Below are 122,962 nucleotides of genomic sequence, written 5' to 3'. Positions count from 1 at the left end.
GTTATTATTTAGTAATTTCACTCAGTTCTGACTCTTCATAACCCCATTTGGAGTTTTCTTGACAAAGATCATAGAGTAGTTTGCCATTTCCATCTCCAGCTCCTTTTATAGATGAGGAAACTGAGACAAACAGGGTCAGGTGATTTGTCTAGGAACACACAGCTGGTAAATGTCTAATGCTCGATTCTAACTCAAGTCTTCCAAGCTCCAAGCACTCTATCCATTGAACCATTTAAATATCATATTATATATATGTGTATATATTTTTGTCTTCCATACTAGAATGTGAGCTCCTTATGAATAAAGATTGTTTTTATTGTATTCATATCTCCAGTTCCTAGCACAATGACTAGTATATGATGTGTATATATTCATATATATATATATAGGCATTCACGTGTACACATATATGTACCCATAGTGGTGCATACATAGTCAATGCATATATTTATACACACCCAGAATACACATGTGTTCATGTGCACACACAATACACATGCTTCTGTGCCTTGTGTACATACAATACACACAAGTGTGTGCATGCACATGTACATGCACCTATGCACATAACAAGTGTGTGTAAATGTGTTGTGTGCATGTACTCATACTTATAGCCATGTATATGTATGCATGCGCACACATATTTAAAATAGGATAATAGGATTTGGTTTCTATGCCACTGACCATCAACATGGTTATTGTATAAAATAACTTTACAGAAAGGATTCCATCTGTTCCTATTATTCCGCAGTCCCTCCCAATCTCAGTGGAGAATGAGTGTGTTCAGGCATGGCAGCTTGATTACTGTGTTTCAGCATAGGCTCCATTACCCCAGCATCACAAGAACTGCACCATCTGAAGATGTGGAAAAGTAGAATAGGGTTCAAGGAGGAACTAAAAGAAAGAAGGAATATATATTTCAATCTTGCTCCAGCCTCACTTCCAGCCTTGCATGGAAAAGATTGGTCCCTCCCCAGAGATGCTTGTATCACACTGGAAGAATCACTGCCCGGGTGGGTATAATTTCAACAAATCATTTTTCCTCCCTCGACCCTGGTCTTTGTTAGGTCTTCCTAACATATATTGATCTCTGTACTGTGTGTGGTCAATAAAATGTACTGTCTTCCAATCATGCTTTAAGATTCCCTCCCAGGTGGTTCATATATGGCGGCTGGCAGCTTTAAGTGTCCCGTACTAAGTAAACTGTTGTTTCCTTGCTTCCCTCAATAAAAGTCAGTAAAACAAGATCAGTTTTAGTACGTGATATATAAAACGATGCATGCCTCTAACATTACCAAAAAAAAGAAGAAATTGGAATTCTCTAGCCTTTTAAAGATGGAATTAATTCTGTCTTTTTTCCATTCATCAAATATACATCATTTCCTTGTCATGGAGGCACTACAGAAAAATCATAGCAATAGCCCGGTTTTCACTCACCCTGGGATATTTAATTGGATGTTTACCAGCTGTTTAAAGGGTAGTAAAGCTAAAACAGCCTGAAACAAAATCAACACCAAGGCCAGATTCTCTTTCTCTACATGACTCTTCTGGAGAACTCCACTGTAGGCAGAACTTTCTGCCCAGATCTGTGAGTCTGCCTAGAGCAGACTAGAAGCAAAGCATCATGGATAAGGAGAGAAACAGGGGACCAGTGGCTCAGCACTTGCCTTCTTCCCCAAATGAAAGACTATTCTGCTCATTTAAAAAAAAAGTGGAAGTAGGGGCAGCTCCATTATCACCTTGTTCTGTTGTGGATGAGAGAAAATGGGAAAAAGTCTGCAGCAGAGCTGAAGGAACAAGAACTGCAGAACTGTCAATCAAGGAGACATTCTAAATGGAATGGTGACAGGGAAGGACAGTTGAAGGAAGGATCAGTCAAACTGAAAACCTTGCTCTCTTGCCTTTGGGACAGAAAGGAGGAAGGACAGAAAGGTCCTGCTCTCTGATTTCTCCCTACAATGCTCAAGTGTTTGAATCTTCAAACCTGTTGACCAATTTCCCAAAATCTAGACTCTATTCCACTATCCTCCAACTTGGGAATTATTTTAGGGTTAGGGAAATCCCAAACCCTCTCTCCCTTCAACTCCCCTACTTTTCCCCTTCTCCTAAATAAACCCCTTGTTTAAAGTTATCAAAGAGAGAGTTATCTGTCTGTTGTATCAAGATACTCACTCAAAGCAGATTTCCAGTTATACAAACTGTAGAACTAATTGACAGGGGAAGGGAGGAGGGAGGGAGGAAGGAGAGGGAGGAGGAAGAGGGAGGAGGGAAGGAAGGGAGGAGATTGGCAGATCTGATCTTTAATTCATCATCTCCCTCTTATAAGTCCCTAATACAATACATGAAACCATTCTTGAACCTCTCAACTACTTTTGCCACCTTTCCCAAATTACTTTGTAATTAATTACATTGCATTTGTTCTTTTTATGTTTGTTGTATAGGTATGTGCAAATGTCATGTACATATATGTCCATACTTGAATGTGAGCTAATTAGGAATAGAGATAGTTTTAGTGACTGCATGCTGGTACATCATAGTCACTTATTAAATATTCATTGATTTTAATTATTTAAAATTATGACAAATGTCAACCCTAAGATTCATGGACTCATCTTACTGCTAATCAAGAGATCATAGGGGTCATATGATTTCAAGCTTGGAGTGACTTTAGGGACCATCTAGCTCAACCCCTCTCACATTATAGATGAACTTTATCTTATGAAGTCCAGAAAAGTCAAATGATATCAATGAAACCTAACATAATAGTAACTATCAATGACATAATGTTTTAAATTTTTCAAAATGCTTTATATACATTATCTCATTTGAAGCTCATAAAAGCCACAGGAAGTATGTATTATAGTCATGATTATTTTCATGGGAGGAGGGAGGTGGTGCCATAGTGCATAGAGCACTGGGTCTGGAGTCAGAAAGACCTGAATTAAACCCTACCCCCAGAGACTAGCTATGTGATGAGCCTTGGATTTCTCATCTGTAAAATGAGGGTGGTGGGTTTGGTCAAGCTCTAATTCTAGGACCTTATGAACAAGACTACTGCAATGATCATTTGGTCTAGTCTTCCCTTCTTTCCATCTCTAACTCTGTTTTAGGCAGGGCAGATCTTATGATCTGTCTTGCCTTGATATATCTTCACATGTAGAACCAACTCTTCTTGCCCCAGACAGTTCTCCATTGAATGGACAAGATTCAGCCTCCTGTCTGCCTCCCATATAGCACTCCCAGCATGGAGTCAGGATCCAGAATGGTAACTCGACTTATCCATGGTTACACTTCTAAAAACTAGTTAAGGGAGAACAAGCAGGAGAATTGGATTCTTTCTAGTCCCTGCTCTATTTCTAATTGTAAAAAACATCTAGACTCTCTTTGACAACTCTCACATCCTGACCCAACCTTATCCTGCCAGTCTCCAAAATATGTCCTTGCTACAATGCAGAATATTTCGTTAATCCCAAAACATGGGCTTAAATGTATCCCAAATTCTGAGATCAATTTAGTCAATCATCAGGAAGAACTTAAGAACCAATATTTCCTCCAACCCAGGTGATTCATCAGCCTTGTTTCTAGTTTTGAAATTCTGATATTTGGTTCTAGTAACAAGTCATAAAGTTTTCTAGCTCATGACACAATCCCAGTTTAGGGGTAGATCTATCTTGGGCTCTGTGTCTGAGCGCCTACCTTGTGATGCAAAGCAGTGGGTATGTTAGTGGAAGGTATGAAGTTAGGAGATGAGGGTTCAAAGCCTGATTCCAATTTTTATTATTTCTATGACCAAAGGGAAGGAATTTCACCCTTCTGAATGTCATTTATAAAATGGAGGTGATGATAATTTTGCTAACTGCCTCATAAATGGTTAAGAGGTTAAGATATTCCATAAGTCTGAAAGCACCAAACAATGTCATTACTATTACTCCATCTATCATCTCAGTTCTCCCCTAATTTCATCTGTCTTCATTCTACCAGTTCTCTCAGAGAGAAGTCCTACCCCTAAACATCAGCCCTCATTGTAGGGTCCTCTCTCAGCTAACTTTAGATTCCTAATAGCTTCCCATTAGGACTTCCAACTAATTGTCTGAAGGCATACCTCTCCCGAAACCATAGTGAGTACTGGACTAGACTAAGGTCTTCTGCTTACTTTGATAACCATTTGCCTACCAACAATTCCAAACATTTCTGTTTTCCAGGACACCAAACTGTCTGCTACTGAACATCCCTATTAGCAATTGTCTGTATGTTTCTGGAGTTTAACCTGTTACCTATTGCCATACACTACTGATATGTTACAGAATCAGAGTATGAAGGGAGGGATCTTTGAATTGACCTATCCGTTCTTTGATTAGGAACTTACTTTTCAACCTGATTCAATATTTCTATGAATTTGAATCCTTATCAATGGAAAGATGTATTCTGTTGCAGAATACTGAAATATGTACACAAAGAAAGATAGCTCATAATTATGTAACTCAACAACATGAGAAGGCACTTTCTGTACAACATGTAAGATCAGTATCACTGTGATCTTTGTTTATTTGGGCAAATCATTCCTCATCTTTGGGGCCCAGTTTCTTTAAAGGTTTCATTAGATTGGAGTTCATCTTTTTCAGAGTCATGGACTCCATTGTTAAAAGAGTGGAACCTATTGATCCCTGTTCAGTATATAGTTTGTAAATATATAAAATACAATACCTAGGATTACAAAGAAATCCAATTATATTGACATGCAAACATCAACGTATTGAAAAAACACTCATAGTTGCCAGGCTAAAGACCTCTGAACTAGATGATTTCTAAGTTCCCTTCCATATTAACGGAGCCATAAATCAGATGATCCCTATTTTATAGATAAAAACCTAAGGCTCAGAAATGTGAAGAGACATCCCCAGTCACCAGAACCAGAACTCATATCTAAACAGCTTCCTAGGCGTCTTCTATGATTCCTCTTTCTAACTAGATAGAATACAAGAAAGATCAGTTTAAGGGGAAAAAAAGTCCATGCAAAGTGCAATGAGACATTTGAGGAGGGAAAAATAAAATAAAGCGACCTCTTTACAAGACTTTAAAAAAGGAATGTCCTTTGTGGGATCCTGGCTCTCAATTTTTGGTCCTAATCCTCATTATAACTAGCATTTATATAGCATTTTAAAGTTTGAAAAGCACTTTACAACTATCTCATTTTATCTCTACATCAACAACCTTGGAGGTAGGTGTTATTATTATTAGTCATATTTTACAGGTAAGGAAATTGAGGCAAAAAGTAACTTGTCTAGGGTTTCTCAGCCAGTAAGTATCAGAGGCTAGACTTGAACTCAGGTCTTCCTGACTCCAGATCCAATACCCTATCCACACTTTGAGAATTAAGCTTTGTAGTAGCAGCATATAGGCAATATGGGGCAGCTGGGTGGTATAGTGCTGGGTCTGGAGTCAGGAAGATGCATCTTCCTAAATTCAAATCTGGCTTCCAGCACTTACTGGCTGTGTGATCCTGGGCAAGTCACTTAACCCCCATTGCCTAGCCCTTACTGCTCTTCGGTTTTGGAACCAATACACAGTATTGATTATAAAATGAAAGAGAAGTATTTTTAAAAGAAAAAAATAAAATTTTCCTTTCTCATGTTCCTATTATAAGGTTATTATTAGCATAATTTAAAAATTGAGTCAACAATGACCTACCAAGTATCAGAGTGAGTACATCAAAGAAAAATGGATATTGGTCCCAGGGTGCTGATATTTACCAAAATAATTTAAAGACCCCAAAACTCTGACTCGGATAACCGAGGAAAAAGTAAAGTTTTGGCCTTTAAAGTATTTATAAACATACACAAGCTTTCTCTTCCTCATAATTAAACGGTTAGGCTATACAGGGAACCAGCAAAAGGGGAAAGCTTTTTCAGATGAGTATTTAAAATAGGCTTTTTTTTGTACTTAAAAAACCTTCCACCAACTCCTTCCAAGAGTAAGAGTCCATTTAGGGTTTTAAGATGGGCCCTTAAAAAAAAAAAAAGACTGGCAACTGCCCCCACCCCCTTTTACAGAGCTGCAGCAGCCTGGTGGGTATTTACAACTTCTTCCTTTATTAAGGTGTTGCCTAAGGCAATGCTTTCCATTGATCCCAGGGCTTCCGAGGCCCTAAAAAGATATCCTTTTGGACTGTTTACTTGGATTCTCAAACTTGGTTTGTCCTCTATCTTCTGAGGCTCTGGTCTTCTGCTTGCCTTAAGCCTATAGATAAAAGACTATCTCAGAGTTTCTAATTTTGTTCTGGGGAGGAGCAATACCTGCTGGGAGAGCAAAACCAGCCTGGGTTAGGAGGTAACAGTCCCCCGTTCAAGACTGGCCTCCCAAACCTACCGTGGGACTTCAGTCTCTCAGTGCTCTAATTGGCAATGCTTTAAAGAGTATAAAAGTGTACAAGAATGGCTAACCTGCATTGGTAAAGAGAATTCCCTTCCTGGGGAGCTCAACGAAGAAGCCATGAAATCCTTGGAGGTGGAGGAATAAAAACACCCGAAACAAAACAAAATCTGCCTCGCCTCCTTCCCTGGGAGATTCTAGGGATCAAAGGGCATGAAAATAAGTAAAATCTGTAAACGCTAAGACATTAAACCAATGGAAGGCCTTGCTACTAAATTGGCCTCACCTGGAGCGCAAGGACTTGGTGCAATTCACTTCCTTTGCACTCCATACATTCCAGGCTTCCAATTAAAATGTGATCAACTTGTTTATACAACGGAGGAATTGAAGAGTTTGTTTTCCTTTTCCAACTTTGCAGATACAATCTTCCCCAGAAGTAGAATATGCATTTCGGTCTGTAAAATGCCAAGGTTTCTGCATCTAAAAAACAATTTACCATAAGAAAGCCTTCCACGCGGACCACTACCGTGGAGAAAGCAGCCCCCTCTCCACCCGCTGCCCCAAATCAAAATTTCTCTGGAGGAGTCCATTATCCTAGCAGAGGAGTTCCCCCTCCTTCTAGAGTTCCCTAACTTAGGTTTTGTTTTGTCAACTTCAAAGGATCCTCCCCTACCACTCCCCTCCCCAATCAATCCATGGAGGAGCCACCACGTGACAGCCAGGGTCCCATGGGGCCGTGTGCTCAAGGGCTCCTGGCCTTCTTACCCTTCTGTCCTCGGCAGCTCTTTGGCCCCATTTGTCCTTTATCTCCTCCTAAGGAGGAACCGCCTTCTTATCCCCAAAGTCCCGTGTGCCTTTAGGGACATTTCTACATTAACTGCTTTGTAGAGTGTTAAAAAGCCACCGCTGCCAAGCCCTGCCATGCCTCCCTCCACTTGTATTCATTCATTCCAAGTTGGCTTAAAGGGAAGAGCACTGCTCATGACCTCACCTTTGCAGGACTCCGAACAGGCTTGGGCATTGTCCCCCAGAAGAAACCCAGGCAAACTCTTATCAGGCTAGTTCCTCAGCTCGGCTCTCCCAAACCAAAACACCTGACCGGGAGGATGGATTGCCCTTCTTCTATGGTCCCTTGGACTGGAGATGGACCCACCCCCATGCCTTCGGGCAAGCCTCCTCCCAACCCCTAGCTCCAGAGCCCTGCCCCCCCCATCCCCTCCCCACTCGGTGGTAAAGAGTATAAAATCCCAGGCTTGATGGCCTCTGAAGGACAGCTTTCCCGGCATGCTGTCCTCCCGAGGAGCAGCTTTCCACCTATGCTGTTTCACCTATGCTGTCCTCCTGGCCAGATTCAACATTACCTTCCAAATGAATACATTTCTCTCTTTATTTTTAAGCTAAGTTTCAGTCTCGCATTCTTGCACAAGGTACCCTCCCCAGACTCCAGGGGTTCACCTCTAGCACCCCACAATAGTATCAGTTTTAAAATTAAGTGATTGCCCTGCATAGCCCTCAAGGTCCCTTTCAAATCTAAAATCCTAGAATTCTAGGACCCTGATCCCAACACAGTAGTTATGTAGCATCTCTAGGTCCCAACTTCCTCATCAGTGAAATGGGAATATCAGTGCCTGACCTGCGACCTGCTCATTTAATACAGTTTCTCTCCCCCCCCCCAATTAAATGAGAATATATTTGTAAACTATAAAATCCCATACAGCTAAAACAGTCAGAATCTCCTTACTAGTTCATAATCAATGGCGTTCTGATAGACGCAGTAAAGGCTTAAGATTCGAACCCACTATTGTTTTTTATTATATTTTTCAATTTTAAAATTGTATTAATTTCATTTATAATTTTATTTTTATTTATATTTTTATATATAGGGTAAAGAAAATCATTGCCTTTTATAACTATTGCTTTATGACTCAATGAAAAAAATTACTGAATAGGGTGGTAATGTGGTCAAACTAGGGTTTTAAGAAGATAAAATTTCTATTAGATATATATATTTTTTAGTAATACAAAAGGTAAACACTTTTCCTAAAGCATTAAGGGGCTAAGGGGGTTGGCCAGGGTCTAGGAAGTGTCTGAGGACAAATTTGAACTCAGGACCTCCTGTCTCAGATATTTTGTCCACATTTGCAGCTCTCACACTGTGATAATAGATACATGACATCTTCTGTTAAGATTGTGTAATGCCTTAATTAGATTCTGAGCTCCTGGAGCACAGGGACTGTCTTTTGCTTCTTCCTTTTGTATTCCAGCAGTCAGCACATAATGGCAGACACATAGTAGGCATTTAATAAATGTTTATCGTTTGATTCTGTTAAGAAAGGTAGGATGAGGGTTATATCTGGGAGGACTCAGGTAAAGTGTCTCACTCTTCGTTTATAACACCTCTGTAAAGTATTTAAGTCAATAATTATGGCTCTTATCCACCCCTACCACTTCCTAGTTTTGCAAAGAAGCTTAATCCCTTGATTAAAACCTGTCCTGTCACTCGACATTATCAGGGCAAAAACCTTTCTGTTTTTTGTTTGATCCAGTTTGCTCTTTCCTTGTGTTGGTTGTCTTGTGACTCTACAGACCGCAGAAAAATTTATATCCTTCCTCTTTGGGTGAATGGAGGGTGGAGAGAGGAAGAGTCTTTCTTCTCAAGTCTCTACAGCAAAGGTTCACATTGATGCCAAATTGTTCATTTTGCTCTTTGTTCTGTTTTGAATCCTTAAGTCACCTTTACCTATTATTTCCAATTGCTGATTAAGGGAATCTATGATTTCTGGTATGCTTTTGCTTTCCAGATTCTTTTCTGTATATTTCTGTTTTTGTTGCCCTTAACTGGGTGATGTGGCATTCGAGTTTTCTACCCGGTGTACAGGATATGTTTTTTAGGAGGCAGCTAGGTAGCTCAGCACACTGACAGCCAGGGCTAGAGACAAGAGGTCCTGGAGTGACCCTGGGCAAGTCATAGCCCTTGCCACTCTTCTGCCTTACGAGCAATACACATTATTGATTCTAAGATGAAAGGTAAGGGTTAAAAAAAAATATATATATATATATATATATACACACACCCTTAACACCCTTTTCAAGTTGCCTCTACCATGGTGGTATTTGACAACTGCTCTTAAGAGATAGCCTAACTATGCTCAAAAGGTTATAAGATTGTGCATTCCTTTTGAACCAGTAATACCCCTACTGGGTTTGTATCTCAAAGAGATAATGATTTTTAAAAAGGGGGAAAGACTTACTTGAACAAAAATATTTATAGCTGCTCTTTTTATGGTAGCAAAGAATTGGAACTGAGAGGATGTCCATCAACTGGGGAATGGCTGATTGAATTGTAGTGCATGTTGATGATGGAATACTATTGTGCTATAAGAAACGGTAAGCAAGATGATTTCAGGAAAAGTTGAAAAGATCTGTAGAAACTGATGCGGAGTGAAATAAGCAGAACTGGGAGAACGGCGTACACAACAGTAATATTGAATGATGATTGTCTGTGAAAACTTGGCTGCTCTCAGCGATGCAATGATCTGGGACAATCCTGAAAGACACCATGCGGAATGTTCTCCACCTCCAGAGAAAAACCTGTTGGAGTCCTCTTTCACATCAGTGTATTTTATTTATGGTTTTATTTGGGGGTTTTGGTTTTGTATGAGTGTGCTCTTACCACAATGACCAATATGGAAGTGTGTTCTACATGACAATAAAAATAAAATTTCCAAAAGAGAGAGATTCCTTGATTGGCTCTATCTTTCCTCCTGTAGTTCTTACCACAGAAATGGTTACAAGCTTGTCTGGGCAGGTCCTAAAACATTTTTAAACAAATACTGTGAGAGAATGCATATTTATGATAGTTATAGCCATCTACCCAGGACACATGCTGAAACCAGCTTCTACTTGCTGGCAAGAGCCAGTCGTTAAAATTTCAATATGAGCATATATAGCTCAGAAATCAGAAAATATAACAAATCAAGGCTCCAGTTATTTTGTTGCTTACTTAGATTAGTCTAGATGGAAGGCTGAATTCCAGGGATCATCCTGTCAACTTGTTGCTACTTTGACCTTTGTTTACTTTTTTAATAACCCTTACTTTCTGTCTTAAAATCAATACTAAGTGTTGGTTTCAAAGCAAAAGAGAAATAAGGATTAGTTGATTGGGGTTAAGGGAAATAAATGCCCAGGGTTACACAACTAGTAAGTATCTGAGGACAGAATTTGATCTCAGGACCTCATGTCTCCAAGCCTGGCTCTCTATACACTGAGTCACCTAGCTGGCTGTACTTTGATGTATTTTGATAAACTCATTTTAATTCTCAAAAATGTGATAAAAATATCAATAATGGGGGGCAGCTGGGTAACTCAGTGGATTGAGAGCTAGCCTTAGAGACGGGAGGTCCTAGGTTCAAATCTGCCTTCAGACACTTCCCAGCTGTGTGACCCTGGGCAAGTCACTTGACCCCCATTGCCTAGCCCTTACCACTCTTCTGCCTTGGAGCCAATACACAGTATTGACTCCAAGATGGAAGGTAAGGGTTTTTAAAAAAAATATCAATAATGCAGAGTAAATTTATTTATTTTCAATGTAATTTTAAGTTTTTAAAAAATATTTTAAAAATATTTTTCCACGGTTATGTTATGGGCAGGAAGGATACCTTTTGGGGTTCAGGAAGGATACCTTTTGCAAGCATGCAAGACTCCAAACTTAGCTTAAAAACAAAAAGAGATTCATTAGTTTAGAATGTAATGTTGAGAGTGGCCAGGAGAATAGCAAGGTAGAACAGCAAGATGGGAAGCAGTTCTTTGGGAGGACAGCATGAAAGTAAAGGCTGTTCCCCCAGATGACATCAGTTCTGGAGATTATATACTTTTTTACAACAGAGTTAGTGACTCAGGCATGAGGTGGGGTGATCATACTGGGGTCTGCCTGGGGACATAAAGATTCCTTAGTTTTAGGGAACAAACAGATGTCTGATAGGATCGAGGTGTGGCTTGAAGGTGCATCTTTCTGTCCATCTAGAGGACAATCAAAGGAAGATAGTCATCTCAGGACCCTGGAGGGGTCATTGGGTGTTTTTAGGCTCAGAGTCAGGAGAACGCAAAACAAGGGAGTTTTCCTGATAATAGTTTGCCTGGGTTTCTGGGGTACAGTGCCCATGTCAGTTACATGATTCATGTTCTCTCCCTCCTTTCTTTCCTCCCCCTCCTAGAGCTAAAAAGCAATTCCACTGGTTTATACATGTATTATCACTCAAAACCTTTTCCCATGTTATTCATTTTTGTGATAATCTTTTAAATCAAACCCCCAAATCATATACCTATATAAACAAGTAATAAATCATGATTTTTCTTTGTTTCTATTCTCACAGTTCTTTAAATGTAGATATAGCATTCTTTCTCAAAAAAAGTCCTTTAGGATTGTCCTGGATCATTGCATTGCTTTTTGTAGCAGAGTCAATCACATTTGATAGTCCCAATGTTTCAGTTACTATGTAAATTGTTCTCCTGGTTCTGCTCATTTCACTCTGCATCAGTTCATGGAGGTCCTTCCAATTCTTATAGAAATCCATCAATTCATCATTCCTTACAGCGCAATAGTATTCCATCACTATCATACACCACAATTTGTTTAGCCATTCCCCAATCATGGAACAACCCCTCATTTTCCAATTGTTTGCCAACACAAAAATAATGCAGAGCAAATTTAAAAGTATGTTCTGCTATTTCTGAAAAGCTGATTATTAAACATTTGCTAGCTTTTTTAAATTCTTATTTTGCTAAAACTTGTATGCTAGTTGGATTCAAGCTATTAAAAAAAAGTTGTTATTTTTTTATTCCAGTCTAAATATGCCTGGTGCCTTTTCAAAATCAATTCAGATTTCATTATTAGCATAATTTCTAGAATTTGTATTAAGAGAAGGTTTTTTTTTAATCCTTATTTTGTCTTGGAGGAAGCCATGGAAACTGGAAATAGAGTTGAAAAGGGACAACATTCCAGGGATAGGTAACAGTCAAGGAACAGGGCACAATATCTCACTGAACCACTGAGTAAGCAGTTAGGGTACTGATATTTCAGATTTGTTCTGATATATCAGTTCTGTTCTAATTATCTTGTTTTCTCTCTTTTGAAAATCTAGAATAATGGCAATTACTGGTTCTAGTTTGGGATTTGACTGTGTTTTCTGGTCACTGGCCAATGAAACCACCTTTATTTCTATTCTCTCCATTTTCTGCTAGGCCACATCTTATCATGAGAGGGGAGGAGGGGGAGAGAAAGAGACAGAGAGACAGAGAGAAAGAGAGACAGAGAGAAAGAGAGACAGAGAGAAAGAGAGACAGAGAGAGAGACAGAGAGACAGAGAGAAAGAGAGACAGAGAGAAAGAGAGACAGAGAGAGAGACAGAGAGACAGAGAGAAAGAGAGACAGAGAGAAAGAGAGAGAGAGAGAGGGACTGCTATGGTGATGGAAAACCAATCTTTACTTCCAGAGTATAACTAGATCCCTTCAAGGAACATGGAGTTTTTTTTTTATGTCCTTGCAAACTTAGCTGAGTTAGCCTTGAATCAACCTTTCTTCTGCAGTGCCCTGAGGTCACCTCTGCCAGAGGAATGTGGTCTAATAATCTCAGTCATTACCAAAGAAAGTTTGGTGACTCCCTAAAAAGCCTGTGTTAGAGCAACTGGGTGGCTCAGTGGATAAAGAGCCAGGTCTGGAGATGGGAGATTCTGGGTTCAAATGTGTCCTCCAGCACTTAGTAGTTCTATGACCCTGGGCAAGTCACTTTACCCCAATTGCCTAGTTCTTACTGCTCTTCTGCCTTGGAACCAATTCTTAATAGTGATTCTAAGACGTAAGGTAAAGGTTTAAAAGAAAAAAAAAAGCCTGTGTCAAAGGGGCTCCATTCTCTAAAGAAAAGTGAAAGGGGTCTCTTCTTCATTGGTAGGGAGGGTGGGGACATTCCGAGGTCAGCCACTGTATTTTTTCTGCTGCCTCAAGTTTATTGCTCGTGTCACCTCCAGCCCCGACCTTTGCAGGAACGGAAATCTCCCTGAGTGAGACCTGAGATGGACCCATCAGGGACAAGAGCTCGGAGCTTCCTGTCCTTGAAAGCAAGGGCTTGTTTCTTGGCATTGGAGAGGGAGCTGCGGTTCATAAGTCAGCAGCAAGTTCCAAATTTCTATGTGCTGAGAGCCAAACAGGCACATTCTCAAACTACAGTGTGTCCACATCAAGGGTTCTGGATGTACCTGTTTTTAATTCTGAGACTTTTTGCTTCTTGCCAGGGAAACTCGGGGTCATCTTCCAATTATCTGTAGCCCAGAATTAAATTATTTGTTTGCTACTGAAAGGATGTTTGCTGCAATTTCCCCCTTTCCTCTAATTAAATATTGGCAGCTAATGAAGGGAAAGTGGTCTTGGTATTTGCTTCAATTTTTTGGCTGTGAGGGAGAGAGTAGTAATAACATATTTGTAAGCATTAAAGACCTCTTACCTGGTTCTGACCATGACAGGCATCTTTTCAGAGACACTGCTTTGATTAGAAACCATTTTAAAGGGGCAGCTGGGTGGCTCACAGGATAGAGGACCAGACCTGGAGGTAGGAGGTCCTGGGTTCAAATTTGACCTCAGATACTTTCTAGTTGTGTGATTCTGGGCAAGTCACTTAACCCCAATTGACTAGCCCTTACCACTCTTCTGCCTTGGAACTCATACTTAGAATTGATTCTAAAACAAGATTCTAAACAGAAGAATGGGGGTGGGGAGAGAGAAAGTGTTTAAGTTTTTTAGAGGACCCCTGTACTCTCCTCCATCATGAGGGAAAATATGTTTGGGGTGCCCTTGTAGTTCTGATTCTTATTCCTGTTCCTATAACAACAACAACAATAACTAGCATTTATATGGTGCTTTAAGATTTACACTATATATATATATATATATACATAAAATTGGATCTTCATAAAAAAACCTATGAAGTAGGTGTCAAAATGATACCCACTTTTTTGTTATTGTTCAGTCTTTTTCAGTTGTGCCCAACTCTTCCTGACCACATGTAGGAGTTTTCTTGTCAAAGATACCTCAGTGGTGTCCCATTTCCTTCTCCAACTCATTTTACAGATGAGGAACTGAGGCAAATAAGAATGAATGACTTGCTCAGGATCAAAAAGTTAGCAAGTGTTTGAGGCTGGATTTGAACTCAGGAAGATGAGTCTTCTTGACTCCAGGCTTTGCACTCTATCCACAGAGCCACTTAGCTACCCTATTACCATTTTACAGATGAGGAAACTGAGACTGAGCAGGTTAAATGACTTGCTTAGCGTCAGACAGCTAGTAAGTGTTTGGCACAGGGTTTTAAATTCAGGTCTTGAATGCCAATGCTCCACTGTTCCAAATAACTGTCCAACTTGTGATATCATCTTAGAATGGTCCTATTCCTCAGTGACATAATAGTTAAAAAGGCACATCATTTAATTCCCTCTTCCAGAACTTTCTACTTTCCACTATCATTCCTGAGAATCTCCTACATAATTAAACTGCTTGGAATTACAGATATGGGCCATGATTACAATAACCTAAAAGAAAACAACACCAATAGACATCAGAATTGAGAGCAACACTATGGACATTGTAAAAAAATAATAATTTTCCTTGTTCAGTTGTCTCAGTTGTGTCTGACTTTTCATGACTCCATTTGGGGTTTTCTTGGCAGAGATATTGAAGTGTTTTGCCATTTCCTTCTCCAGCTCACTGTATAGATGAGGAAACTGAGGCAAACGGGTGAAATGTCTTGTCATAGGTCACAGTTAGTAAGTATCTGAGGCAATACTTGAACTCACATATTCCTGGGTCTAGGTCTTGGGCTCTATCCACTGAGCCCCTAGCTCCTCTTAATAAAGAAGCAGCACTTTGTCAAGTGGCTAGAGGGTTGGAGTTAAGAACCAGATTCAAATCCTGCCTCTGACTTTGCAAGTCATTTAACATCCCTGAGTCTCAGTTTCTCTACTGATAAAATGGGAACAACAGGACTTAAATTATCCCAGGATTTAATAACAAGGATCTAGATTTAGAGCTAAAAGGCATGTCAGAAATCATCTCATCCAATCTCCATATTTTACAGATGAAGGAAAGTTAGGCTTAAAGATGTTCATTAAGTCACTTCCTAAAAGATATACAAGTAGTTAATGATTGAGTCAGGGTTTGAACCCAGGTCCTCTGACTTCACATCTATCTTTCTTTAACACATTGAGATAACACAGTTTGAAAACATTTTAGAGAACAATCTGAAATTATACTCAAAAAGTTATAAAACTATCCCTTTTGACACAGTAATACCTTTTTTAAGTTTATTTCCCAAGATGATCAAGAAACTATTTTATATGATCTAAAATATTTATAACAGCTTTTTTTTTTTTTGTAGTGGTAAAGAACTGGAAACTGAAGTGATGTCCCTCAACTGGAGAATGGCTGAACTTATTTATGCTTGTAATGGAATACTTTTGTGCCATAAGAAATGATAAACAAGATGATAATGAAAAACCTGGAAAAGATTAGATGAAGTAGATGAAGAAGACTTATATGATGCAAAGTGAAGTAAGCAGAACCAGGAGAACACTACACAGTAAGAGCAAGTATCATCCACTGTGAGGGACTTCGCTATTATCAACAAGGCAAGGATGAAGGACAACGCCAAAGGACTGATGATGAAAAAGGAGATCCAATGCCACAGATGGAGTCTGAATGCAGATTGAAACATATGAGTCTGTTTTGTTTTTTATTTCCTCCGTGAATTTCTCTCTTGTTTCACAACATGACAAAACATGGAAATATGTATATGATAACATATATACAACCTATACACTATTATTATTATTATTATTATTATCTGCCTTCTTGGGGAGGTGAAAAAGGAGGAGGGAAGGGGAAAATTAAAAAAAAAAGAAGAAATGCACATAAATGTGTTCTACTCTTCGTAGAGAATGGAATGGAAGGAGACATGTATGCTGCTGCCAGGCATGAGCAGTGAGTCAGGCTGTTTTGCTTTAACTATTTCTCTGTTACAAGAAGGGGATCCACTGGGAGGTGGTGTTGGGAAATGACAGCATAATAAAAGAAATTTTAAAAAAACTTTAAAGAATAATTGGGCTGTCCATTCTGGAAAGTGATTTGGAATGATGCTCCAAGAGTTACTAAACTGTTCTAGCTCTTTGACCCAGTAATACTATTACTGAGCCTATACTCCAAAGAGATGAAAGAAAGAAGTAAAGTTTAATAATAACATTAACTAAATCTACATAACACATAGATTCAAGCATATAGCATGTCTATATACATGCATATGTTTACACACATGTCATACATATACAAACATGTAGTGTATATAGCATAGTATGATTAGTTATTAATAATAACTAACATTTATATGATACATATTCAACTATAAAACATACACATATAATATGTATATAATATAAATTAGTTTGATGGTAACTAATATTTGTTATAATATACTTATACATAAACTATATATTATATAATGATTATAAATGCATACTTAATTATATAGCATAATGTACATAGATGATAACATATGATGTGATATACTTATACCACCAACCTGGGGCTAGTTGATTTCTAAGATCCCTTCCTGCTATAAATCATACGATCTCCTTTTTACAGAGGAGGAAACTGGGGTTCAGAAAGATGACATAACTTATCTGGGTTCTCAAAGCCTCTAGGGTGTCAGAGCCAGCATTGAAATCCGTGTATCTAAACAGTCAGCTCCTAAGCTTCCTCTTTGATGCCTCTTTCTAACTTTATATAATACAAGGAGATTATTTTAAATACCAAAAGGAGACCAGGCAAAATGCCATGAGATATTTGAGAAGGGAGGAAATAAAGTAAAGTGCCCCTTTTACAAGGCTTTGAAAAAAAGACTTTTGTAGAATTGCGAGTCTCAATGATAAAAATAATAAAAATCATCATCTCCAGCATTTATGTAGCACTTTAAGATTTACAAAACTCTTCACTAGTATGATCTCATTTAATCTTCATAACAACCCTGAGAGGGAAATGCTAGGATTATCCTCATTTTATAGATGAAGGAACTTTGACAGAGGTTAACTGACTTCCTTAGAGTCATCCAGCTAATAATAAGTATCTAAGTATGAATTTGAACTTGGGTCCTGTGCTCTATCCATTCTACCCTCTTTTAAAAATAGAAATTCTTGCAAAAACAAAGAAGATTTTACATAGAGTAGAATATGGAATTGTGATGGCTCTGGATGAGGACCTCTGACATTGACCTTTATCTTATCAGGGTATCGTAACAGCCGGATAAATACAATTTCATTTTTCATTTAGATCCCAATTATCAGGAGATGAAATAAATAAATACAGAACCACACAGACATAGGTGAATAAAAGAATATAGACTTTCTGCTTGAAAAATCCAGGCAATTAATTGCCTCAGTTTTCCATGTTGCTTTGCCAATGGGTCCTTTCTTTCCTTAAGTTATGGTTTTGAAACCCACAGTACTTTAAGAGCTATGGTAACAGTTGTGGAGGTAGAAGCATTCCCAGAATTTCCTGGATCAGACCACGGACTCCTCATCCAACATTCCTGTTAATAACTAATACCTAATGCCTCCCAAGAGCTGAGAAAGTAAACAAAACAAAACTCTGCCATTACTAGCTGGGTTTTTTTTTATATATTGCAAAAATAATTCCTTTGGGAACTCAGCAGTAAAATAGTTTATCCTATGAAGCATGAGATCTGATTACTGTTATCACTGTTCTAAGGTTTACTGTTACCAGTGCAAATATTATGAAATTCCCCAACCTTTTTATAAAATCCCATTATAGCTTAATTGAACAATCATAAGAATATCCTCCAAAGCTACTTCTTAGTACTTGGCCATCTGTACATTCCCTTCCCTCTTAGAAGGTTGGACCTTTTGGACAAAAGGCAGAGAATTGCAGAATCCTAGAGCCAGAAGGGGCCTTAAAGATGATCTAGTCCACCTTCTTCCTCCTCTCTCCCCACCAATACACCCATGGGAGGAAACACAGTCCCAGAGAAGATGAGGAATTCATCCAAGGTGAGCTAGGTAGGGGCCAAGCTGGGTCCTAGAAACCACATCTTCTGATCATCGGTCCAGCATTTTTTCCACCATGGCACTGAGTCAGAAAAAAAGAAAGGAGAAATAGGGTGCATGAAAACTGCAGGCTTCCTATTTATCTTGCCCTATCTCTGTCCTTGGGATTATATTCAGTGGTATTCTGGAAAACTTTTACTGAGGGCAGCTAGGCAGCTCAGTGGCTAAAGAACCAGACCTGGTGAGAGGATTCAAATCTAGACTCAGACACTTCTTAGCTGTGTTACCCTGGGCATGTCACTTAATCCCAGCAGCTTGGCCCTTATTGCTCTTCTGCCTCAGAACTGATAAGAAGTATTGGTACTAAAACACAAGAGAAGAGTTTTTATTTGTTCATTTTTAATTGGGGGCAGCTAAAGTGGCTCCATTGATTGAGAGTCAGACCTGGAGATGGGAAATCCTGGATTGAAATCTGGTCTCAGTTCCTCTCTAGCTGTGTGACCCTGGGCAAGTCCCTTAATCCCCATTGCCTAGCCCTTACCACTCTTCTGCCTTGGAACCAATACTAAGATGGAGGGTATATATATATATTTTTTTTTAATTATTATTTTTTTACCTTCTGTCTTGGAATCAATGGCAGAAGAGTGGTAAGGGCTAGGCAATGAGGGTTAAGTGACTTGCCCAGGGTCACACAGCTGGGAAGTGTCTGAGGCCAGATTTGAATCTAGGACCTCCCAACTCTAGGCCTGGTTCTTAATCCACTGAGCTACCCAGCTGCCCCCTAACATTTTTCTAAAAAATAAAACAAATACTTTAACAATTGGCTCTCTTCACCATTAAGCAAGAGACATTTTAAGGTTTAATTTGCTTTACTAACATTCTTAATCACTTTCTTAAGACTAGACACTCAATAAAACAATAAAAGATACCCTGCCATGTACCATCTGCCAATTTCCAAATTGTAAATTGACTCATTTTGAAAAATTTAACAATCTGCTCTCAGGAACTGGTTAGAATTGGCTCTATCACAATTCTGGATATTTCAAAAGATATTATAGAACAAGGGGAATGGAAAATTGAGAGAACATTGAATTGTTTAAAAGACAACAGTTGAACAAGGAGAACAGCAAGACCGATAGCAAATGAAAGTGTATATACATCAAATTTCATGACAAGGGACTGTCTAAATTAATTTTCCAAACTTCAATTTATTGTATTAAATTTTATTCCAATTTCTGCCATTCAATCATTTTTCAATCTTGTCTGACTCTTCCTGACCCCATTTGGGTTTTTCTTGTCAATGATACTGGACATTTGCTTTGCCATTACCTTCTTTGTCTCATTTTACAGATGAAGAAACTGAGGCCAATATGATAAAGTGATTGCCCAGAATCACACAGCTAATAAGTGTCTGAGGTCAGCTCTAAACTCAGGAAAACGAGTCTTTCTGACTCCAGATCCAGCACTCTATCCTTTTTGTCACCTAGCTGCTTATTCTAATAATCACTAACTAACACTTATATAGAACTTTAAGATTTACAAAGCTCGTTGCTTATGCTATTTCATTCAATCATGACAAGAATTCTGTGCAGTAGGGGCCATTATCATTCCATCCTAAAGATGGGGAAATTGAGGCAATTGAAGTGACTTGCCCAGTGTCACATAGCTAGGAAGTGCCTTGGAGAGCTTAAGAAATCAGAGCTGCCCGATTCCAGGACTGGTACTCTAGGAACTATGGTACCTATTGAATTGTAAGGGCAAAGTTTTTGAAGAGCTTTTTATATAGAGATTTATACTTTAATGATGTGTTTTGTTATATAATATATATCTTATTTTGAAGGTTAAGAGCAGTAGCAGCTAAGAAGAGCATACAGTGTTAGGGATAAATGGGAGTAGAAATGGAGCAATGAATATATATAGTGGAAGGTCTGATGGTATAACCCTGATTTGGGGCTTTGGGGAAAAGTCAGGATCTTAACAATTATTCCCCAGGCTCCAGGTAACGACCTGCTTGGAGTTAAGAGTTGATGGACTAATAAAATCCCTGTAACTGGCTGATGAGTAGCATAGACAGGATGCAATATTCATCACTGGAGCCAGTAAACACAATGGTGAAATCACAACTCTACCAATGAAAACCCACCTGAAGCCAATCTCATTTTTTTTTCCCTACCCTGCTACCCGCTGGATTTCAACTCTGCCCCCTCTCCTCTGGACCATGCATCAGAGAAGAGGCGCAAAGCCACACTACTCTGCATCAGATAATCTTTTCACTCTGACTGTTTTCCACTCAACTGCCAGGAATATCCACCCACTCCTGCTCCTTTTCAGCTCTTGGTCTGAGAAATGTAATCAAATCAATATTACAGTTGCCTCTGGCCAGTAATGTCAATTCAATGACCTATTATTCAATTTAGAGTCACCTCCCCTTTAGAACATAAGTTTCTGGAAGGTAGAGACTTTATATTCATATTCCCAGCTCAGGGTAGTGTTTGTCACATAATAAATGTTTAATAAATGTTTTCTTTTTTTCATTCAATGAAGGATGAATGAAGAAAGGTCTTAGAAATAGAAGGGATGTTCATGATCACCTAATATAACTTCCTTATTTTATTGATGAGACTACTGTGGCTCAGAGAAATTAAATGACTTGCCAAGGCATTCCTGAAAAACATCATAACTAGTATTCACATCCAGTTTCAATTCCAACCTTTAAATCTCACCTTCTTTCCAATGTGACACCCACTGACTCTTATGCTTTATCTCTACAACTTTCCATGTTGTTTTATCTGATGGGAAATCACTTAATTCTAACGAGCTCCATTAAATAAAGTTATTAAGAGTCTATTAGCAGGGCAGCGAGGTGGCTCAGTGGATAGAGAGCCAGACCTGGAGATAAGAGATCCTGGATTGAAATCTGACCTCAGATACTTCCTAGCTGTGTGACCCTGGGCAAGTCACTTAACCCCTATTGCCTAGCCCTTACCCCTCTTCTGACCTGGAGCCAGTACACAGTATTGATTTTAAGAAGGAAGAAAGTAAAGGCTAAAAAACCAAAAGGGAACTTGGACTCCATAAACTTTAAGCAATATATCTTTATAGGATAAGTGAGGGAAGAGAGTACCCAGAATGTGCAGTGGTAGTGCTTCCTTATTCTAACAAAGGAACTGATAAAGTTTAGTATCAAAGAATCACAGATTTGGAGTACAAAGGAATCTGAAAGATCATGTATGGGAAGCTGGAGTTGGGAGGGGTGGTGGTGGCAGGAGCAGTGGATAGACTACTGGATCTAGAGTCAGGACAGTTCATCTTCCTGAATTCAAATCTGACCTCAGATGATTATTAGCTGTATGACCCTGGACAAGTCACTTAATCTTGTTTGTTTCATTTTCCTCATCTATAAAACAAGCTGGAGAAGGAAATGACAAACTACTCCAGTATCCTTGCTGAGAAAACCCCAAATGGCATATGAAGAGTTGGACATGACTAAAAGGAATAAACAACAAAAGTCTGAACTCCTCTTATAACAGCTGATAAAACTGAGACAGACCCAGGTTCTCTGACTCCAGATGCAGCATTCATCCCACGGCACTAATTTTCACCCTATCTTAGAGAAGAAAAAAATAGGGATGGGAGGATAAATGGGGAATGATAATGTCTTCAAGTATTTGAAAGGCTGTCATGAGGAAGAACCATTAGCTTTACACTGCTTGACCCCAGACAAGAGAATCATCTATGTTCAAGACAGTCTTTAAACAAAGGCAGGAGGATCACTTGAATATGTCAGAGAGGGGATTCCTGTTTGTTAGGTTATACATTGAACTAGGTGATCATAGGGTCATGGATTTAGAGTTAGAAGAGATCTTAGAAGTCATAGAATTTATATCTCAAATTTTTCAGATGAAGAAACAAGCACAGAGAATTTAAGTGACCTGCATAGGGTTCATTATTCAGTTGTTTCAGTCCTGTTCAACTCTTCATCACACCATTTGGGGTTTTCTTGGCAAAAATATTGGAGTGGTTTGCCTTTCCTTCTCCAACTCATTTGACAGATGAGGAAACTGAGGAAAATAGGGTTAAGTGACTCATCCAGGGTCACACAACTAGTAAGTGTCCAAGCTCAGATTTGAACTTAAGAAGATGAATCTTCCTGACTTTGGGCCTGGCACTTTATCTACTATTTCACTTAGCTGCCCCTTGCTTAGGATAGATGATAAAATAGTATTAAAAGCTCTTAAACTAGGCCACTGGGCAAGGAAGAAATGCTTTCTTTTAGAGAAAATACCTACTTAATGGACATCAATACAAATAAACACTCTAAGGATGTTCAAATAATACAGCATAAATATAATGCTTTTTCCTTAAACTAAACTTATTGGCAGCCTCCTTTACAATCTTAAAAACTTACTGAGAATCCCCATTTCCATGAGCTTTTGCTTATCAGACATATTTATTGATATTTTACCATATTAGAAATTAAAATGCTTTATTATGAAAATACTTTTGACCTCATGAATCCCAAAAATGTGCTTTGTAATCTCCCCCTTTTCTAATTGATGCTGTAAAAAATAGTCAGAGGTTCTTTGATATTTATGTGTATGTGTATATATATATATATATATATATATATATATAAAATATACATATAGATTCATACTACTCCTCCACTCTCTGCAATATAAAGGAAATAGTTATGATAATAATAGCATTTACAGTACTTTAAGGTTTACAAAATGCTAAACATAAGTTATTTCATTTAAGAGCACTTGAGAGTGTCTCTCAAGATATCCACCATCTGCCTCCTTATGACTTCTTCCAGATTAACTCTTGATATTTTAAAATGAAATTTAGTTGGAATTAATAATAAACAATGGAGGGTTTGGGGTGAGCTCCTAGTGTGATTTGTCTTTTCTCCTGAGCCTCCTGGGAATGGAATTAATCGTTGGCACCCCAATATGGACTATCCTGACTTCTTTTGTCCCATCCCAAGCTTTCCCCCTGATTTTCATAGCGCTCTCTTTACACCTGACAAGATATGATACCAGAGAACTTCTTTGTCCCTGCACACTGTCTGAATAGTTTAAATGGTCACGCCGCACTCTGATTGGCTTGGTCAGCAAAAGCACAATACCCTGAACTAGCAGAGGCTTAACACATGTTGGTTAAATGAATGAATGAATAGTTCTGGTAACTCACCCAGAGAAGGGGCAGTGATGGTGAGAATGCAATAGTTTTCTTTTTCCATAGTTTCATACTGCTTTCTTTTTGCCAATCCAGGAGAATTATGCCCTCTACCACAGAATCAAAATCCACGTCCATTTAGGATCCCTCTCCCTGCTCTGTTTGACTCATTAAAAGTGGGGAGGTGGTAAGAGAGTTCATCAAATTTCTCTTATCCTTTTACTAATGCAGAGTATCTTAGACATAAAGTTAGTAACTCTTCTTTCTGGATACACATACACATAGCAACCCAAAATACATTATATATAATTCTGTATACATATTTTGCTTTGTTGTTTCAGTCATGTCTGACTCTTCATGACCCCATTTGAGATTTTCTTGGTAAAGATACTGGAGTGATTTGGCATTTCCTTCCCCAGTTCATTTTACAGATGAGGAAGCTAAGACAAACCCCAGCTAGTACTGGTCTGAGGCTGCATTTGAACTCAGTTCTTCCTGACTTTAGGCCAGCAATCTATTCACTGTGCCACCTAGCTGCCTCTTAAACAAATATACATATTTTATATATATGTGTATATATATATACATATATATATATACTTAATAGTGTGCATATGCCTATGTTTGTGTGTGTATATATTTGTACACCATTGTGTTTCTGCTTAAGGCTGCTGAAGTCATTCTCTTCCTTCAGGACTCATATCAGGTGCTGTGCTTTCTTCATAAAGTCTCCCTTTAACTTATTAACTAAAAATGGTTGCTTCTTTAAATATCTTCTAGTACTTTGCCTAGACCACTGGTTTCTGTTTGGGTAACTCCCTTTTATCATAGTTATTTGTTTACATGTCTTCTCTTTTAGATTGTAAGCTACAAGAGGGTAAAGTTCATATCATTTCTATTTTCTGTATTCCTAGTGCAGAACACAGCCTGTAAACAGCAGGTGCTTAATGTTTGTTGGATGAATTAATGAATAAGTGAATGAAAGTAAAATTTTCCATTCTAGTAACCAGTTTGTAGTCTTTTATTAGTCAAGGGGTCTTAAAATTTAGAGCTAATTCCCTTTTCCACCATGGAGGAAGAGGATTATGTAAAAAGGAGGGAAATAGAGATGTGAGGGATACCTGGGTTGATCCTCCTAAAAAGGAGATGGTCAATTGCAGCGAAGTAGATCAGTGGGTAGAGAACCAGGTCTGGAGATGGGAGATCCTGAGTTCAAATTTGACCTCGTACCCTCCCTAGATGTGTGACTGCACAAGTTACTTAACCCCATTTGTCTCACCCTTACCTCTCTTTTGCCTCGGAATCCGTACTTTGTATCAACTCTAAAATATAAGGTAAGGGTTAACCAAAAAAAAAAAGCCACACATTTTCTGGGATGCTTGACTCCAGATAAGAGAATGATCCTGAAACCTTGCCAGCCAACTCCCAATTATCCACATCAGCAGATGCACAATATACACATTGCACAACAGAATGTATATGTATTACGTAAAGTAACATGCGACCAAAATAATAAATATTTTCCATCCTACCCACATTTTAAAATCAGTCCTCAATAAGAGGAATACAGCCAGGAAAATAAATCTATTTCATTTTTTTAGTGCTAAAAAGCTTAAGTATTTTAGTCCAATACTTTATATACTTTTTGGGGGGTGGTGATTGCAATTGCATGCAAGTTGTGGCAGATAATATTACCCTTCAGGTGTCTTAAGATAGATCAAAGGGCTAAAGTGACAAGAGCGTCAGACTTGAAGTCAGGAATGACCTGGCTCTGAATCTTGCTTCTGATACTAGATCTTAAACTAGATGAATCTCAGCTTCTACATCTGTAAAATGGGAATAGCAATACCTGTAAGACCTTGTGCCCAGGGCTATTGTTAAGGCCAAATGCAAAATTTTTTAAAGTTAAATTAAAGCATTATAGGAATTCAGCTATTATAAGATTTTTAGATGAATGAAGCGTTTGAACTGATCATATCTTACTTTCACTTTAAGGATGAGAGGTAAAATGCTTTACCCAAGGTGACATAGTTTCTGACAGAGACAAGAGTAGACCCCCATGCCTCATAGGCCAGTGTTTTGTTTTGTGTTTTGCTGTACCATAACTGGTTACAGTAAAATCTCATCATAGATCACAAAATGCTTTAGTAACTTTATTTGTCTGAGGTAAATTAGAATCTTACTTTGATATTAAATGTGCCCCCTCCTCCCAAGTTATTTTGCTTAACAAGGTGTACATTTAATTTAACACTATTAAAATTAAAGATCTTTCCTTAGATTGTAGACAAAGGCATTCCTTCCCTTTATTTATAAGGAGTGGGATGAAACTACAATCTAAGGGAATACGCCTTGGTTTGCAATTATGCAATCAGAGAACATAAGCATTTCACTGAAAAAAAAAAAAAGCTATCCCTTAAACTATTTTCTATCTTGTGGAAAGTATGCTTCTTGAGAGAAAGCATTGTTTCATTCTTTTTATTCTCAGCACCTAGCACAGTGCCTTTAGTAGTAGGTTCTCAATAAATGTTTGCTCACGGCTTACAGAAAAACAACTTGTTAATTAATTGGATTTTTGATGTGTCTGTGGCCAGAAACAGAAAGAGATTCCCTACATGTTTCATCTCTCTAGGACTTAGGTAAGTCATCTAACCTCTCGTGGCCTCAGTTCTTACCTGCAAAATGATGGGCTTGCTCCTGTGATTTTTTTTTCCTTAGCAGGATGGACCTCACTGTACATCATTTAGGCTTGGTGCTCTCAAGTTCCTTCCCCCTCCTCCTCCCTTAGTGAGGGAAATGCTCCCTGGCTTGGCCGGTTTCTTCAAATGTTCCGAGAACACAAAGGACAGAAAGATATGGTCTCTCAAGACAGACACAATGTTGTTCTCAGCCTAAATAGTTGCTGAGAAAGCTCAAGGTTCTGAATATCATAATTATGAAAAGAGTAGATTACAAAAGGAAATAATTTAATCTCACCCCTGAAGCAAAAATGGATTTGGTTTGACCTCCGTTCATCTTTATTCCCTTTGGCGGGCTTGTCGCGAGGACAATTTACCCAGACTAGAAAGCTGAAAAGAGGGTGGAAAGAGAGGGAGGGAAGAACCTGGGGATTTTGCCTCAGTTTGAGGGGGTGGGGAGGGGGGGGACGTAAATTGTGGAATGTTTTTTCTTTCACTCCTAAAAATGACAATAAGTCTCTTGTAGTTATTTATTTGGAAGTAGTACTTCCAATGCGTCTAGGATTTCATTCATCTTACCGATGTCCTTGGTATTTGTTAAAATCAACACCTTCATGCTCCCTTCCCTATTACTGTTATTGTTATTACATTTTGACAAATGCAATTTTATCTTTTGGCAAGTTAACTTGGGAAGTTCTGAGCACTCCGGAGCCCCAAAGCTGCGCAGCCTCTAGTGGTCCCGGTGTCTTAGTCAGTGGACTGCAGAGAGCTTCTGAAAGTGACTTCCCGCCCCCGGGACCTCCTCACCCCCACCCCTCCCCCACCCCGCCTCCCCTCCTTCCAATGATAGACGCAACGAAATGGTGAGAAGGGCGATAGGTGTGCCTCCCTGGCTGAGCCGGGATGTAAACTTTATAAATGATTGGATAAGATGAAGAAAGCGACTCCCCCACAGCGCTCAGCTTAGTTTCCCTGGCTCAGGCTGACAGTAGCTGAGCGCTCGCTCCGCCCGCCCGCCCGCCCGCACTCTGCACCCGCCTGGAGTCAGAGCTGCCAGCCCGGCTCCGGCTCCGGCTCCGGCTCCGGCTGCGCTCGGCTCCAGGTCATTCACTAGCCAACGGAACCCAGCTCCACATCATGCCGCCGCCGCAGCAGCAGCCGGCTCCTGCCGCCGCCCTCAGTACTGTCCTGCTGCTCCTTTTGCTGGCCACCGACTCTTCGCAGAGTGAGTACCCCCGGCCCCAGAGGCCGCCTCCCTAGCTCTGCTCTATACCCCTGGGCAAGGGGGAATCAGGACACGGACCTAGGGAGCACCGAACTGCCCTCTTAACCACCACCCCGACACAGCCCGGCGCCTGTCCTCTCCGGCTCAGAGCCTGGGTAGGGGGATCCTCTGCCCAGATATCCTCCCCACCCGACCCGTGGCTTCGTCCCCCAGCCCCACCCTCCACAATGCGACAACAGCAGCAGCAGCAGCCGCCGCCGCGGCCGCAGCATCACAGCTTCCTTCAAGGACACTCGCGAAAGTGCTCAATCCCCAGCTTGCTAAGGCTGCAGAGGGTGCAAGCTGGGAGGCTTGGGAGGGAGAGAACAGTTCGGTCCCCTGGTTGCAAGCAGGGCGGGGTGTCGATGCCTGAATTTATGAGCACCTCTTCTTTCCCCCCAATGCCTCCCATTCCATTTCCCACCCGTCCCTCCTTCTCTCTCTCCTTTCCCGCCCCGGGTGTTGTGCGGGGCAGCCGTGCTGTTGCGGGCCCGGGAGGCAACCCAGTTCCTGCGGCCGAGACAACGCCGAGCCAACCAGATCTTTGAAGAGACCAAGCAGGGCCATCTAGAGAGAGAATGCATAGAGGAGCTGTGCAACAAGGAAGAAGCCCGAGAAGTGTTCGAAAACGACCCCGAGACTGTAAGGATATTGGGGAGTGAAGAGGTGGCTTGGATGTATGCGTGGGACGAAATGGGGAGGGAATGGTGTTCAGGGAGAATCCCAGGGGCGGAGTGACCGGGAGACCAGAGAGCTTAACCAGTCTCTATGGGAGCTGCACGCCTTAGTCCGCGCATCCTTAGTCCGCCCTTCCCTTCGCTTCCCTTCTCTACTACCCTTTCTGTCCCTATCCGAAGCAGCTGGAATTAGGGCGCCAGCTGTCCGCACAGCTGGGGAAGATGTTTGGACGAGAAACCATTAGATAAATAATTTAAACCACAGGACATAGGCTGGGCTTTGCTGAACAGGCTTTTGAGGAAGCTCTGGACAAGTCACATTCTCTTTCTCTCTCTTTTCTGGACACACACGTTTAAACATACACATGATATGCATGCGCAGATGGTTCTGCTTAGCTGATTGGGTGCCCTTGAGATTCTTTTATCACCTCCACTGATGGATTTCATGGGTTAGTCCTTTGGTTTGGGGATACCGGTTCCTACGTTGCATCCTGGGTGTTTTTTAAGATCATGTTCCTAAAGTATAGAATAAATGAAAGGTTGTCAAGGAGGATAGAGCTCTGAAGACATTCATGTCTCACTTCATTTTTTTAAATATGACGATCATCTTTAAGACCTGCAGTTCAGCAGGAATAGAAGAGAGACTTGTCTTGTAGTGCTGTTAAGTGAAATAAAATATTCAATAAAGCAGACTTCTTATCCTCATTCTGTAACCTTCAACAAACATTCCCCCAAAGCAACGACTTTAAGGAAAATCTTACTTTGAAATAATTTGAGGGAACTATATATATGAACTATATATACACATGTATTTTTAGAAATAGAAATATAGTGGGCCTCTTGTTTTTGAGTCCATATGGTTTTCCCCCATTTATTTTCTTTCCTGGCTAGTTAGATCTTCTAGGCCTGTGATGGTGAACCTACAGCTTGGCATAAGACTTCTCTGCATGCCAAGGACCCAGTGCACCTGTCCCTGCATCACAGAGTAGGCTAGGGTTCCTAACTAGAAAGCCAGAGGGAGGCTCAGCTGGGCTGCTTCCCTCCTCTCCCCAGTAGGAGGTCTCTTCTGATAGCATCCCTTGCTGGACAAGATTGCCCCACCCCATTCACAATACAAAGACCTCTTAATTACCTTTGACCTAAGTGAGACAGAAACAATTTATTTCTTTATTATCAGCAGGAACCAGGGCCTTTACTATACAAAGTATTTTTGGGATTTGGTGATGTGTCTTATGAGTTTGTTCTTTAAAAATGTTCAAAACTGTAGTCTAGTGATTTAGGAATAAATTTTATGAACCCCAGGCTGGACTAACATCCTCTTCAGCTCCCTTCCCCAGTTTCTTTCATAAGCAAGTTTATTCTTAATCCCCTCACCTCTTAATAACCCTGCCCCTTCAATTTGCATTCAAAGGGGGTACCTTTCTGAGTTGAACCAGTGTTCTAGAAGCTCTGGAAAACACCATAGTAGTTTCTCAGGTAGAGATCTGCCCTGCAGCCAGATTAAAACCTGACTTCAACCCTTGCTAAAAAGGTTAATTTGGAGGATACCTGCTTCAGGAAGGCTGGACCATGATGGGATGAATGTGTCAGGATAATGTCATTTAACCTGAGGGCTATATTTTTCTATAAATAAGGGTTTTTTTTTCTGTAAGCTGAGGCTTTTTTACTTTTTTTCTGGCCACTTTTTTCTTTCTCAATAAAGCATTGCATTTAATGACTTCTGGTTCCTTGAATAGTGGCTAAAGAGGGTGTACTTTGAAATTTTCGAGGTCCCCTCAATTTCCACTTTGGAGAGGAGCTAGGTTTGAGGGATTCATAGTCTCACATAACTAGAGGGGAGTAGAGTACTTGCACCCCTAACCTCTCCCTTTCCCCAAGTCTGACTACATCACTTGGCCCCGTGCCCAGCAGTCCAATGGGAGTGCTTCCTTCCTTCCCTGGGTGGAGTAAGGTGGGGAAGCAGAGTGAGCCTGGCATTCAGCTGGGGAGAGGGGCACAGAATATGGTCTCTGGGGGTGGCATGGACATGGCACTTGGTCTAGGGGTGGGGTGGGAGCAGGCCCTAGCACTCCATCTCTAAAAGGTTGCCCATCACTGTTCTAGATGGAGTCTACCTGTGCAGTAAACTTTTACATTTATTTAGAGGAGAATAGTCATTCTATTCCCCCGAAAGTAGAAATAATAGAGGGCATTGCCTCAAGGAGAGCTAAGAAAGAAGTGTTAAAGACCTTTGGAATTACTGTCTTATTTGTTTACTTGCTTATAAAGTCATTGGATAAAAGGGGGTGGGGGTAGGGGGGTGGGGAGAGAGGAAGCAAGCAAGAGATAGAAGAAGTGGGTGCTTCTTTACTTCTAGCACTGTATAGTGTTGGTGCAGAGGCAGCTGGTGGTCTGCAGACCACAGCCTGATAGTTGCTGGCAGAGAACATCCTTCTATTAATAAAGCCTCTGGAGAGTGGAAAGTGGTACAAAGAGAACCTGAAAGGTGGTACAGCTGGTGGGGACACAGGAGGATGTGGGTATGAGAAGTAACTGGCTTTGGAAAGGGAGAAGAACTCTGCTTTTTCCCTGGAAGCAGATATGTTAAAGAACATATATTTTGTAAATCTTACTAGAAAATGAATGACAATGCTGCCTCAAATCTTCTTTTGAAAGCATGAAAGATTAGATAGATGGATAAACAGAGATATAGATGGATGAATAGATAAAGAGATGACAGATAAATGAAAATTAACCGATAAATGTAGTTATAATCAAAACATATATTGTGCCCTTTTCCCATAGAACTCTTGAGTGATTTCTCTTCTACCTTTTGTATATCTGAATGTATATAAATACATAAATAATTTTTAATTAAAATTTATTTTCTCACCTTTTATACATAAAGATAATATTGCCCTTTCTAAAATAAGGTCTATATTTGCAGAGCAGGCATGGCATGATAGAGTGGATACAGAGCTGGGAAAAATGTAGGATTAAGTCCCACCTCTGACATATACTGACTGCATGATCCCTACTTACCCTCTTAGTACTAGAGACAACTTCCTAAGATTGAATACATTTCCAGGGAAGTCATACAAATATGCACAGTATAAAATGTTCCTTAAGACATCTGACATGATAAAGGCATGATCCCTTGTGGAGCCAGTGTTTCATTTTAATAGCTCATATAATGGCTGCTAACCATATTTGCCAAGGCAACTAGAATAATGTGTATCTATCACTGTCAGTCTATTGATTTTTTCGGTCCCTTTGGGGTTTTGTATCACAAAAACAAATGACTGGTCAACCAAAGTAGTATCTTGTAATAACAAAACTAATTGTCTTTTCACATGCAGGTCAAATAGTATCTCCCCAAACATTACTGATACATAGTAAAAGCTCTAGCAGCATCAGAATTAACCCGGGAGTGTGGTAGAAGGAATGAATTTGGAGTCAGAACCTGGGCTGATATCCTGATTACCACTTACCGGGTGGCCTTGGTCAGGTCTTATAAACCGTGCAACTTAGTTCCCTCATCTCTAAATGAAAGGGTTGGAAAAGATCATCTTGATTGATTTTCCAGCCCTAAATCAGTTTCCCTCTTCCTAGACACTATAAACAGCATCATTCATTGTCATTCAGCAAATATGTATTGAGTGCCCATAACGCACGATTCCACTGTATTTCCCCATCCTAAAACTTGTTCTGCCATTTTTCCATAGCCTCTTTTTCTTCTCATTTCCCATATGGTTATCATCAGTGATGCCCTAACTGAATTTTGCTTCTCCTACAGGATTTATGAATACAAAGAAGTAGTGGTTAGATATTTCAATATTTTACTTTGAGTTTATAGCCATTTCTGGGCCTATGGGTGGCAGGTTCATGGACCCCCACCAGGCTGAAACCAGAAATCTAATGTGGGACTCTGGTTAACACAGAAAGGGTGGAGCAGCAGGAGAAATACGCATTCACATTTAGTCTATGCCCTAGTGTAGCTGTACTGGTTGTACCAGTTTAGATATAGTTTGATTTCCCTTGGGGAGATCTCTTCCATAATTTAACCTTATAAGAAACAAGATAGAACCAATAGAATTGTAAAGATTAAAATTTATTTTTTAATCTTTACAGAATCACAGATGTTGTGCCAAGGGTGATTCCCCTCTACTCTTTTCATCTAAAAATCAGAAATCTTTTAGACAAAAGGAGAATATTTTTCTTCTTATAAGTTCTGTCTATGCAGAGGCAGTAGAAAGAGATGATCTCAGAGCAGGAAGACCTTAGTTCAAATGCCACCTCTTACTCATTGTGTATATGTGATTCTAGGCAAGTCACATAATACCTCAGTGCTCTAGGTAACACTAATTCTATAAGTTGCGGGGAACGTGCCACGTGTATTGGTACTGGGAATTCTTCAGAGTAATCACAGACCCATTTCCTAATCATATTCCCTGAGAAAGTCTACGACCTCTTAGGTTCCTTTGTCCTGTTACTTCCCCCCAAAGAAAGCCCTTTTCATTGATTATTTAATAGCTTGATATTCTTGTAGCCTTTGACATATTTCATAGCTATACACCCACCTTTACATACTTTGATCTTTTCTATTTAAAATTCTTACTTTCTGTCTAAGTTAACTGATACTAAATATCTGTTCCAAGGCAGGATAGCAGTAAAGGCTAGGCAGTTGGGGTCAAGTGACTTATTCAGGGTCACATAGCCAGTAAGTGTCTGAGGCCAAATTTGAACTCAAGACCTCCCATCTCCAGGCCTACCTATCTATCCCCTGGGCCACTTAGTTCCCCCTCGCATTTTGCTTTTTAACCTTACTTAAAAAAAATTTCAAATGTCTTCTATCACCCCTTTCTCCCCAAAACCAATCCATGTATTTTCCTTAATTTCTCAGATGGAAAAGTCATGCATTACCATTTTATCTCTGAGTTCTTAATATTTCCTAGAACATTCCTTACTCTAATCCAATCCAATAAACATTTATTAAGCACCTCTGTAATACTGCCTCACTTCAATTTACTGGCAAGTTTGACAACCAGTAATGGTGCAATTGATCCTCTTTGAAACAAAGGAAGAAAATCAACACTAATCTAGACTGGAGACAGAATGGCAAATCACTCCAGTATCTTTGCTAAGAAAACCCCCATGGACTGATAATGGTCCACCAGGTCACGAAGAGTCAGATATGACAATGAACAATATGGCAGGCATTGTGCTAGGCATTGGGGACACCCAATTGGGGATGTAGTAACACAAAAGGAAGCAAAAAAGTGGGAGTGAGACGCTGAGGATTATTTTGTTCCATGGACTTGATAAAACCAGGCAGGGGACCTCATCTGTGTCTGGAATGGCAGATAAGTGGCTCCATAGTGTGAGTGCAGGGACTGGAATCAGGAAGTCTTGAGTTCAAATGTAGCCTCAGAAACTTACTAGCTTGTGTGCCTCAGGGTAAGTCACTTATCCTATTTGTCTGTTTCCTCCACTGGTAAACAGGAACTCCTACCTCTATATTTAATTTCAAATGAGATAATATTTGTAAAATGTTTAATCCAGTGCCTGGCAGATAATAGATAATTAATTGTATGTAAATGCTTATTCCCTTCCCTTCTTGCCCTAGAATGAACTCTCTTCACCTCTACCTCTTAGATCTGTTGTCCTTCAATGCATTGTTGAGATATCACCTCTTTAGAGAAGGACTTTTCTTCCTCCTCTCATGCCCCAGCCAAGTTGCTGAGGCAGCTAAAGAAAGCAAAGTTGATAGGGAGTTGGGCTTGGAGACAGGGAGTTTGGGGTTCAAATCCAGCCTCAAACACCTACCAAATTGGCCCTGAGCAAATCACTTAAATTCCGCCTGCCTCAGTTTTCTCATCTGTAAAGTGGGGATAGTAACAGTACCTGCCTCCTACAGTGGTTGTGATGATGAAATGAGATCTTTGTAAAGCACTTTGCAAATCTTAAATCACTATATAAATGTTAGCTATTTTGATTGCTAGTGCTTTCTACCTCAATCTCACTTTTTTGTTTGTTTTTTATTTTATTTTTTTTAAATATATTTTATTTGATCATTTCCAAGCATTATTCGTTAAAGACATTGATCATTTTCTTTTCCTCCCCCCCACCCCCCATAGCCGACACGTAAGTCCACTGGGCAGTAGATGTTTTCTTGATTTGAACCCATTGCTTTGTTGATAGTATTTGCATTAGAGTGCTCAATCTCACTTTGTGTTATTGTGGACATAGTTGTTTTTCAGAGTATATGTCATATACCCCCACACTCCCTTGTCCCAGCATAGAATTTGGACTTGTTGAGGGTAGGGATTGTTTTGTTTTTGTATCCTCAGTGCCAAGATGGTAAACTGCACTAGCAGGCACTTACAAATGTCTGTGGGGGAGCTAGGTGGTGCAATGGATGAAGCATTGGGCTTAGAAACAGAGACGACTTACGTTCATGAATTCAAATCCATCCTGAGACATTTAATAGCTGTGTGACCCTGTGCAAGTCACTTAACCCATTTTTACTTCAGTTCCCCATCTGTAAAATGAGCTGGAAAGGGAATGGCACATCACTGCAGTATCTTTGCCAAGAAAACCCCAAAATGGGGTCACAAAGAGTCAGACAGGAGTGAAACAACTCAAAAACAAACAAATAAATGTCTGTAAAATGGAATAGAATTGAAAAAACAGGCTGCAAGGACCAGTTTAGCTAAAAAATTCTGTTTGCATTAAAAAAAAAAACAACCTATGATTTGATTAGCAGATGGAGCTTTCAGTGAGAAAGTTCTTCTCTGACATCTTCTCTATTACTTGGTTTTAGAGAGTTCTCTGTAGATGACTTGAATCCCCTATCCCACAGCCTTTTTCTTTCCAAGGTCAGCTCTCTAGTCTCTGTGCCATTCTCTCTTATTATCATTTGTATTATCTTTAAAGCACACTATTTAAATGTCATGTTTTTTGAAGCCTTCCTCCATAATTACAAGAAATACATTTTCTTCCCTTTTTCAAAATGCTTACCTCTTTTTTATTTTTAAATAAAAACTGAAATATTTTAGAAGCCCAGATTTGGAAGAACCTTAGTTCTGGAATACCATAATGAAACTATTTGGGGAAGCTGGGTGGCTAAGGAAATAGGAAGCCAGACCTAGAGTTTGGAAGTCCTGGGTTCAAATGTAACCTAGGCATTTCCTAACTGTATGATCCTGGGCTAGTCACTTAACCCCATTTATCTAGCTCTGACTACTCTCTTGCCTTGGAACTAATACTTAGAATTGATTCTAGGATGGAAAGGAAGGATTTTTTAAAAAAATATTTGTGAGCATATTTTGTAACACATACTCTACTTACTATAAGATATTATCATTGGTTATTATTCCAGGGATGTGTTGGAGTCTGTTCATAACAGCTCAGAGCCTGGTGTTAAATTTTCAGTGTGATCATTTCCACCTTGGAATTGGCAAAATGCCATAAAATAGTACTTGATTTATTGTTTTGTTGATTGTCTAGACTTAATGAAGTGATGAAGAAAATATTAATAATACAAATTAAGCTTTAAAGTGTGTGGAGCTGGTTGTTAAATATTTGCTAGTGCTCCCCTAATACTCAGTGAAAATAGGATGTCATATTTTAATCAATCTTATTATTTCATTAAGGGTTATAAAATACTAATCTCAACACCAAAAATAGATGGAGGACAACCTCTTTATTGAATCCCTCTTCCTTTTCTTTCAGTTTAGTGAGTTTTCAGTGTGAGTTTTGTAATTCTCTGGGAGTTAGCCACTTATCCCAGGGCAGGAGTTGTGAAACTTACATGGAAAGATTAATTTTTAATTCATAGCTGTTTGAAAAAGTAATGCTATTCACTGTTGTGAAGTTAACAATAGTGCTTCTATACCAAAAAAGGCGGGGAGTCAATTTCACAGTCGTTTAAAAAAATCTTGATTCATCTCTTTCCCCTCAAAATTCATTTCTAACATTTAACTATATAATAACTAGTGTAAGCACCTGCTTTGGAATCGGGAAGACTTGGGTTCAAAAATGGACGCGGCTGTATGTTTATTACCTGGTGACCTTGGCCCAGACTTTACCTCTTGGGGGCTTAGTTTCCTCATTTGTAAAATTAGGGGATAACTCTAGATGACATTCAGGGTTCCTTTTAGCTCTCAGGTCTTGAGATCTCATGGTACCTGTGACCCCTCTGAAAATTTCTAGTCCTAGTTTTGATTTGGTCCTTTCTTTTTTGGTCTACTTCCCTCTTCACCTGTCTTTTCTGCTGTGGTAATTGACTTAAAGAGAGCTTTCATAATGTTGGCTCTGCTCTGTCACTGAAAAGTCCTTGTTCTCAGTACTTAAAAGGTACCCAGAAATTAGATGACGCACTGGATAGAGCACTGGGTCTGGAGTCAAAAAGATGTGAGTTTAAATCCAGTCTCAGAGGCTTATTAGCTGTGTGACCCTGGGCAAGTCCCTTAGCCTCTCTTATGCCTCAGCTTCTTCATCTGTAAAATAAGTATAATAATAGCATCTACCTCCCAGGGTTAGTGTAAGGATCAAAAACCACAATAATTGTAAAGTGCTTTAGCACAGTGCCTGGCACATAGTAAGTACTATATAAAGGGTAAGCTATTATAATTATTATTTACCTCTGGCAATATTATCATTATTTTACAATAACAATTATATAAAACATACTAAATTATATAAAAATATTATTATTATTATTATTATTTACCCCTCCAGTTTTCTTATCTGTTAAACAAGACTTAGATTTTTATCTTTAAGGTCCTTTTTTTTTGTGCTGAGTTCCTGTGATTCTATTAGTGATGTATACAATAGTTTGACATGGTCTAGTCTTCTTGACTTTCTTCTTTCTGGTTCTATAACCTTGGGCAAGTCACTTCACTTGTCTAGGCTTCGTTTTCCTGAATTCAAGTCCAGTCTCAGATGCTTCCTAGCTGGGTGACCCTGGACAAGTCATTTATTTCCTCATCTATAAAATGAGATGGAGATAGAGGTGGCAAACCACTCCACTCTCTCTGCTAAGAAAACCTCAAATAAAGATCACAAATAGGGATGCAACTGAAACAACTGAACAAAAACAAAAGCAAAATGGAGTCAAATTAGATGATCTCTAATGTCTCTCTTTAGACTCTGGACTAATAGGATTCTACTTAGTAGAAAAATCAATCCATAGTCTTTCCCGTCGCCCCCACTCCCTATAATTGTTTTTTTCTGAAATATATTATACATCACTCAATGCCCACAGAAGAGTCATAAATCTCTGGCATGTGAGTTCCTGTAAAAAAAAAAATCTACATTATCTCTAGGGGCTTATCTCCCCTAGCTTATCCATGCTTAATTTTGAGGTACAGTCCTATTTCAGGATAATCCAGGAGCAGGTTAGCCAATTCAGTTCAGTCCAGTCCCTTCATCCATGTACAATATTTACTTATTTAACCCTCAGCACTTGCTTTTAGTTAACCCTTTTGTTGTTGTTGTTGAGTCATTTCAATCATGTCTGACTCCTCATGACCCCATTTTGTCAAGATTAAAATTTTGGCCAAACTGTGGGAGGTAAAAATTAGTTTCTCTCTGCTAGAAGTATTATATTTTTAGAGGTTTATTAAGGATTAAGAATTTAAGAAAATACAAGTAAGAAAGCACGTGCCTGGGTGGCCGAGAGACCCATTCAACCTCACCTACATCATGAGAGACACGTCTGCTTGGAAGCAGAAACAGGAAAGAGAGCTGGTAGGCTTTACAACCAGTTTAAATAGAAATTTTTGATCTTGCCCAGGTGAGGATCTCAGTGAGATTACAAAGCATTCTGGGAAGTGGCCAAGGACTTCTGGGGATTGGATTCTAGGGTTCAAATCTCCATTTTTACAATTTGAGGTTTTCTTGGCAAAGATACTTGGTGATTTGCCATTTTTCCTTCTCCAGCTCACTTTAAAGGTGAGGAAACTGAGGCAAATAAGGTAAAATATAACTAGTGTCTGAGCCTAGGTTTAGACTCTGATCATCCTGACTCCAGGCCCCACATCCACTGTGTCCCTTAGCTGCCCCCAGGTACTCTTTGGCTTGCTTCTAATTTTGGTCCAACAGGAAGATTGTGGGCAATAAGGAACTGCATGATTGAGTTGCATTAGATATTTGGAAAGAGCCTTGAATTTGGAACCAAAAGACCTGACTTTGAAGCCCAAACTGACTAACCTGGAGTCCATGGACTTTTTTGTTTTTAATATTTTGATAACTATTTCAATAAAATTGGTTTCCTTTATAATCTTGTATATTTTATTTTGTACATTAAAAACATTATTTTGAGAAAGAATCTATAGGCTTCATTAGACTCCAGTAGAGGGGGAGTAGAGGGAAGCTCATGATCCAAGAATGGATAAGGACTCCTGCTTTATGACTTTGGGCAAGTCACTTTCTCTCCCTGGACCTCTGTTTTGAGGTCTGCAAAATAAGAGTGCTAAAGCTAGACAGCTAAAGCTGGAAAAGATCTCAGAAGCCATATATATTCATTTTATAAATGAAGAAACTGAGATTTGACCATCACACAGATACTAAGCATCTGAGGGAGATATCAAGCCTTTGAGGTCCCCTTTAGCTCTAAATTCAGCCTTATTTGGGTGGTCTTGGGCAAGTCACCTCCTTTCTGCCTTCCTCAGTTTCCTCTTTTGTGAAATGAGACTCTTGGAATAGATAATCCCAAAGTTCCTTGTTAGTTCTGATCTTTGTTGAAAAGGTAATTTGGGAATCTTTGGGCGATGGAGATTGTCGCTAAGATTTAGGAGCATCTCAAGCAAGAAAAAAGCTGTCTTAGGGGCCAAGGAGGAAGACAGGTGAGGAGGATTATCTGTATTCCTATGTGGACCCTCTTTGGACCCTTACCCAAGCAGCAAGTTATTCATATCCTTCTTCATTCCCTTTTCCTCCACCCATCATCTTTTTCTTCAGCAGAAAAGGTTCGCCTGCCTCATTTCTTTATGTGACCTTGGGCTAAACACAGACGCCACATTAAATGCTAAGATTGCATTATCTTTTGAAGATTTCCTCCGGTTTTCCTTCCTGTGGCTACCCATTCCGGTCCTCTGGTTTCTCAGTCATTAATCCCTCCTCTCTTAGAGCATTTTCTCCTCTGTCCTTCCCCCCAGCTGCTCTGTTTGTTCCCCCATGCCCTGTACTCACCAAAGAGTTCCCCATTCAGCTCCCTCTCTGACTGCTGATCTCTTTCTAATTGCTTCTGCTCTCTTCTCTTAAGGCTGCTCCTTGTTACTTTCCCAGTCAGAAAACTGGTCAATTCAGTCAATTAACCAGTCAGACAACTGGTTTGGCTGATTTTTTTTTAGTCTAAATTGACTGGTTGTTTGTAAAATAGTCAGACCGGTTATGCATCTAACTTCCAATGCAGCTTGAGTCTCCTTTTCTCCAGCAACTCCTTGCTGCATGAATTCACATTTTCCTGAGAGGGCGACTGAATCCCAGGCAGGTCAACCGCCTTGCCCTTGGCAAAATTAGAAGAGGAGCCCAAGCCTAGCCCTCCTGAAGTCTCTAGCCAGGGCCCCTTCTCAGAGAGGTTCTGCTTGTACCAGCGTAGTAATCATTAGAGGTGACAGGGTAATACATGAAATGCAAACGTGCCTACGTGTTTCCATTTGAGGATATACTATTCTAACTAAATTCCCAGGGCTTGGAGGAAGATTAAAATGAAACTTCTTCATGCCCAAACTCAGAATTTCTATATTCATTCATATGTGTAAATATTTCTCATTGCTAGAATCAACAATATATTGATGTAGTTATTGTAAATGGTTTTACATATATTTATAAATATATATTTTAAAATTTATATGTATTATAAATACAATTTAACAGTGCATACATATAAATATCAATATAAAATTTGTATATTATAAATATAACTTTATAAATATATATAATTTATATAAACATAATTTATATATTTATAAATATAAATTTTATATATCTATAAATATGAGCATAAGAAAAACCTGGAAAATATAATTCATTTGAGATTGGTATGTGTCCTTTTTGTCTTTCCATCTTGTCCTATTTGAGATTGATGGTGGGTGGGCTTCCTCTCTTGTCCTTTCTTTGGTCCACAATTTTCCCTTTTTGTCTGAGGGAGGGAAAGAACATGATTCTTGTAACCAAGAAATAATGTTCTAAATTGACTAAATTAAAATTTCCAAAAAAAAAAAGAAATGGTTAGAAAATTGGTTCCTGTCAACCTTGTCATTGCCCATCTTCATGAGATACATTTCATTCACCTATAAGGTGCTTTAGGTCCAAAGAAATACCACCGAAAACTCAATTTGCTAAATTCAACATGGTGCACTTTTCACCTCAGATAAATGGCCACCACCCAGTTAAGTTAGATGCTGCCTATCTGAGGGTGATTATTATGTCGCTGTGATACTGGAATCATAGGTTTAGGGCAGGAAGGGACCTTGCGAGTCATCTAGTCCAAACTCTTCATTTTATGGTTGAAAAAACTGAGACCCTTCAGTGAGAGGTCAAGTGATTTCCCCAAAGCCCCAGAATGCTAAGAGTCACAGCCAGGATTGCCTCCTGTCAGATTTTCACAAGTAACTGAAAATCCTACAGATGCCTGACTGCCTGATCTTGGAAGGCTCCTTGGGTGTGTTTGGAAATCCTCAATGTCCTCTTTGTCAGCATTATTATTATGCTAAGCACTTGAAACCCTGTCTATTTCTCCTTTTGATTTCCTTAGAGGTGGACCAGCTTGAAAAAGCTGAGTGGGAAAATCACTTTTAGATTTGCAATCTCAAAGCCACTTGTTCCCCAGATCATGCTGGCCACTGTGTTCCAGTAAATATGGGGAGGGAATAAGCTTTTATTTAGCCTCTACTGTGTGGATTTATCATGCTAAAGTGCTTTATAAATATCACCTCATTTGATCCTCACCTAGGAGTTGATACTGTTATTATCATTTTATACTTGAGGAAAGTGAGGCAGAGGTGAAGTGATTTGCCCAGGGCTTCTTGGCTTGGGCACCTAAGTGGCATAGTGGCTAGAGTGCCAGCCTGAAATCAGGAAGACTCTTCTTCTTGAGTTCAAATCTAACCTTAGATACTTACTCACTGTGTACCCTGGGAAGTCACTTAACCTTGTTGGCCTCAGTTTCCTCAACTGTCAAATGAGGTAGAAATGAAAATGGCAAATCACTCTGGGTTTCTTTGCCTTCCCTCCCCCCAAAAAACCCACATGGGGTCACAAAGGGTCAAAAATGACTGAAATGACAGAAAATATAACTTCTTGTTTCCAGGCTATTACTCTATCCACTGTACCACCTAGATTTAGAACTGGAAGCATCTTAAAAGTTTTCATTAGTTTCCTCATCTGAATACTGAGGAAGGGGCACTATAGATGATCTCTCTGATCCCTTTGAGTTAAAAATTTTATGGTCTTAATATGGAAGTTTTTGATCCTTTTATTAACCCAACACTTTTATTTTCTAGATTATGCAACTGAGGTTCTGAGGTAGGGAATGATTGACCTAAGGTTACAGAGGATTTAAACTTGGACTTCTGATACTAGCTTCAGGGCTCCTTCCACTGTGCTACCCTCCCAACTTATAGAATGGAGGAATAGTTTTCCTTTTGACTTAAGACCATAAAATTTTTTTGAAGATATTTTATTTTTCCAATTGCATGTAATAACAATTTTTAGCATACATTTCCTGAAATTATAAGATCCAAATGATTTTCCTCCCTCCCTTCTTGTCCCCTTGGAGATGGAAAGCAATTTGATCTGTATTTAATTTATATATATATATATATATATATATACATATACATAATATTATCATGCAAAACATGCTTCCATATTAAGACCATAAGATTTAAAACTCAAAGGGACAATTGATCATCTGTAGTCCTCCTCCCACAGTATCCAGTTGAGGAAACTAATGAACAGAGACTTTGAATTGACCCAAGGTCATATATCTAGTTGGTGGCAGAACTGGTATTTATTTAGTTTCATGTTCTCTGACTCCAAACCCAGCATACTGAGAAAGAACTGAGAATCTAGAAGCCAAGTGACTTGTCAAGAATCATAAAGCTGGCAAGTAGCAATGCTAGGTTTTTTTTTAACCCTTACCTTCAAGTCTTACAATCAATACTATGTATTGGTTTTAAGACAGAAGGATGGTAAGATTAAGGCAATGGAGGTGAAGGGGTTAAGTGACTTGCCCAGGGTCACCCAGCTAGGAAAGTGTCTGAGGGTAGATTTGAACCTAGGACTTCCCATCTTTGGGTCTGACTCTCAATCCACTGAGCCACCAGGCTGTTCCCCCAATGACAGCATTTTTGAGTCACTGCTCAATTTCTGTTGATTCTTGGGTCAGATGACCCTCTATGACTCCAAGAGGTCCAGGGGAATAAGAATCATATATTTCCCTTTAGCATCCCCTACAAGCCATGCAGCCCATGGGCACCAATAAATACTGATACTTGGCATAGGCCCTGGTAGGGCAAACAAGAAAGAAGTCAGGCTCACTCACCTCCAGGACATAGTCAAATACATCACTCAGCAACAACCCCGGAATTGTGCAAAAAAAATCCTGGCATTGCTACTTGCCAGCTTTATTTGCTGAGGAATTCATTAAGGAAATGGTGAAAAATTTGTGAATGACAAGCTGTTATATGATCTAATTTAGTTTTGGGGTAGCTATGTGGCCCAATAGATAGAGTTCCAAATGTGGAGTAAGGAAGAGGGGTCTTCCTGAGTTCAAATCTGGCCCAGACACTTACTAGCTGTATGACCCTGGGCAAGTCATTTAACCCCATTTGCCTCAGTTTCCTCCTGTGTCAAATGAGTGGGAGAAGGAAATAGCAAACCATTTTGCCAAGAAAACCCCAAATGAGATCACAAAGAATCAGGCTGAATAACAAAAAAAGTTGTTTTTCAAATAAATGCTCATCTACTGACTCTTGGTAGTTCTGTATAACATCAAATACAAAAGAATACAGGTTCTAATCATTTGATTTTTGTGGGGAAGACAGGCCATTTTAAAAAACTTATTATATGCCTATCCATTGAACTTGGGTTACTTATAACTTTGATTCTTCAATTATTGTGTCATTCCAAGATTTGAAATCATACATTTCCAGAAAAAACACCAGATTTTGTTTAAAAAGGGAATGGATTTTGTGTTAGTCCTTATGAGTAGAAGTTGATTCCTGTATTGCATATATGTTCTCTGTGCCTGACACTTAAAAGTGCTTAATAAATGCCAGTTAAGGGGCATCTAGGTGTCTTAGTGGATAGAGTGCCAGGTCTGGAGACAGGAGATCCAGGGTTCAAATCTGGCTTCAATTACTGCCCAGCTGTATGACCCTGGGCAAAGTCACTTAATCCCAGTTTCCTAGCCCTTATAGGGCTTCTGTCTTGGAACTGATGATAAGTATTGCTTCTAAGAAAGTAACGATTAACAACAACAAAACAGAGTAAAGTCTTTGGGTAATAAAAGTTTTATGAAACCAGTGAACATTTGTTGTGGACCAGAAGTTGGGAAACAATATTTGTAGGAAAGCAGTGGGATGCCACGTTGAAGGACTGTGTCCAGTGTGCACCCTTGCCCTGCCAAACTAAGTGTCTGATGTTTTATTTGGGATCTTGGGATGGTGAGTTGCTTTTTTGAACACGAGACTTCCCAGCCTAATTGTTTCACTAATTTGGTGAGGAAAAAAGAAGGCAGACCACCCCTTAAAAAGCCTCCTGAGAACTGAGAACAACAGCTAGCTCTCTAGCAGGTGCTTCAGCCTGATGCATGAGGAAATATCTTTCCAAAGCAACAGAATCGATGTCCCTCTCCTTAGCTTCTGGTATGATTTAATAAAATCTGCTGAACAGTGTGGAATTCACTAAGATTCAAGAACAGAGAAATACTGAAAGAATAGAAACCCAGGAAACTCAGTTTCATCATTATTCTGAATTAGGACTAGAATTACAAAAACCCAAACCTAAGCTCCTCCCCATCGCTCAAACGTAACTCATCTGCACAAAGCTTATGTGATAAAATATACCCATAGCTCACCAAACGCCCATGGTTGGTGATGGAAGCGATCTTTTCCAAGAAATATACTCTGTGAGTTCCTGTAAAGTTATACTGGAAGTATACACATTTACAATTAAGGGCCAGCAATGTAATGCAAAAATGGTTGAATTTTCCAGTCCACTCTACACCATTGGCACAGCCAAAAATGTTATCTTCTTACCCAGTTCAGTTTCTTTTGTTTAAAAGCCAAAGAGGGAGCAGCTCAGTACCAGACCTGGAGATGGGAGTTCCTGGGTTCAAATATGGCCCCAGATACTTCTTAGCAAGTCATTTAATCCCAATTACCTAGCCCTTACCTCTTTTCTACCCTGGAACTGATACTTATTAGCAATATAAGATGGAAGATAAAGGCTTATCAATTTTTTTTAATTAAAAAAATGAAGACGCAAAGAGACTTTGTAGATAGTCATTTTGGATGGAGACATTTTAAAGCAAAATTTATATTAACTCATCACTTAAGAGCAATTTATAATAATGATGGTCACTTAAGTCAAAGGTAATATCTACATAGGTATAATTATCCAGGTAATTCATGGGTGAAATGGTCGAAATTTTATCCAGGTAATTTGCAGAAGAGAGATACAAGGGCATAGCAGGTAAGAGGACAGACCTTGGAGTCAGAAGATCTGTGCCTGATATTACCAGACACATCACTTAATCCCTACACATCCCAGGCATCTCTCAAAGACTACATATTGAAAAATGACTTGCAAATCCTGCACTCGAGGAAGTATCTACATTGGAAAATACCTAAACTGATAAATTTGTAAATCAAGACTCCCCAAATTAAGTCAGGTTTGGGGATTTGAAATTTCCTATATTGCCTGAAGTGGGATTTGGAGTCCAGTGAAGAGATTTTATGTGATTTAGGGCAAATCACTTGTGAGTCTTAAATTCCTCCCCTGCAAAATGAAGGATTGAGCTAGATCATCTCTGGTTACTTCTTGCTCTAAAACTCATGATTTTCCAGTTCACTGTGTAGATAGGAATAGATAAATATTTGTAGTATATTATTAATATGTATTAGTCAACCAATAAACATTTATTAAGCACCTACTGTATGTCAGGCACTGTCCTAACCTATTATATGTAGATTATAAAACAAAGCCATATGTGTGACGTCTACATAAACACGTGTGTTTCTATAGAAAACTAAAAACTAGAATATAAGACATATTAATATATAATAATATATGATGTTATATATATATATATATGAATATATGTATTTCTGGCTCTGCCTGGCAGCATATATATTAAAACAATAATGAGGAAAAAGATTAGCACAATATATAGTATATAGTATATATCTACCTTTATATATACATATAATATCTAAAAATATATATATACACATGTCAAATATATATGCACACACATATAGTATACGTGTATGTGTGTGTATATATATATATATATAAATAAATAAAACATGGCTGTGTGTGTGTGTGTGTGTGTGTGTGTGTGTGTGTGTGTATAGCAGCAGCTACATGACACAGTAAATAGAGTGTTGGACCTGGAGTCAGGAGAACCTGAGTTCAAATCCAGCCTGAGAAACTAAATAGCTGTATGATTTAGGAAAGTCACTTGTTTGCTTCAGTTTCCTCATCTGTCAACTGAGTTGGAGAAGAGAATGGCAAACCATTCCAGTATCCTTGCCAAGAAAATCCCAAATGAGGTCATGAAGAGTCAGATACAGCTAAAAGACGACCACGTTTTATGTGTGTGTGTATACGAGCATGTATATGTGTAAATATATACATGTGTATATGTACATCTCTACACACATACCTAAACACACACACATACTTTCCCCCTAGATACTCAACCAAGAAAGCCTAGCATCAGAAACTCCAAGATTTAGTACCTTGATTATATGAACCTCCCAGCAGAACTGTAATTGACTCATTTCAGATAGTCTGATATGCCCTCCCTTAATTAAGTCCTACATCAATTTACTTCTAAAAAGAAAAAAAAATTCCCTGCACCGCAATAAGGTTTTCCCCCCCAGTCCTTTGAACTCACCTTGATCTAATCAACTTGCTCAATGATGAGTCGTCCTTCCAACTCTGGTCTGGGAGCCAGAATCACAGAAATGCCCATTTGCAGACCTTTCCCCCCACTGAGCTCCTCCAGTACACCTCAGTACAAAAGTTGCTGAGTAAGGAAAAATAATGCGGTCTTTCTTGGTTGGTGCTTTCTTTGACAGCAATGACAAGTGAAAGTTCTTGTGGGCTTTGAAGACTTGAGTTCCCTCCCTGTGTGCCACTGGCCACCAAACAGGGCACTTGATCTGTGGGGAAAATACTTTGCTGCCATGGAGACTGGAATTGTCTATTATTAAAAATTATCTGCATTTAAAAGATGAATATATCATGACATTAGTTCAATATGAATTAATTTAATAATAATATTAATTTACCATTAAGGAGTATTTAAAAACATTTCTTGTTGAGCTCCAATGCCCATTCCTTTCTACAAAAGCAGCCGTCAGTTTTTACCTACCCCTACTTCTGGCTCTGTCTGGCCCAAATTGTAGTGAGACAGAGTGGGGTTAACAAGGGTTCTGCACAGGATGAGTCTCAAATGATGATATTTCTAGACTGTAAACTCCCCGAGGGCAGGGATAAGAGCTATTATTTTAGATCTTTCTTCATGCTTAGTTAAATGCTTAGCACCTTAACAAGTGTTTGAGCCATCGAATGGTGTCACATTGAATTGGAGACAGGACTTGAAGTAAAAATGAAATGAATAAACCCAGGGCAGTCTCTGCTTCCTGGGAAAGTCAATGGCCCTTCTCTAAACCTGGTTTCCTTACCTGTAAAAGGTTTAAGTCTTTCAGAGTTCCTGCCAGCTGTAAATTCTCTGCCCTATTGTGGAATCCAGGGAAAATGGGAGCTGAATTTGTTAACTTTTCTTTTTGTATTATTAGCTCTTATTCTCTTAATGTGGGTGGTAAAGGAAATGAGCATCCTAACCCAGATAAGCTTCCTTACTTGTGACCTTTTAGCTTTAAATTCCATTCAGTCTCTGAATATGGAGTGGGTGACTGTACTCTATATTCCCCATTAGAGAACCCAAACCTTAGGGGTTAGAAGTAAAGTCCAAAGAGTAGAAGGCAGCCTGTGCCTGAGAGAACATTAACACCATCGCTTCCCACCAGAGACATCTCTTGAACTCTAGTCTCTCAATCCCTTTCTTTTTCAAGTCTCTTATTTCTTCCCCTTTTAAACCAACTCTCCCCATTTTCCCCACTTAGGTGAAGGCTGCTATCTTTCTCTGGCTCTCAATTTCAAAATCCTTGAGCCACTCCAGCCTCTTCCCTCTTTAGCTCTCCTTTATCTAATCAGTGACTAAGCCCTAGGGATTTTTCTTTTGTACTTACTGTCTTTCATTCCTTCCTTTCCATTTCCATCGTTACTGGGCCTGGCCTGAATTATGCTCTTTCCAAATCCTTCAATACGTCTGACATCCCATTCTCATATTCAAGAATCTTAGATTCTTAGTGCTTAGTGCTAAGAAACCAAACTCCGGGTTGGCATCCAAAGTCATCAGTTGGACTCCACCTTTCTTTTTGAATCTTGGCACCCATGGTGGTTCCAAAGTTGAAAAGTGTTAAGGTCTAGGCCACTGGGGTTAAGTCACACAGCTAAGAAGTATCTGAGACCAGATTGGAAACCATGATTTCTCGTCTAGAGACATGGCGAGACTCTCTTTTCCAGCCTATAGACTAAAATATACTTGATCATTTTTTCTCTAATCCCTGAGCTTAGAGTGTTCTTTCTTTTTATTCCAGTTCAAATCCTTCCCATCTTTCAAGACCCAGTTTAAATTTTATCTTCTTTATGAAACCGTCTCTAACTAGCCCTGCTTATAAGAAATATCCTTTTTCTGAATTTTTTATAGCATGAATAGTCCATATCATACAGTCTATATATTTCCTTGGACTGCATGTTCTCTGGTTGGTCTAAACGCCCAAATTAGAATGTAACTGGAGAGGTAAAGACCTAACCAACACAGGGTTGGCCATGTCTTTTTTTCTCCTCTCAGTGGCATCTAATGGCACATACTATATTTTTTTCTTACGTTTTTACAAAAAATATAAGAATTTGCTTTTTTTATATTTACATTTTTTTTACATTTTTGCATTTACATAGGGCCACTGAGGATGCTACAGGAAAGGTCTTTACCTCTGAGAAGAGTCCTATTGTCCATTTTCATATTCTATTCTATATCATGCTTTTGTAATAATAGTATACATTTATGTAATTTTGCAAAGCATTTTGCAACCATTCTTATATCATTCATTATTTATTTATATATCACTTCTATTTTTCATTATGAGACAGACCTGGCTGGCAAATAGTCATTAGAGTTGTAGTGGCAGAGGTATTCGACAGACTTCAACATGAAGTCAACTTTTGGCTTGGGTCATATGAAACAGTCCCTTCCACCATCTTGAAACTTTGACTATTCAACACAATTCCTCTGCCAAGTGTTTGCTTTGTAAAGAGGCAGAGGATAAAGGCAAGATCTGTGATTTCATTAGTATAAGAAACTCCCAGGTAAGGAAATTCTTCCCACCAATGCAGATCAGCTCCTTATCAGGGATTTATAGCCTTAAATTGCTCCCTGAGAACTGAGGGGTTAAGCGGACTTGTGATCATATAGCCAGTCTAGGTCAGAAGCAGAACTTGAAATCAGCTGTTCCTAGCCAGCTCTATGTGCCAGTCACATGACTTCCAAATTTTACAGTTAGGTAAATTTGAGTTGTTTTTACTTTTGGTAGTATTTGTTGCTTTTAGTCGAGTCTTTACTGGAGTTGTTTGAAGTGGATTGTTTAGGGTTGGAAGAGGTTCTGCTCTGGAGAAGTGAGGAAAGCCCTTTTGCTTTAGTCATTTGACAAAGAAAAAGATCCAGTATTCAAGTATGCTGTGGTCAACCCTGCAGCAGTCCCCTGGGTATCCAGGGTGAATGATGTAAGAGGTTTTTCCCATCTGTCATCTCTGGTGATTTGGTGACAACACCCAGCATTTTGTTAGAACAGGAACCCCCTGAAATGCACTACATTGTTCATTTAAGAATTACATTATGGCTTCTCATAGTGTCTTAAGGAAGGAAGAAGAACAATCAAGGGGCTTTCTTTGGGGGAAAAATGAAAAGCAACCACTCACGACCAGCATGCTATCTGGAACACTAGCCATGTTAGCTCTGCAGAACGCCCTTGTATTTAGGTACTGTGACTCCCCGAGAGAGAGTGAGCATTCAGATATTTCTCTGGTACCTGGGGAGAGGAGCCCACGGAAAGGTGTGTCATACTCTGAATTTTTCCAGAGGGTCAAGGGGAAAAGAAGTGTTGTCTGGCAAACTTGGAAGTGCTGTCTGCCTGACTTGCATCTTGGGAACTTGCCTATCCAGTTTCGGGGAGGTCATTTTACCTGACCATAAATAAAGGCCATTAAAAGGCTGGAGGAAAACAAGAATGGGTGTTAATAGATTGAGACCAGTGTGCTGTGCTACAGGCTCTTACATGATATCGGTGAAACATTCAGGAGAGAGAGGGGAAGGGTGTGTGTGTTCTATCAGACCAAGATGGGCTGTAAGTCCTGCTCCAGGGAATTTTACTGACATAAGCCACTTTTCCAAAACTGCCTTGGCTTCACTTTCAGCAGCCTTTTGGGGTTTTTAGTAACCTGTCTTTGTTTATTTGCTATTCTGACTCCCTCCCCTTCCTGAAAGTGTGGTGTAGTCTATGTTCTGCTTCAAAAAAATTTTTTTAATCATATTCTTTATCCCAAGAATGTCAAGCCTTTCCGTTGGGTCACTGAAAACACTTCAGGGTGTTGTCAAAATAAGGTGTGGAATTAGTCACAGCTTTATAAACTTGTAAACTGTTAATGGAGAGACATTGGGTAGCAAGTTGACTTCAGAGTCAGGAAGGCCTGAATGAGTTCAAGTCTTTCCTCTGACCATTATTGGCTATATGAACCTAGGTAAGTCATTTGACCTGCATGATCTAGGCAACTCTCTTAAGATGATAACCTGCATGATTTAGGACAATTCTGAGGGATTTATGACAAAGAATTTTATCCACCTCCAGAGAAAGAACTGTTGGAGTCAGAATGCAGATCAAAGCGTACGATTTTACTTTAGTTTATTTGGGTTTTATTTTGAGGTTTTGGTTTTATATGATTATTCTCTTACAAAGATGAACAATATGGTTTGCATGATAATACCAGGAAGGTGTAGGCAAAGGAAAAAGGGAGCCCATCTGGATCATATCATTTAACTTCAGAAAACTTATGTGGAAAATTATTATTATATATAATTGCTAAAATAAAATGTCTTTAACAAAAAAAAAACATCATAACTGGCAGAGAATATGCCAGCCTGTAGGGGTACAAGGAATTCCCTCCTTTACCTAAAAATTCTTCATTGTAGTGAAATCCTGTGTCTAGATCCTATCCCTTAACTATGGTGACATTTCCCTTTCATAAAGAACTTTCAAATCCAGGGGTTAAAAGTACTTTGCAAGTAGAAGTTCTGATTATTATTATTGGCAATCATAACAGTGATAACAATAATAATAAGTAATAAGGAGGGGGAAAATAAACTTGTTGAGAAATATTATTACTGGTAGATTGCCTTGCCTTAAAACAATGACCTTTCGTTTCGATGACCATGGTAGTTCAAAGTAGCTTCCTAGAAGGAAATGGGCTAGCACAAGGGTTTAGGAGAGTCTGTGAAAGATGAGCGTAGCATAACGTTAACATTTCTGGACTAGGTAGACTGGGGCATCAGATGTTTCATTCAGAAAGCAGGATCAAAAGAAAGCAGTGTGAATCCCTGGGAAATTTGAAGATTATACAATAAAGACCTTACGAATTCTGTTTTTAAACAATAGATATAGAGGGGATGATAATACATTTTTTTTGTTGGGTGGGGAGGGTTTTCTGGTCTGGGGGGGTGGGTTTTTTTGTTGTTTTTTAAAATAATCTAACAAAGAAAGCATTACACTAAGAACTTAGGCCATCTGGCTTCTAAAAATAATAAATTACATTTATCTAGCTCCTTAAAGTTTACAAAATGTTTTCTTAAACACCCCTTTGAAGTAGTTAGTAGAATTATTACTTTCCTCATTGTACCGATGAGGAAGCTGAAGCTCAGGGAGGTTAGCTTACTTGTTCAGGGACTAGCTTATAAGCCTGGGAAGGACTCAGGCAGGCAGATTTCTCACCCCAAGACCAAGATTCTTTCCAATACAAATTGCCTCCTACTCTCAATTTCTTCCAGGCCCAGTTCTGCTAATACTTCACTATGAGGTCTTTGGCTAGCCACATTTTTTTTGTCTTATTTGCTCATTTCTTTCATTCCTCAAATATTTATCATATACTTTCTCCATGGTATCTATTATGTACATTCCTTTCTCCACACTTACATGGTAACCACAGTAATTTAGCCTTTATCATTCTGTCAGTGACTTGCATTTATGTAATGAAAGGCCTAAAAGGAAACACAGAGATGATGGAGGGAGAGAGGGAAAGAGTTGAGAGGGTGGAGAGATCGTTCTTCCCCTCTCTTTCTTTTGGGGGGAGGTAACCAAGTCTTGTTTCCCTGAAAGAGGGAGTATGTCTCCTCAGAGAATGGTTCTGGGAGATGGGGAAGCCTTGGTAAGATGACACACTGCTCCCCCTTTAGGTCCCAGCTATTCTTGAAAGGCAGGATGAACTCTTCTGCCTCTGGATCTCTCAGGGACACCAACTACCACTTCCCCTCAGGACCTTGGGCTACTCCACAGCCCAGGAGAGATGGTTGCTCCTTGGGTCTGGTAGTTTGGAACTGGGATCCTGGGCTAACCCCCCTTTTTGGGGAGAGGTAAGTCCCCTTTCCTAGTATTAGAAACTAGACAGACCTAACTCTAAAGTAGTAGATAATTTATTTGGGTTCAAACAGGGAAGGAATGGTAAAACTATCAGACAGGGAGAAACGGTGAGCAGGAAGCCCTATTGACTTGTCCCCTCTGGCAGACTGCCTCCCCCCAAGGTCTAGGGGTTCAAGGCTATCAGCCTTGAGCCCTCTTCTTGCCAGCTGCTGGTTGGTCCCTACTCCTAAGCTAACTAGCTTTGACTACAGGAGTCCATAGGGAGAAAGATGGAAAATGAGGTCTTTGAAAAGGATCTCTGTGGATGGCTTTTTCAAGTCTCAGTCCACAATATTCACTGATGGTTCTGTGCTGTTGTTGAGAGCTGAGTGAGAGGTATCCAGGGGTTCACAGGGAAACAGTTGATCTCCAGGAGACCCAAGCTTCTTCCTAGCCTAGGAGATCTACCTCTTCTCTCTGGCTCCCAGCTGGAAGTGAGGTGAAGTGAGTGACCAGTTGGAGTTCTCCAAGCTTCAGGTTCCCCCCTGGAACTTGCAGTTTTTTCTTCTTGCATCTCCTCAGCTCTCTCTGCAGCTGATCTCTGTCAGACTCCTCTTTGCTCAGATTGGATTAACTCTTACCTTACATTTATTAAGCACCTACTATGTGCCAGGCACTCTGATCATATTAAATAATATTAGCTAACATTTATATAATTGCTTACTATGAGCCAGGCGTGATTCTAAGCACTTTATAATTATCTCCGTTGGTCCTGGGACCATGGTTCTAGTTCTGAATCCCTCATTTTACAGATCAGGAACCAAGACCCAGGGTGATTAATTGACTCATCCATGGTCCCAAAGATAGTAAGTCTTGAATCAAGATTTGAGCCTAGGTTCTCTGATTTCAGAGTGAGTTCTGCTTCCATTGTACCAGGAAGCTATAACAGTAGCCTAGGTAAGCCTTTCCCAGTCCTCCCCAACTTAGAGCCTTCCCTCTGACACTGTTTGCAATTCATCCTGTATATATCTTATTTCTACAGTGTTGTTTGCATGTTCTGTCCCTTATTGCATTATTAAATTTTTTGAGAGCAAGGATTATTATTGTTTTTTTGTTTTTGCCTTTTGTTGAATCCTTAGGGGGCAGTTAGATGGCACCATGGCCAAAAAGTTAGACCTGGAATCAGGAAGACCTGAGTTCAAAACTAGTCTTAGATGCTTACTAGCTATGTGACCCTGGGCAAGTCATTGAACCCAATTTGCCTCAGTTCCCTCATTTGTAAAATGAGCTAGAGGAAGAAATGGCAAACCACTCTAGTATCTGCCAAAAATTTCCCAAATTGGGTCACAAAGAGTCAGACACAACTGAAATGACCAAACAACAACAATGCAAGATATGTATGTGTATGGTATATATTTTCTTGTGTATATTTCATGTCCTCTCTACTAGTTTGTTTCCTATCCCTTCCTTTGGACAATAATCTCCTTGCAAGTAGGGACTATTTCAGTTTGTCTTTGTATCACTGACATCTCTCATCTACCTTTGTATACAGTAGGCACTTCATATATGTCTGCTGAATTCCAAAGAATTATGTGAGGCACTATAGCGGATACCAGTATGAAGAAAATATAGCCTCTGCTCTCAGTGAGTTTAAAGAATCTCAAAGGAGAGGAGATGTGACCTGTACACCAATAGCCCCTCTACAAGGCAATGTATATTGGTTCCACTTGAGAGGAAACATAATATTCTAATCTCTAGCAATTCCAGTTGGTGAGATCAAAAAAATTCTAGAGGAAGCAGCATGTGTACAAGCTGAGTCTTCAAGGAAGCTAATTTTGATTGACACACAAGAAGAGAAGACCTTGTGAGCATGGGAGAATAGCATGAGGGAGAAATGAAGGAATCTGTGAGGGCTGGAATATAGGGCTTATAGGTAAGGAATGTAGCTGGAAAGGTAGCCTGGGGCCAGATAGTGGAAGACCTTGAATGTCCGGCTAAAGAACTTGGATTTTATTTGCAAAATAAGATTGTAACCCCTTTATTTTATTTTTTGATCATTTATTTATTTCAGATGGAAAAATTTTATTTAATTAATTAATTTAGAATATTTTTTCATGGTTACATGATTCGTGTTCTTTCCCTATTCCCCACACTCTGTAGCTGATGCACAATTCTACCGATAACCCCTTCATTTTAGAGAATAGAACACTGAAGCCCAGAAAAATAAGACCTTCAAAAAAGGAAGGAGTTCAGCCAAAATACTGTTTTTTTCTCTGCATTTCTTCAAAAGAATAGAGTCAGGGGCCAGCTTGGTGACTCAGTAGATTGAGAGGCAGGCCTAGAAATGGAGGGTCCTGGGTTCAAATGTGGCTTCAGATAATTTTAGCTATGTGATCCTTGACAAGTCACTTGACCCCCATTGCCTAGCCCTTACTACTTTTCTGCCTTATAACCAATACACAATATTGATTCTAAGTTGGAAGGTTTAAAAAAAAAACAAAATTATGAGAGTGTCTGTGAAACCATTTTCAGTTGCTCAAGACTCAAGATACTCTAGAAATTAGAAATAATTCATCTTATTCCCTAGGCCAGTCTTTCTGTAACCAGCCAGGTCTGCTAGCAGACAAAAAAAAAAAAGAAAATCTGATGATCACAGAAAAGCAAGAGTTGGGTGGAGATTGCTTGGGTCATTTCTCATAGAAAACATCTCAATATTTATCAGTGAGGTAAGTATCAATCTCTAAACTTGCTGACACTCCAAAAGAAACTTCATGACCTAGCCTATGAGTCACATAGTCTGCTCTTTTAGATAATATTCTCTCACCTCATCTACAGACAAGCTGAGTTTTCTTGTCCCCTTTTTTCCCCCGATTCTGATTTTGGAAAACAGAACTGAAAACAACCTTTTTCTTTTTAACAATGCCTCATATCCTGGACATAGCCCATATTTTTAAAAAAGCCCACATTTCAATGCAAACTCCAACAACAGGGAAATGGGTTCGAGTCAAGAACACATGTGATAACCAGTGGAATCATGCGTCGGCTATGGGAGAGGGAAAGGCGGGGGGGGGGGGGGGGGGGGGGAGGGGAGGAAAAGAAAACGATCTTTGTTTCCAGTGAATAATGTATGAAAACGACCAAATAAAATAATATTAAAATAAATAAATAAATAAATAAATATTAAAAAAAAAAAGCCCACATTTCTGCAGTACTTGGGAGGTTAACAAAAGTTTTCCCCCCCCTCCAAGCATCCTGTGGTTGCATTATGAATAGCCCCATTTTACTGAAGAAGAAACTGAGTCAAGGAAATGAAGGGACTTGCTGGCAATCTGACAGATAGTTAAGGATCAGAGCTTCTCATTGCCAAATCTGGGGCATTTCCCATTGGTTCAAGAAGCTTCTTAGATCTTTTTTGTTAAGTTGTACAAGGTAAGGCTCTTGGGTAGCCAAGGATGAAATGCTTTCTTAGAGTAAGAATCACAATTAATGATCATGCTTATTATTAAACCTAATGAGGCCCCTTGGAAGAAAGGTAATAATGCATTTGATTTATTGGTTAAAACTCAATGACTAAAATAGTAACATTAAAAGAGTGCCTGCTCCTGAGGCGCGGTGGCTGAGCTCTTCTGCTCTATTCCAGGAGGGATTCCTGTGGTTTGGCTTCTTCACCAGGCCCCACGATTCAGGATGACTAACTCCCTTCAAGGTGCCTTTAGTCCCAAGTTCAGACTATTCTGTTTACAAAACCAAACTGAGAAAGAATGCAAATAAAATGAGAGAGCTAGGAAGCTAAGGCTGCTTGTATTCCAAAGAGTTAAATACTCTATTTACCCAGGAAAGCCACCCCTAGAGACTGCAAGAGGATGTAGATCACTTATATAGCTCTGTAAAGTTAATAAAGCAGTGTCTTCACATAGTTTCACACAGTTGAGTGACCCTGGGCAAGTCACTTACCTCTCTTTGCCTCAGTTTCCTCATCTGTTATATGAACTGAAGGAGAGAACATACTCCAGGTTCTTTGCCAAGAAAACCCCAAATAGGATCATGAAGAGATGAACATGACTGAAAATAATTGAAAAACAAAATAAATGATCAAATTTGGGCTAAACATAACCTGCTGTGTCTAGTCTGGTTCAAGTTCTCATCATCTTGCTCAGTTCAAATTCTTCTATAATAGATCTTTGAGTTAGAAGTCCCTACTTGGAGTTGGTTAAATTTCCATTTGAATGTAAACTCTTGGGGCAGTGAGGTGGCTCAGTGGATAGAGTGTCAGGCTTGGAGACAGGAGGTCCTGAGTTCAAATGTGACCTCAGACACTTTCTATCTGTGTGACACTGAGCTAGTCACTTGGCCTCATTTGCCTAGCCCTTACCAATACTTAGTATTGATTCTAAGACACGGTAAGGTAAAAAACAAAAGAATGTAAATTATCAGGAGGAATTGTCTCACTCATTACTACTCTTATTCCATACTGTTCTGTCCTTGCATCATCTCCATTGCCTGGCACCTCATATGAACTTAATAAATTCTTGAAGAGTGGTTGAATTCTCCCATCATCCTAGCAAGGCGTGATAGAGGCTGGCACTAGAGGAGAAGTGCCAGACTGAAGAGTATATGAAACTGATCGGGATCGGGATCGTGATCAATTTCATATACTCCTCAGTCTGGCACTTCTCCTCTAGTGCCAGCCTCTATCACAAAGGCTAATGAAAAATTGGAAAGTCATGGACCAGATTCAGGGGGTGGTGTCCATCTTGGAAGCAAGAATCCTTCTGTCTGCTCTAGTTAAATTCCTGTAAACTGTTCTTTGTAAGAATGAATATTAGCCATAGGGGACTGGGCCAGATTTCAGTGATCCAGCTAAAAGCATCAGACAGCTAAGAGTCTGGCTCACCCTAAGAGGAAATTCGTTTGGGTTTGATTCTGCAACATTACCGTAGTAGTTTGATTACAAGGCTGTCAATGGGATGGCCCTTCTACTACCTAAAAACTGGTGCCAGCAAGCTGAGTGGCCAGTCCAACATTGTGCCTCCTCTTTAAATACTTTGCACCTTGGAAGGGACGTGAATGGTCTTTAGTTTGACTGAAGAGGTATTTTTTCCATGTCTCCTATGACCTGGCTTTCATTAGTCAGACCATTTTGACCTTGTTTTATGTTTATAAGAAGAGATGTACTTTGGTACATTAGAAGTGTCAGACTTGGAATCAGGAGAAACCCAAGCCTGAATCCTGCCTCCAATACTTTCTGAACTTTGTGGCCCAGTGCAAGTTATTCCCCCACTAACACATTTTAGATTTCTTATAGTAAAGGATGTTGTTCAGTCAGTCATTTATCAGTCACATCCAACTCTTCATGACTCAATTGGGATTTTCTTGGCAAAGATCCTGGAGTGGTTTGCCATTTCTTTCTTCACCTTATTTTATAGATGAGGAAACTGAGGCAAATAGTTAAGGGACTTGCCCAGGGTCACACAGTAAATATGTAAAGCCAGATTTGAACTTGAGAAGATAAATCTTCCAAACTATACAGCACTGTATCTACTGTGCCACCAGCTGCCCCATCTGGCGGATAGTGGCACATTATTTGTAATACCTGCATTATTTGCCTTACAGGGTTGTTGTGGGGCTCAACTCAAATAATTATGTAATGTGCTGTGTAAACCTTAAAGCCCTATATTAATGTCAGCTGTTATTGATATCATACTAGTGACAGGGTTAGGGGACTAGACTTGTGATTTCACTGGTAGATGGAGCTTCTGGGTGAGGGAATTCCCATGACCAGTGCAGTTTCATTCCTTCTCTGCGGTATTAGAGAGTTGCCTAGAGGACTGAGAGGTTAAGTGGTTTGCCCCAAAGTTACCTAGCCTGCATGCAGAGGCACCATGGTAATAAATAGAGAGCTGGACTTAAAGCCAGGAAGACTTGAGATCAAGTTATGTCAAGAATGGAAGGCAGAGACTGAACCAGATGAGCAATCTCATCGTTATCCTCAACTCTTCCTCACTCCCCCTCACTCCTCATATCTAATCAGTTACTATTAATCTTTGTAGTCTCCCCAAAATACTTCTCCGCCATGCCCTTCTTCATTCAGGCCCTCATTTCCTTTTAATTGGCTTTTGTAGGCAACTAGGTAGTACAGTGCATAGAGACTGCACTTGGACTCTTGAACATTTGAGTTCAAATTCAGCCTTAGACACTGTACGTTCTGGTCATTTATTGTCTGCCACAATTTCTCCAACTGTAAAAGAGAGATAATAAGAGCACATACATCCCAAAGTTGGGTTAAATTTTTTTTCTTGTTATATTTTGAGTTCCAAGACTTGTTTTGAGGGTCAAATGAGATAATAGTTGTAAAACACTTTGTAAAATTTGAGTGTTATATGAATGCTAGCAGTTATTATTATTAGTTTGTAAGTGATACAGGGAATGGAGCACTGGGCCTGGAATTAGGAAGAACTGAGTTCAAATTCGACCTGACATACCCCAATGTCTGGCACATAGTAAGTACTTAAAAATGCTTTTTTCCCCTCCTTCCTCCTTTCCTTTCTTCTTCCCTTCCTTCCTTCCTTCCTTCCTTCCTTCCTTCCTTCCTTCCTTCTTTCTTTCCTTCCTTCCTTCTTTCATTCCTCTTTCACTCTCCCTCCCTTCCTTTCTCCCTCCCTCCCTTCCTCCCTTCTTCCCTTCTCTCTTAGGCTCGGTCTCTTTTCTTCTCCAGACAATCCAAAAGCATAGGTTCAACAGTGCTTAAGACACTCTAGTGTCTTCTTCTTGTCTTTAGAATAAAAATCAGACTTGTATTTGACTTTTAAAGCTTTTCAGGGAATTAGATGGGGGTGGTAGATAGAGCACTGTTCCTGGAGAAAGAAGTTCTAAGTTTTAGCCTCTGACACTTACTATATAAGCCTGGGCAAATCACTTAATGTCTGCTAGCCTCAGTTTCCTCATCTATAAAATGGGGGGTTAGTAATAGCACTTGCTTCCTTGGGGTATTGTGAAAGTAAAATGGATTTAATGTTTGTAAAGTGCTTTGTAAATCTTAAAGCAATCACTTAATGTCTGCTAGCCTCAGTTTCCTCATCTATAAAATGGGGGGTTAGTAATAGCACTTACTTCCTTGGGGTATTGTGAAAGTAAAATGGATTTAATGTTTGTAAAGTGCTTTGTAAATCTTAAAGCAATCACTTAATGTCTGCTAGCCTCAGTTTCCTCATCTATAAAATGGGGGGGGTAGTAATAGCACTTACTTCCTTGGGGTATTGTGAAAGTAAAATGGATTTAATGTTTGTAAAGTGCTTTATAAACCTTAAAGCACTATATAAATTTTGTTGATGTTATCTGAGTAACATACCTTATCAGGCTCATTACACATTAATCTCCTTCACATTAAACTAGCTGCCTTGCTGTTCACCGCACATGACAGTATATCTGCCGTCACCCATCTCTTTCCCTCATGCCTCCAATGTATATTTTCAGCTACTCCTCATAGCATCCCTAGATTCTCTCAAAGCTCACCCCCTGCTACCTCTTCCAGGAAAAGCTATGCAAATCTCCTGAGTTGCTAGCGCTCTGCCCTGCAGAAATTACTTCGTGTGTATTTTGTATCTAATATTTGATGCACAAGTTGCTCTTTCCCCAATAGAATATACATTCTTTGAGGGTGGAGTATGTTTCGTTTTGTTTTTGTATCTCCACTGCCTAATGCCATGTCTAATGTGAAATAGATACTTCATAAAAAAGCTTTTTGAGAAGGACCAAATTCCCATTTTTCTTGGCTTTCACGGAAATCTGCATTTGTGGGAAATGATATTTATTGCCACTTTGTAGGCTTCAAGTTTTAAGTCCAGCCCTTGACAGATTATTCAGTTGTTCTTAAACATTTTGTCGACAATTAGGACACCCCATTACTAGGGCACAACAGTGGAGGTACCTGGGTTATGGCCACATGGTTCTAAAAGCCAGGCTCTAAATAACTAGTTCACTGAAGAGGGACTAATAAAATGTTTTCCAACTAAGTTGTGTTTTTTAAAATAAAAATATAAATTACTATTAAACGGGCTAACCCTAACTATTAACCAAGTTACTTTTTAAAAAACCCTCACCTTCCATCTTAAACTTAATATCGTGTATTGGTTCCAAGGCAAAAGAGCTGTAATGGCTAGACAGTGGGGGTAAAGTGACTTGCTCAGGGTCACACAGCTGGGAAGTACAGAAGTTGAATCTCATCCCACAACCTCTTGTCTCTAAGCTGAGCCACCTAGCTGTCTGCCCTAGATCCTTGCCCCTTTAAATGATGGTACACAATTGTACCAGTTTTAAAGAAATCATTCATCCTCAATCTAACACTTGCATTCCAAAAGCGTGAAAAGAACATTTCTTTTGTCCACCTTAAATAATTAAGTTTAGCTTTAATAACCCTTCACACACCCTGTGGGCCTCCCCTGCACACAAAACATCTGTGAATTTTATTGACATTGTAAAGACTGCTAATGGGTCAGGTAGGGCTTTTTTGTAAAAGAATAACTTTCTCCCTATCTCATTATGTTTCAGCATTAAGCTTAAGCAGACGAGGAAGCCTCCACAGCTGTTTGTTCATTTCTCTGACCAGAGAAAGCTAGAATTTTCTGCTTTTATTCAGTAAAATGAGTATTCAGCACATTTGAGGACATGAATTGTCCACTTTGCTGCTAGCACTTAGTATGGTTTTATTTCATCGTTGGGCAGAAGTAGAAAGAGAAAACTAGGGAGCCATGCAAAAGTAGGGATTCTTTTTTTCAGTCTGAAGGGAGTAATTTTCTTATTTTTTAACCTCAGTTCCTAGCTTTTTAAAACCAGGCTTGGTCTTACTCAACATTTACAATGAATGGTCCCTTAGCAACCATCCCACACAGATTTAGATACAAACTTTTGCTTCTGATACAGCTGTTTTCTTTTAAAGAACTTGGAAGTGACACATTACAATTTCACTAGAAAATAATTTTTAGAAACACATGGAAAAAAGAACTTAACAAGGCTTTTAAAGAAAGCTATGAAGTAGTTCTCCCCTAAGGGACAAGGCAAATATCTACTGCAGGCATTCACCTAGGTTCTCTCTACATAGAAAAGAGGAGGCAGGTGCAGGATGGATATGGTTAATTGGCATCAACAATATGCGGTAGGACCAGGGTAAATTTTGAAGGCTGGCATCTTTGAAGATTTAATAAGTTATCTGAAAGTTATTGTACGTATATAGATGGGGGACAGTGAGGTGGCTCCATGGTTAGAGAGCCAGATCTGGAGATGGGAGCTCCTGGATTCAAATACAGCCTCAGACACTTGCTACCTGTGTGACCCTAGGCAAGTCACTTAACCCCAAATGCCCAACCTTGCTACTTTTCTGTCTTAAGATCTATTCTAAGACTGAAGGTAAGGGATTTTGTTTATATATATAAAAAAGAAAGCATATAGATGAGCTTGTAAGGTGAATTTGTTTAGCATTAATGGTCTCAGGTTATAGTTAAACCAAGTTAAATAAACACATTTTGTTTGAAACCTGGTAAATCTCAAACTATTTCTCGGTGTCCAGAACTGTTCACGAGTTCAGAAGACTAGAGGGCACAATCCTACTATCCGTAAAGTTTGGTGGTATGCCAGAGATCCAGCCTGATAGCCAGTATAAGATATTTTAGCAGGGTAATCAGAAAACCAGTAGTCTCTAAACCAAAGCAAAAATCTTAGGAAATTGCCCCATGAGTGACAATATAAATTCTATAATGGCAAAATCCTAAAGAATTCCAGGGATGCAGAATCAAGAAATGGGTAGATCCACCATTGACACCCTTCTACTTATCTAGGTGACAATTAGTGCCCTTTAGCAGCTAGAGTGTCGGTCTTGGCTCTCTACTTTGACTTTGACGGCTGGTTCTTTATCCCTTGAGTCATTTACATCTTTGATTCCTCACCCTTCCAACCTTTTCATTACACCATTGTGATTTGAGGGGAAGGGGATGTTATAAATAGTAGTATAGTTGATATAACTTTTAATCAATTATTTCACAAGAATTTTTTTGCAAGCAAGTGAAGGTGCATACGGTTAAGTGTTGAACAAAAACACAATGTGGTCCAACTCACAGTCCAGTGGAAAGGACATTGGTTTTGCAGTCAGGGGAGTTGTATTCAAATCCTAACTACCTTGGTCCTGAATTTCCTTATCTGTCAAATGTCAGGGTTAGACTAGATGGGAGGTCCTAGGTCATATTATCTTATGTTCCTTGGATAAGCCTCTTGAGTTAATCAGTAACTAAGAGAAAGTTGTTTCCTGAATGAAATTACTCCCAAGTCATTTTTTCCTGACTATTTTTGGCCTTCTTAAAGTGCCACTAGAACAATGTTCTGTGTTTACTCTGAGCGAATAAATCCACCAGCTGTGTGGCGGAAGTCATTCTGCATATTAAGACCTTTAGCTTTTCATCTTACTTGCCTCACTATTCAGTCAGAAGTGTCAGTTCTACAGAGGTTATTACTACAGATACCATTGCATGAGAGCCCTCCTGTTGGAAGGGAAAAGCGAAACAAGTGGCTAAGTGATTCTCTACTTTTCCCTCTGATTTTTGTCCTCCGATTCCTCTTACTCTCTGTCATGGCCAACGACTTTCCCTTGGATAGTAGGTTACGTGGCTTCCTGGACAGTCACGGCCAAGGTTTACTCTGTGACTCGGTCATCAAGCACTTCTTCAAGACAGGGCTAGTAGTTTTTGTCATTTCCCTCCATTCATCAATTGTGTCAATTCCATGATAGCAACTATTTCAGTCCACTCAGGAAAAAGAACATCCAGGTTGACTTCAAACTCAGGCTGTGGGTCTGCAGTAATGAGTCACCAGCCATTAGCTAATTGCTGGTTGTATCATAAAATCAATAATTGTACTAATTGACCCTTTTTCTTTTTTTCCCCATAGGACTATTTTTACCCAAGATATTTAGGTGAGTCTTAATTACAATTTTTCTTCCACTGACATTATGGAAAGATGTACTTTATATTGGTCAAATAAAAGCACTATTATATGCCTTCACTGACATATAACTTAAATGGAGAAGAGGACTGCTTACTTATAGACTGATGTGGGCACCCAAGATGAGACAGCCACATTTTTTTTATTGGTTTCCATCTAAGTGACCTATATTGGCTGATCCTAAAGGCACTGTCTGAAACACTGGTGTGAGCTTATCATGTAGGCATAATCTATATGAGGCATAGTGTAAAGAGTGCTAGATTTGAACTCGAGTGAACCTGGATTTGAATTCTGAATTTGCTGTTCTTCATATGTAAAATGATGGAGTTAGACCAGATATCTGTAAGTTCTCTTCCAATTAAAAATCTATAATCCTACGATGAGGTTATAAAGGAACACCAGTAAGAAAATTTGCTCCTAAAGTTCTTATTTATAAAGAATATTTTTGTAAATTTCCCATTGATTTTAGACTTACAAAAATTCATTTCTGGGGTTCAAATTTTGACTGCAAATAAAATATATTTCTTCCTAAAATTCCTGTTTAGTACTGCTATTATATCCTGCAATGGAAAATCTTGACATCTTCCAAGTATAGGACTCAAGGCAAGGTTTCTTTTACATGAAAAGGATGAGATTTCCATCCTTATCCCAGGTTCTATTCTTTTTCATACACTGGATTTGGACCCAACTGGCAGAAATATTTCCTAGAATAGTTGCAGCTGAGAAAGGAATAAGAGCCTCTGCATATAAAAGGTGTCCTTCTATACCTTGCTCTTCCAGGGAAGTCCTTCCTGTAGGTAGATATTTTCCCATATCTGATAGGCAGCAGCAGGAGCTCATTCGGCTTCAGTGAAACAGCATGGTGTAAAAAGGAAGAAAAAAAGCATTTATAAAGTACCTACTCTATGCTGGGCACTTTGCAAATATCCCTTTTGATTCTCACAGCAGCCATGGGAGATAGGTGTCATTATTATTCTGTTTTTACAGTTAAGGAAACCGACAGCAGTCAATTGACTTCCCCAGGAATTAATAAGTATCTATGGCTCCATTTGAACTCGGGACTCCTTAATGCCAAGCTCAGAACTACGGTACCTAATAATCTCTAGAAAAGTAATAGAAGAAGTCTCTAGAAATATAATTGGAATCAGGAAAAGCCCAAGTTCTAATCTAGTTTTGACAGTTATAGTCATGTGAACTTAGATCAATCATCTAACTTTCCTGAAGCCCCTTTTCTTTAGCTACAAAATGAGAATAAAAATGTCACAGTAACATCTCTTGCACCTTCTTGACAGTATTGTTGTAACGCTCAAATGAGATAATGTATATAAAGGGGTTTTGACAACCTTAAAGTACAAGAAAACTGTCAAATATTAGAAATAATGGATATAGTGGATTTACTGGATATAATGGAAATAATAGATTTACCAATTCAGAAGCTTTGGCAATAATAAACATTACTTCAAGGATTTATTAAGTAGGGAACTTTATCCTCATGAAATCAATCACAGATTTAGCCTTTCTGATGATTGTCTTCATATTACTTATCTAACTATGTAAAGGGATGTTCTAAAGTCTTATTCTCAATTACAAGGGGTCTTGTTTCTTGGAAGGAATTTTGTCAATTTAAAATTCAAAAAATGATTACTGGGTCATTTAGGTGCCTTTGTTTAGTGTGGGTAGTGCAGTATCATGGAAGACTGTAAGATCCAAGTTAAAATCCCACCTTAGGCACTTCCTAGATGTTTGACCCTGGGCAAGTCACCTAACTTCTCTGGGACTCTATTTCCTCTGTAAAATAAGAGGCATTGGGCTTAATGACTTTAGAAAGTCCTTTACAGCTATAATTTATGATTTGCTACATATGCTACATGCTGTCTATCTTGATTGACACTGGGCATTGTGAGATGTGTTGCTCCAATTGAGTTTACTTTTTTGATTCCTAGTAGAGCCCTGGGTAAACTGTTCTAGTTTGGTTGAGTGAGTAATTCTCATTTGAAAAGTTTCTATTTATATAATATAATCCATCCAGAATACTGTATTAATTTCCTCTCCCAAGTATTACTTAAAGATATAATAGTAAGTAGCTGTGTGACCCTGGGCAAGTCACTTAACCCCCATTGCCTAGTTCTTACTGCTCTTCTGCCTTGAAACCAATACACACTATTGATTCCAAGATGGAAAGTAAGGGTTTAAAAAAAAGTTATGATAGTACCTATTCTCAAATTTGACTGTTTTATAGTAGTTTATTATAATGAACACATACCTTTCTCTTCCCATAGATTGTATTGCGAAATATGGTTCTCCCTACTCGAAAAATATAAATTTCATTTCATGTGTTCGAGGTAAGTCTCTTTCCTATGTTTCTTATTCTAAATACAGTTGTTGCTGTTGTTTGTCCTTCATTTTTGAAGAGGACTAATAACATCACAGTGATGTCTTGACCTGAGTATGGATTGGATTTAAGTGAGGCACAGTGGTACAAAGTCATCAGCAAACTGGATGTGGATTTTATTCTTCATCTGAGGGAAGGATTCCAAATGCCTTCTTTCTCTGAAGAGATTGTGAGCTCATCCCTTGGATTGTTTGTATTGTGTTTTTTTTTGAGGGGGGTTGTATTTGTGTATTCCTATCCCAGAATATTCTTTCTCTTTGCCTCTATTGCTCATGATCCAGCATTTCAAACACACTTGGGATCAAGTACTACTTTTTATACCATATCTTTCCTCAAACCCTGAAATGACAATTTTGTATTTATTCTGCATGTGCTTTATACATATTTATCTGTACTATATTGAATTCCCCTCCACCACCATCATCCCACCTCTGGTAGAAGACAAATTCCTTGAGGTTGGACTGTATTTTTCATTTGTTATTTTTGAATCACAGTGCTGAAAACAATTCCTTGTGCTTAAGAATAATAATAATAATAAATAACATTTATGACACCTACTATGTGCCAAGCACCACACTAAGCACTTTAAAATTATTGCCATATTTGATCTTCTCAACTACCTTGGGACAAGGCTACTGTTACAGTCCTCATTGTAGAGTTGAAGACATTAAAGTAAGCAGAGGTTAAATGCCTTGCTAAAGGTTGCATAGGTAGTATTTGAGGATGGATTTTTTTTTCTCCATAAGTTTTTTACTCATTGTGCCAAAGGGATCTTACCCCCTCCCCCTCCTGAGTAGCCTGACCTGTCTGTCAGCATTCCTCACATAACACAGTTTTGCATCTGTTTGCATCCATTATGGGCTGTAAGACAATAAAAAGGAGGGGGTAGGTCTTTTCTGGTCTTTTGCCTTCTTGAACTGACACGGGGCTGGAGAGACAGGTGAGGGGAGAGAAAGATAAATGGAGGCTAGGACACATGGTTTGAGATCTTAGAGTAAGGCAGCGAACTTTAGTCTTATCTACTCTTTCTAATAAACTTACAAAAATTAATAATTGGGTAGGAATACTCATTTAGTTCTAAAAGCTGTTATAAGATCCAAATGGTCTCCCTCTCTCTCTTGCCTCCCCCTTTCTAGAAATGGTAAGCAATTTGATTTCGGTCATACATGTATTATCATGCCAAATATATTTCTACATTGCTCATTTGTAAGAATAACCAGATAAACTCAAAACCCCTAAATAAATACCCAAATAAGATAAATTGAAAATTCAAACTCTTTGATCTGTATTTTGATTCCAACAGTTCTTTCTCTGGAGGTAGATAGCATTCTTTGTTATAAGTCCTTCAGAATTGTCCTGGATCATTATATTGTTGAGAGAAGCTAAGTCTATCATATTTGATTGTTCCACAATATTGCTTTTACTTTGTACAATGTTTTTCCTGGTTCAGCTTATTTCATTTTGTATCAGTTCACATAGGTCTTTCCAGCTCTTTTCTGAAATCGGCGAGGACAGATTTAAACTCGGGTCTTCCTGATGACTGTAAGCCCAGCATTCTATTTAGTGTGCCAGCTAGTTACTTCTGTTATGCCTCTGCAAAGTAGGTGCTTGATAACTGCACCTTGAATTAAATAGAATTGAATTGGACTATTTAACTGAACTGAATTGGAATTCCTGACAGCAAGGGGAAAAATGGAGAAATGACTTCTTTATTTTCATAGACACGTGGACTTAACTAAATTCATGGGTTGTGATGGTAGCACCTACAATTTGATTTGATCTTCACAATAAATCCTGATCACCATCTTGTCAAATAATAATAATAAACCATCATTTCAAAGTATTTTTAAAAAATTTTAACTCTTAATTTCTCTTTTAGTCACAACTCTTAAGACAGAAGGGCAAGGGCTAAGTGTGTCAGTAAATCAGATGAGAAGCATACCTTCTCCCAAGATTAAAGGACCCCTGGACATGGCATCAGAACTCGGGTTAAGTTCTTACTTTGACTCTTTCTACATCATTAGCAGACTACTTAATTTTTTTGAACCTCTTTCTTCCTCTGTAAAATAAGGATAATAGTCCTTTACTATCTAATTCTCAGAATTGTTGTGAAGAAAGTATGTTGAAAATCTTAAAGCACTTGAGAAACAGGGGTTTTATTGCTATTTGACAGGAATGATGATGATGATGATTATGATGATGATGATGGGTGTAGTTATGGTAGTGATGCTAGCAATGATGATGATGAAGATCAGGGTTATTGTGAAGGTCAAGTCAGATTATTGGGACCAAGCTTCCCTAGGAGATTAAAGGGACAACAAAGTTTGTCTCCCTGATCTACTCACTGGTGATCTTTCTCTACAAGCCATTTCATATATGATTTCCATTGAAATAAACTAGAATATGGTGCCCTCTCACACAGGGGGCGTCTGTGGGTGTTGGTGACACATTGCAAAGACTAACCACAGCATCGTGCCAAAAGAGTCAGGTAGAACAAGAATAACTATCTCCCTTAACAAGCAAGAGCTAAGACAAGCTCAGTAGCCATATGCTGACCTGATAGAGCTATTTTTTTTTGTTCCTTTATTGGTTTGTTTTTGTGCTGAACTGTCAATCAACAAACATTTAGGGAATATCTATTATTTGTTGGGTACTCTGGTAGGAGTGGGGTTACAATGATAAAAAAAAAAAATAAAAATCCCTGCCCTCAAAGAGCTTACATTCTAATGGCCAACAGTGTTTCTCTTCATATTCAATATACAATTGGTACTAGCATTACTGACTTAAAAAACAGTAGGGCAAGAACCCTTGGTGCAAGGCTTACAGTGTTCCATGGCCTTAGTTATCTGGGTCTCCAAATAAGCCCAGTTTTCTTTGTCTTGTTTTCCAAAAGGTCTATAGACACTTGCAGTTTCCTCATCTCAGGGCCAAAAGCTTTTCGAAGTATTAAAACACTTTGGTTTAGGAGACAAGAGGTGCTTGCTGTCAATATTTATTGCACAGGATTTTTTTTCAGTTGCTCTGCCCTTCATTAAGTGTCCCCCGCCCCGCCCCCCCCCCCCCCCAAGCATTTGGCTTTATCTTCTCTCTCAGAATCTCTATGTCAAAATGAGGTGGACGCTCACATTGTCTTTGACTAAGAGAAGGGTTGATGAATCCCTCCCCCCCATCCTCCCACCTCCTGTGCTTATATCAGATTTCCTTGGGGAAAAAAGTCTCCCAGGTCTCCTTCTGTGAGGTCAAAACAAACAAAGGGTGCTGTATGTAGCATGAGGCCTGAGTTACTACTTATTGTTACCCTGAAATACTTGGGGGGCACCCAAAATATAACAGAGAAAAGTGTTCTCTTGTCAGTCAGCAAATGTTTCACATTCCATTCCACAGCAGCAAACTAGTTCCTTCCTCCCATTCCTGAAACATAGCTTTCTGCTGAGGCCAAGATAAATTTTTTATCTCCTGAACAGCTCAGTCCTTGATGCCGCTGCTGAAGAGTCCAGCCTAACTTTTTAGCTGAGAAAAATACCTGCTTGAGAGGGTTTGGGTCCAGCTTTGCTGCCAAATACATAGCCAGGGAAACAGATGGTGGATTTTTATGGGGTCCTGGAAATTTAACTATTTCTCATTCATTCTTTTATCTGCTTAAGTTTCCTCCTAAAAAAGGAAGCAAAAAAAATTGTTTGGAGGGGTATATGTGTTGAGGTAGAGCACAGGGGTTATTTAAAAATGGAAAATCATAAACTTATAAATGATCAATGGTAAATTACAATTGTAGTTTAGTAGACTCAGATTCAGGAAAAGTTGCATTCTAGTTCTTTCTCTACTTAGAAAAAAAAAACTATGACCTTGGGCAAGTCTCTTTTCCTCTCTTGGCCTCCATTTTCTAACCTCTCACTGAATTGAAAGATCTAATCTCAAAGGTACCTTCCAATTCATAACATTCCAGGATTCTTTGCAAGACTATCCCTTGGAAAAGTGCAGAGACAAGATAGGAGCAGGAAGAAGTACAGTAAACTTGCATCCCCGAAGCTCTTCCAAAGAGATATGGACAATGTATCAGAATGAATCCTGATCAGAGCATCCAAGGAAAAAAGTCACAATGAATCATTTTTCCATGACAACATAGGGATGTAGACTAAGAGGTTTGTGGACACTAAGGACAAAAGTAATGGCCATACAGAGCATTCCAGTGCAGGGGGTGGCTTTGTACCAGGGCAAGAAGAGGTCCCAGATCTAGCAGAAATGGACTTAAACTTGAGAAGAGTGCAAATATATGTGCCAACTGGTAACTGTTGCTCACTACCCAGTTCTGGTTCCAGATCCAAGACTGACTGAAGGGGGCACCTATACCTAAGGATGATCTATGGTCATTGTTGGCTCTGGGCTGTTTACAGAGCCAGGAGAAAGTTGAGAAGCAAGTGGGAGTTATTGGACTCAGACATATAAGGAACAGAGAAGGGTCTCATTTCCAGCTCTAAGTCCACACTGAGTTCTGCAGCAGTCTACTGGAACACAAAATGAGGCCAGCTCACAGTCATGTTGCTCAGATCCAAACTCAAGTCAATCATTTGCCACAGAGTTCAGAGCAAGAGGACCATAATAAGATTATGCATTGGTTCAGATCACTTTGAGCACTGAAAGTTTGCAGGTTCCAGTCTCAGCTGTTCTGAAATACTGGAAGAACACTATATTCAAGGCCTCAAGAAAACAGCAGCAAAACCAGCCCGGACAGTCTCTCTAAACGTGCACAAAGCCCAGCCTTAACATAAAGTCCAAAGTCAAGAAGCAGGTTGGAAGAATACAAAAACAAATAAAAGAATCCCACCATAAAGAACATTTATAGTGTAGGAATACTCAAAACACAAATCCAGAAGAGAATGATTCCAAACCATCTATAAGCAAAGCCTCAAAGGAAATACAGCTTGGTCACAAATTGTACTGAAATTCCTGGATGAGATGAAACAAAAATTTTATTTTAATTCTTTTTTTTAATAAATGAAATGAATGCCATGTAAATTTTTAAAAAATTAGAAAGGGAATTAACAGCTTGGCACAAAAAAAAAATACAAAATCTTACCCAAGAAACAAACTTCCTGAAAATGAACCAAAAAGAAATTCCATAAAACAAAAAGAAATAATAAAGTCAAAGACCCCAAAAGTAGAAGAAAATGTAAGACAAAGCAAAAGTAATTGACCTTAAAAACAAATCAAGGAAAGATAACTTAAGAATAATTGGACTATCTAAAAGCCATGTGAAAAAAAGAAGAGTCTAGACATAATATTTCAAGAAATCCTATGAGAAAACTACCCAAATCTTTTAGAATTAAGTGAGCAAAGTAGAAATAGGAAATCTACCTGCCACCTCCTGAAAGCAGAATATTATAGTCAAAATCCAGTTTCCAGATCAAAGAAACAATACTTCAAGAAGTCAGAATTCAAGTACCAATGAACCATAGTCAGGATCACATATAATTTAGCAGCTACCACCATAAAAAAGCAAAGAGATTGGAATGTCAATTCAGAAGGCAAAAGGTATAGGCTTATAACCAAGAATAATTAACCCAGCAAAACTAAGTATAATCCTACAGAGAGAAAATGGATTTTGAATGCAATGGAGGACTTCCATGTATTCCTGATAGAAAGAGCAGAGGTATATAAAAACTTTGAAGAGTAAACACAAGAGTCAAGAGAAACATAAGAAGGTAAGCATGAAAGATCATCTATTTGTATTCTAATATAGAGACTTGTGTCTCCTGAGATCCCTATCTTCAGGAGTGTTCTGGGTGTGAGTTTATGATATCTTGATCTTAAAAAAAATGTAAAGAGAGAGAAAGAGGAATAAATTAGGGGGGAAAGGGAAAGGAAAGATTGGGAAAGTTATCTGATAATTGGTACATGTAAGCTGTCAACATAGAATCTAGAATTCCCCAAACTTGTAGTTTGAAGGAATTTGGCGATCCCCAGTTTATTTAGTTTGGAGGTAGAAACCTCAGGTTTAGACCTTGTCACAGGAAGTTTCTCCCTGAGGAAAGGTCCTACCTTCACTGGTCTCAGGCAAACAATAGACCTTGAGTTATAGCTCAGTAGGTATCGATTCAGTCTCATTAACCAAAGGTCCCCAATTAGATCCTTGAAAGGGGGATGTGATACAATGGGAGAAGCTTCTAAGGCAAAATGAGGCATCTGATGGGATTAGCCATCTCCCTCAGAACTAACTTATGGTGAAAGCCTCAGGTTTGACATTGTCACATGAGAGTTTCTCTCCCTGAGGGAAAGTCCAGCTTCAGTGGTCTCAGGCCAAAAATAGATTTTAAAGTATTTTAAGTGGGGATGGCTAATCCCATCGGGTGTTAAATATCTCTTGCCCCAATGGTTTCTACCCTTTTTATAGTCCTTTACCTAGGTGGCCCAGCCTTTGGCAGGATCTTTTCCTTTTGTGTCCATTGTAAAGCATCAGCCCCTCACTATTATTCCTGTGTGGCGCCCCTCATTTTCCTTTGTTTCCACTAGAAAGTCAATCTACTATCCCTCTCATCCTCTGTCCCCATGTTCCCAAGAAAGATATTTAAGCTTCCCAATTTTAATGGCTCCTCATAAGGAGTCCTCATCTAGTGTGGTGTCACTCTCAGGGATGATGTCCCCAGAGTCCAGGGTGTAAATCCTGTAAAAGTTTAAAAGCTGCAGTGCCAGGCTCTGAGCAAAGGGCCAAATATTGGATTTATCCCTTTCCTGATTAAAGACTTGGTTTTTGTGACTGTTTAATAGCCCTGTGTTTTTTACAGTTTAACACATAAATGTGATGGAATACTCTACTGTTATAAGAAATAACAAAAGGGATGATTTTAAAGAAACTTGAAAAACTTGTATGACCCAATGCAGAGTGAAATGAGCAGAACCAAGAGAACATTTTATATAATGAAAACTATTATGAAGCCAATAACTGGGAAAGATTTATGAACTGTTCAACATAATGGCCAACCACTATTTCAGAGAATTCATGATGAAACATACTTTTTTTTCTACTGATAAGAAAGGCAAATGACTCAATGCAGATTGAGATATATTTCTTTTGGAGATGGGCAAAGTGGGAATTTCTTTTGCTTGACTATATATATTTCTAACAGAATTTTCTTTCTTTGTCAAATTGATGGGAAGGATGAGGAGTGAAAGCAGATTATTTGCAGGTTAAAATTTTTATTTAAAAAAATAAGAAGGAAAATTATCTTCATTCATGTCCCTATCCCTCAGTGATCTAAGTACCAGCAGACCAAGGTAGGCTGAAGTGATTTGAAAAAGGGTTGTTCTGGGGCACAACAGGTATAACGGTCACCAGATTATTTTTCCTATATCAAGACAAAGTACCTACCCATTGTTAGTGAGCTGTCTTCTTTCAGTTTTATGGAGCACTACTTGTAGCAAGTGAACAAAGAAGTAAACCAGCCAATGAAACTAATGCAGTTCAAAAGTGTAGTAACCAAAAGAGCAATATTTAGGAAAGAGGGATTTAGAACAGTTAGATATTTACCTGTAGGTGGTTTTGTGGCTTTGTGTTACTCTTTTATTTTTTCTAAACCCTTACCTTCTGTCTTGGAATTGAATAGTAAATATGAGTTCTAAGGCAGAGGAGTGATGAGGGCTAGACAATTAGGGTTCAGTGATTTGCCCAGGGTCACATAGCTGAGATTAGATTTGAACCCAGGACCTTCCTTCCCTCTCCAGGCCTGGCTCCCTATCCACTGAGCTGCCTAGCTGTCCTACTCTTTCATTCTTTCATTCTGTCTTTATATTTCATCATTACTACTTTTCATTGCTCATTCCAACTAATAGTCATTTAATAGGAAAAGGCATTTATTGGCAACTGACCAAAATCAACTAGGCAAGTGTCTTAAAAATATTCCATCAAGAGGCTGTCTTGGGTCTACAATTTTTGTAAGTGTTGTTGGCTGAAACATTTGTAAAACAAACAAGCTTTTAAGGTATGCCTTCAAGATCCAGGAAGAACTCATAAGACACTAAAGAACAATTGTGCAAGATTACTTAGCTAAAGAGAAGCTACTAAATTGCCAGTTTTTATTCATTCTAAATATGCTAAGTGACCTGACCTCTTCCTCTGGGAGCAAAGGTAACTGGATTGAATTCATGACCAAAGTCATGCGAAAGTGGCATGGACAACCCACCATTATAACAGCATCTACAGTGTAGCCAAATGCCCTACTGCTTGGAAAGTCAGCCAGAAACCCAAGCTTCTATTCTGTGATTCCTTCAGCTACATAGGAAAAAGGAAGGAAGCCCTACAAATGAATCCACCATTAGTGGATAGTCAAGAGGGATTATTCTCCATTGTATATTCTGTACTGAGTGTTTAACTAGATACAAGTATTATCTTTGAAGCCAAATCTCTCATTTATCTACTTGAAAAAGAAGGTGAATTTGAAATGATTGGAGAAGTCCTTGTACTTGGATTCTAGAAGTCATGGATTCAAATCTTGATTTTTATATCTACCAGTTGCAGGATCTTGGGCAAAAAATAACTACACGGGGCTTCATTTTGTATTCATTTTAAACCCTTACCTTCTGTCTTAGAATTGATCATTTCTAAGGCAGGAGAGTGGTAATGGTAAGCGCTAGGCAATGGGGGTTAAGCAACTTGCCCAGGGTCACATAGCTAGGATGTGTCTGAGACCAAATTTAAACCTAGGACTTCCAGTCTCTAGGTCTAGCTTTTAATCCATTGAACCACTTTGCTGCCTCCTAAGCCTCAGTTTCTTTATACATCATCTGATGTGGTTGGATTAGATAGTTTAAGGTCTTTTCTAACTGCAAATCTGTGGTCCTATGTCCTTGTCAACCTTGAAAAACCCAGAACCACCAAAGTAGTTAGAACAAGTCTTTAATCAGGACCAGGGAGACAATATTCCACAGAGTCATGCCCAAAATACTATACAGAGACAAGCTCTGGGACTCTGGGAATACTACCTCCTGGAAAAAGCACCTCCCTAGGGGATTTTCCAATGAGCTGAACACCTTGGGGTCTTTAGTACTTTTGGGGGGAATAAAGGACTGGAAGAACAATTGATTACATGGAGACAATGGAAAGAGGATTCTAGCCTGGCACTGGACTACCTGGGAGAGGCCTAGATACCATAGGAGAAACTTCTATGACAAAAAGGTACTTAAGATATGATTATATTTACTAATTCTATCTAGGCTGAGATCATTGAGTACTTTAAGGTTTATGGTTCAATCTAAGATCTGGGTCCCTCTGAGATGTCTCTAAAGTCAAATTCCTGAGGGATGAAGGTAAATTTGGAGGTTCCATAAAACAAGGTCATCAGCTCCATGAGTCTATGAGTGGGTGACACCATGCATTACACAGTGGACTGTAATACAACACCTCCAGCATAAGTAATTCTGCACTTCGTTTTATCATAAAGGTGTACTCTTCTGTAAAGAAAAAGATTCCTTTATAACTTAAGAGTCTTAAATTGTACAAGATTCCATAAGATTCACTTGAGTGGAATGGAATAGAAAGAATACTTGATTTGGAGATTTAAGAACAAAAATGCTCTAGAACCCCAGCTCTGATAACTTGTTAAGTGAACTTGGATAAATCACTTACCTTTATAGACTTCAGAAGGTCTCTTCCAGCTCTTAAAATTCTATGATCCCCAAATATAAAATGAGAAAATATGGTCCAGAGAAGAGAGAGTTGAATGTATCTTCTTAGCTATCATGATATTTGTAAATATAGACTATTATACCATTCTATTTGCATTATTCATACATGAGAAAAGTATTTTTCAAGCAGATGAACTATTCCTTCATTTCCCCTTCTAAGCATATCAACCCCCCCCTCCCTCAATAACAACCATTTTCATTCCTTGGCTAAGTTACTTCTCTAAGTTGTAAAAATTAAATTAGTCTCTACTGATGAAAATATCATATTTTTTGAGGTTTATTAAAGATTATTAGAAATCAAGGATAAAGAAATACAAAATAAGAAAAGCACATGCCTAGGGCTGATTAGCTCATTCACAATTCACTTACTACATCTTGCATGCCGAATAGAGAGACACGTGTGCTTAGAAGTGGAAGAAGAGAGAGCTTGGGAGGCAGAGAGCCCTTTAAATACTAAATTGTGTTCTCGTACTCATGTGAGGACTCGGGTGAGGTTATAGGGAATTCTGGGAAGTACCAAGGACTTCTGGGGATTGAAATCCAGGGTTCAAATCTCCATTTTACAAATTCACCTCAGTGCTGTTGGAAATCAAATGAGATAAAGTATGTTGTTAAGTATGTGTGTTAAATAAAATTCCACATTGAACTAGTAGTGGTAGGAGTATTGCTCTGGAACCAGGACTCAATCCAGTACTGATTATATATCGAGGACTTAGCTTAGAAGCAGCCCCAGGGCTGTCCAGAGCATCCTAAGACCCAAGGCCCCATGGGTCTAGTTTGTGCTGGAGGAGTGCACCCTCCCCTCCTTAGTCTGGCCATTTCCTAGCCTGATGGCATGCAATGTTTGGTAGGGCAGGAATGTGGTTCAGTCTATCAGCTAAACCCAAAATTAAATAAAGAAAATGACAAGATCAGGGATCATAATATCACAACTGAGCAGAATTTTTTCCCAGAAGATGAAATTTAATAGGCATAAATGCAAAGTCTTACATAGATTCAAAACATCAATCCCACAAATATAGAATGGGGCAGATATAACTAAACAACAGGTCATATGAAATACACCTGAAGGTTTTAGGGGCTTGCAAACTCAATGTGAGCTAGCCAGTGGAACCCTGGACTGCATCAAGGAAGATCAGAGGAGTCTGATCATTGAGTCATCACTGAGGAGACACTCCAGACCAGCCCCAACTCCTCATCCATTTACTCAGCTTTCTGACCAGAGACTTTTTTAGAGTCGATGATCTGCATTCTGAGCCCCCACAGTCAAAGTCAAAGGAAAGGCTCCCTTATGTTTTCTAAATTGCAAAATTTAGGGAGCTCCATCTTCTGCTTTTCTGGGGCTCCTTGCGGGTCAGGGACTGATTGGGTAGTTCTTAAATACAAGGAGTTAACTAACACTAGAAACAAAGAGAATGGGACTATGAGGCCCTTCAAGGAATGCAACAAGGGCAACATAGTTTTCTCTGAACAGAGACCCTTTTCTTAGCTATGCCAAATACTACCACTAAGTGGGGTTGTGAAAATGGCGGCAAGAATTTAATCAAAATGTTCAGTGTCTCAAGTGAGAGTAGAAAGACAATGGTTATAGAGATTAAATCTTAGCAATTTAAAGTGTGCTACAGAGTAACCTCCTATCCTTAGCCCTGTCCCTTCCCTCCCAAGTTCCCCCTCCCTTCCTCACCCCCCGGAAATTCCACCCATTGAGACTTCTGATATAGCAGTGGGCATTGTGCAAATATTCTTTGGCAAATATTCTGTGTTTAATAATAACTCTCAGCCCTGTATGGTAGAAACTCCTTAAACTTTTGGATTACCTAATTGTCACATTTGGGTGAGTTTTCCTGTCTCTGTGATATTGTTTCTGTTGGGTGCTGTATTAGACTGCATCATGGAAACTTCAGCTATGCTGGTGAGAACCTCCTCTGCATGAGATCTGTTCCCTTAACCATGGGGCACTTAAAACAACAGGCTGGAATTATGCAAATGTTTAACCATGTACTTATTATGCCCAGCTCAACTTGCCATCACTTGTCCCAGATCAGTCGAAATTCATTTAGAAATGAGCTTTCCTTGTTTGCATTGATTGAATCAAAGTGAGCAAACGGACCAGAAATTCCAGTCACTTTGGAAATACAAGTCTAGATTTGAAATTTCTTGGGAGTATTTGGGGGGAAAGGAAGGTGAAGAAAGAAGGTGGGAGAGTGGGACAGATTCTCTCTCAGAGCATAAAATTAATTGGAAAAAGAAGGACATCCAATGAGATTTTTTAATGTAATTTTCTAGTAAGAATACTGAGTTGTTGGGGGCAGCTAGGTGGCTCAGTGGATTGAGTGTCAGGTCTAGAGAAAGGATATCCTGGATTCAAATCTGGCTTCAGATACCTCCTAGCTAGGTGACTCTGGGCAAGTGACTTAGCCTCCTTTACTGTTGTGTGTGTGTGTGTGTGTGTGTGTGTGTTTAATGTTTTGATGATTTTTAAAATTTTATTTTTATTGTCATACAAAACACCCTTCCATATTGGTCACTGTTCTTTACCAGTCTTCTGCTTGGAGCCAATCAATACACAATATTATCTCTAAGGCCAAAGATGAGCTTTTAAAAAAAACAACAACAATACTGAGTTGTGGAGGGAGAATATTTCTGGTCCTTTGAAGCAATGATTTATTTCACAGAGATTCCTATGTTTCTGGCTCAGTAGAACGGGAGGGTGTGGTGGCCTTGTAGCGATGGTCAGAACTAGCCTCTGCTAATAATTCCTGCCGAAGGAATATTCGTTGAAGATGATGGGAATTTTCGGGCACCTTCAGTGGCAGGTTACATCCCTGGGCTTGGCTTGACCTACTGATCAAAATTGTAATTAGGCGGAGAAAAGATGTTTTGAATTAGTCAGTCAATGAGTCCTCTAGGTCAAGCAGAAGTATTCCATTTGAGTTTTCTTGTTGGGAGGTCCTCTGGGATCCTTGGGAAAGAGCCACGGTCCCTCTCTTGATTCCTTCATCCCAGACTTGAACGCTTCTGGTTTGCAGCAGTATTCCCATCTGGCTAAAGTGGGTGGGCTGCTTCTCACCACTTTATCAGAATTTTTTTCTCGAAATTGGCCACTGAGATCTGTTGAGGGCAAGACGCCGAGTCTTCTACCAAGAGGTGAGAATCCTGCTACTGCTGGTCAGACAGCCAAGGCTTATATGTTCATGAGCTCTCAGTGACAGATGACGGACTTGCCTTACTATTTTCCGCAGAAATTCCTCTCAAGACCTGGGCTTCCTTGTGTGGAAGGGGGGTCTTTGAAAAGATCCTTCTTATTTGTTCCATCATAGGGGCAAATAAGACGGGAAGCCGCAAATGCAGTGGTAGTAATTTTCCCGATTTGCTTCATTTGTCCTTTGTGGTTTATTGTTTCACAAATCAGATTTGCCAGACCAGTGCACGCCGTACCCCTGTGAGAAAAAGGGAACAGTCAACTGTCAGGATCTAATGGGCACTTTCTACTGCCAATGTAAAACTGGCTGGAGTGGAAGAACTTGTGATCAAGGTAAGAAAATATGCCTTCTGACTATTGATATCTCTCTTGCTCACTACTTGCCTCACCTGATGGGTGAGGGCTAGAACATATATATTCAGGATGGTCTGTAGCATGGTAGAGCAGAAACAATATTATATTTGGAGTTGAACTTATTTGGGCTCTAGCCTTGAACCTATTTTCCAGCTGTGTGTCCTTGGGCAAGTCATTTAACCTCTGCTTCAGTTTCCTTACCAGTAAAATGAAGATAATAGTACTTGGTACCTACCACACAAGGGTTGCTATGAAGAAAACCTTTTGTAAATCATAAAGCATTATTTAAAGGAGGAAAATTCTATGTACCAGTCTGAATTTAAAGGGTAAGGAACAAACCTTTTCTTTTGTCAATCTCTTTATTTCCTTCTTTCCCCTCTCACTTCTCTTCTGCCAATTGCTATAGAGTGCTAAACCCTTGTTTTGCCCGGGGCACAGGATCCTAGCTCTGGCCTGAAGCAAAGCCTGGGAGGAATGGAATTCCTTTATTATACTTCCAAGAGAATGGGAAACATCTTCAGCCTGGGGATTGGATCACAGACTAGAATGTGAGAAGGGAGAAGAGATTATCTTCAAAGCATACCCTGTTGGTTCCAAGAAGAGAATGAGCCTTGCATGTGTTCTCTTAAGTGTCCAGATCTTGCTAGCCAGGTCAATCCTGTGTTCTTCCAATTCAGACATCTATGACATTCCCAACACTGAGCTGCCATGACCCAGAAGGAACAATAGAAACCAAAGTGAAGGGTGACAGGACATATCTCCAGAAGGTCTTTTCTATTGGAAAGCCAAATTATCTTTGGGAGTAGTCTGCCCAGATTTTAACAAAACATTTAATAAAATCTCTTATGCTATCCTTATGAAAAAGACAGAGAGATGTGGGCCAATGTAATAATAAGATTTATTCGGAACTAGATAAATGGCTGGGGCCAAAAAGCAGTGATTAATAACTGTTTAAATGCTATTTCCAAAGGAGTCTCCCATTGGGTGTCCTAAGGCTCTGTATTTGATTGTGTGCTGTTTAACATTTTTATCCATAACTCAGAAAAGTGTTTAGATGAACAAAGTGAGGGAAAGCATCAGATTCCAAAAAAAGAGTTTGACAGACAAGAACCAGTGCTCTCAGCTGAATAAAATCAATGTTAATAGATAAATATAAAGTCTTAATATTTGCATTTTTTAAAATTGACTTCATCACGAGGTAAAGGAAAATGACTAGACAGCAGTTTCTCTGAAAGAGAACTAGAGGATCAGGGGAATTACATGATCAATATGATTCAACAGTGATGACAGCCAAAAACCAAAACAAACTAGAATTTGATATTGGGCTTTGAGGAATAAAGAAGAGAGAATGTTGTTGCGTTCTGCTCCAGTCAGACTCTATCTGGAGATGTCATCATTACTGGACACCAAGTCTTTGGGAGGATATTCAACTGGAGAGTGTTCAGAAGAGTGTCAAAATCATATGGTCAGTGGAAAAGTCAAGGGATATTTAGTCTAAATGGAAGAGTCCAGAGGAATATAGTAGCGATCTTCAAGGATTTGAAGGGCTATCCCATGGAAGAGAAATTTGGTTATGTTCTTTCTTACCCCAGGAGGCAAAACTAGGAGAAATCATTGGAGTAGGCATATTTAGTTTTGATGTACTTTCTATCAGGTGGAACCTCAGACTGGAGGGCTACCTCTGCAAAAGAGTTCCTTCCTTCCCTTTAAGAGGTCTTCTAATCAAGTCTGGATGGCCATTTGGTGTGTCATGGAAGGAACTCTTGTGGGCATGAGTGAGACTAGATGGTTTCTGAGGTCCATGACAATTCAGAGATCCTGTGATTTTGAGAAATAGGGAGATGGAGCTTTCTCCAAAAAGTCAAGATTTCCAAAAAGGAAAAAGCCACAGCCTGGTGTTTCACAAAAAACCTTAGCCTTGGAGACCTAGAATCTGCTTACAACTCTACCCTTAACACCTTAGGCACTCTGCGCCTTCATTTCCACATTTGTCCAATGAGGGCATCTATGCCTTAGTTTTTTCATCTGCAAAATAGAGGGGCTGTATTCAATGGCCTCTAAGGTCCTTTTCAGCTCTTAATCTATGCTCTTCTGAACCTGTGCCTACAAGAGTGTTTTATATGGGTAGTATGGTATAGTTGTGGGGGTGAGGGTGGGTAGAGGGAATTAAAGAAGATTTCAGCGATCTGGATTCTAGTCCTGACTCTTTCAGGAACTGTCCTTGACACAGGACAAATGGCTCAACTTGTGTACTCTGGTTTCAACATCTCTAAAGTGACCAGGCTGAATTAGATTATCCTTTAAGGGTAGACTCTTTGCTGTGTGATCTTTTGAGTAGCTACTTACCAACTTTCTGACTTTTAAAGCTCTCTGATAAAAGCCTGGCCAAAGAGGATTCCAATGAGGTGGCTTTTTCACCCAAGATAATAATCTTGTTTTCTCTGAAATTTGGGAGAACACTTGAGGGCTCCCCAACAGATGGAGGACCTGGGGATAGATATGATATAAGCCATACACTCTTATAAAGTTTCTTTATGCTATTGCGTCATCTGGTTTCTGTCGTCTAGTTGTCCTACTTTACCTTTATTTTTACTTTTAGATGTCAATGAATGTAATCACCAGAACGGGGGCTGTAGTCAAATATGTTACAACCAGATTGGTGGCTTCTCCTGCGCATGCTACACTGGTTACAAGCTTCTCCTCAACAACAAGACTTGTGAAGGTAAGGAAACTGAGCCCAGGCATAGCTGAAAGACATTAGAAGTTGCAAGTGACCAGGGGCCACTTGGCAGTTATGCATCAAGATTCTATGACTTCTTCCCTAGATGTCCCACTGTCTCTTGCACCCCCATCTCCCACTCCTTTTCTTTTCTGCACTTGTGCTTTTCTGATTGCCAGTTGTTGCATGGAATTGTATTTGTTGTCCCTAAAAAGAAGCTGCTAGACAGCAAAAGGACATTTTCTGATGTGGGCTGAATGGGAGAGAGAGAAAGGAGCCTGGGGAAAGTCAGTACATGCCTAGGCATGCCAGTGGTCCCCGGGCTCTACTCTGTAACACCATAACATTAAAATGACTCACCAGAGAATTTGTGGGTTGGAATTGGCCTAGATTGGTCCAGCTGATCAGCCCTCACATCCTGACTCTGGGAGAGGGGAGAGGCTTGGCAGGGCCAATTGCTATGACTCTTTCTAGTCTCGATGGGCTTATTACACACAAGTTTGCTGTTTTGGCATTGCTTTCATAGCTGGAACATTTCAAGAAGGACTATGCCAATATCCTGGGGGTCATTGGGCTTAATACAGCCTGCCGATACAAAACAAAAGCCTCTCCTTTCTCCATTGTGCCTATCAATTGACTGTCCCCCCCAATTATCCCTTCTGGAAGGTGCTGAACCTTTCATGGCTTCCTCCTCCCTTCTCAGATATTCTAACCCAGACAGGTAGACGATTAGCCCAATTGACTTAGGTATCCTCACTTCTTCTTTAGGACATACCCTTTAAGCCTATGTATGTATAGAGGGGTGCAGGGGACCCTTTCCACATATGATCTGGCTATACCCTACTTGCCTTTGGAACTGTGTGCACAAGGTACCACACAGGCTTTTAGCATGGCACCCAAGTCTTCAATAAAGTCAATTTTCTCCCTCTTATACAGTCAAGAAGATCTGAGTACAAATCCTGCCCTAGACACTTAATAGCTATGTGGTCCTAGACAAGACACTTTTTTTAAAACTTGCTTTCTGGGCCAGATTTGATCCCAGATCTTCCTGACTCCAGACCTGGTGCTCTATCCACTGTGCTATCTAGCTGCCCCTATGCACCATTTTTTAAAAAACCTTTTCTTTATATCTTAGTAACAATTCTAAGACAGAAGGACAAGGGCTAGGAAAATGCAACTAAACTTGCCCAAGGTAACAAAGCCAGGAAGTGTCTGAGGCTAGATTTGAACCCAGGTCTTCTCAATTCCTGGTCTCATACTTTATTGACTGTACCACCTAGCTGCCCTGAGAAGATATTTAATCACTCTCCCTGGGACAGTTAGTTACTTGTCTAGGAATGATTTTCACCTCTCCAGCTATTAGTGTAATGGGTAGAGTGCTAGGCTTAGTAGAGTCAGACTTCAAATCTGGCCTCAGATATTTACTAGCTATGTGATGCTGGGCAAGTCATTTAACCTTCAGTTGCTTCCATTTTCTCTATTGTAAAAGGGAGGCAATAATAGCACCTACCTTGCAGGGTTGTTGTGAGGATCAAATGAGATGTTTGGTTTTTAAAAAGCATTTAGAATAGTACCTGGCGTATAATGGGTACTTTATAAACACTTATTCCCTTCTTTCCTTCTCTATCTCCTATGTTTGCTGGGAGAATCCAAACAAAGGTGCTTTATTGCCCCTAGAGCTCTGTATAAATGACAGATTTTGCATTGCCCTATCTTTATTATGGCCCCTTTGCATCATATCCAAGTCAGAGATACTGAAATTTAAAACCTGACAGGTCAATTGCTAGGGAAAGATTGCTTCCAAGATTTGTATAATCTTTTTAAGATCTGCAAAGATGGAGGAGTCCTTACTACCTGTTGCTCTGCTAGTCAAGAAGGGTGGAATGAATTGAACATTACAGAAAGTAATTTTGGAATCTGGAGTTCTTGTGGACCTGGCTTTCCTATTTTTTAAAAAATATTTTTCCATATTTACATGATTCATTTTCTTTCCCTCCCCTCTTCCCTCCTCTTCCCAGAGCCCAAAAGCAATTCCACTGGGTTGTACACATGTTATCACTTGATACCGATTTCCATATTATTTATTTTTGCCATAGAGTGATTTTTTTAAAAGCCTAAACCCAAATCACATACTCATATGTACATGTGATAAGTGATGTCATAGGTTTTGCTTTTGCATTTCTACTCCCATAGTTCTTTCTCTCTATATGGACAACATTCTTTCCTATAAGTCCTTCAGGAGTGTCCTGGCTTTTTGCACTGCTACTATAGCAAAGTTCAGTACATCGGATTATTCCACAATGTTTTACTCTCTGTGTACAGTGTGCTCTTAGTTCTGCTCATTTCACTCTGCATTAGTTCATGGAGGTTTTCCCAGTTCATATAGAAATTGGCTTTCCTATTCTCCAGATGTACCAACTTTATTTCCCTGAACCTCAGTGTCCTCACATGCAAAATGAGCTAGTTGGAGTAGATGGTGATAAAGCATCTTTCAACTCTTAACATTCCTCCCCTTCTCTTAGAGTCTTAGAGTTCCTCATTTCCTTTCAAAGTTAAAGGACTAATACCCTTTCCCAATCCCTCCAGCAGTTAGTGCCCTCTTTTCAATTATTTTGTGTGAGTATGTGTGGGTTTTTTTCTCCAATAGTCTTTGTATCTCTGCACAGAATAGGCATTTAATTATTTTTTCTTTCTTTTTTTTTTCTGGGTTATACATGTATTATGATGGAAAATCCATTTCCATATTATTCATTTGTGAGTAGTCTTATAAAACCAAAACTCCAACTCATATACCCAAATTTAAATCATGTTTTCATTTGCTTTCCTATTCCAAGAGTTCTTTTTCTGGAGGAAGATAGTATTCTTTTTCATAACTCCTTCAGCATTGTTCTGGATCACTGTATTGCTGAGAGTAGCTAAGTCTATCACTTTTGATTTTTCCACAATATTTCAGTTACTGTGTATAATGTTCTCCTGGTTCTGCTTATTTCACTATGCATCAGTTCACATAGGTCTTTCCAGTTATTTCTTAAATCATTGTTTATCATTCCTTAAAGCACCATGGTATTCCATCACCGTCATATACCACAATTTGTCCAGCCATTCCCCAATTGAAGGACATCCTTTTAGTTTCCAATTATTTGCCACCAGAAAAAAAGTAGCTATAAATATTTTTGTACAAATAGGTTCTTTCCCATTTTTTCATCTCTTTGGGATACAGACCTAGTAGTGATATTACTGGGTCAAAAGGTATGCATCCTTCTATAGCCCTTTGGTCGTAATTCCAAATTGCCCTCCAGAAGGGTTGGATCAGTTTGCCACTCCACCAGCAATGCATCGGTGTCCTAATTTTGCTACATTCCCTCCAACATTTATTATTTTCCTTTTCTGTCATATTGACTAATCCAATAAGTGTGAAGGGTGTCCTCAGAGTTGTTTTAATTTGTATTTCTCTAGTCAAGAAGGATTTAGAACATTTTTTCATATAATTATTGATAGCTTTGATTTCTTTATCTGAAAACTTAGGCATTTGAATGAAGGACTGAGGAGTGTGGAGAGTGCTTCAAGGAGTTTACAGTCAGTTAGGAGTTATAATGGGTTCAGAGATAAATTAATATATAAAATAATTTGAGGAGGGAGAAAGACCCACTAACTCATAACTATCAGGCATCAGGAAAGGCTTTAATGAATATGGAGAATAACAGATTAGCACCCAAAATGGGACAACTCCTCAGTCCATAATCAAACCACCCCTTAAATTTCCTTTATGGAAGCTAAAGATTCTCATTTCTTTTACCTCTCTTTGAGAACTTATTTTCTACCCTTTGATTCAGTGTCCTTTTTTCCTGAATCCCTTCCCTAGCCTCTCCCTCCCCTTTGAACTATGGCAATCCAACCTAACCTATTTTCTATATAAAGACCTTCAGTAATCAGACTACATTGGAAGACTCACTTCTTGTCCTTGAATTTTATAGTCAAGTTTTTTATTTAGCCTGAAATCATGGACTGGTTTTTTTTTTTTTTTTAGCACTACTTATTGCTGACTCATTCAGGTGCAGGTCCTGATGGGTAGCCCATGGAAACTGTGCTTCAAGATACTATAATTAACATAATACCCAGGCTAGATGAGCTTTCTTAGATGCTTTAGGTATGTTCTCACACACACACATTCATACCTTTCTCCTTTATGGTATGTATTTTAACTTTAGGGCTCCAGATCTATGGACATATGAGTCTTGGGAACATAGGGTTCAACTGGCCTCTAGAAGTTGGAATTTTAGTTGGGACTTATCAGAAGTCAGGGAAGCCAGGAGACAGAGATGAGAGAGAGACAGAGACAGAGACAGAGAGAGAGAGAGAGCATTCCAGATATGGGGACAGCTAGAGAAAATGCCTAGGAGTGTATTGTTTGGGGAAATAAATAAGACCGGTATTATGGAATCTCAGTATCTGTAGGTAGATGTGTGTATGGAGGTGGACAAGAGGACTGAAAAGGTGAGGAGAGGCAGATTTTGAAGGGCTTTGAACACCAAACAGAGGATTTTTTATTTAACACTGGAGGTGATAGAGAATCAGAGGATCTTATTAGTTAGAGAAGTGACAGGGTCAGTCCTCAACTTTGGGAAGGTCACTTTGACAGCTGAATGGAAGATGGACTGGATTGAAGAAAAGCTTGAGGCAGGCAAATTAGCCAGCAGGCTATTGCAGTAGTCAGAGCATGAGATAGTAAGGACTTATACCAGGGTAGCAGCGGTGTCAGAAGAGAGAAAGCAGCATTTGGGAAAGATGTTATAAAGATAAAATCGACAAGCCTTGGCAGTAGATTGGATATGGGTGATAAGAAAGAGGGAGGAGTCTAGGATGACAACAAAGTTGGGAATCTAGGTGATTAGGAAGAGAAGCTGGGAGTACCCTCAACTGTAATGGAGAAACTAGGAAGAGGAGAGAGGTGCGACTAGACCTATCAATGAGATTCTACAGAACTTTCAAAGAAGCAGACAGATCAGGCATGGAGAAGAATGTTGGAATTGGAAAGACGCAAGTTCAGATTCTGCGTTAGACAATAGTTGTATAGTCCTTGACCGTATCACTTAACCTCTTTCAGATTCAAATTCCCCCACTATGACATAGCCATGATAATAACAACACTGACCTCACTAATTTGTTGTGAGAGATCATGTAAGATTTCATATATAAAATATTTTGCAAATGTTAAAGCTCTATAGAAATACTAACTTGTGATTATTCTGGTGATTCCCAGAAAAATAAAGCAAAGGAACACCACACTTAGTCAAGGGCTCCTTCAACCTCAATGGCAGGAGATGGAGAAACTTAAGCCTTTTGAATTGCCTGGATTGCTTTGCTCTCTGCCCAGAAGCTGACCACAGAGGTGGCCCTTTTTAAGGCAGAGACCTTGAGTTGCAAGCCCTTTTGTTCCAAGTAGTGCTATACGTTCTATGTTGTATCTGCCTGGTCTCTTTTCTTTGGAGATTAAGGGAAGGGGGAGGGGGAGACTGCTAGCAGGGCAGACTGGCTGCAGTCTGCCTCAGTAGATGTAGCTGTTCCCTTGTTTTGGTGTCAGCATGAATGCTATATTCTAGGGGCCTTCTTCCCCTCTGATGGTGTTGAGCTCTGCTGGCAGCCTGAGTTTTCCATTGCTAACTGCCAATACTACACAGTTGTAAATTCCTTCTGGAGTTTTCAAAGTATTTACTTGTCCTAACTCTAATCAGGCTGCTTGCCTTGGCCACTGAGATTACTGTGGTTGTTTGTGGTCATTACTTAGCATTTGTTCAACACTGCTAAGAAGTGAGTGTAATGAGTATTAAGAATGAGAATGGGGGGTAAGGGAGGTGTAGAGTGTGGAAATGAGAAAACTGGGTGGGAAGGGGTAGCATTGAATAGGAAGCTAACTCTGGACCTTCACCCATCTCCATCTCGAAGGATGCATTATAGTCAACAAATGTGTTAAGTGCATACTATACCCCAACTCCCCACTCTACTGGGCTTTGGGTAAGGAAAAGCTGAATGATCTAGTGGAGAAGTTAGATTTGGAATCAGAAATGATTTGAGCTTAAATCTGGCTCCTAGTACCTGCTAGCTTTGTGCCTGTGGCCATGATAATTAACTTCTCTGAACTCAATTTCTTTATCCGTGAAATAGAAATTATAATACCAGTAGTACCTATCTCTGGGAGTATTCTGAGAATGAAAAGCTAAAAGGCTGTTTAAATGATGGCTGTTTTTAAGAAGACTGAATGACCCAATGGATAGAGGACTCAGGGCTTGGAGAAGGGCAAAACTGGGTTCAGATGTGACCTTTAGTATTTGCTAGCTATAGGACCATGGGCATGCTACTCAAATCTTTGGGTGCCCAAGGAAACTTCCTAAGACTTAGGTACTCCAGAATATAATATGCTAGGTCCAACTGTATAGGCGAAAGGAGTTCCCAGTGCCAATGGACTCACTGATCCTACTCTATTAATAATAATCATAATTATTAATGATCAATAATAAATACATTGTTATTCCATAAAGTTGGATAAGAGCAAAGTAGGTGCCTCTTGGTTCATGAGAGGAATTGGGAAAAAGCAATGGACTTAGAGACGGGAGAATAAGATTTATGGCCTGGATCTGAAACATTGCCAATGTAAGATGCTTCTTTCTGAACCTATTTCCTCATCGATAAAATAAGCATATAATAACACTTGTCACATAAGATTGTTGTGAAGTTCAACTAAGATAAGTATGTGAAGGGCTTTGCAGAGAGCTAACTGCAAATCTATTATTTTTAGTAGATGCAGGGTTTATAGGATTATAGATTAGAGCTGACAGGGACATCCCACACCATCTAGTCCAACTCCCTCAACTTATAGATGAGAAAATTGATACCCAGAGATATTAGGTGATTTGCCTAAGGTCACACAGGGACTCGAAGTGAGTTCTTCTCACTAAAAATCTAACTGACATTTCTTTAGTTGTGAGAAAGGTGTGTCTCTTTGATATTACCTGTAATTTCCTGTCAGAGTATCCGGTAAGATGTGCTAGTAGAGATACCAGGGCAAAGAAGGTGCTAGATTTTCTCTTTTTTTTTAACCCCTACTTCCTGTCTTAGAATCAATATTGGTTCTGTTGGTACAATCACTATTGGTTCCATGATAGAAAAGCAGTAAGGGCTAGTCAATGGAGGCTAAGGGACTTGCTCAGGGACACATAGCTAGGAAGTGTCTTGAGGCCAGATTTGAAACTAGGACCTCTTGTCTCCAAGCCTGGCTCTCCATCCACTGAGCTACCTAGACTGCATCTTAAGAGTTACCTGGGGAAGTTAAGGTACTTAAATAGGGTCATAGAAGCAGCAGTTATCAGAGATGAGATCACTCCATCTCTGGAGACAGAGATGTCTCCTCCCTTCTCCCTCAAGTCTTCTCCCTTTCAGGCTAAACATGTCCCATTTCATCAGCTGATCCTCATATAGCACAGATGGGCTCCATTCCATCACTGCCCTCAGTAGAGAAGTTTGGGGGTTTGGTAGTAAATTTACTAAGTAAATTCTAAGTAAAGATACTAAGTAGTTACTAAATAAATTCTAAGTAAAAAATACCAAGTAAGAATGTTTTTCAGTGCTTGCAATAGCTTGGTAGTAAATTTACTAAGAAAATTCTAAGTAAAAATTCTAAGTATTTACTAAATAAATTCTAAGTAAAAGTACTAAGTAAAAGAGTCACTCTTTTAGGTTTTCCTCTATGGCACAAGACCCAGCACATCTTTCCTAGCTAGCTTATCCTGTATTAGTATAGAGCTTTAAAAGAGCTTTTTATTTGTCAAATCATGTCTGTTCTTGCTGTCCCTGAGTTATTCAACTCTGTGGGTCTCCTCCGTATTTTCCTCTGATACAGAGCCTCTGATACTGTCAGAGTGCCGTTCGTATGCAAAGCTTTCATCATCTCAGTGAAGACTGTGTAAGGTCTCTGTTGTTCCTCGGATTTTTCCTGTAATTGTTGTGTAGCCAGGATCTTATCAGCTGCGCTGTGCTGTGATCAGAAACCAGGCCAAGCCTCTGGGCGTACAATATTCTGGGATGTCATCCAACCGAGAAGGACCTTAGCCACTGTTTCGGCCATGGTTGGCAGTAAAAGAGTAGTCCCTTTGTGGAAACAATGGCTCTTCTGATAACCAGGTACATAAAAAAATATTCCTGGAAGTGACAGGAAAAGTTTGGGCAGCCAGAGTCAAACTCAGGGCACTGTGAATAGGCTCTAGAACTGTTTTTGCCTATAGTGTTCTTATCCAAACTTATCCTCTGCGGTTTACAAGATAAGAATCAGGCTCTGAAAAGATATCCTCTGAATCTGAGGTCTACCTGAGAAGTTGGCATTGATGTTGGCAAGACGAACAGATGGGCCAGCCGCTGAGGGACATGGAAACTATGCTGACGCAATGAAGGCTATTCACTGCAGACTACATAATATCTCATTCTCTCCAGGACACAGACGAGGGATGGTCCCTGTCATAAGTGAGCTGTGATGGGCTAACCAACATTATTACACGATCTGTCCTTGGTGTACATGCCATGAGACTTGGCTGTACGTGAGATTATGCTATAATACGATCCAAAGCCAGATATGCTGCCCTTATTAGACCAAATCCTGGCCCCTGGTGTTATTTATAGTAAGGCTCCAGGGGAGTTGCCTGGTGCCGGACACTTGAATACCCCTTTCGGTCAGGTCAAGCCATCTTTCTATGGTTCAGTGCTGGCTTCCTTTACTTGCGAGGGCATTCTTGTGGGATGGAACTCAAGGCAAAATTCATCACAAAATGCACAGAGCCTTCATTAGTGTTGTCCTGTTTCTGGGGCTAGTAAGGGATGGCTCAGAGTTGTTCAGTTTGGATGACTGTCATTCCAAAAGTTGCTTGTTGCAACTGCAAAAATATTCGTGTTGTTGTTGTTGTTCAGTCATTTCGGTTGTTTCCCTAATGACAGCTCTAATCCTGACATTTAGAATGTTTTTCAGTGCTCGCAATGGCACATATTCCAGTTCATGACTAAATAGAGACCTTTCAGTCATGTCTGATTCTTCATGACCCCATTTGGGGTTTTCTTGGCAAAGATACTGGAGTGGTTGGCCATTTCCTTTTCCAGCAATTTTTACAGATGAGGAACTGAGGTAAACAAGGTTAAGTGACATGGGCAGGGTCTCACAGTGAATGTCTGAAGCCAGATTTGAACTCAGGAAGAAGAGTCTTTCCAATTCCGAGGCCATGTTTTGTCCACTGCACCATCTAGTTGTATATTTATAAATGATCTCAAAGCCACTACCTCAGAAGAATAAGAAATTTTAAGCCTCAACTTGCACTCTCTAAGTAGTCACTTTGTCACTCATGGGATTTGTATCCTTTAATTTTTAATCATCTGAAAATGGTAAAATGAGGTAGAAGACTTCAATAGAAAAACGCTGGCAATTTCTCATGATAAATACTGAATTTTAAAAGTTGAAGAATCAGGTCTGAAGGATAAAGACCTGAGAGTTAAGTTACTATGTGAACTCTACTAGGAGATCCACAGAAATAATAAGCAGGATTTGGATGAAAACTCAGGTTTATTTTTCCTACATTAAAATGTTCTAAATTAGTATTTTGATGAAGCTCCATGGCATAATCCAACTTGTGTGCAAGCCCATGGCCAATTGGCTCAATGTCTCAGGCACATTCTCTGTTGGTCTGGATTGTGGCTACACAACTGAAGGAGGAATCCTGGTAAAAAGCACAGGATTTGGATTTAGAGGGTCTGGGTACAAATTTCAGCTTTTATCACTTACTAAGGAGGCAGCTAAGTGGCCCAGTGGATAGAGCACTGGTTCTGGGGTCAAGAGGATCTGTGCTGAAATCTAATCTGAGACATTTACTAGCTGTGTGACCCTAGACAAGTTCCTTAACCCTGATTGACTCAGTTTTCTCATCTGTAAAGTGACTAGAGAAGGAAATGGTAAACCAGTCCAGTATCTTTGCCAAGAAAACCCCATAGATATTATGCTCCCCAAGGTCAAGAAGAATCAGACAATGTGGCAAGTGTCTCAATTTCCAGGACCTCATTTTCATCATCTATTTTTTAAAAAGGGGGGAGGGTGGGGTTGGCTATGTTAGCCTCCAAATCCCTTCGAGCTCTAAATATATGATCCCAAGAACTTATGGTGATCATAGCTAAAAGTATGTGCCCCATCCTATTTATGGAGAAGCCAAAGAGAAAAGTGGGATATCTTGGGAGGAGAAAAGGATAGAGAAGAAACCAAGAGGAACCTAGGAAAGGAAGGCTTTAGACTGTCAAGCCAGGGGAATGAGAGCTCTGGTGAGACTCTAAGGTACCCAACCATTAGGGAGTCTCTATAACATGGAGTAATTAGTAGTTTGCTTAGAAGTGATTTAGTAGAAAGAGCATTAAGACGGAGAGCTGGAGAACCTGTGAATTCAAATCAGGGAATGAGCCTGGCACTTGGAAAGTAATAAATAAATAAATAAAGTGATTAATAAAATGTCGATTGACTGAATACCTACTTAGGAGACATTAGACAAGTAATTTAACCTCTCTGGGCTCAGTTTCTTTATCTGTAAAATGTAGAAAGGTTGGACCAAATGTCCTAAAGTTCCCTTCTGACTTGGCATCTAGGATCCCTAGACTATAGCAATTTCCCATGATGGGAGCTAAAATTTGAGTGCCCTTTTCTTGATTTTGGTTGCAGACATAGATGAATGTACGGATGCAAGTGCCTGTGGAGAAGCTCGATGTAAGAACTTGCTGGGCTCCTACTCCTGTATTTGTGAAGAAGGCTACGTGTACAATAATGAGAAAAAGGTTTGCCAAGGTATTTCAGAGACGGCATGCCCCTCCCTTCAGACATAGGAGAACATATATTTATGTACACGTGTGCATATGTATATACAGACATGTCCGTGGCTAAATGCACACGTGTCGACATACATGTTTACATACATGTGTTTGTGGTCATAAACACACACATATTTTGAGACCATGCTCTCAGTGTATATACATGTAGGAAATGTCACTGTACTCTATGGACAAATATAAAACAATATTAATTTTTAAATATTCAAGGCTATTTTGGCTGAGTGCCTAGCTAAATAGGGGATAGGCATGATATCAAATTTCTGAGCCTCAATTATGCTGTCCAGGAGCCGAAGAAAATTACGACTATTTCTCACTGCTCCTCCCTTACATGTATATGCACACTCACACATATACAGAATATATGAAAAATGATGAGGAAGATACTGGGTCATGTGGGCAGTATTTTCTCTTTCCCAGTTGTGAACCAGCATTTAAAAAAAAAAAAAGCAAGGTTTGAATTGGGGATTCCTCCCCCTTCCTACCATCAGAGAGGCATGCCTTCAGTAGTAACTCTCTTCTCTTGCATTCAACTAAGCTCGGATGACATATATGGCTTCTCAGATTTATGCCCCTGATACAAATATACATCAGAATTAAAATTTAATATTCAACTAAGGTGAATCACAATGTGGGAATGGCACCAATTTTCTCTTTTCAAAACTGACCCAACTGGCAAATTGTTGCTTTCTTTTTTGCCACTTCTTAAAGAAAAAGCTAAAAGGGAGGAGAAATAAAGAGAGATGAACTGCCTAACACCCATCTGCAGTTTCTTGTTGCTTAGATTGCATTTGAAGGGACTCTTTTGTTTCAAAAAGTGCCAACACCTCTTTATCTTCCCCGCCTTCCCTTTTGTGGCATGCAGATGTGAATGAATGTGAAGAAAAACTCTGTGAACAGACCTGTGTCAATTCTCCTGGGAGCTACGCTTGTCACTGTGATGGCAGAGGGGGAGTAAAACTGTCCCATGACATGAACACTTGCGAGGTACCTTTCATTTCAGTATTTGTACAATGAAAAAATCTCCCCAGACTCAACCTCCTGAACTCGAGATTTCCAAATGGCTCACCATCCCAAAGAAGGATATTTCTTTCTTTCTTTCAAACAAACAAAGAAGCCAACAAACCAACCTAAGCTGGATTATAGGGAATGCTAAACTCTACTTGTCAAGAGAGAGAGTCTGCCATCCCTCTGCCTCTGCTGAAGGCTGTAGCTCCTGTATTCATTGGACATATGTAAGGGCAATTAAGTGGCTCAGTGGAGAGAGTGATGGGCTTGGGTTCAGGAAGCCCCAAGTTCAAATTTGGCCTCAAGACGCTTCCTAGCTGTGTGCCCCTGGGCAAGTCACATAACCCCTATTGCCTACCCCATCTTACTCATTTGCCTTGGAACCAAGACTTAGTATCCATTCTAAGACTGAAGTAAAAGGTTTTATTTACATTTTTGTAAAAGAAAGAAATATAAGGAGGCTTGGTATAAGTAAGGTCTGCTTCTGCCCCAAGGATGATGTTTGGTTGTATTTGTAGGATCACTATGGCAACCATGAGCTTGAACAACTGACCAGTACAGTTGTAGACCCAAAAGTGTGACACATGAAAATATGCATTTTCTCCTAAATCTGTCACACTTACTCAGGAAGCTAGTCTGTTAGGGCTTTAGTTCCACATGTATAAAATGAAGTGTTGGACAATCACGCACCTCCAGGGACTGGCAGGACTGACTTTATCCACAGCTTTTGCTGTTCACCTGATGCCCCGGAGACCTGCCTAGTTAAGCGCTTACATTTTGTCTTAAAAGAGAGAGAAGAAATGAGAAGCAAACTACTTCCAGATGAAACAAACAAGTTTTGTGGATTTCTATAAGATACTGGGGAAAGTATAACATATGGTTTCTGCAGTCTGTTACCAAATTGGGGAAGGAGTGACCAGACTGACTCACAGGGATGGCCTCAGTTTCCTCATCTATAAAATGGGGATAATGATAGCACCCTCTTACCTCCCAGGCCCAGGATTGTTGTGAGGATCAAATGAGTTTGTAATTGTAAGCACGTGGTAGAGTGCCTGGCACCTAGTAAGCACCACAGAAATGTTAGTGATTATTATTCTTATTATTCATCTATACTTTCTCTGATTTTCTTAAAAAGCTATTAATTATTGTTCTCTAATAGTAAGTCCAGCAGTTTGTTAGTTATCTGGCAAAGATTTGTTATGGCCCTTACTAAATATCCCCACCACCTTCATTTTTCTGGAATAGTATAATGGAAAGTATATTCTCTGAGCCTAAAGATGGGAGGTCCTAGGTTCAAATCTGACCTCAGACACACTTCCTCGGTATATGGCCCCAATTGTCTAGCCCTTACTATTCTTCTGTCTTGGAACCAATTCTTAGTGTCAATTCTAAGACAGAAAATAGGAGTTAAAAAAAAAAAAGTAAATGCATTCTCCCAAGAGTCAGGAGCATCCCTGTTGTGCCACTTATTAGCCATGTGAAAATCACTTTATTTCTCCTGGCTTTATATCCTTATTCATAAAAGGAGGTGTTTGAATTAAGTCTAGGCTCCCTTTTAGTTCTAATTTTTAGAGCAATAGGTTTCCTTTGTCTGCGACTTATTATTACAATTTTTTTTTTTTGTACAGGACATACTGCCATGTATTTCTTTTGATGTGGCCAAAAGCGTGAAATCTTTATATCTCGGCCGAATGTCCAATGGGGCCCCGGTGATCAGGCTGCGTTTCAAAAGGCTGAAGCCCACAAGGTGAGGATATGCTGAGGATCAATCCTTAATCTGTCTCTATTCCAGAAAGCAATGGAGATATTTTTTAAAGAGCCATTGCTTACAGTAGAAAAACGTAATGAAACCTTTAGACCTCTAAGTAAATGGTTATTGCCTTCAGAAATGAACTTAAAAAGACTGTCATGCTAGGGGATTCCCTGCTTTGCAGGTTTCCTAGAGCACTTCAGGGGCTACTTAGATGGTAGCCGGGTCTATATTTTAAGGCAGCAAAGTGGAAGAGTAGATAGAGTGCTGGGTCAGGAGTCAGGAAGATGATTCTTGTTGCGTTCAGAGCTAGCCTCTAATACTTACTATGCAACCTGGGGGAAGTCGCTTAACTCACTGTGTCTCGGTTTCCTCGTCTGTAAAATGAACCGAAGAAGGAAATGGCAAACCACTTCAGTATCTTTGCCAACAAAACCCAAATAGGGTCAATGAAGATTCAGTCAGACATGACCAAAAGGTCTCTAGTCATAAATTAAGGGGATGTGCCATGGCTAGCACTGAAATACTTTCAGAATTTTGAGCTGTCAGTAGGGAAACAAATATTTGGGAGTTATGACCTCTGCATAATTCTGATTTGTTTCTTGACACCCTCATGGTCAGAGTTGTGGCTGAATTCGACTTTAGAACCTTTGATCCTGAAGGTGTCATTTTCTTTGCTGGAGGCCGTCAAGACAACACCTGGATCATGTTGGCTCTCCGGGCTGGGAGGTTGGAGCTGCAACTGAAATACAACAACATCGGGAGAGTGACCAGCAGTGGGCCAGTCATTAACAATGGCATGTGGCAAACAGTAAGTACATGCTCCTCGTTTGGTTCGCCATTGGTTGGATTCTCCTTCCTGGCTGATGGAATTATCATTGCCTCACAGCAAACTCTCCAAGGTTATTGTCATTGCTATTTTCTTAGAATCAGTGGTTTGGCATTAATTGCTGCACTTGACCCCAGGGAAAAGCATCTCCTGGTTCTGGCTACTAGATTACCTAAGTGCCTACTACTATGGGATAGAGTCAAGTGGGAAGCTTAGAGATCTTTGATCTTGTCCAGATTCTTCTTAGACATACCCAGACTGTATCCTTTCCTCACCTTCTTAAAATGCTTAGCATCATTCAAGGCCCAACCCCATGGCTACCTGCTATAAAGAGTATTTCCTGGTATCCTTAGTTGGTAGGGGCAGTTTAAGTAGTGCAGTGGCTAGAGTATTGGGCCTGAAGCCAGGAAGATTAATTTTTTCTAAACCCTTACCTTCCGTCTTGGAGTCAATACTGTGTATTGGTTCCAAGGCAGAAGAGTGGTAAGAGCTAGGCAATGGGAGTCAAGTGACTTGCCCAGGGTCACACAACTGGGAAGTGTCTGAGGTCAGATTTGAGATTAATTTTCTTAAGTTCTGATCTAGCATTAAATACTTACTGACTGTATGACCCTGGGCAAGTCACTTAACACCATGTGCTTCTGTTTCCTCATCTATAAAATGAGCTGGGGAAGAAAATGGCAGCCCACTCTAGTGTCTTTGCCAAAAAAAATCCCCAAATGGGGTCAAAAAGAGTCAGCTCTGACTGAATGACAACAATTTGTTGATAGTGCTCAATATATCCTCAAATTATTTTGTATTCACCTATCTCTTTAAGGGTTGTATCACCTCAGTAGAATGTAAACCCCTTAAAGGTGGGGACTGGATTTTGTCTATTTGTTTCCTAAACAGCTTGTAAAGTGCCTTGCACTTAGCAGTCCCCTGAATTGTTTGACATTCACAATCTGACTTTTCTGTATCGTCTTCCATTCCTGCATTAATTATATTCTTTCTTAAAGAGGAAATTTCCCTAGTCAAGGTTCAATATTTAGTCATGCGTAGATATAAATATTCCTGGCTATTTTTATGTATGCAAATACAAGTTAAGCCTTTGGATCGCACTGGAGTCAGACTGGTACCTCTCATAAGACTTAGTCTAGGTAGTTGGTATGAAGTTTCCTTAGATACAACTTTCCTGGCAAGAGATCGGAATTCTTTTAATTGTAATATAACGGGAGTCAATGTGATCATTGCAGTGTGGCTTACTCTTTGACAGCGGGGTTTTTTCTTTTTAAGAAAACAAGGGCAACCACTACCCCAAAGACATTGTAGACATTTGGTAATATTTCCATCCCATCAAGTAATGTCTCATTCTCTTCCTGACCTCTTAAAGTAACGAGAGTATGGCCAAAGCAACAGGAAAGGCGTGTTTCAGCAAAGTTGCAGATGCAAATGTAGAACATCGAGGAACCGTATACTCTCGAGGAACCAGGGCTTCTGACAAGTGAGGATTTGACTGGTCTGTAGTCATTCGAAACACTGTTCACTCCACAGTCCCCTGGACAAGGGCACCTCTAGAGCCAAATGTGGGGAGCCTGGGGATGGCCCTGGGATCAGATAGCTCTTGGGAAAGTGTTACAGAAAATATCTGCTATAATCCTCACCCACTGTTGAGTCATAGCTGCCACCACCCCAGTAGAAAGTAAACTGTTTTGTTTGGGAGTGTGGCAAATCGAAGAGGAGACGGATTTCTCTCAGGAGGACAAATGAGATTCTCAGGATAAAAGCCGTCAGTCCTTGATGGGGAGGGAAAGAGATAGCAGATAGGAAAGAGAGAGAGATTTAACGATCTCTCTTAGGACTACCTAAAACTTCTTCTATCAACCTATAAACTGCCTAAAAACTATCCTTTGAGAGAGTCTCACGAATACCTCTTCAGCCTCATTAACCAGGCTCGACCAACACTATTGGTCTCTATTCTAACTCACTCTCCACATACTCTCCTTCCATGGGATTCTCCAGCAGTCAAACTGTTGCCAGCCAGAGCCAGCAGAAGCACCTGCTCTCAAGAAAGGTTAGAGGGAGAGGCCCCTCCTCTGAGGTCTTATTTGAACCCAGGACCTTCCATTTCCATGCCTGGATCTCTATCCACTGAGCTGCCTAGCTGTTCCTTATGCTTTCTGTTTAGGTGTTCCATGTTCAGAAAGACCAAAGGACTATACACTAAAAGTGAAGATGTTTTACTTAAATCTAAAGGAGATGGGTAAAATTGTTTGACCCATTTCTCGAAGTTTCCCAGGCAGCTGGGTGTCCCTGTAGTTGGGGGGTGGGTTTGAATTCAGGAAGAAAGACCTGAGTTCAGATCCAGTCTCAGACAAGACTTACTAGCTGAATGACCCGTAGCAAGTTACTTAACCTTTATTTGCCTCAGTTTCCTCATTTGTTGAATAAAAAGATGGACCCAATGACTTCTAAGGTCCTTTCCAGTTCTAAATCTATGACTCTTATGATTCTTATCCATGATTACCTATAAATCCTCCATAGAGAATCTACCCTTTGTGTCTTTTTCTTATTTAGTATCTTGGGCTACCAATGTGTCACTCACTGGTGCTATTCATGTTTCTCTTATTCTTGATAAATGACTAGTGCACTTTCTTTTGAAGTCAGCCATTTTCCAGATGCTGTCTTACATGCTCATTCTTATGCTTAAACTATAGGTGGCCAGGTACTTTACTTTTCTCCATAATAATGGCTAACATTTATATAGAGCTTACACTGTGCTGTGCACTGTGGTAAATGCTTTATAATATATACATTACAATAATAATATAATTATTATTATTTCATTTGATCCTCACAACAACCTTGGAAGGTAGTGGGCTATTATTATTATCCTCATTTTACAGATGAGGAAACTGAGGCAGGTAGCGGCTAAACAACTTGCCTAGGGTCACAAAGCTAATAGCCAGCTGAGGTTGGATTTGAACTCATGTCTTCCTGACTCCTGATGTAGCATTCTATACACTGTACAGCCTAGCTGCCTTAACACCCACCAAGCATCTTTCTGATGTTCTATTTATAAATTTAATCTTTTGGAACTCATAGTGTACCATTATTGTCAGCACATGGCATTACCAAGAGAATAGATGGGTTTCTGCCACAATTAGTTTGGGATCACTGAAAAAGCTGTACTGATTTCCAAATGCAATGGAGCCCAAGCTCTTCCTAGTCAATTCTGGAAAGGGTTTCTTTTCCAGAGATATATTTTGACTACTTAAGGTCTTGGCTACTTAACTAGTTCTGCAACCTTTAGCAAATCTCTTCACTTTTCTAAGTCTTAGTGCCCTCATCTTAAAAATAAAGGGTTTGGACAACCTGTGGAGTGCCACCCTGGTCTCGATTACTGAATTTATATAGGGTTTTTTAAAATTTGTTTTAAAAAAATTTTTAATTTAATTTTTAATTTAATTTATTTTTATTTAATTTTTATTTATACAATAAAATAATATTAATATTTATATTAATAATTAATTTTATTAATTAATGATTAATAAATAATGAAATAAAAAATAAAAATTTAATTTTTATTTAATAAATTTAAATTTAAAATACTTTCTGGAGACTGTTCTGCAGGCATCCCCAGTTACAATTTAAGTTGAGTTTCAATCATTGGCTTATAAGTTCATTGTTTGGAATTTGAAATACACTTTCTCATGGGCTCTACCATGTTAGGAAGATCCTGAAGTCAACCCACAGGCAACCCTAATGCTACTTGGGCACTACTAAAAACAGCTCAGAGTCCCGAGTTCCCTTCAGATCCTTTAATCCTGTGTCCCACTGATCCTTGACTGAAGGAGAAGGGAGTCAAGTAGAGGGACGGAGGTCAAGTGCAAGTTCTGCTGTCTGAGAACCTGCTGTGGCAGCATAGAGAGCATGTCAGTGGCTACCCAGCAACAGAAGAGGGATCCTGCCACAGGAGATATTCCTCCTCCAACAGGATTGGAGGGTAAGAAAGAATGGCTCAGGCAGGAGCAGGGCAGGGCAGGACAGTTGTGTATATTCACATTGGAAGGTCTTTCATAAGTTCTGTTCATAAGTCTGAGATCGCCTGTCTGTTGTAAGGGTAAGTTTAGGGTTGTGACTTAATCTAAATTCATTTGGTTGCTGGAGAAAATCCCAAATAAAATACCCAAGTCAGTTTGGTAATTTATGGTGATTTTAAGTTCACACTGCCACTGAGTGGATCCACCCATCTGTTAACTTCAGCACTTCAGAGAATTAGGGCAATATACATATACGTTGTCCCAATTCTTTAAGTGTTATTCTTTTATTCTTGATAAGTTACACACACACACACACACACACACACACACACACACACACACACACACACACACACAGTGTAGTATTCAGTTCCAAGCTTGTCTTCATTTCTTAGTAGCTTGCCTTTCCATGGGAAGGTCACTGTTAATAATAGAGTGAATGAATGAATTCCTTTTTCCATTCACCTGGCTCAAATGATTGCTCACTCTGGCAAGTAGGGAAGTAGCTAATTCCAAGGCCGATTTAAAAAATAAAATAAAAAGAATAGACTCGGAGTGTTTATGGCCTGGAACACCAGCAGTACCTTGATTCTTATTTATCTAACTTTATGTAGAGAATATGTATTTGAATATTCAGAGTATAGATGTTCACAGCCATAATGAAGTAAAATGATGACTGACAAAGAGAAAATAGCTCAATAAAGGTGCTTTTTCCTGTATAGTGTAATGGAAAGAACACTAGAGTTAGCTAAAAAGGACTGGATTTCAAGCCTAGCTCCTGTTTGGAAGTTCCATGTCCAAAAAATCCCAAGTACTATATGAGATATAAAGGAAAGTGCTACATTTGAAGTTCTGTGACTTCAATGTGTCCACTTTTCCTCCTCATTCTGTTTTCAACACTGCAATTTGGCTTTTGATATCATTCAATTGGAACCGCACTCTCCAAAGTTACCAACAATCTTTTAATCACCATATCCAGTGGTTTCTTCTCAGTCCTCATCCTCCTTGACAACTAACCACCCTCTTCCCCTGCATGCTTTCTCTTTCTGAGTGTTTAGTACAATCCTCTCCTCTTTTTTCTGCCTGTATATTTGTTGTATCTCAGTCTCCTTTGCTTATTCATCATTCATTTCATACCCATTAACTGTGGGTAAATCCCAAAATTCTGTCCTTCCCTTTTCTTTCTTTCTGTATTCTCTCCATGACTTCATCAGCTCAGATGATTTCAATTATCATTTCTATGCAGATGACCTATAGTTGTATTTATTATTAATCTCTCTTGAGTATTAATCTCACACTGGGTAGCCCTGGGAAAGTCAGCCCTCTTTGCCTCAGTTTCCTAATCTATAAAATGAGCAAGAGAAGGAAATTGGTAAACATTCCCAGTATCTTTGCCAAGAAAACGCCAAAAAATGACTTATGAAGAATCAGGCTTGACTGAAAATGACTACACAATGAACTGCCTAGATTAACAGAAGAGGATGAATTCAGGAAATCCTTAAAATAATATGAACTGATGCAAAGTGAAGTGAGCAGAACCAAGAGAATAGTGTACAGTAACAGAAATATTTTAGGATGATCAACTATGAAGGACTAAAAGCTACTATCAGCAAAACAAGGTTTCAAGATAACCCCAAGAGACTCATGATATAAAATGCTATCCACAGCCAAAGAAGGAACTGTTGGAATCTGAACTGCATATCAAAGAATGTCATCTTTCACTTTATTTATGAGTTATTTAATATGTGTCTGATATGTCTTCTGTTATAACATGGAGATTATGGAAATATGTATTATATAAAAGCACTGGTATAACCTCTATCAGACTATGGGGGTAAAAAGAAAGAGAAGGAAAGAATCTGAATTGCAAATGTCAGAAAACAATGATCAAAATCACTTCTACATATAATTGAAAAAGATTGTTAAGTTAAAAAATGATAAAACAAAAGATCAGATAGATAGGATTGGGTGGGATAGGATGAGCGGCTAGGTAACACAGTGAATGAGGCACTGGAAAGACTCACTTAAATGCAGCTTCAGATACTGAGTAGTTGGGTGACTTTGGGAAAGTCACTTAACATTTTTGCCTCTGTTCTTTATCAGTAAAATGAGCTGGAAAAGGAAATGGCAAACCACTCCAATATGAAGAGTTGGGTACAACTGAACAGTCACAAAGTATAGGAATAAATAAGATAGGATAGGATGGGGTAGGGCTCTTACATCTCTAAATTCTATGATTCTCAGCTTTAGAGGCTGACTGGTTAGTTACACTTGGTAATCCTGAAGATATAAGCAGGTAAAGGACATAGGATCTTTGCCTGGAGAGGCCTTTGGAGTAGTCACTGGGATATGAGACTAAATTTTATCTGAATCTGAATCATTATATTGGTCTTGGAATTGATTTGATTTCTTTGGATAGTCAGAGGACAGGGAATGTCCAAGAACAGGTCAAATATTTGGGAGATAGGTTCCTATTCTCAGTTAGGTCCTTGACCTAGAAATGGCTTTTGGGGGCAGAATGAAGAAGACAAAACGATCAAACCCATTGTCTGATCTATAGCCATTGAGCCTATATACTCATAATGTATGCTTTGCAATAGCTGGCACTTTCCATATTGCAGCTTATACTACAGAAGTGGATCCAAAAAAGGGCCAAAGCAAAGTCACAATCCAAAGTGGACTGTGATTTTAAATCTCTTTAACTATAACCAGTAATGTGATATATTTGTTCAGGGCTACCATATCATTCTGCTAGTGCCATCTTTGTTATGTAACACTGGGCAAATCCCCTAAGTTCTGCAGGGTTCAGTTTTCTTCTTTGTAATACATAGTGTTGAATTTGATGACCTTTAAGGCCCTGCCAATTTTAAGACTGTGGATACACAACTATTATTGTTGTCTTTTTTATTGTTCAAATTAATTTTCTGAACAAAACCTTAAAAGAATCAGAAGTCCTTGACACGGTGAATCTCAAAGCAATCTTAGAGACTAGGATGGTAGAATGGGATGAAGCCTAGACTTGTCGTTAGAAGACCTGAGTCTAAATCCTGACTCGGGCACACTTAACCTTTTTGGGCTTCATAGAAGATTGAGCAGTAATAGATGAAAAGTGGGCAGGGAAGACATAATATTCAAGGGTTTCAAGAGTTGTCATATGGAAGAGCAGTTTAGTTTGCTCTGTTTAACCCTAGAGAGCAGAATTAGAAGCAATGGAAGAAAGTGGCCAAGAGAGAATGTTGGGCTTGATGCCTGGAGAAACTTTTTTTTAAACCTATTTACTTTTTATCTTAGAATCAATACAAAGTATCAGTTTCAAGGCAGAAAAGCAGTAAGGGCTGAGCAGTTTGGGTTAAATGACTTGCCCAGGGTCACATACCTAATAAGGGTCTGAGGCCACATTTGAACCCAGGACATTCCATCCTTAGGATCTTTCTCCACTGAGCCACCTATCTGCCCCTCTGGAGAAACTTCTTAACAATTAAAGCCACACACAAATAGAATAGAGTGCCTTAAGAGGTGAGAGATTCTTAAAGGGCACTAAAAGACTGTCTGCCCTTTGATCCAGCCATAGCACTTCTGGGTTTGTGCCCCAAAGAGATAATAAGCAAAGAGACTTGTCCAAGAATATTCATAGCTGCACTCTTTGTGGTGGCCAAAAATTGGAAAATGAGGGGATGCCCTTCAATTGGGGAATGGCTGAACAAATCGTGGTATCTGGTGGTGATGGAATATTATTGTGCAAAAAGGAATAATGAACTGGAGGAATTCCATGGAGACTGGAACGACCTCCAGGAAGTGATGCAGAGCGAAAGGAGCAGAACCAGGAGAACATTGTACACAGAGACTGATACACTGTGGTACAATCGAACGTAATGGACTTCTCTACTAGCAGCAATTTTTTTTAAACCTTTGCCTTTTGTCTTAAAATCAATGCATTGCAGCATCAATGCAATAACCCAGGACAATTCTGAGGGACTTAAGAGAAAGAACACTATCCGCATTCAGAGGAAGAACTATGGGAATAGAAAACAGAAGAAAAACAACTGATTGATCACATAGGTTGATGGGGTTATGATTGGGGATATAGACTAAAACCATCACCCTAGTGATTCTAAATTAAATAAAAATTTTCAAAAGTAAAAAAAAAAGAGAGAGGTAAAGGATTTTTCTCTTTGGAGACCTTTAAGCAAACACTGGATGATCATTTTCTGACTATATTGTATTGAGAATTACTTTCAGGTATGGGTTAGCATAGTTTGCTCCTGAGGACCTTCCAACTCTTGAATCCTGTGCAATGTCTAAGGTCATACAGCTTGTAAATGACCAGACCTTCTGATTAGAGGAATTTAACATTCAATGAGCTACCAATAAGTGCGTTTCAAGAAGTATTTGTTGAGGGGCCGCTAGATGATTCAGTGGTTAGAGAACCAAGCCTGGAAATGGGAGGTCCCAGCCTCAGACACTTCCTAGCTGTGTGACCGTGGGCAAGTCACTTAACCCTGATTGCCTAGCCCTTAGAGCTCTTCTGCCTTGAAAGAAATACTTAGTACTGATTCTAAAACAGAAGATAAAGATTTTAAAATTTTTCTTAAAAAGAACTTCTCTAGTCTGATCCTTAGATGAAACCCACACAGTTCACATCAGGGCACATAGTTTTCTATGGCATGGGAGAACTTACCCCTTCCTGCTTTGTCTCAACACTAAGAGTGATATACCAAAAAGCAACCTTGGATTGGTTTGTCTTGTTTTCTTACGCTGGGGATCACGTGTTGTACCTTCAGAGAACCAGGAAGGATACATTATGTGTTGACAGTTAAGTTCTCTGCCTTAGATCTTAGAAGATTCTGCAAATATGGCTGTCTCTTAACCTTTGTCTGATGCCTTTAACCATTAGATATCAGTCTCTGCTCTTTAAAATGGACCTTTTGGTGGCCTGAAAGATAATGTTGTAAATTGTCTTATTTTAGTAAGCCTACATCACATTTTTGGGCAGACCTGCTCATTCTTTTCACTTGATACCAGTTTTTCTGAATTTTCTCAAAATGTTATTCCAGCTCATGGCAAGAATGCATCTTTGGTTGCTTATAAACTCATTTGCCCTGAACATAGAGGGGTCAATTTATTATCCTGGGAGCTGAAGTTTTGAGCAGTAAGAGAATTAGGCTTATATATTCTCCCTGAGAGTTCAGTTGCCCCTCTCTGATGGAAAATTCTCACCCTTTGTTCTCCCTTAGATCTCTGTTGAGGAGGTGGAAAGAAATCTTGTGATCAAGGTTAACAGTGATGCTGTTATGAAAATAGCAGTCTCTGGGGAACTTTTTCAGTTGTACCGAGGATTGTACCAGCTGAATCTAACAGTGGGAGGCATTCCTTTTAAAGATAAATACCTCGTTCACCCGGTAAGTACCATCATTAATCACTGACTATTAATGAATTTATACAGTACGTCCTAGAGGCTGAGACTTGTGTTAGGGAGATATTTTCCCTCCATCTGCCAGTGGCTAATATTAACTAAGCTTGGCAAAAGGCCTAGGAAAAAGCAAAAACTATTTCACTATTTCAAAAAGAAGACCTATATCCTTAATCATTTTAGCTGGTCCTCACTCTTTCCTTTTTCCAGACTTAACTTCCAGGGTGAAAGTCACTTAGGATTAAAAAAATAATAATTTTCTCTCATTTTTCAAAAGAGAATCAATTTCATTGGATTGAAATTTGGGAGTATGTTGGGAAATTACTCATGTCATAATTTCCATTGAAATAATCTTAATAAAAAGAGAAATAATCTTAATGAAGAAATTTGAAGTGACCTTTTTTTTCAAATAACTGTCTTCCCCTCCTGCCTTTATGGCAATGGATCCATAACCTTATTTCTTCCTTATCTGTAATGGACCTTAGATAAATGGCTAAAATCTTCATAATTATGGGCTTAATTTTCACACATGTGCACACACACACACACACACACACACACACACACACACAAATGAAGCAGCATGAACTAGAGATGCCAAATTGTGCTGTTCTTGGCTACCTTCCCTGAGTTTTTGCTCTTCACAGGTGGTCAGAGAGGAGGCATCTGAGGAATAAGGGAGTGTCAGTTCTTGCATTCCCCTCCAAGGCCAGATTCTTTCTTTCAAGGTCTCAAGTTCAACAGCCTGTGAGACCAGACCTCCTTGGCCCATTAATTTTAGAGATAAAGAAAACAGAAGGCAGTAAAATGAGTTGATTTGCCTAAGACAAAGCTTTCTGACATAGCTATTATTAGCATTAACAGGCTCTGATTTGATTAGGTCTTGCTTTGTTTAGTTTAAACCAAATTAGCTTTAAGAATATCTGAGAAAGAGATACTGAGCACAAAGTTTTTTTTCATTCCCATCATTTTGGGCCATATTTCTTTGAAGTAGGTGACAAATGGTTTCCTATCAATTATGGGTAGGAAAAGCAAAGTACAAAATTTTAGATGTACACCACTTTCTAAATATGATTGCTATCAATGTTGGCCGAGAAATAAGAGAAGAAAAAGAAATTGAAGGAGTTAAAGTAGGTAATGAACAAACTAAACTATCACTCTGCAGATGCTATCATGGTATACTTACAGAATCCTAGAGAATCAACTAAAAACCTAGTTAAGTAATTAATAACTGAATATGATTGCTAGGCCTCAGGAAAATCTCATTGGCTTTCTAGGGGTCATTTTCTTGTTTTCTTTTTTAATTCCTAGTTAACAAAAATCCTTTTTTTCTCCTTCCCCCTCCCCAACCACCACCATTAAAAAGAAGATAAAGAAATAGAAAAACAAGGTAGACTCCAAATGGATATGTGTCTTAGACATCAAGAGTGACATAAACAAATCAGAGGAGCAAAAAAAAAATTATCTTTTAGATCTATGGATAGAGGAATAGTTCATAACCAAACAAGAATAGAGAGGATTACAGAAGATGAAATAGGCCTTATTCTACTCAAAAACAAATGGGTTGGATTATATATTCTCTGAATTCTCTTATAGCTTTAAATATTTTGACCCTGTATTGAGGAGTGCTATAATCCTTTCTGGCACTAAAGAATTGTGTCTAATTCCTTGATATAATATAGTGATTAAGATATATTAAGACCAATGATGTGCTTGTCAAATTTATGGATGAAACAGAGCTAAAAGAAATGTATTAGGAGGCAGCTAGGTAACTCAGTGGATTGAGAGCCAGGCCTAGAGATGGGAGGTCCTAGGTTCAAATCTGATCTCAGATACTTCCTAGCTATGTGACCCTGGGCAAGTCACTTGACCCCCATTAGCTAGTCCTTTACCACTCACCAATACACAGTATTGATTCCAGGACAGAAGGTAAGGGCTTAAAAAAAAAAAGAAATGTGTTAGTTAATTCAAATGACTTGAGATCCAAAATAATCTAAGCAAGATGGAATAATGCACCATAGCTGACAAGATTACATTTAGTTGGAACAAATGTAAAGCACTTTGCTTGGATTCAAAAAAATCAGTTGTACAGATATTAGATGTAGAATATGGAGAATGACTAGAAAGAAATTAAGAATCTATCCAATATTAGCAAACTGTGAAACCAAAAAGCTTATGTCATATTAGGTAGATGCAATAGAAGAAACATATTCTTCAGAATGAAAAAGGGAATGGAGAATCCTTTCTTCAGAAGGCTGTTGAAGGAATGGCTTTGTCTAGCTTAATGCACTATTTAAATGTGAGGAATCATTACTGTCAATGATGATGACACTAAACTGGTATCCCACTTTGCCTTCTTCCGTGCCTTCAGGAAGGTGCTTTTGTCATACTATCTCTAAATAGAATTTAAATGGCACATTTTAACAACTTTTATGATGGGGGATCATATTTTAAGGGGATCGGTTGAGGGTCTAGGGATGTTTTGCCTGAAGAGAAAGGAGGATGCATAACTGCTCTTTAAGATATTTGAAGTGTTATCATGTAGAAGCAGTGGTAGGTTATTTTTCTTGGCCCCAGAGATCAGTACTAGGAGCAACATGTAGGAGAATACAGTATATGGAAAACTTCCTACTAATTGGATAATCTAGAATGGCATAGGTGGACCCCTATGCTGGTACTCATATCTTTGTAGTACTCTAAGGTTTATAAAGCACTTTACATACATTATTTCATTTAACCCATACAACAACCCTCTAAGACATATTTTACTGATGAAGAAACTGAGGTTAAGAGTGGTTAAGGCAGAGCTGCTGGGTGTTTCAGTGGATTGAGAGCCAGGCTTAGAGACAGGATGTCCTAGGTTCAAATCAGACCTCAGACACTTCCTCTGTGTGACCCTGGGTAAGACACTTAACTCCAGTTCCCTAGCTCTTACCTCTCTTCTGCCTTGGAACTGATACTTAGTATTGATTCTAAGACAGAAGATGAACATTTTTGAAGGGAAAAAAATTGGGTAAATGACTAATTCAGGGTCTGATGTAGGATTCAAATCGTTGTCTTTCTGTCCTTCAAGTCTGAGCCTCCAACGATCCCAGATTGCCTTTTTACTAAGTTTCTAAATGAAGTAATGAAATAACTACTTGTCAAAGATACTGTAGAAGGGATTCTTTTTTTTTTTTTTAAATAAACCCTTACCTTCTGTCTTGGAGTCAATACTGTGTATTGGCTCCAAGGCAGAAGAGTGGTAAGGGCTAGGCAATGGGGGTCAAGTGACTTGCCCAGGGTCACACAGCTAGGAAGTGGCTGAGGCCGGATTTGAACCTAGGACCTAAGGGATTCTTATTTTAGCTGTGGGTTGGAATAGATGGTTTCTGAGCTCCTTTACAACTTTTAAGATTCTGTGAGTGTTTGGTATGGCTTGAATTTTTACAATCAAAACACTCTGAAGGTCTATAATAAATCACTTTATATATGAATGGCCAAATTTGTCTGTACTCTAAATGGGGAGTTGAATATGTCTATTTGGAGTAAGTCATCCCTTGCCTGTCTCCTAATGGGTTACTCTGTACATTCGATGACACCACTGGGTCCCACTGCCCCCTGCTCAGTGTCTGGGAATACATACCCCTTCCTTGCCATCCCCACCCCAAGGAAGCTATTGGGATTCTCCTGTCTTTCCAGATAAACACTCGTCTGGATGGTTGCATGAGGAGCTGGAACTGGTTGGATGGGGATGATACCACAATCCAAGATATAGTAAAAATGAATAGCAGAATGCAGTGTTTCTCAGTGATGTCAAGAGGATCCTTCTACCCTGGCAATGGATTTGCATATTTTAGTCTAAATTACAGTAAGTGATTACAATATGATGGCTAAGATTATATTACTTGGACACCAGCTGGGCAAGTCAATTAACTCTGCCTCAGTTGTCTCATCTGTAAAAATTAGCTGGAGAAGGAAATGGCAAACCATTCCAGAATCTTTGTCAAGAAAATTTCAAATGGGGTCACAAAGAGTTGGACACAACTGAAACAACTCGACAACAACAATATTGTCTAGTCAAAATAGAAACTTTTTCTTGCTATTGAAACATCACAATGATTTACTTTGTTACTTAACATTGTTTCCACGCAGTAAGAGCATAGAGATCTTTTTATATCCCTGCATTTCACTTGGCTATATAATTCCTTCTAGTACAGCGGTTCTCAACCTCTCACTTTGTAGCAATGAGAATACATAATGCACATCAGGTATTTACATTCCGAATCATAACTGTAGCAAAATTACAGTTTTGAAGTAGCCACCAAAATCATTTTTTGGTTTGGGGTCACTGCAACATGAGGAACTGTATTGTGGGGTCACGGCATTGGAAAGGTTGAGAACCACTGCTCTAATATGACTTTTACGCATTATTGGGTAAAAAGGGGCAAAGATGTTGGATCGGCCCCTTCTAGTTCTAAACCTATGAAACCACAGAATAAAAATGGCCAAATTGTTCAGTGTTTCTATTCTGTAAAGATTGGGGAGGAATCTCGTTTCTTTATATTAACTGATACAGTATTTCTGGCACTGTCATCTGGGAATTTGCTAAGTATACCCTCTGTGTTTTCATTCTAATTCATCATTGGCAATTGATTTAGACTCTTGTTATAACTTCCTATCTCTATGCTCACATTCAGACATTAGATCAATTTCACAACTGTCTCTATGGCCCCTAAACTCTCCTATTAGTTACAATGTCTGGAGCACCCAGAAAGTCTAGGAAATATATACATCCACGTTTCAAAATACTTGCTTAGTGACCCAAAAGGTTTAGGAAGCACATTCACACGTGTGTCAAAGAATAGGTAAGACATGAAATTGAACAATCTCTCAAAATTCTTTTACCTTCATTGGGAAAGCATAATAAGAGCTTATAGTGATAATTATTAGGTTAATTATGATTATAAAAATATATTTTATTATTTATATACATTATTATATTATAATTAGATATGAATTTATATTATGATCATTATACCACAGTTATTATCCTTATATTATCATATAATTATAACAATATTTATATTATATAATAACTATAAATTATATTGTATAGGATATAAGATATAATAATACATTTATTATTCTACTATATATTATTACATATGTATGTTTATATAGAATTATTGCTTATTCAATATAATAATTTAGTAAATTATATGGTATATATGATAATATATTATTTATTATTCTATTATATATATTATTACATATTATATATGTTTATATGTAGAATTATATTTATTCTAACTTCCTGTCCAATGAAGAAATCCCTTCTTTATGCTTGATACCATCATTCCTAGCTTCTCTTTAATAAGCATCCTTAACTTCTCTGAATTATGCTTCAGTTAGTCTAATAGTGCCAGGGGCATGTAATCCATCTTTTTATCCTTGATTTTTCTCTTGCCTCCCCTTTTTTTTGGAGGGGAAGGGATCCAATATCTCGACCTATATTAATTTTTGTCATTTTAAGGTAAACCTAGTTTTGGCCCCACTTTTCATCTTCTCTTCACTGTATCCTCTTTCCGGCCCAACTTCTTGGCCACTTTTATTTTCTTTGGTGATTTTTTTCCTGACCTTGCCTTTGCCATATTCAGATTCTAGATCAGTCTTAGAACTGTCTGTCCATGGCTTTACTGCCCTTAAATGCATCATTTAAGCTACTTTGTCTCTGAATAACTGGAACCTTGACCCTGGTCAAGCATCATCTGGGGTATTAGGATCAACTCTAGGAGGAACATTGTTAATTTTGAGAGGGCAAGAAAAAAATTAAAGGGCCTTGAATTTATGGCCTGTGGAATATGTTTAAGGAATTAAGAGATGTTTAACTGTAAGACTCTCATGAGACACAATAGGTGATTTTCAATCTTTGAAGGCTGTCAGCTGTCATATGGAAAAGGGAATATATTTGTTCTGTATTACCTTGGGGCGGGGGAGAGAGAGAATGGAGTGGGTAGAGGAATGGCTATGTGGTATATTGGATAAAATGCTGAGCCTGGAGTTGAAAAGACTCATGTTCCTGAGTTCAGATGCAGCTTCAGACACTTATTAGCTGTGTGACCCCAGCCAAATCATTTTACCCTATTTGCCTCAGTTTCCTCATTTGTAAAATGAGGTGGAGAAGGAAATGGCCAAATATTCCAGTATCTCTGCCAAGAAAACTCCAAATGGGGTCAAGAAGTGTTGGAGATGACTGAAGTGACTGGACAACCACAAAAGTCCTTAGATCCTGGGCAGTCTAGATATTGAGGAGTAGGAATCAGAGAGTTTCCATATTTTTTTCTTGAATTGACGAAGTATTTATGTAAGGTGAATTATCTATAAGGTGAATTGCCTACGAGTAGCTGATTCTCTTGATTAAGGAAAAGCTTATTGCTAATTATAAATCACAGCATCTTTTCTTAAAGCACCTTTAAAATTGCCAGGCTGTAGGGTTATAAGCAGGGAACTGCTCCTAGTGATGAGATCAGGAGTCTAGTAAAACAAACAAAGGAAAAGTCCAATAACTTCAAGATTATCCTTTAGAGAAGAGTCTAGACCTGTGGTTATATTGATAGATTTAAGAGAGAGGATGCCTTCCAACAATATAGATCAGAAGCTGTTTTGCAGCTCACAGCCTTGCAGAGTTGCCTAAATAATAATGGCTAAAACTTACACAGCACACTTAATAGCTGGTTTTATATAGAACTCACAATGGGCTAAGTACTACAGAAAGAGTCCGTCATAAGATCCTCACAGCAATGCTTCTGGGTAGGTGTTAATATTATGCCCATTTTACAGATCAAGAAACTGAGGCAAGGTCCTTTCCCAGGATCACGCAGTGAAAGGCTGAGGCTATGAATTGTAAATTCAAGTCTTCCTGATTCTTAGTCCAGTGCTCTGTCCATTACCCCATCTAGCTGCCCCTAGCCAGTGGTTATCAGACAGTATAACAGTCAGGAATATTTTCTCCTGAAAAATATTTCTTGTGATTGCTTCTATGAAATATAAATAACAATTTTTCTTTAAAAAAAAACTCTTATAGAAAGAACTATGGGAGTAGAAATGCAAAAGCAAAACATATGACATCACTTACCACATCTATGACATCACTTATCACATCTATATATGAGTATATGATTTGGGGTTTAGGCTTAAAGATTGCTCTAGAGCAAAAATGTATAATATAGAAATAGGTATCAAGTGATAGTTATACAGCCCAGTGGGGTTGCTTGTCGGCTCTGGGAAATGGGGAGGGAAAGAAAATGAATCATGGAAACATCGGAAAATACTCTAAAAAAAATAAATAAAAATTAAAAACAAACAAACTCTTAGAATGATACTAAGCCTTAGTTCCAAGGTAGAAGAGTGGTAAACCTAAGCAAGATAAGTGACTTGCCCAAAGTTATACAGCTAGGAAGTGTCTGAGGCCATATTTGAACCCAAGACTACCCCCCTCCAGGGCTAGCTTTCTACCCACTGAGCCACCTAACTGCCCCACAAATGATAATTCTTAAAAAAATTTGATGTAAAGCATCAGAATTATTGATTTGTAAAGGCAACAAGATGGTGCAGTAGATAAACAGCTGGAACTAGAATCAGGAAATCCTGAGTTCAAATCCAGTTTCAGACACTTAATTATCTGTATGACCCTAGGTAAGACACTTCACCCTGTTTGCCTCAGTTTCCTCACCTGTAAAATGTGCTAGAAAAGGAAATAGTGAACTACTCCAGGGTCTTTGCCAAGAAAACTCCAAGTAGGATCATGAAGAATCAGATGTGACTAAAACAACCAAATGGCAACACTTGAATTATTGCTTATTGATAAAGCTATGCATTTGTATCATGCCTTCCATTTTACAAAGTCCTCTCCAGAATTTTTCTCATTTGATCCTCCCAACTATTAAGATTCCTGTTTTTACCTTTATTGTACAGATGGGGAGTCTGGGACTCAGAGAGCTAAAGTAACTTGCCCTAGGTCTCCCCTGTAGGGAGGAGAAGACCTGAGGCTTGACCCCAAGGTTCCTGCCTCCAGAGCTAGTTACTCTTTGCAGTACAGCCCCTGTTCAACTGATTGGGAAAGTGGTCATTAAGAATATTTTATCCCAAGACAAAGAAAAAGTAGTCTCTGTTCAGTGGCTCAGTGGATAGAGAGCCAGGCCAGGAGATGAGAAGTCCTAGTTTAAAACTCAGACACTTCCAAGCTATGTGACCCTAGACATGTCACGTAGCCCCCGTTGTCTAGCCCTTGCCACTCTTCTGCCTTGGAACCAATTCACATAACTGATTCTAAGACAGAAGGTAAAGGTTTAAAAAAAAGAAAGAAAGACTTCTTAGAATGCCTTGCATCTCTCTGTGCCATACTTTTCACTTTTCCATGTACTTGTCTATCTTTTAAACTGCCTGAAAAACAGAGCTGGTATATCTACCATCTATACAATAGCCTAGGTGATGTTTAACTTCTAAAGGGAGATAGAGGATAAGTTTCGGTGGTTTTTTGTAGGATAGAGAAGGCAGCCACTGCATTCCTCTAGATAGGCGGAGGAGCTCTGAGAAACACAGACAATGGGATAGATCGAAAGGCAAAGGGCTAAGGGGTTTTTTCAGACACTTAGAATTTTAGAGCTGTGCTCTTTGGCTTGCAGTGAGCATAGTGGCAGTGGAAGCTAACAGGGGATTTTTAAATGGGCTACTTAGCCATGGGCACGTGGTCTTTTATTTGTTACCTTTTATTCCTTTATTTCTATGATCATTAATAAATCTCCTAAAATCTAAAAAAAAAAATTTAGAGCTGCAAGGGACCTTGGAAGTCACTTTAATTGTCTACAGTTGTGGGACATCCCATTGCCCGTCAGGTGTACGTATAGATATTCTTTGCTGAAACAATTGCTAAGTTGACTTTCTTCCAAGTTTTTGGATCTAATTTGTTTGCTAATTAAAAATCTTAACCTTGAGTAAATATAATTGGATCTATTTATCATTGTGTACATTTTCCCACTCATGTAACAATGCCTAGGGCCCTTTAGAGCAGAGAAATATGGGAAATATGAACTTTTTATTCCTCCAGGTGTCTCAGCACCTCCTTTTCTTCCCCATACTATAGAAGGTATCCCCCAACAAAAAGGCATATATATATATAGAGAGAGAGAGAGAGAGAGAGACAGAGACAGAGACAGAGACAGAGACAGAGACAGAGAATGTGTCTTTCATGGTTCTATTTTTCAGTTTGTTCTCTAGAGGCAGACATTTGCAAGTTATTCTTCAATTATTAATTCTAGAGCTGTATATAATGTTCTCTTGATTTTATTTGTTACACATCATTATTTCATCTTTCTGAGTTTTTAAAAATTAACTTAAAAAACAATTAACCTGCTTATAACTCTGTCATAATCATATACCACCATTTGTTCAGCAATTCACCATCCCCTCTATTTCCAGCTCTTTGCCACCATCAAGAGAGCTGCTATAAATATTTTGGAACATAGAGGTTCTTTTTCTTTTTGTCCCTAATCTTCTTGGGAAATAGATGCAGCGATGGTATTTCTGGGTCTAGGAGTAACTAAGCATAATTCCAAATTGCTCTCTAAAATGGTTAGATGAGTTCACAGTTCCACCAGTAGTGTATTAGTGTTATCCATTAACTTAAAATTTTTTTTTGATAATTATATATTTCAGTATAATTGGTTTCTTTTATAATCTTATATAATCTATCCTTTATTTTATGCCTTTAAAAACATCATTCTGAGACAGGGTCCAAAGCCTTCATCAGACTGCCAAAGGGTTATTTGACACAAACATAACAAGCCTAAGAATCTACCTGCTTTGGACCATCCCCTTATGTGTTAGAAGTTTTTTTGTTTGTTTGTTTTGTACTTGTTCTTTTCTTTCTCTGAGCAGCTTCCAGTTATTGCTTCATTCTCTCTCTCTCTCTCTCCCTCTCTCTCTCTCCCCCTCTCTATCTCTTCCCCTCTGTCTCTCTCTCTCTCTCTGTCTCTCTCTGTGTGTCTCTCTCTCTCTGTCTCTCTATCTCTCTCTCTGTCTCTCTGTCTCTCTCTGTCTCTGTCTCTGTCTGTCTGTCTGTCTCTGTCTCTCTCTCTCTGTCTCTGTCTTTCTGTCTCTCTCTCTGTCTCTTTGTCTCTCTGTCTCTCTGTCTCTCTCTCTCTCTCTCTCTCTCTCTGTCTCTGTCTTTCTGTCTCTCTCTTTGTCTCTCTGTCTCTCTGTCTCTGTCTCTCTCTCTCTCTCTCTCTCTCTCTCTGTCTCTCTCTCTCTGTCTCTCTCTCTCTTTAACACATACCTTTCTTATTTAAATACTCAGCTATACAACAATCTGGGACAGTTCTGAGGGACTTATGACAAAGAATACTATCCACCTCTAGAGGAAGAACTGCTGGAGTCAGATCAAAGCACACCATCTTTCACATTAGTTTATGTACAGTTTTACTTGAGGATTTTGGTTTTATATGAGTATTCACTTACAACAATGACCAATATAGAAGTATATTTTGCACAATAATACATGTATAATCCAGAACAAACTACTCACCATCTCCCAGAAGGAGGAGGGAAGGGCAAAGATAATTTAGATCTGATAATTTTGGGGAATTTACAATGAAATTTGTTATTACATGTAATTGGGTAAATAAAATATTTTTAATTAAAAAAATAAAAACATATACCTTTCTTCACAGCTCAACCCTTTGTTGGAGATGAAACACAGAGAACTTGGGGAATAGAAATAACTGTTAAGATACGCCCTGCCACAGACACAGGGGTTCTGTTGGCCCTAGTTAGTGAAGAAAAAACTGTCCCTCTCTCCTTGGCCTTGGTGGACTACCATTCCACAAAAAAACTCAAAAAACAGGTAAGTATCACTAATTATGGCATGCCTATCAAAACTTTTCACTAATTTGTCCAAACAAGAACTTATTCTTTTCTTTCTTTTCCTTCCTTCCTTCCTTCCTTCCTTCCTTCCTTCCTTCCTTCCTTCCTTCCTTCCTTCCTTCCTTCCTTCCTTCCCTCCCTCCCTTCTTTCTTTTCTTTCTTTTTTCTTTCTTTCTTTCTTTCTTTCTTTCTTTCTTTCTTTCTTTCTTTCTTTCTTTCTTTCTTTCTTTCTTTCTTTCTTTCTTTCTTTCTTTCTTTCTTTCTTTTTTCTTTCTTTCTTTCTTTCTTTTTTCTTTCTTTCTTTCTTTCTTTCTCTTTCTCACTTTCTTTCTCTCTTTCTCTTCTCTCTCTCTCTCTCTCTCTCTCTCTCTCTCTCTCTCTCTCTCTCTCTCTCTCTCTCTCTCTCTTCCTTTCTTTCTTCCTTTTCAAATTCCAATCCAGCCCCAGATACTTTCTAGTTATGTGGCCCTGGGTGACTTATTTAACCTCTTGTTTGCCCCCAATTTCCTCTGTTAAATGAGGGTAATAAAGCCCCTACCTCTCAGGGTTGTAATGACAATACAAAGAAATAATATGTGCAAAGTACTTTGAAAAGCTTTAGTGTTACATAAGTGCTAGTTTATTATTGTTATTGTAATTTATTTAATTAGCTAGTCTCTCTACATATGCAAAGCTATTTATATTTTCTGTGCTTTGCAAATTCAGAAACTTAAACTAGTTTTAAAATATTATCTTAGTTTTAAATTCTAATAAAACTTTGGTATTAAAGAGTAAAAATCTCACCTGGTTTTGTAAGAAGCTAAGTATATAGTTGAAGTAGCAAAGTAGTACAATAGATAGAGCAGTAGGTCTGGAGTCAGGAAGACTTGAGTTCAAATTCAGCCTCAGACACTTACTAGCTGTATACCCTGGGCAAGTTACTTAACCTCTGTTTGATTTAATCCACTGGAGAAGGAAATGGCAAACCTCTCCAGTATATGAGATGAAAACCTCATGGATAGTATTGGAAGTGCTGTGGTCCATGGAGTCACAAAGAGTTGGACACAACTGAATGACGAACAAATATATAGTTAGCATGAGATCTTTCCTTGGTGTCAAAAGCAGTGGTTCTCAACCTTTCTAATGCTGTGACCCCGCAATACAGTTCCTCATGTTGCAGTGACCCCAAACCAAAAAATGATTTTGGTGGCTACTTCAAAACTGTAATTTTGCTACAGTTATGATTCTGAATGTAAATACCTGATATGCACTATGTATTCTCATTGCTACAAAGTGAGAGGTTGAGAACCGCTGAGTTAAAAGATTTCTCCTGGTTTCAGTGAAAGAGCACTAGGTTTAAAGATAGACAACAGGTGCTATTGCTAAAAATTAACATGAATTGAGCAATATGCCAAAAAAAACTAGCCCTGGGTTCAAATCTGACTCTGCCACTTATCTCACTGAAGACAGCTAAGTGGTTCAGTGGATAGAGTGCCAGACCTGGAGTCAGGGACAGCTGAGTTCAAATCCAACCTCAGACTCTTACTAGTTGTGTGACCCTGAGTGATTCATTTAAGCATTACTTGCCTCAGTTTCCTCATCTATAAAATGGGGTTAATAACAATAGCTACCATCCAGGGTTGTTAAGGTAATAATTATAAAGCCCTTTATATAGTGTGTGGCATCTGGTAACAATTTATATACATATTATTTATGATTTTAATTATCTGCTTGAAGTTGGGCAAATTAGTTATGCTGTCTAGGTCTCTATTTTCTCATCTAAAAATGAAGTTTGGAATAAGTTTCTAAGATTCCTTCCAGATGGAAACTGATGCTTCTATGAAAATCACTGATACCCCAGGGATCCCAAAGAGAACCGTCTAATAGGGGCTCTCTGCCTTGTAAACCTACAAGATGATTCGTTCTTGGGTGCATCCTATAATTCTACAGAGATGTTCATGGCCTGTATTCTATTTCCAGTCATTTTTTTCCAGGTCAAACCACCTAGTGTTGGAAAGATAGCATGCGCCGGTGGGCTCCTTTTAATAGCTTTCTAGTCATACATTCCCCCTTGGGTAGGAGTCAGGAAGGGAAAGGCACAGCAGCAATCAGGTGAAGAAGTTAGTCAAAGAGAGGGTTTATTTTACCCTCGAGAGAGGCCAACAGTCCTTTGTGGATACTGTAGAAATTAGATTACACTGTTATGCTCTTAGCTAGATTGCTATTAGACATTGGCTTTTGATTGCATTGTTCACATGAATTGAGCAACACACCAAAAGAATAAGCATTAGTCAACATTTCCGCTCACAGGAAATACTTAAATTTAGCCTCCACTGTTAGCCCAAAGACATGCGTATTTGGCCAACTGGACTCCTGGAATGTATAACTATCTCTGGACCTACCCACACATGCAGCCTCTAATCTTACTCTGTGCTCTCAGGTCTGACAAATCCTCAGGATAAAGGGGAGACCAGAGGAAAGAAATGGGGACTGAATGGGATTGGTAGAGGGATTGCTCCATGATATTCTCCATATTGATGATTTCCATAGAAAAGAAAGACCAAGCTTTGTTCTATAAATCCCAGAGTCATCACTTGGGTTGGACAACCCAGGCTCTGACCCATGGCACTGAACCTGTTCTCCCTCAGCAAGTAAAAACTACTGAGCTCAGGGACAGCACGGTCGCTCAATGGATAGAGCACCAAGACTGGAGCCAGGAGGTCCTGGGTTCAAACCTCGCCTCAGATACTTCCTAGCTGTATTGTCCCTATGCAAGTCACTTAACTCCCAATTACTTAGCCCTTACTGTTCTTCTGCCTTAGAATCAATACTTAGTAATCAATTCTAAGACAGAAGATAAGAGGTTTTTTTTTTTTAAAGAAAGAATAAAAAGGAACAACCAACAACTGAGCTCAATACCTAGTTAGCAAGAATAATTCAGTAAGATGGTGTGTTACCAGATGGCACATTTCCTTTGCCAAGACATCCAAGGATGCCTCCTCCTAGCAGCAAATTCAAGCTGTCTCCATATCTCTTCAACCCCATCTTACCTCAGCTCAAATGAATTTGATTTAAGGGTGTTATTCCATACTACCTGTACTGAGGGTGTTTTGCCATGCTCATCCTGTGTAACAGAAGATAGTTCCCTGTGGTGCTAGTGCATGGCACTCTACATTAGCTGCCAAGTGTTATTTGTCCCATCTTTTCAACAATTCTTGGATCTATCTTATTCTCTCTCTCTTTTTTGAACCCTTACCTTCAGTCAAAGAACTGATACTAAATATAAGTTCCAAGGCAAAAGAACAGTAAGGGCGAGGCAATGGGGGTTAAGTGACTTGCCCAGAGTCACACAACTAAGAAGAGTCTGAGGCCAGATTTGAACCCAGTACCTCCCAACTCCAGGCCTGACTCTCAATCCACTGAGCCACCTACCTGCCCCTATCCTATTCTCTTTACTACAATGCAAGTTCTGGCCTTCATCCCCTCTCCTGGCCTAATTTAATAGCCTCCATATCGGTTTCTCTGCATCTCTTTCCTGTCTATTCCATCCTTTACCCAGCTGCCAAAATGATAGTTCTAAAGCATGAGTCTGTCTATATTTGATCAAATTATTCCCCTGCTCCAAAAGCTTTAGTGGCTCCTTGTTGGTGTTAGTATAATACAAACTCCTATTTTATTTGTATTTAAAGCCCTTCATATTATGACTTCAGCCTATCTTCTCAGCTAATTACACATTAGTATTCCCTCCCACTCTCTCCAACCAAAATGATCTGCTTGTTGCTCCCTGAACTCAACCACCTTTGTTCAGGATCTCCCCTGTGCTTCAGATGCCCTTCTCACTTCTGCCTCTTGAAACCCCTAACTCTCTTCAAGCCTCACTTGCCTCAAATGCTTTCTCCTTCAAGTAGCTTTGCCCAGGGTCCCAGTTTTCCCCTTCCCTCCCCCAACATATGCACCCCACTCTGGATTTATTTTCTACATAACTTATGTTGGATCACCCCATCAGAGTGTAATCTTGAAGAAGGACTGACTCACATCTGTTTTTGTATATCCAGCACCTTGCGGGACGCTTGGAATATAGTTGTTGTTCAGTCATTTTTCATTCCTGTCTGACTCCCTGTAAGTATTTGGGATTTTCTTAGCAAAGACACTGGAATGGTTTGCCATTTCCTTCTCCAGTTCATTTTATAAATGAAGAAACCGAGGCAAACAGAATTAAATGCTTTGCCCAGAGTCACATTGATGGTAAGTGTCCGCCGAGGCAAGATTTGAACTCAGGAAGATGAATCTTCCAGACCCTAGATCCAGTACTCCATCCACTGTGCCACCTAGCTGCTCCCTAGAACACAGTAATAATCTTGTTGATTGATTGATTGGAAGATAAGTAAATATTTCTGCCTCCAATTGGTCCCTCACCTACCCTTGTTTATTCCAGTTTGTCTGATCTCTCCTTTAGTTGGTTGTCCTGGCAGTAGAACACATCCCCATGACCTTCATGGAAATCAAAGCCTGTGATGGCCAGGATCACTTGGTGGAAGTCCACATAAAGGAGGGAGAGATAGCCCTGACCGTCGATGGAACAAAAGGACAGATCGAAGTGAGCCCATCCCAGCTGGAGGAAAGACTGTCTGCCTTGAAGAATTACCTGCAGAGGCCCTTAAGAACATACACTGGTGGAGTGCCAGGTGAGGCTATGTTTCTGCTACTCCAGAGCTCCAGCCCTTCCTGCTCAAATGCCAGCAGTGGTAGGTGGCTGGGCGCAATAGGATAGCTGCCCCCCATCTGCCTTGATCTTCATAAAATTGTTTACCGAAAGCAGTGCTTGGAGGAAGGTCCAGCTTTCTTGTGGCAGCTGTTAAAATGGAGCTTTGGATTTTTTAAGTGGAAAAAGAGGATGCTAGATTTCTGTCTAGCTAAGTGAAGAAATAACTACTACAACCAAAGATTGTGGTCAGGGTTGCTTTTGCAGAGGCGACTCCATCAGCCAGAGAGATCCCTAGGATGGAAACATCCCCTTCTCAGGGATGTGCTAGAGCCAACCTCAAATAGTCTCTAGGCTCCATGTCGAAATGTTTTGTTGTTTGTTTTTTAATCCTTACCTTCCATCTTAGAATTAGTACTGGGTGTTGGTTCCAAGGCAGAAGGGTAGTAAGGGCTAGATAATGGGGGTTAAGTGACTTGCCCAGGGTCACACAGCTAGGAAGTATGAGAGACCAGATTTGACTAAGCCTGACTCTCTATCCACTGAGCCATCTTGCTGCCCCTAAGATAGATTCTAAAAGAAACAGAGAGAAAAAAATCCCAAAAGACATGGCAATGAACCTCCCCATGCAATGTCATAGAGCACTTGGCTTTGTAATGATCACATAATGTTGTATGCTCTACCAAACCGTGTTAGTGTTTTATTTCCTTGTTTTCTGGGAAGGGAGAGAAGATCAAATGCAATAGTCTATGTATTATATTATGTACTCGTGAGGGCATCCACACGATCAGAGAAAAGCAGAGGCTAAAGAGTGGGCATTCCTATAGAATGAACACTGTATGTGGTCAGTCATCAAAGGACTGATTTTCTGAAGCTGAGGGCCACGTTCATTCCAGATGGCATGGCATGCTGAAGATGGTTTGTTTTTCCTTCCTCTTTGACCCAGATGTTCCTGTGATGTCAGCTCCAGTCACTGCATTCTACCATGGCTGCATGACCCTGACGGTCAACCAGAAAACATTGGATTTGGACGAGGCCATGTATAAACACGGTGACATCACATCACATTCTTGCCCTCCGAATGAGCAAGCTGGTCCGTAGGCTCCTCGCAAGCAGTCTACACACTTTGTAACCAAAAAACTTTTCATGGTTTTCTTTTACAAAAAACAAAGAGAAAAGAAAAGTATAAATTATTCAGTCTCCCTATGCTGTATAGTTTCTTTTTAAAAACACTGAAGTCCAGTAGGAGCTACTGATCCTTACAGTCGATCATTGAAACTTCCTTTGCCCTGCGGCCAAGCCTTTGTAATATATTTGTAAATAGCTGAAAAGACTAATATTAATGACATGAAACCACATGCGAAAATGCCAAAAGTTTTTCATGAAATGAATGTGGAATCTGAGGGGAACAGAGAGGCCTGAAAACATATCAACATAGACTTGAAGAAAATAATAGTTCTCTATTATTTTTATTACCAAATATTTCTTTCTGATTTATGAAATATGAAAAGAATAAAATATTTACAGAAAACTTTTTAATCCATGTTTGAAGTTGGCTTTTCTTCTGCATGACTGAGCAATGTGGGGATCGGGGTGAAAAGGAAACAGCCAGCTGATTTGTGTGTGTGTGTGCATCTATGGACCCATACCTATTCATATGTGTGAGTATGTGTATACCAGGGAATTCTCTATTCTTGTATCATTTCTTCTCATTAACTTCCAGGACTCTGAATTCTTCTGCTAAGATTGTTTCACCAGCTAACCTACAAAAAGCCTTGTAATTATACTTGATGCCTTATAATTCCACAGATGAGGAAACTGAGGCAAACAGGGTGAAGTGACTTGACCAGGGTCACACTGCTAGTAAGTATCTGAGGTCAGATGTACCATTCATTGTAATTCATCCTTCAACCTCTTCTTACA

The 122,962-nt window shown here is 39.3% G+C and overlaps 1 protein-coding gene across 1 annotated transcript; it reads left to right on the top strand.

Annotated features, from left to right (window-relative positions):
* Positions 1 to 27,075: 27,075 nt before the first annotated feature.
* GAS6 (growth arrest specific 6) lies at positions 27,076 to 122,578 on the top strand. The gene is made up of 15 exons (XM_001373488.4): positions 27,076 to 27,546; positions 28,061 to 28,227; positions 63,146 to 63,170; positions 65,479 to 65,541; positions 78,679 to 78,801; positions 81,422 to 81,544; positions 92,274 to 92,396; positions 93,303 to 93,424; positions 95,074 to 95,192; positions 95,817 to 96,006; positions 105,281 to 105,445; positions 109,138 to 109,306; positions 116,166 to 116,338; positions 120,794 to 121,022; positions 121,986 to 122,578. Exons 1-15 carry the CDS (start codon positions 27,459 to 27,461, stop codon positions 122,138 to 122,140), a joined length of 2,034 nt encoding a protein of 677 aa, XP_001373525.2. The 5' UTR covers positions 27,076 to 27,458; the 3' UTR covers positions 122,141 to 122,578.
* Positions 122,579 to 122,962: the final 384 nt, after the last annotated feature.

This window comes from Monodelphis domestica, chromosome 8 (assembly GCF_027887165.1).
Source record: "Monodelphis domestica isolate mMonDom1 chromosome 8, mMonDom1.pri, whole genome shotgun sequence".
In the NCBI taxonomy this organism is placed as follows: Eukaryota; Metazoa; Chordata; class Mammalia; order Didelphimorphia; family Didelphidae; genus Monodelphis; species Monodelphis domestica.
The sequence above is the reverse complement of the archived record's forward strand: the minus strand, read 5'-3'. Positions and strand labels throughout refer to the sequence as shown.

Excerpts from the sequence above, each read along its gene's own strand:
- GAS6 (XM_001373488.4), top strand. The coding sequence starts at position 27,459 with ATGCCGCCGCCGCAGCAGCAGCCGGCTCCTGCCGCCGCCCTCAGTACT. Across the intron at positions 78,802-81,421 it reads TGGAAGAACTTGTGATCAAG|ATGTCAATGAATGTAATCAC; the intron begins GTAAGAAAATAT and ends TTTTACTTTTAG. Across the intron at positions 109,307-116,165 it reads ATATTTTAGTCTAAATTACA|CTCAACCCTTTGTTGGAGAT; the intron begins GTAAGTGATTAC and ends CTTTCTTCACAG.